At 45.3% G+C, this 144,179-nt stretch overlaps 1 protein-coding gene across 1 annotated transcript; it reads left to right on the top strand.

Moving 5' to 3' along the window:
- Positions 1-30,195: 30,195 nt before the first annotated feature.
- CYRIA (CYFIP related Rac1 interactor A) lies at positions 30,196-87,076 on the top strand. The gene is made up of 11 exons (XM_079111145.1): positions 30,196-30,405; positions 58,375-58,454; positions 71,621-71,742; positions 73,173-73,278; positions 75,876-76,012; positions 76,469-76,546; positions 76,724-76,840; positions 76,927-77,006; positions 78,382-78,508; positions 82,469-82,539; positions 84,723-87,076. Exons 2-11 carry the CDS (start codon positions 58,385-58,387, stop codon positions 84,784-84,786), a joined length of 972 nt encoding a protein of 323 aa, XP_078967271.1. The 5' UTR covers positions 30,196-30,405; positions 58,375-58,384; the 3' UTR covers positions 84,787-87,076.
- The last annotated feature ends 57,103 nt before the right edge of the window (positions 87,077-144,179 follow it).

A 144,179-nucleotide genomic window follows, 5' to 3' on the forward strand; every position in this document is an offset into this window, starting at 1 on the left:
TAAGATAGTCAACTGCAGGAAGGTAGGAAAAGATTGAAAAACAAAAAGGGATAAAGAAATAGAAGGAGAAAGGGAAACTCAGAAGGAGAAAGTGTTGAGTGGCTTCAGTCCCCGTGCCAGGACATGCCCTGTTCGCCTATGCCTCTGCCCCTGCCAGTTTCCTCAGATGTGGGGCTTAGCAGAGTCAGGGGACTGGATGTGGGGTGAAAGGAACAGTCGGATTACCACAGGGACAGTGTTTTGCTCACTGAGCTGATTGAAGATTAGGGAAACCTGTGTTTGGAAGAGAGCACTGTCCAGGGAGTCCTGAGAGGCACTGAGACCGGGGCTGCTGACCCACCTTTGTCCCTCTCGGAGCCTCAGTTCCTCTGTCGGTATGAGAGGGTGAAATGAAGTGCCCTCTAAAGCCAAGCCAGAGGCTGCCCTGTGCTGTGGTGCTGTGGTACTTGTCTCTGGCTGCAGTTACTGTAGCCAAGAGCTCTCTTCCTGGTGGGTAGAGTGGGGTTTCCACATATTCCCGTTGTATCCCCCTTTAAACCAATGGTATGCCAAGACCCCACCCCCCATCCCCACCCCTGGTTCCTCTCCACTGTATACTCAGTAACCCACTAGTAAGGTAGATGGTTGTGGAAGTTTATCTGTTAAACCTCAGATTCAGGAAATAGTTTTGAGTGGCTTGTATAAACTAAAATAGCTACAATGTGCTTGCTATTTTGTGGCATATGCCTGTAGTTATTTTTTTCTAACCAGTGATTTACAGGTTCCCCAGACCCGATGTGGCCCCTAATTTTTCAAAGTATTCCCAAATTTTCAATTACATTAATAAAAAGGAATCATGGAATTCAGAATGCCATTAACACCCATTGACACAATTTTTCCAGGCCTTTTGTAGACATCCCCCCCACAGACCACCGTGCAAGGCAGATATTTTTGTTCCTTTTCTGAAGATAAAGATACTGATGCTAAGAACATTTTTAAAATTTTGCCTTAAGACATAGCAGTGAAGATGGGGCACCGGGGTTTGGGTGAAGTCCTCCACGCTTCCGTACCACACAGCTCACACTGTTTCCAGGACACGCTTTTCTTTTTTTTTTTTTTTTAGAAAATAAAATCATTTTTTCTGCCATGATTGGAGTCCCTTAAGCCTCAGAAAATAGTCTGATTGGTTCCTTTGCCTTTTTGCAGCATTGAGTTGCTGGACTCTTCCTAATAGACGTAAGCTTTGTGCAAATGATGTCTTGTGTTTCCGTTTAATGAACTCTTGCGTTGTGCTTCAGAAGTGCCAGACACTGTTCTGGAAACTTCCCCGTGTATCATTGAATGGGAAAAGATGTTTAATGGGAGATGTGGCCTTCATGACATGGAGAGCAGATCTAAGACTCAGAACGATGGAGTCCTTCACTCGAAGGCAGATTGCATGCCGGGCACCAGGCTTGCTTTGTGAATGAACAATGCACAGAGCACAGCTCCATAGGGTGCTTGGGGTTTTGCCTTGGTCTGGAACTGAGACGCCCTTGTTGAACCATGCGACCCAGGCCCATTGGCCCACCGGCGTCCCCCTGACTGTGATGGTCTTCCCAGTTTCGACCTGCTGCCCGTGAGTCAAGCCCAAGGCTGTGGAGTATGGGAGATTTCCCCTGTCTTTTCCCATATTGCATCAGCCTGTGCCAGCGGTGGCTCATTTTTACTGACAGAAACTCTCTTTTGTTTAGTTTCATGGCTTATCATAGATTTTCACATATACATTAACTTCATATTATGGAAGAGAAAATGGTAATGTTATTTATCCAAAACCACACGTGAGCTGCATCCTCTTTCTAAAATGCTCTTTCTTTACGGGGACAGATTTCTCAGATTCACTCGTGTACCCTTCCCCTTCTGCTTACCAAATTCATCCATCCATCCATACATCTGTCCAACTACTAACTCATTCAACATATACTTATTGAGTTGCCCACCATGAGTCAGGTGCTTTCCCGGCCCCATGGAGCTTATATTTATTAGGAAAAGATGGACCATAAATATATAAACAAGTAGCATGAAGATGATGTTTGATGATAAGTTTCATGAAGAAAAACAAAGCGGGGCTGGGTGTTGAGGTGAGGAGTGAGGGGCGGGTGCGGAAGGGACGCTTTTTTAAGCAAGGTGGCCTGGGAGGCCTCAGGGCCAGGTGGGATCGAGTGGAGACCTGCAGGAAGGGAGGGAGAGAATGAACCGTGGACAGTCCGGGGAGGCTGTGTTCAGCAGAGCCTCAGCAAGTGCCAAGCCAGGGGTGGAGGTCGCCTGGTCTGTTGAAAGGACAGCAAGGAGGCCCCGGGGGCCATAGCTGAGTGGCCGAGTGGCCAGTGGCAGGTGACGAGGACTGTGATTCCAGCGGTGTTTCCTGCCTCTGGTTCAGTGTCGCACACTGCCTTGGGCACCCAGAGGGCAGGCCTGGGCTTTTCCTTGACTGTCACCACCCCAGCACGTCGCCCGAGGCCTGGGATAGCGAGATCTCAGCTCTCCTCAGTACCTCTACTGCTTTTCTTTCTTCCCCTTTTAAAGGCTGGGAGTCCTAATTAAATTTGAAACCTGGGAATTTTGAAAGAATGCGGGCTCTAAGCCCCACTCAGCCGGTTCCCTGGAGGACAGGGATCAGACAGGGAGGATGGTTAAGGACAAGGAAGGGTCCCAGGAGGAAGGTGGAGTGAAGTTTGTGGAGGGGGGGTGTTAAGTGGAGAGGGCGGCAGAGGAAGAGGGCATCTCCAGAAGCCCCAGGATGCACAGCTGCTGGGGACTGGTGTTTATAAAGAGTGACCGCAAGCTGGAACCAGGAGGCTCTGGAGAAACCCTAAAGCGTGTCGGGATTTCAGCCAGGACTTTCCACTCACCACTCTGCTGACTCAGAAGGGAGCAGGGGGAGCCCACAAGACCTGGAAGGCCTGTCTCTGGAGACCTTTCCAGAAAGAAAAACGCCTGGTCCCCTGGCACGGTCCTTCCCCTTGCAGAGCAGAGCACGGGGCTCTGAGCGGCTTGAGCAGCTTCTGAGGCAGGAAGTACCAGGAATGCAGAGGGGTTAAGAGGCCGAGGGACCTCGGGCTCAGGAGCCTCTCCAGGCGACCTGCTCCACTCCATTTCCCTTCCCGTCTGAATCGTGTGTCCTTGGGCAAAGAGGCTTCTAGCAACGGGCAGCAACTTAGAGCAGCCCAAGGGGTAGTGATTAGTGAAACTTGGAGCTAGAGGGCATCTGAAGTCTGTAGGGAGCCATAGGGCGTCTTCACCAGGGAGTGAGGAGCTAAGTGGACTTTGAACCAGAGGGTGCGCGTCCAGAAGTGCATGCCAGTCACAAAATTGAGCAGCTGGGAGCGAAGTCATTCGTTCTCAGCTGGTGGTTTGTCTCCCCCCACCCCACACAACAGCTGTTTTGAGAACTGAACAATCTGTGCACAGGCACCACTGGGTGCTCGGGTCAGCGCCACTTTGACCTCTTGGGTCCTTCATTATGGTAAACCCAAAGCACTTGTGATAAGCCCACTTGAATTTCCCAGATTTAAATGCATCTGCAAGTTTTTAAAACCGCCACCACCACCCTGGGGCACCTGATGATAGAGGGATGGAGCGTTAATTCTAGGTCAGGACCCAGAGCCTTTCTTCCTCTTCTCATTCCCAGTGGAGCTGATCTTCCCTCCCTCCCTGCGATATTTTGAAATAACAAGCTTGGAAATGAGCAAAAATCTCTGTACAAATTGCAGGGTGTGAGTAGCATGCCCGTGAGGGGCCTCTGTTCACAGGCTGATACCTGGTGAGAGGTTGCAGATGAAGTCTGACATTTCTTCACAACTCGGTTTTTACCAGCTTTGCCACTCCTGGTGTGTCCGTAGCTGCCTGTTTGGGCTGTCTTCCGGCTTCCAGAATTACTTTTCCTGATTTATAGTCGTATTTAGTCTCTGTACTTCAGTGCCATTCTTTAACGGCACGCGCATGCATGTTTACCTGCTTACTAGGGGCAAGTGTTTTATTGAGTGACTATTACAGTAGTGAGGTAAGCCCAGAGGGGTCCTAGTGCTGTATGGAAAGGACATCTGTGAGCAGACGCGGGAGGGAGGTGTCAGGAGTCAGCCTAGCTGGGTCAGCCGAGGTGTGAATTATCATGGGAAGCCACATGCAGGGTGCCAACTCTCCCAGACCCCCGAGAGGTAGCTGTCAGAACTGAACTTCCTGGCAAGTAATTCAGCTGCTGCTGAACCCTTCCACATCTGCTAGCAGGCGGGGGCAGGGAGGAGGCAGCCCAAAGTGTGTCTGAATTAATGATCAAGGTGACTTGTCCCATTAAAGTGAAAGTAAAAGGGAAAGGAAAATAAAGGAAAGAACACCAGACTTGAATAGAAAGCAACAGGAATAAGACAATTGCTTTAGTCACCCAGTTGGATCCTGTGAGATGCCTGCCCCTTCTGCTAGCCTGAGGTCAGGGACTCTACGTTTGTTTCCTGGTGAAATCACACACCTTCTGATGATTGCCATTCCTGGTGCTGCCTTCGGTCATGTGATGGGGCATTCAGGTGGGATTCGTGGAGTGCTGGATTGCTCTTGTCTTGAGCTCAGAGAACCTTCACCTGGCCAGGGAGAAGCAGCTACCCTTCCTGATACACCTCAGCATGACCATGTGCAGCGACTCAGCCCTAGGGTGGTGCTGAGGCTGCCAGCCTGTGAGTTTAGTGGGGACAGAAGCTCTGTCCTCTGGTTCTATGCAGCTTTCGTTGCCTCTAGGTCTTATGCTCCATTGTCCCTGATACTAGGAACTAGTCCAGAGACCAATGAAAACTTTATGGTTGCTAGTGATTTAACTGGTCTGCAGTTTGCAGAAGAGATTTTTCCCATGAAAGGTGAGCCAGGCTTGCTTTTCTTTGCAGTAAGCTGTAATGATATGCATGGTTGTCTTCCTACTGCTTTCATCTTGGCTGTTGGATTCTGGGCTGGCGCTTACCACTGTGCTGTCTTAGGAACCCCATCTGCAACGTGGACATAGTCTCTCGTCACACATAATACCTAAGCATATAAAACTCCCTCATTTGGGAAAATATGGTATATTAGTCAGTTTTGCTGCAATAACAAATAACTCCTCCAATCTCAGTGGTTGGGACAACAAGCATTTTGCTTACGTGGCATGTCAGGTGTTGTAGATGGGCTCCTGGGACCTTGTCCCACATGTCTTCTTATTCTGGGACCTGAGCTGAAAGAGCTGCTGCTTCCTGCTCATGAAAGTGAGAAGAGTGAGCAACATGGCAGAAGCTTGAGATGAGGTGCCTTTCAAAGCATCTTCTGGGAAGTGGCATTCTTTATTCTGCCTGACGTTCTGATTTTTAAACATGTGAAAGGTCCGGGTTGTCTTCTATCAATGGCTTCCCCCTCTGTGGAAGAGGTGTTCCTTCAGGTCACACAGCAACCCTCAAAGTCGTAGAATCTTTTGCAGCTGGGAAAAGAATGCAGTCTAACCCACCGGCTGGGAACTTATTGGAGGAGATGCGAACATTGTGTTCTTAGTAAGAGAATATTTGATGGCACACTGGGAACTGAGCTTATTGCACGTGTGGATGGATATTTTAGTGGGAGCAGTCACATTAGAATGTAGCAGCCCCATGATGGCTGAAATTCTGTGTCATTTACTCCTAGATCTTTGGGGTAAAACCTAACACTCTGCCTGGCAAACAATAGGTCTTTAATACATACTAGTTATTTTGAAAAGATGTGTGAGGTCCTAGCTGCACCAATATTCTGGGAACCCAAGAAAATCAAGTACAGTCAGCCCTTATCCATAGAGCCAACCAACTGCAGATGGAAGGTGTTGGAAAAAGTTGGGTGCAGTCGCACACACCTGTAATCCCAGTGGTTCAGGAGGCTGATGCAGGAGGACCACGGGTTCAAAGCCAGCCTCAGTAACTTAGCAAAGCCTAAGCAACTTAGTGAGACCCTGTCTCAAAATGAAACATGAAAAGGGCTGGGGATGTAGCTTAGGGGTTAAGTGTCCCTGGGTTCAATCCCTGGTACAAAAAAGTATATGTTGGAAAAAATGTTATATTGCTGCTGCCAGCACTTTATTGGTGTTAGGTCTATGGTGGGTGTAGATGCACTGGACAGGTATGAACATTTTCTTTGTCAGTATTCCCTAAACAATACAGTGTAGCAACTAGGCACAAGGCCTTCACATATTTTAAGTAATCTAGAGATGATTTAAAGTAATAGGGAGGTGTGCATAGGCTTTCGCACATACTGAGCCATTTTGTAGAAGGGATTTGAGCATCTGTGGTGTCTGTGGGGGAGGGGAGTTCTGGAACCAATCCCCCGTGGATATTGAGGCATGACTGTATAATTAAAGTCTCTGCAGTCTATTTAAGATTAGAAAATTTGGCAAAGCATGATCTCAACTGTGCACTAGAGAGATGCATAGGTTTATCAGTTTATTTCTTAAATTTATATGTGATCGCATCTTCGAAGCCCTTTCCCCCTTCTGCTGGAACTCGTGTCCTGTATCAGAGAGCACTAGTGGTGGAAATTCAACTCAAGGTCCCCGGCTTTGCAGATGGGCAGTGTCCTTGACAGGGACAGTCATCACACAGTGCTTTTGCTTATTGTTGCGTCTTTCTTTGGGGGCTCTTACACCTCACCATATCTTGTTTAATTGTGGTGATCCTTACCCTGCCTTTTGGGGAAGCCATCATGACTCTTTACTCTAGAGAAAAGGAATGAAGGCACAGAGATGTGAGGGCAGGAGCCAAGCTCCTGCCGTGGCGTGGCAGAGGCTGTCCTCCCTGCAGGGTTTCTCCCAGACAGATAAGGCCACCGGGCAATCTATCACTCTCTGTTTCTCTCTAAGACCTTGATGGATAGTGTCCTAAGAGGCCAGTGTGAACTTGAAAATAGAAAATCTTGTTCTGCTTTTTATGCTGTAATTGAGATGATAGCCTATTACATTGAAATAAGTTCATCCTGAGCATCCAGACATTTCAAAATCCATTTCAACTTCTAATCCTTTTCTTACCAGGATTAACAAGTTTGAGCAAGACAAAAAAGCTCACTCAAAATGGTGAGTTTCAAAATAAATAAATAAAACCGTGTTTTAGTAGTCAGTCGACAAATACAGACTTTATTTATGTATTAACCATTTCCCCTTCTGTTAGCATTAGTGGGTGAGCACTCTGTATTCAGCTCCGAGGACGTGGGGACTGATTTCCAAGTTCATTCCCCATCCACACTGTCTCTAACTATCCTGGGGATCGTAGCTTACTGTTCAGCCCATTCTGTGGAAGAGAGAGCTGTGGCTCAGGGGCAAAGGCATTTGGCTCAGGTCACACTGCTAGCAAACGAGGGCTCAGGTGAACCCTGAGTGCTGAGTGTGTCCAAGCCAGGGTGTGTGCTTCGGCCTTGCGTGGGGTAGCAGTCAGTGGCATGATGACCTTGACCTTGCATAGGTGGTCAGTGACGTGATGGCCTGAGCAATCTTTCAAGGGCACTTCCATTGCCCAGCTGCCTCTGCCGGAGTGGAGAAGGGTTGGTGTTCATGAAAACCTTTATAATGTAACTCAAGGAGATTGTGTCAGAAGGGTCCTGGTGGTCAGGAGAGGCTCCCTGTACAGGGGTCCTCTGCCCGCTTCCCAACAGTGCAGTGGCATGTGGAGAGCAGGGACAACTCAGGGCTCCTCCCACCTCCCTCCCCAGTGGGTGAGTCATCCCACCTACGCTGTCACCAGCTTCTACCTGAGACCGAATGTCCACCCCTTGATACTTCTGAGCATTTGCAGGGACTGTGTTATCTGGACCTGGTTTGTTTGTTTGATCATTTTCTCAATTGACATATATTTATTGTGTACCTACTGTTCTCCTGGCACTGAACAAAACAAAGCCCTTGCCTTTGTGTATGTGTATATGTGTCTCTGTGTCCAGCCATCGACCTACTTATGCATATACACACACCATGCATATATTGTGTTGGGCAATGTTAGTTGTGTCTGGAGCTCAGGGTGTATTGAGAGGACATAATGCTGGGTGAGGGGTAGGAGTGACCACTTGGCTTTGATACAGGTGGCTCGGGGAAGGCAGTCTGATGATCAGGCACCCAAAAGAAGTTGGGGTGCTAATATCTTAAGGAAAAGTGTTGCTTGTCCAAGGCGGAAGGGAAGACAGTGAGAGGGTCCCAGGGAGAGTGTGCTTTGCTAATTCAAAGATCACAGAAGGGGACGGTGTGTTTGGGGTGGAGGGTGGATGGGACCTTATAGGCTTTGTAGGACAGGTTTTGAAAAGGGAGAAAATAAATGATATTTCTTAAGGACAGTGTGTGCTGAGCTTGGTGCTGGGTCTAATCTTTCTAATAAGTTGACAAAGATATTTGGTACAGTTGGTACAGGTGAGAAAGCAGAGCTCGTGTGCCCGCCTGCAACCAGATAGCTCATAAATGGCAAAACCATGACTTAGACAGCCTTTTGCATTTGAGAGAGTACTCAATACCTGCATCTAACTTAGACATTGGTTGATTATTTAATATCTGAATACATTTGTTCATTTCTCAATTGTGTATATTGTGTAGATGTGATAACAGGGAAATGAAATTTCCACTTGCAAATTTGCATTAACACAACTGATGACTGTAAAACCTCCTTTTGGAAGGAGGACGGTACAAGATGTGGTTTGTTGTTTGAATATTAACACGTCTCCTATTACCGGGTATGTATTACTCTGGGATCTTCAGGGAAATAAAACCAATAGGAGATATATGTAGGCATAGATATATATAAAGAGATTAATTTAAGGAATTAATTTGCGTGGTTATAGAAGCTCAGAAGTTACAAGATCTGCAGTTGGCAAGCTAGAGACCCAGGAGGGCTAATGATACGTATGCAGTTAGCCTGAGTATGAAGGGCTGAGAAGCATGAATCCCAGTCCAAGTGCAAGTCCAAATGCAGAAGGCCTCGGTCCTAGCTGAAAGATGGGCAGGTGCAGACAGCGAGTTCTTCCTTGCTCAGCATTTCATTCTATTTGGACCTTCAGTCAATGGATGAGACTCACCTGCTTTGAGGAATAACTTCTGCTTTCCTCCATTCCCCAATTCAAGTGTTGATAGCACCCACAGACACCCTCCCCACACAGAACAATGTGTACCCCATAGCTGGACACCACAGGGCCCACAGGGCCCACTCAAGTTGATGCACAAAACAGACCATCACAGAGAGCATTTTAATAAATGTGATAGAATGAAAGACAATAGGAAGTCACAACAGCAGGCTCTGACATGCCCTAAGCACAGGGTGGCCTGTACTTGCTTGCCCATGGCCATTGCTCCTGTGCTGACCAGCTTCTGTTGATTCCTGAGATTCTTGCCTTGGCCTGTTGGAGCCCTCTCCACTTGCAGGGCAAAACTTTGCTAAAGCCAGGACCTCTGGTTCCAAGTGCCACACCTTGCACAAGCCCAGGATACTCATTTACCTTAGCAAATGTTTGTAGAATAAATGTACAAGCCAAGAATAGGTGAGTTAATGCATTGTTCAACAAATGCCAAACCTAAGTCACTTGCAATTTTTGTTTGTGGTTACAAAATAATTGGAAAAAATAAAATAAAAAGAATGTTGGTGCTCATGGATTGATTCTGCTCTCCTTCCAGTTTTCCCCTGGAATGTCTGTAAGTTCAGTTGAAATACGACTTTCAGATGAAAGAATGCTGTCACCATCCAAGTCTTTCTCCCCTGATTTCCACCACAGTGAAAACAGGAACTTATACTTTTTCATTTTGATGTTAATCAGTTTCCTTGAGAAGTTTTGTATTTATGAGGTATATTGAACCAGCTGCTGATCTCTAGGAAACTCAGTTGTTATGTCTCTGTGCAGGCGCGTGTGTGTGTGTGTGTGTGTGTTTTACAGGGCTACATACATCCTGCTTTGTTTTTCTGCTCTACTTTGTTCTTATTTCCCGTAGCGATAATTGACCCCTTCCATATTAAAGACCCCCAAAGGTAGAAGAAAGTGTGCACTGACCCCTGGAATCATCTTCCATGTGATTATCTATGTGTGGCCTCCAAGGCAGTTACTTCTGAGACCCAGTTAATTCCTGACTTTAATCAGAGCCCCAGAGCCCCTAATCATGCTTCTGAACTTGGTAATGGCAAGTCTTCCACAAACATCTGGGAAGAAAACATGGTTAGAGGAAGCTTTTGATAGAGAGTGGTAGTTAAGCCCAGCAGCCCTTTGACAGATGCCTGGAACAGCATGATGAGCTCCGTTCAGCTCACAGGAGGATGTGGCAGGGAATGTCCCCAGTAGAAATGGTTATCTGAGGCCAGACCGTGGTGAAGTTATTCTTCAAGGGTCTTATAAATCCTCCCACCGCCTGGTGGCTTGCTGCTGTGTTGGCTACCCTGCACCAACAAACAGTCCTTGTGGCTCAGCCCCTACACTAAAGGAGTAGACCTCAGGGTGGGGTATTTCTGATTCCTGTGGTAACCCCTTTGCGTGACAGGCGGACATTGCAGCAAATGGGGTGTTTGACCTGCCCCACGTCAGCTCTCTAAGTAGGGTCCTACCACAGCATTGGAGTAGAGACCCAGGTAGGGTCCTACCACAGCATCAGAGTAGAGAGCCCCAAGAGGCCAGCTCTGAGAATCTGGAAGTGCCCTTGACCACGTCCAGGCCTGCGGGTAGCTGAACTTGACCTCTTGTCATCAAACGCTGGTCAGATGCCCCTTGCAGCCCGCAACTGTTCCAGGCACGGGGGTGTGTCGTGGGTTGTGTGCTTTCTGCTCCACAGGCCAGTCTAGTGGGGGGCTGTTTCTCAGAACATAGTCGGCTGAGGGCGTTCGTTCGTTGGTTCATCCACCAGATACTTTTAAAAACATTGTGTTCAGATGGGTACTGAGCGTGTGACAGTAAGCAAGACTGACAAGGGACTGGCCCTGGAAGCGTGCATGCTTGCAGGATGTCTAATGTGGGAGAGCAGAGATGGAACTAAGGATATTGTCTTAGTAAGATTTTAGGGAAAAGAAATGTGTGAAGAAATGTGTAATATAAACAGAATTGTAGAGGGAATGTTTATACACAGTTATTTATCAACTTTGATATATTTCATTTATATAAAAAGCATAACTGTTCATTGAAGTCCCTGGAAACTTTCCTTGCCTGATCTGAGCAAGTCTGAAATTGCTCAGTGGTGCTTCTTCAGTGATACCGGATAATTCAGACAACCTTTTGCAAGACTGTCAGATCTGAAGATGTTAAAGAAGACTGTGTCTCCAGGCACTTGTTTCTTAAGTGCATCTGTCTCCAGGTGTTTTTCAGCCAGCTGTCACTCTGGCTATGCATTGTTCAAGCTGCAGTGAAAGATCTTGAACTAGAGTCATTAACTCATGTGTTTGACAAATGTTTATTGGGTGCCTACTCTCTGCCAGGCATAGGTCTAGGCATTGTGGGTATGATATTTCAGTGAGAAAAGGAGAAAATGAGTAATCATATTAATGATATTAAAGTAATGTTAACAATATTATAAAATAATAGCTAAGATAAAATGCAAGAGTGTAACATATAAATTCATGTTACTTATAACTATGTATTATATGAAATAGTGATATAATATAAATAGTAATAACTTTAAGGCATTGGTAATAAAGTAATATTTGTTACTTTGCGGTCAGAAGACCAGTGGGAAAGAAATGAAACAATCGGGTGCGGGAGGTTGCAGTGGTCAGGACCATTCTCATCCAAAAGGTGATGTTTGAGCACAAATTGGTAAAGGTGAGTGTGGCATATCTGTGCCTGGGGGAAAGTGTTCCAAGCAGAGAAAGACCAGTGTGGCTAATGAACTTGAGGCCCAGCAAGGAGACCAGTGGGGTGGAATCCAAGAACAAACAGAGTAGTAGCAGGTGATGAAAGGGAGGTCATGGGAGGGCAGGACTTGGACCCTTAGTGGGAGCCAAAAAGGAGCTACTGGGGAGTTTGGACCAGAGGAGGTTTCCTGGGTGTCAGGGTTATCCCTCTAACTGCTGTAGAAGTAGACCCATAGGTCAAGGACAAAATCAGAGGTCTGGGGAGGGGAGGATGTCACCGCTAGACTAAGGAATCAAAGGTATGAAGGGACACTGGATGTATCTTAAAAGTAAAGTCAGAAGAACCACCAGAATGATTGGAAGTGGGCATGAAGTAAAAAGAGACTAAGATGGACTCAGTATTTTGATCTGAGAAACTGGAGGGATGCAATTGTCATAGCTAAGATGAGAAGGTTTGTGGGTAAAGCAGAACCAGGAGGGAAGGTGAGGCCATGGCCTATGCCAAGCTGGACTTAGATGTCCCAGTGCACAATTCTGGTTCACTCCCAGTTATTGTAAGCAAAGGAGAGGGCAAAGCTGGACACATAAATTTGGGACCAATTAAAATGTAGTGCTATAAGAAGCCATGAAACTAAAGAAGTGAGTCCTGATAGAACAGAGAGACCGAAGGGCTGAGTCCCCCTGAATAAGTGTTCGGAATTCAGAAGAAGAGAAGGAACCAACCAAGGAGACTGAGGAGGAGCAGCCGTTCGCTGGGAGGAAAGTCAGAGACTGTGATGTAGAGATGAAGGAGAAGCAGCAATGACTCCCTGGTATCAAGTATTACTATTGGTTTAATGAAGATGAAGACCAGAGTTGACCATTGGCTTTAGAGCTGGTCATCTTGTCCTCTGCTGTGACCCCACCTGCCCAGCCTGCCTGTTCCACCTGCTCAGCTGACAGGGTCTGCTTGTGTGGCTGTGCCTCCTGTAACCCCACAGACAGGTTTGCTCAGGGTTCTAGGTACCACGGTGAGCAACCCCTGTGGACTAGGAGCTATGCTGGGTAGATGAGTCCACAAGATAAACTGGGTACTCTTCCACCTGGGATAGTTTGTAGTCTAAGAAAACAAAACAAACAGGAAAAAAAAAAAAAAAAAAAAAAAAAAAAAAAAACAACAAGGAGAACAGAATGTCAGAGCAGCACACAGTTGACTGAGGGATAGTCAGCTTATGACAGTGCAAAGGACAAGGACATTTTCTTGGGGATCAAATTGAGTCCCTGACTGATGTGACCTTTGAGATTGGTTCTGAAAGATAAACTGGATTTGGAAGTAAGGAGGCAGAGCGGAGAGAATATTTTAGTTGGAGGGTATGTATGAGAAAGGGCTTGCAGGCGGAAAGAGGGTGCTGGGCTGGGAGAAAGGTCTGGGGCGGAGAAAGAAGTCGCGGGATGACGCTAGAGCTTTGGCCAGAGACCTGATGAAGAGAGAATCGGGAATGGGAGGCTGGCCTTTCTTTCTTGGTCAGCAGGGACTCCTCAGAGGTTTGAGCCACGGAGTGATGCAGTGATCGCCGTGCTGCCGCAGAAGAGTCCTCCGACTGAGTGTGCAGAACCATCTAGCAGAGAGAGAATAAGGGTCTCAACTAGGTCAGCCACAGCGGGAGTGAAGCGGGGGCAATGGGAGACCCTGCAGACGTGGAGTCCACAGGACACAGCACTCGAGGGCTCGGCACTCGCTGAAATTCACTGAAGTGCTCTGAGTGCAGTGACCTTGGCCTCTCCAGTCACACCCACTGTCATCCTCACCCCCAAACTCTGTGTGCTCAAGCTTCACCTGGTTGATGACATGAAGCCATATGTGGGGGACTCTGTGATCAGCACAGTTCCTGCACTAGAGAAACGACAGAGCCCTGTGCATTTCAGATCCCCCCTGCCCCAAGCCCACTTTAGCAAGGCCATTGTGGCCCATCCTCCAGCCACCTCCGGCCTCTACTCTGACCTTCTGCTTCTGCTCTGATGGAGTGCTTGCAGCATTGTCAGGAATTGTTGAGCAAAAGCAGCTCTTGGGGTGCGGAGTCTGCCATGCACAGCGCCACCCAACCAGTAGTGGCATAGAAAAGACCAAGTGACCCGGTGGGGCTCTCTGTTCCATCTGCGTACAGCTCAGCCCAGACTGCCTGCCTGCTGGTTTACTTAATAATCCAGACCCAGAAGAATGGCCCTTGTGTCAGAGGATGGAGATCCCTCAGTGCCCTGCGATTCTTGCAGCCTTGGGGAGGGCCACTGGGACAGGCAGGTGATGGCCCCCCAGGGCATCATCAGGGATTTCTGGAGGTCGGCATCCTGGCGCTGTGGGGGAAGGGCCTGGCCCGCGGCCAGCCCCAGCATCCCCATCCCTGTGGCAGCGCAGGGGAGAGTCTTTGTGGCAGGCCAGGCTGGCTTCCTCCTGAATCTGCCCATAAAAGGATAAAAGTGCTGCTATCTGGTCGGCATTGGGTAGAATGGCTGATAATAAATTTTTTAAAAGCGTGGATTTTTTTTCTTCTTTTTGCAAGGCGGGTGTGCGTGTGCGTGAGCGCCTGGTTCCACACGGTTTGCAGCCTGCATGTGCTAACAGATGGATTCAGCCTCATCTTTTATCCGGTGTTACAGAAGATAAAACTGAAACTGGATGACATGCTGCCTCTTCAATTTAAGAGAGAAAAAAATAAAATGAAAAAGCTCTTCAAGGGAGGCCCTTATGGTAGAAAAGAGGGGTCCAAAACATTGCCTGGCTTTACTCAAAAGGCCAAATGCGGCAGAACGATGGCAAAGTGATTTTTCTCCCTCCCCACTCTGGCTTCTCCAAAATATATGATCTCTTGTCAGAAGTAGGCCAAGCTTTAAGGCTATCATGAATTATATATCAAGGACTATCATTGCCCAGGAGTCTTGAACCATGCCCCGTGGTTTACATTTTATAGACTTTCCCCCACCCTCAGCAACAGCAGTTTCTGTCCCTGGCATTGGACTAGGAGTGTTTTACAAAACGCACAATGAGATATTATGCTAATAAAGAGGGTCGTGCAATGGCTGGAAACGTCCCTTACTGAAAGCAGGCTTTGTCCCCACCAGGGCCCGCACTCCAGGTACTCAGGCCAAGGCTGGGAACTCCACCCTCCACTTGACCTGCCCTAATTCAGCAGCAGTCAAAGAAATTCAGAGTGAGGGCTGATTGAGAAGGAAGCTGGAAGAGGCAGGGCAATCTGTGCCCATCCTGTAGGGCAAAGACTTGGCTATTTCACCTGAATATCAAATATTCTTTGCCCACCTATTTATTGACTAGGATTTTAAACAGGCCTATGAACATTCTTCTACCTGAAATCGGGCACCTTTGTTGAATAAGTGGGAAGGCTGCGTTTGGGGGCTCTGGTATTTTTCCTCCTTACTGCTGTGCATGTATTAGAAGTTAGCCCAGAGACAGGTGCTGCAGAGAAGGGGTTCCCAGGGAAGATCGGGGCAGAGCCTTCCAGGCAATGACAGCCGTGGCACTGCTGGATGCCACCTTCCCTGCCCGTACCTCGGATTCCCTGTCCCAGTTCCCCTTCTCGGGCAATGTTGTAGGGTTCTGAGTTCTCCTATATGTACCCTGGAGGGAAGCTTGGTGTCATTCTTTATATAAGCTGCTGCTGCTTTGTTTTTAATCTTTAGTCATCTTTCATCAATTGTCTCACTTTGTTCTTATGGCTCTTTCGGGGTGTGGAGGAGCATGGTTTCCACTCTGGAGATGAGATGACTGGCCATCAGGATAGAGAGGTAAACTTGCCTGAGCTCTCTTCCACCACAGCAGGGATCTGGGTGCAGATCCTGGTGACAGAGACGGAGGTGGGTGCAGGATAAATACGCATCTGACAAGACCGCCCTGTCCCTGCCACATAATGAAGGGCAAAGGCCTGCATTCAGGGTGCAGATCCTTTGGGAGGGTTGGCCAGGCCCTCCGTGGTCTTCTCAGCCCCTGCCTCCGGTCACCACCAAGCTCGTCTCCCTCTGGTGACACTGCCACCACATCTGGTGACCTGTAGTTCCTCACATGGGGGTTTTCATTGCTGCTGTCGGTTTGGGTTGCCTGGTGTGTTCTGCCTGGACACATCCCTCCCACTCACGTCCTCATGTCCCCCGTTCGCCTGGCTCGGTGCCATGCGGATTCCAGTCTCAACTCAGGCACTGGCCCTTCCCGGAAGCCTTTCCTGGCCAGATTCCCACCATGCTGCTGGGTTTGGTGCTTATCGCTGGGGCTCCCACATTAACCTGCGCTTCCCACTGTAGCAACTGCCACCGTGTATTTAATTGTTTTGTGTATTATTTGCAGGTAGCTGATGAGCTGTTAGCAACAGGGTGAAGTACCACTCTTTGGTCTAAGAATCTTCATACCCAGAGGTGGAAGAAATATAGGAAGCTAGTGGAAGTCCACAGGGTGGGCTTCAGAGAGACCTTTCCTCCCTATCACTGTTCTTCCGAGTGAATGCCCCCGTACGAGGACTCAGCCCACCAAATGGGGCTCTGTCACTGCCCTGTGTGCCATTCAGGTGTGTGGCTACGTCCAGACCCCAGGATGAGGTCACAGCCAACACCTGTTCATCATCCCCAGAGGCCCTGGCTGTCAGCACTGTGCTCGGCTGACATACTGAAGAGGAGGTGGTCTCCAGAGTTTGTGGCATCTGATCCAACCCTGTGTCGATACGGTCCTTGGTGAGGGAGCAGATCTTTCCGGGAGAATGAACACGGTGTTCAGATGCAGACACCCTCTGCCACCGATTGGCCGTGTGATCTCAGAAAATTCACCGAAACACTCTGAACCTTTGTATATCTATCAGCAAAATGAGGGAGTTTACACGAAGATATTTTGATAAGGAGAGATATTCTGTGAAGTGCTTGGCACACAAAAGGTATACAGAAACATTGGCTGTCATTAGTATGAAAAAATTCAAGGCTCCAATTCAGAAAATTTGGATTATTAATAATAGAGACAAATAGTTTTCCCCTTTACTTTAGTGTGCTTAAACAACAGAAGTACCTTTCTTAAAGTTCTGGGAATCAAAATCAGTGTGCCAGCAACTCTGATATCAGGTAAGGGGCTGCTTCCCAGTGCCAATGGCTGTCTTCTCATGGTATGCTCACATAGTGGACAGAGAGAGGGAGGGAGGGAGGGCGGAGATGTCATTTCTCTCAGTCTCTTCTTATAGGGCTACTAATTTCATTCATGAAGCTCCAGTCTCGTGACCTAATTTCTCCCAAAGCCTTTCACCTCCACACACCATCACACCAGGGATTTAGACTTTAGCATATGGACTTGGAATACAAGCATTCAATCCCTAGCAGGAATCATATTGTTGCTGTAGATATTGCGATTTAAATAAAAAAGAAGAGTTTGTTTAAGGCAGGAGCATTCGAATCAAGGAAACCCACTTGCCATTTGGCCAGGCATGTGTTTGTATTTCTTTAAACCCGGGCATATTAGACACACCTTGCCGGCTGTGGATGTGAGGCATGAATAAGAGATGAGGGATGGAGGAAAGAGCTCAAGTCTGGCCAAGGATAGGGCTGGCTTTTGGTCCATGGCGGTTATTGGAATTTCTTTCCCTAAAGCTGTCCTACTTCGCTCTTGTGACTGTGGCCTCCACCTGCATTGTAAACAGCTTGGAGAGAAAGTATAGAGAATTTTACAAAAAGAAAAAAAATGCTCTCTGATAAGGTGTGAGACTCAGTGCTGGGCACCCCCAAACCTGCCTTCAGCAGAGTGAGAAAGGGAGGCTCATTTCTAGTCGAGTGAGTGTCACTCATGGACCAGGAGGGGCAAAATGACCCTTATTATTCTGCTCGCAGTTCCGGTGCTGAGAAGCCACTGGATCCTGCCACATCTAGAATTAGCTCTGAGCCCCTGGGCTTTTAATTAAAAGGCTTTGTGAGTCAGATGGTTTATGGTCAGCTTCAGATCTTCAGGGAGACACACAGGGAGGTCCCATTCTGTCATCTGCTCCTTCAGAAACAGGCTGCCTCTCCCAACTCAGGAGTCCTGCCAGGACTTCCTGGGAAGGCCCCTGGCTAAGCTTTCCCCCAGCACCACCCATGCAGAGCTGGAGACTCAGGCACTTCAGGTATGTCACATGTCACATGTCCTCTTGTCCTCCTGAGGGTTTGGGCTGTGCCAGCCCTGTTGGATTCTATTACACTTGCTGCGGGGGGCAGTGTTTCCTGCCCAGTGCTGCTTCCACTTGGGGTGGTTTCTGCTAAGTGCATTTCCAGTCCCCAGTGGCACAGGGAACAAAAAGGTTGTCTGAAAAGGTGGTTTGAATGTGTGGAAAGCAAGGCCACCTGCTGTGTGTCTTCAACAATGGTCCCCCCCACCGCCCCGAGGCGGGAGGTGGTGGGGACACTGCAACTTTCAGGACATTTCAATTCATGTTAGAAAGTGACTCAAATAAAACGGTCCCTGGAGTTGCCAGGCTAGTGGTTATCTAACCCGAGGCCCCGGGGGCTGGGTCTTCACATGCTACCTTCCAGTACCTGGTGTCACCCTGGGGGTGTGGATGAGAGGCAGCAGCATGATTTTAAGTAGACCCATTTGCTTTTCCTGCAGCCCACTGCCCAGTGCCAGTGGTGTGTCAGGCACCGTGTTAGGGCCAGGGCGTGTCTTATACCCCGGTTACTCCATGGCAAATATTACTGTGTCCCATCCCTGATGAACTTCCTGGGTTTCTGCCCAAAGACCCCAGTTCCTTTAATCTTCCTTCTCATGCCAATGTGTTCAAGGACCCCAAATAAGCCACTGTGCTTCAAAACCTATCGGCAAAACAGGTCTGTGTTGTAGGGGTCTCTCCTCTCTGTAGCCGGATATTTGGCAGAATCTCCACACAGTTCAGCCGTGATGACCAAAAATGTCTGCAGTCATTGCCCAATGTCTCATCATCGTTTACATTTACCAAAATTCCTTTCTATCCTCTGTAGAAAAGCACACTTAGGACCAGGCAGATGTGCTCAATTCAATACAGTGAGTTGGGGACAAAGCAGTAGCTATGATTCAAAGCTACCACCTCCTCACAGGTCCATTCAGTGGTGTGCTGGTAAAAGTTCAATACTTGAGTCTGTGGGATACGCAAAAAGAAAGGAAAACTGATTGCACTGAAAGTGGAATATGCCCCTTTCCCTGGTGTAAATACTCCCACTGAGGTTGGTGTCAGGGTATCTGCATGACTTCAGTGAAAGTGAACCTGGGAAGAGAAGCCTTCTGTGGGCTCTGGGGAGCTGGTGCTAACCAGCCCGTGTGCTGCTGCTCACTCAGGTTTTCTTCTGGACCTTGTTCTTCCACCCCCACCTACCTGCTTACTACTTCAGTGTGACGTTGGGAAAGCATTCGCCTGGCCAGGGTCTTAGAACCCCTCTTTGGGTAAATATAGAGCAGTTAGAGTAGAATTTTCCCTCCTGTCTGTTAAGTGAAAACTTCTCTTCACAGACTTGCCATTGAGAGAGTTGAAGGAGCAGTGGGTTAGCGCTGGTCCTAGAGCAGAAAGCTTCTCACGTCCGCTGTGGTGTAGGATCTGGACAAGGTGAACTAGCAGGAACTGAGGGCAGATGGGTTGAATAGGAGAGGCGCCGGAGGAGTCCACATGGCGAAGGCCAGTGGGGCTTTTGGGTGGACCACTCTACAGCAAAGAAGGGTCTTGGCTGGAGTTTCAGTCCATCTGAGCTGGGACTGTGTGAGGCTTCATTTCTGTGTCTGTGAGAGGAGAAACTGTAATTCCCTTCACAGCGGATGTGAAGAACAGGTGAACCAACGCAGGCCTGGGTCTCAGATGCCTGCTTGGCCACTTGCTGCTTGGAGGACGGGATTATTATTGTCATAATAATGTGAGTTCACTGGGACTTGGTTGATCTTGGCTTTTTCAGGGTCAGGTGCTCTGCGTACCTGGTTATCTTCTTACACACTCATCCTGGGAGAGCTCAGGATCGGGAGGAACCTGCAGCTGGTTATCAGGAGGTCTGAGTTCTTATCCTGTCTTTGGTGACACCTCATACTTCACCTTGGGGAATAGCATGGTGTGGCTGGAATGCTGGGGTGTGGGTAGCCCAGGGGAGGGGTGGGAACGTGGTATGCATTTGGATTTTGTCCTGAAGGTGGTGACAGGCCTTGAGGGGATACAAGCAGACAAGAACCATCATCAGCTGTGCACTTTGGAAAGTTATCTCTACAGAGGACAGGACCACGGCCCAGGTGGAATGTAGCTAATGAAGAGGTTGGAGTGAGAGTCCAGACAGAGAGTGGTGAGGGAGCTCATGGGCACCAAATGCTGAGTGGCACAGCCAGCGGGTGCTGGGAGAGCTTGGAAGCGGGAGAGCGTGTGCGGTCCACAGAACCAAGCGCGTATCAGAGCAGACTTCTCTAGGAAGGGTCTGCTGCGGCCTGGAAGCATGGTTCCAGGTGTGGGGTAAAAGCCTCGGCTGAGAACAGGGTGTGAAAACTCAAAGCCATGGTAAGTCCCCTTTTGGCTTAAACTGAGAGTTCATACTGAGCCCGGGTCCCCATGGGTATGGACTTAACTATGCAGGGACTTGAATGCCTGGTTTGGGAATGTGGATTTTTCTAGAAGGTGGGGGTCTCACCTGCAAAGTGCATTTTTCTGCCCTCAGTTTCTCTGGGGCTCTTAACCCTTCTGTCCACCGCGCCCACTTCCTTTCTCCCTTGTCAAGGTGTGGAGTGCCTGATGTGCAGGGCACATGCCCACGTCCTGCAGCCCTGTGCTGCAGGGGGAGGCAGACTCGGGGCCCGAGGAGGAGGGAAGTACAAGCTGCTCATATGACTCCCGATTTGCCTCGCAGCAGGGAGCTCAGGAACCAGAGCAGCTGTGCTATTGTCTGGAACAGGATCGCAGCGTTTGTCTGCGAGGCCAGGGTGACCCTTGTCAGCACCGCAGATAAGCCGGCTCCCAGCTGTCGCAGGTATATTGCCGCCTGACTCTCTCCCACTCACCAGGAGTGACAGGAGGGAGGATCCTCTTTCCCCTGCCTGCTTTGTGGAAGTGGGACAGTCTCTGTTCACAAAAGTGAAGGACACCTTCAAGTGAAGTGAGATTTGGGCTCTCCGTGAAGTGTTAGGGAACAGAGTTTGCTGGAAGATGGGATGAGCTAGGTATCCTTGCCTTTGAGGCTCCCGTGGGGAAACTGAGGCTCAGAAGTGTAAGGCGACTCCCCTGAGACAGTACAGATGGGAACTGGCCAGGCGAGGTACCCTGGACTTCAGCATCCCTGTGTTGGCTTTGCACTGGAGCGTTCTGTGGAGGACTCCATTTTCATGGTGCTTCATAGGAAGATGCCGTTCTCCCCTGGCAGGGTGTATCCTAGATCAGGTTCTCAGAAGCACTCCACCAAATGGCAATGGAGTCATGGAGAGTCCCAAGCTCCAAAGATGGCACAACCTAAACCCGTTATTATCCAGATGGCAGTGAGTGGCTTGCCGGTGTCTGGAAGAGATCTGGGGCCAAGGAAGAAATGGGAGCCCGGGCTCCCTGCTTCTCAGCCTGGCATGCCTTGCCTTCCGCCTGGCCCTGTGGGACCAGTTGTTTACGTGGCACACCCGACATAAGCCCCCCGATGGTGCCCACTGGAGGTGGTGCTGAGGCCCAGGACCACAAGGAACTCTGGCGTGGCTTGTGGGACTCATTTGGTGTTCGTCATGTGACTTTTGGGCACCTGTGCTGTAGGCCTGGGCCGGATATGCAGGAACACATCAGGGTCGTTGGAAATTGAACAGCCAGTGTCTCCTGGCAGATTTGCTCCCAGCTAGTGCCCAGTGCATGTGGCCGTGCACCGTTTCTCACTTACTTATCCCAAGGCAGCCCTGGCCTTGAACCGCTGTAACATTTATTTGTATCTGACAGTCCAGGGCACCTTTGCCCCATTAATTTAGGGATGTTCCATTTGCTGGAGTTCAAATAGGTGCTGACACTGAAGTCCAAAACCGTTGGGACTGAGGTCCCAGGGCTCTTTCACCAGCCCTGGGGCCCCCCTGCTGCTCACGAATGCATTTGATACACCAGCTCACTGCTCCGCTACTCTAAAGTCCTCTGCAGCCTGACACCAGGCTTTCCCGTTACCTTATCTCCATCACCTCTTTCCTCCCTCTGGCCACACTGAGCTGCTCACTGCTCTCAAAGGAACTGAATTTTACAAACTAAACCATCAGTACTTCTCATTTGTGGAGGACTCTGGGCTATGTACAATAGCCTGTAAGATGACATGGCCTGTCCTCCTAGGAATTTTTCATCCAGATGGATATAAAACATGAACACAAATAGCTATGGTACTTTGGAAGACAAAGCTCATTTCAACTTCAAAGTAACCCCAAAAGGCTTGTGGGTATATATCTCCATATAATCTGTATTTATCCATAGTTTTATTTGAAGATCAGAGAATGGTGACTAAGGGTCACAAAGTCCAGCCGAGACCAAGTTCGGGATAGACCAGTCTCCTTGCTTCCTGCAACATGTTGTGCTGTGGGCATCCTCCTGGCTTGCGTGGCCTGGGAGTGGGCAGACTCCAGTCTGAACTGTTTGTTCCTATCTTATTGCTGCCTGGCTGATGGGGACAAGGCATGGTGTTAGCTTCTGGTGTCTCAAACCCGCTTACATTGTGTCCCTTATCACCCCACATATGTGATGGTGAAAGTGTCTAGTGTCTGGCATTTAATTGTCCTTTTGCCCAGGACTGTCAGAGTGGCAGAGATGGGGAGGCTGATCTCATCGGGTTTCAAATGGATCCCCCGCTGCCCACTAGAGTAAGGAGCACAACAGATGCAGCGTCCAGGAGAAGGACCCACCCCTGGATTGGATTTCAGGAGGGAGATGTGCACTCACTGAAGAGCTGGTAGTTTCCTGATGGCTGCAGTCCATTGGACTCAATGGCTGCTCAGGGTTGACAGAGATCTCAGACAGATGTTAAACCTGGAAGACGGAACAGATATGAGTCTGAGAGTAGAGACCCTCTTGTTCTTGTTCTGCTACCCCTGGCCATTTGCAACTGCCCTGTCCATCCGGTGACTCAGAATGACATCCATGAGGATGGCCTGCCTTCTCCTCCTTGGAGTGTAGCACAGGGGTCAGAGCCTGGGCAAGGGTAGAAGTGGCTCCACACGCATGCTTCACTGCTCAGGGTTGGCACTGGGGAGGCAGTCTCAGCTCTCTGAGGTCCTCTCTGAGGTGCTCTCTGCTTCCTCATCTGTGAGATCTGGGTAAGAACATCAGCAGGAATGCAGGTAACATCTGCGTGGTGCTCAGCATAGGTCTTAGCACACAGGGCTCAGTGAGTAAGTCCGAGTCCTGCCCCATCACCATCATGACCGTCACGACCATCATCAGCTGGTTGACCTCTGACCCACCTGAATTACCTGAGCCAGGACCACCTCTGTCATTTACTCTCTGGTCCCTAGGATGATCCCACGCTGGGATACCACCACAAATTTCCCAGCTTGAGAGTCTGAGAAACTTGACAGGGATTCAGAGGCTTGTGCTAGCCCCAACTTTTCTTCCTGCTGGCTGGCCTGCACTGGACACATCCTTTCCTTTCTTTCAGCCTTGAGGTGCCTCCTGAATAACACAAAATACAAATATTAATAGCAATAATAGTAATAGCTGTTGTGCATCAAATGACACCCCCTGAGAAGTCCACGTCTATACCTGCACCCTGCACACGTGCCCTGCTTTGGAGGACTATTTACCAGAACTCATCACTTGCAGAATTCCCTCTGCAAATAAACAAAAAAGGCTTGCTGTTTGTATGACCTCAGGTGAGGCCTAAATCCCACCTGGGCTTTAGGGCTGTTCAGAGCTGCAAGTCTTTTCTCATGCCTCAAAAAGTCCTCAGCCCACAAGTCTGGTGATAGTCCATGACTGCATAAATGTCAGGAACAGCCCCTTCAGAGGATGGACACAGGTCTGTTGCATTCTTGTTGGTATCTTACTTTACCTGTATTCACGTGTGAGTTGGATTCAAGACTGATTTCCTGGTTTCAAAAGAACAGCAGATTCTTTCTTCCTCTTGGCCCCAAGATTCCTAAGAATACAGGGCAGAAGTAAAACAAAATCAGACTTTAAATGCTGTCTTTTTCCTCCGCAGGCCCAGTGGGGCCAAAGAGGCTCAAGCTGCCCACTCTGGGACAGGAGGCAGTGGAGCAGGATGGGCCATGTGGAGCAGTGGCCTGGTCCCTGAGGAAACTGGGGCTTGCACCCTGCAGTAGCCTGCACTCTCCAGAGGGTCTGGGCCTTGGTAACAACTGCTACTCCCTGAGCTGCTGGCCCATCCAGTGGCCTTAAGCTACCCGAGATAAGAGGGCCATGGAGCTGATTGTCGGAACAGCGAGGGGTTCAGTTTCTGGGCTTCCAGGACAAAAGGAGCCTATCAGTCCCTTTCAGATGTCTTGCTAAAACTATCCCCACCCCACGTCAATCACAGCATGACCACCTCGTAATCAAGGTGCGCAGCCAGTCTCCTGTGAGAGGCCTGTGAGCTCAAGGAACCTGGGAGATAGTGGGTGCACATGGGGAGGGTGAACTATTGCTCAGGGGTATTTGTGTGGATTAGAAAGTGGGGAAGGGTACAGGAAAGTTCTAGCACAACTGCACATTAGAATGAGGAGGGACCGAGGATCACACTAGGTGACCATCTGTCACTGGGTCCAAGCCCAGGGTTTTCCTCTTGTCCTTGATTCATCATACAACCTTGTACTCTTAGTATCCAGGTTTGGATGGTAAGTTTTAGGTTCACCCTAATTATATGTGACTGCGTTTGTAGAAGGGGTTAACGGCAGTGCAGATGACATATTTAAGTAAAGCCTCGTGCTTGGGTACTTATGCAGCTCAGAAGCTGGCTGTGGGTTAGCACCTTCACAGCCATGGGTAGGTCACCTCCCCATTTCACAGTAGTGCGGCTGCAAGGTGAGATCATGGGCCAAAATGGCATATGAACTGTGGTTCAGATCCTTTCTCATAGCTGGCTAGCTTTGACCTTCATGAAATTATTTAGCTTATCTCTACTATAACTTAGGAGTTGTCTGACAAATCTCCCGGAGTTTGCACGCTCATTAATCTTCTGTCAGGTGTCCCGCCTACTGCCTGACCCGTACTAGACGCAGACAAATGTAGTTGCATTATTGTTATTACCATTAATTATGCCCAAATTATTGTTGTTTGGGCTTTAGTCACCATCTGTGAAATAGTGACCCTGTTCTGCCCTACCTCCCAGCTTTGCGACACTGAAACTGGTCCACTCCCCAGGAGCCAGGAGCCACATGGAGGGCATGCTCTGAGTCCATACTGTGAGTAGAGAGTCATTTCCCTGCCAGCCCAGCTGCTCTGTCCTTCTGGGATATGGAAGCTGGGCTCCCAAGGCACTATCCCTTCTGCCCACCCATGAACCATCTCAGGTCTTCTCCATTCCCTCCCAGGCCCAGCAACTTTCTCCTTCATGAGTGTGGGAGTCAGTGATGCCCAGAACAAGGGTATCAGTTGCTGGTACTGGCTGATCTTGGTGGACTGATATCTGAGAGAGGCCCAGGACCAACTCCTGGTCCTGCCCACAGAGCGCCTCTCCATGCAGCCTGCATGGAGACCTCCTCCCCTCCTTCCCTCTTTCTGAACAAAGTGCCATCTGTTCTTAGTGCATTTGCTTCATCCTCTTTCTACTCTTTTGCCTTTTCTGGTAGCAGCTCTGGGGGTCTTGCACAGTGGCTGAGACTGGAATTGGAGCCACTCGAACCGTGAGTTCCTGGACAAGTGACCCCACCATTCTTTATTCCAGTTCCCACATCTGTGGAAGGGGCAAAGGTGGTGCCAGCCTGGCATGGCTGTCCCTACTCACAGTCAGCTCCTGATGCCTGTCAGCTAGTTATTGCCTGGAAGTCCGCCCTTCTTCCTTCTCCATGTGGGTGTGTGCTCTTTTTTTTTTTTTTTTTTTTTTTTTTTTTAGGAAAGATGAACTTTCTCTTTTTATTGCTGTCTCAGTACTTTGAGATGATACTAAGTATTGCAAAGTTCCCTTAATGTCCTCTCTCTCATTAGGAGGAAAAATGTACTAGCCATATCTTTTTCTTTATGTTTTTATTCATTTTTATTGTAAACAAATGGGATACATCTTGTTTCTCTGTACGTGAAGTAGAGGCATGCCGTTTTTGTAATCATACATTTACCTAGGGTAATAGTTTTTGATTCATTCTGTTATTTTTTCTTCTTCCCCCCACCCTTCCCACCCCTCTTTTCCCTCTATACAGTCCCTCCTTCCTTCATTCTTGCCTCCCTCCCATCCTCCTTTATGTGTCATCATCCGCTTATCAGCGAGATCATTCGTCCTTTAGTTTTTTGAGATTGGCTTTTCTCACTTAGCATAATATTCTCCAATTTCATCCATTTGCCTGCAAATGTCATAATTTTATTATTATTTATGGCTGAGTAATATTCCATTGTATATATATATATATATATATATATATATATATACCACAGATTCTTTATCCATTCATCAATCGAAGGGCATCTAGGTTGGTTCCACAATCTGGTTATTGTGAATTGAGCAGCTATGAACATTGTTGTGGCTGTATCTCTGTAGTATGCAGATTTTAAGTCCTTTGGGTATAGGCCAAGGAGTGGGAGAGCTGGGTCAAATGGTGGGTCCATTCCAAGTTTTCTAAGGAATCTCCACACTGCTTTCCAGAGCGGCTGCACTAATTTGCAGCCCCACCAGCAATGTATGAGTGTACCTTTTTCCCCACATCCTTGTCAACACCTATTGTTGCTAGTATTCTTGATAATCACCATTCTAATTGGGGTGAGATGGAATCTTAGGGTAGTTTTGATTTGCATTTCTCTTATTACTAAAGATGGTAAACATTTTTTCATGTGTCTGTTGATTGCTTGTAGATCTTCTTCTGTGAAGAGTCTGTTCATTTCCTTAGCCCATTTGTTTATTGGGTTATTTGTATTCTTGGTGTAGAGTTTTTTGAGTTCTTTATATATTCTGGAGATTAGTGCTCTTTCTGAAGTATGAGTGGCAAAGATTTTCTCCCACTCTGTAGGCTCTTTCTTCGTATTGCTGATAGTTTCCTTTGCTGAGAGAAAGCTATTTAGTTTGAATCTATCCCAGTTATTGATTCTTGCTTTTATTTCTTGTGCTATGGGAGTCCTGTCAAGGAAGTCTGATCCTAAGCCAACAAGGTGAAGATTTGGACCTACTTTTTCTTCTATAAGATGCAGGGTCTCTGGTCTGATTCCGACGTCCTTGATCCATTGTGAGTTGAGTTTTGTGCAGGGTGAGAGATAGGGGTTTAGTTTCATTCCGTTGCATATGGATTTCCAGTTTTCCCAGCACCATTTGTTGAAGAGGCTATCTTCTGGTGTTGTGGGAGAGAGTCCACATAAAGAGCTTCTGACTCAGAGACTGCGCTGCTCTGGGAAGCTGGGTCTTTGAATCCGTTCTCACACTGGACCTTGGGTCCTTTATCTGCCCAGCCTGGACAGTGGCAATGGGGTATTTCGGACCCACCTGCCTTGTCTCCCACTTCCAGAACCCTTCAGATTTGAAGACACACAGCTCTCCCCAGCTATACCTCAGTCCTTCGACTGAATGGTGTTCGGTGGTGGGGGCCTGAGATGGCGAGAAGACCCCTGCACCGGAAGTCATCAGGAGATGCTATTCTAGGCTTGGTTCTGTGGCCCTGAAGAAGTCACTTCAGGTCTCTAGACTTTCAGCTTCCCTGTCTTAAGAATGTGGAAACCCCTCTCGGCTTATACCTCTCCTAAGAGGAGCAAAGGTGATGCCTTTGGAAAGAACTTCGCTCTCACTAGAAGCTACAGCAGCCTGACCTTCTGCTTGTCTCTGGTGTGCCCATCCCTGCCAGGCATGGAGGAGAGCGACCGGGAGAGCTAGCTGGCCTCCACAGTCATAGTGGCGGGAGCAAAGTAGTGCTGGAGGACTGCGAGGTGCTGCCGTACAGAGATGAGGCAGTTGAGACGGTTTCCTCCCTGCTCACTTCTGTTCTCCCTTCTGGACTTGGGGCCCGGGGTGGCGCCCAAGCGAACCCTGGGCAATCACTTCAAACGGCTTGGACTCCTCTCAGAGACACACTTCCTTCTTGCTGCTCTGTTTGTTTGGATAGTGGGGGAATAATTTACAGAGCCCGGGCAGATCCCTGGAAGCTACGGGACCTTGAGACTGCCTGTCGGGCCTTGTGATCTCCTCTCGAGGACAGGAGGGGTTGGGGCCATGGTGAGAACTGCATTGATGTGCCTGTTATCCCAGGGCTTGCCCGTGGGCCAGGCCAGGTCAGTGACTACAGACGATTTTTAGGGATCTGAATTTCCCAGCCTCCTTCTCTGGGCTGGGTCCTTCTATGAACTTCCCCAATGCACAGCCAGTTTGGGGGAACCACCCCAGTGGAGGTGCTGGAGGGCTTGCCTGCTCGGGCCCTGCGATCTCTCAGGAGCTGCGGAGTAGTACTGGTATTAGGTACTACCGGGTCATTATCACTGGAGTTCCGTCTGGTGTGGTTGTTCAGTTTCTCGGTGACTCTCTTCCTCAGGAGGTGCGTCTGGAGTGGGGGACTTCTATAAGCCTCTGTAAGTGAGCAGGGTGGACGAAATGGAAAGGAAAATATTTGGTCGCACCTTCAAGTCATGACGTAGAGGATGCTCAGCGGGGCCTGCTGGTCCTTGTGGTTTTGGGAAGAGGACAGCAGGGCCCCAGGCAGACAGACCAGTCCTATTCAGGCTCGCTGGGAACAGGTTACAGTTTCGAGGACATTTGAGAAAGAAAGTGGTGGGCACGGGCTAGCTCTCCCTGACACCTGACCACGGCAGGAGCTTCTCATTCCCAGAGCCTTTGTGACCCACCTGGGCACTCGGTCTCAGCCCAGAGGTGAGGTCCACAGCCTTACCCCCGTCCTCAAGGACCGCACAGGCTGTGGGAGGCAGCCCTGCGTCAGGCCGCGCTCTTCGATGGGAAATGGACTCGAGGGGACCCCCACTTTCCCGTCACAGCCTGGTTTCCCCAGACACTGGGCCCACCCCCACGTCTGCTCAGCAGTCACTTTCTCACCAGGCCAAGGACATTTCAAAGTTGCTGTGTCTTCTCTATCATTTCCTCCCCTCCTCCCCCCTTCACTTCCTGTTTTCTCTTCCCCTTTCTCCACCCCCACCCCATCTCTCCTGGCCTGTCCCTGCTGTCTGAGAACAGGAACAAAGCCCAGGCGTTGATAATCATGATTTCCTGCAGTGCCCTCAGGCTGCGGCTGCTCAGAGCTGGGTCCAGCCCAGCCTCCCTGGGGCACCAGAGCCCCCTGGGGGAACCCAGCAGGAAGCGATGGCCTTCAGAGTCTCCCATCTGAAACCCAATCAAACGCGAATAATCCTTTATGTCCTTGGGACAATCACAGTCTTCAAAAATCTTTTTCATGCATTTGTTCTAAAACATTGGAAGAAACAGACAATCCCTGGTTTTGGGCCCAATAAATATAGTCCACTTCCAATGGACAGAAAGCAGATTTAGTAGTTAGATGTAGGCTCCTTCCTGGTTCTGCCCTGTATTCCCTTTATGACTCCCCTGAACATTCCAGCTCTGGAAAGCTCCATGTCCTAGTTCTTTGGGAGAATAGAGTTAATGGTACCTCTCAAGAGTTTTTTGAGGGCAAATCTATAAAATTCACATGCTGTGCCTGGCAGATCTGATTTACTTAATAAGTGAAAACTCCCTGCTTTTTTCCATGATTTGGTTTTCTACCCAGAAGAGTGACTGTTCAAATAAGAGACAGCAAGAAAAATCCCAGAAGAAATGGGACTCGTGGGAGGACAGTCCGTATCTGTTACTGTGTTTTTCTGAGACATGGAGAGAGACAGGCCTACTGGCTGTCGTGGAAAAGCAGAGCCCACCCACCACTGTGTCCCTGGGTCACGGTATTCCATAACAATATTTTCCTAATGAGAAACAAGAAGAACCACCCCAGCACATGCCCGAGGTGGACTGTTTTACTAATTTAGCTCCCTGTGGTAAACTACAAAAACAGTACTCTGGAGAAAGTGCCACCTCCCCTTCCCAAAAACTGTTTAAAAAAAAAGGCTTCCCATTCAGGGTCAATGACCACTTGTTTGAGAAGTCAGCCTGCCCATGTGGCTGCTTTCTAGAAAATTCCAAAGGTCAGTCTGGATTCTACCCCCACATTGCTGATCCTTGAATGAGGCTGTTTTCTTCTCTGAGAGCCTCAACTTTCCCAAGTATAAAGTGGAAGAATATCTCTTAGATGATTATCTCATAGATGTCCATCATAAGATTATCTCATAGATGTCCCTCAGCCCTGCTAACTTCTGATCCTTGCACTCTCTCTGTTCTCCTTAAAAAAAAAAAAAAAAAAAAAAAGTAGCATGACCAGAGGAGGACAAGGAATTGCCTCTCACAGTAGCCTCTTGTATTCCCTGTGGCAGGGCATCACTGCCTTCAGGACAGAGAAGCTGCGGGACTCTGAGGAGCCACCTCCTGATTTGGGAAGCCCCACCTGCCGTGGCCTGACAGTTGCTTCGCTGATTCGTCCCATCAGCCTGGCTTGGTGAAACAGAATCACAGGGGAGATTTCCAGGTAATTTGCCCCTGGCTTTGATTTTAGCAGACAGCACTGTGATAGCCAAGGTGATGGTGTAAGCTGGGTGTAACTTGCATGTTCACAGAACCCCTGGAAGTACTAAGGACAGTCATTTTACCACATTTGTCGTCATCTGCGATTGGAAGCTGTGCTTCCCAACACCACGTACATCTAAAGAACAACAAAGAGGATGTGAATAGTGATTGACATGCATTTTGAGGAAGCTGTAATTTCGGAGTGGTCAGAGGGCCTTGGGTTCTTTAGCTGTATTCTCAGTGGGATTTGTTCTATTTCAGTCTTTTCAGTCAGGCATGAAGTACAAGGGCAAGAGCTGGTTGGAGCCATAGTTGTGGGGACTTGGTCCTGTACTATCCATGTAAGACTGTGCTTAAGCATCCTTTCTGCCCTCTGGGCCAACCAGATTTAGACAAGCAGGAGGCCACCCAAGACAGGGCTGGGGTCTCATGTGAGAGACCTGACTTGCACCATGCTTGCTATGACAGTCTTAGAGACAAATTCAGTGCATGAAATTATTACCCAAGAATCTCTGCACCTCTCAGCCCCCTTCACCCTTCTCCTGAGCACCAGCACATTGGCTGTCTCTCCTCTCTTAGCTCCTTTCAATCAGTTATGGCCATTTTTCTTGTTATGTGCGAGGACATGGCCACATCTTCTTGAACGTCTTTATGCAATTTGCGCCTGATTGGACTGACATTCCTCTCAGTTGACTCAAGGATAATGGTGGGTTCCGCTCCTTGGACTCTGCCTTATTAGCCTATCTCCCTTAGACAGGCCCTGGGACTCACCATGAACAGGTCAGGGTGTGGGTAGAAAATACCAAGGCACTGAGGCCACACACCTCTATGTTCCCTGGTTGCTGATTCTCCCTGCTCTAGTCCTCTGACCTGAAGCTTCTTTTCAACCATGATCTTGAATTTCCTTGAAAGCTAAAACCTGAAACATTTCATGAGCATAGGACAGAAGGAAAGCCAAGGTGGCTTCTAAGGCACTTTCCACTCCTGACCTCCCTGTAGCTCTGGACTGGCTCCTTATACCAGATTCCCATTCTTGGGTGAACAGGGTGAGCTCCTGTTGCCTTCCTTTCTCCTTCTTGTGGTTCTTTCTCTAGAGTGTTCTGCTAGCCCTGGCATCATTCAAAGGAGGAAGAATTTTTGCAACTAGATCCGATTTCACACTCAACTCTGCTATCTATTGGCTCAGTGGTTTTGCTGAGATTGTTTTTACTTCCTGAGTGTCTGTATCCACAACTGGAAGATGGTGGACAGTACCTTCTGTGCTACTGGCTGGTGGGGTGGGTTGAAGGAGATAATGAATTAGCGTGGTTTGTTGATTCCAGTAGACCACAGAAAATGGTAGCTCCTTTCCCCACCCAGCTTTTATAGAGTGACTTAAACACACATTTGATCCCATAGTAGATTCCATTCAGAACTTGTGCCTAGAATCTAGGGGCAGGACTTGTCCTCCATACCATTAAGTCCCAGCCTATTAAAGGAGAGAGAAGCTGTCACCAGGCTTTGATTTCAGAGCTTCCCCTCTGTAGAACTTCCTGCTCCAGGGCCTTGACAGGAGTACCCTCACCAGATCAGCTGTCCTCTGTCATTGTCAGCTTCGGGGCCCACACTCTGCTTGCCCTGACTCCATACTTGTTCCACTGGGGGGTTGGCTGGTAACTAACTCGCTCTCAACAGATTCACTTTGAACCAGCATAGTTCTAAGGCCTCGGGGAGGAGGTCAGTTGACCTGGGATAGGTGTCCTGGTCTGGGACTCAGTAGAGAGGTCAGTTCAAGCACCTTCTCATCAGGACATTCCTCCTTGTTTTCTTGTTCTCCAGGGCATTTGTCCATCTGGTTCATTCATTCAACACATATTTATGGAGCATGTGTTATGTGGCACCTGACCAGTGCCGCTTGGTGACGGGGATATAGAACAGAACAAAACAAAGTTTCTGTTCTCAGGGAGCTACAGCCATGTAGGGTCAGGGATTATCAACGAGTAACAAACATACAGATATATTACAGCAGGCAGTGTTCACTGCTGTGGAAAAAGATAAAGCAGACAAAAGTAAATGAATAAAGCCGAAAGTGAGGGAACGAATCTAGAAGGAATTCCTGGGACCAAGGTTCTTGACCTTTGTGAAATGGAAAGAAGCCAAGGGGAGCAGAGTAGAAGGAACAAGGAGATGGTGGAAGGAGGAGAGGGCAGATCGTGCAGGGCCTTGGAGGACTCAGACATTTGCTCTGGTTGACTTTTCCAGAGATTCTACCCTTCCTCTCTCCTCCCCAGCACGTTGCAAAGGCCCTGTCTCTAAAGCATCCAAAGAACATGGAACATGGTTGCTTTTACCCGGTAGTGTGTGAGTCATTCATTCAGCAACCTTTATTGCTTCCTGGCTGCTGAGATTCTGGAGATGAATGAGTCTTGGCTCAGTCCTTAGGGGCTGGCCTGGTGCTTGTTCTAAGCTCCTTGGAGAAGTTCATCAATAAATTAGGTCAAAGTAAACAGTTGTCCTCATTTGGTCACCCTAGAACCAATTTGCTAGAGTAGAAATTTTCCACTGGAACCTCCCACAGGTCATTTCTACCAATTCTTTTGGAATTCACTTACATAACAGAACTAAGGCTTGCTTGAAGGTAGAGGGAGGATCAATTCATTCAGCGAATATTTTGGGGTGACTCCTACACATCAGTGCTGGTGCCAAGCCTTGGAGATGAATGAGTAGATTTCGCCCCTGCCCTTGAGTTGTCTGTGATCTCACTGGGTGATGTGCTGGTGATCAAATGGTACACATTTCTCAGTGGTAAGATTGGCTGGTAGGGAACCCAGAGGAGCTCCTGACCTGGAGCAGGAAAGTTCCCAGGGGACATGTTGTCACCTTGCAGTTGTGGATTGGGAGGTGAGGTAGTTCTGAGACCAAGGGACACCCAGAGCGGAAGTTGAAGGTGCCAGCACGCTGCCAACAGGTTTAATTCTATGCTGAAGACAGCATAGATCTGTTACACAGTTTTTAAGCAAAAGTAGATAGCCTGGGAAGATTGGCATTTTAGAAAACAAAGAGTTTGATTTCACTGCCTGCCTGCAGTTCCTTTAAGTGCTCATTTTGCTCCTCCTCCCGTGTGGAGATCCTAGTCCCCTCTGAAGGTGAGCAAGGTGACTCTCGATAGTGCTGATGACCATGGAGTGTGCCAGCCAGAGCTGAGCTGGCCAGGGTTTCACATGCACAGACTGCGGAAACTGCTAGAACATGAGCCTTGCTTCTAGAAGGAGGGAATGGCTGGCACAAGCCCTGCTCTTCCCATAGGAATGAGGGAATTTAGGTCCTTTACATTTTCTTCCTGTCATAAAACAAATGGGTAATTTCTACCTTTTAATCTTCTCTCCATTTAATACTAAAATAGGAGTTTTATCTCTGACAAACACTTGTTCATGAAACAGAAAACCCCTAAGTACCTTTCCCATGCCAGACACTGCTGAACCCGTGAGCAAGACAGATGAGACACGGTCCAGTCCTCAGAATCTGTCATCTTCAGAGACAGAGCCAACTGCCAGGATCACACAGTGGGTGAACTAGGTGGTGTGGACCCAGAGCAGGGAGCATGTTCTCTGCCCTGGGATGTCAGGGACTGTCCAAGAGGGGACCCAAGAGCTGGAAGGATGAGTAGGAGTTGGGAACTGGAAGAGAGACACTCCAGGTACAGACCGACACTCTATAAATAGGGGCCAACACTCTGTCCTCTGATGGTGGTGAGGAGGAAGTAGCCAGAGAGCTCCGCATGCCAGAGAATGCTTCAACCCTGCTGTTTAAAACCCATTAGTCGCCACCTCCTCATCCTCCCACCCTGTTCCCAACAGTGACTAAAAAGAAGCAATTGACTAATTTGAATTGATCTCTTCTCTGACCCCATGGAGGTGTTAGGGAACAGAATAAGATAAGGGGGACCAAGAAACAAGTAGAAAGAAGAGGAGGAATCCATCTCTATCTTCCAGAAATTCTGATTGACAGCATGGATTGCACTGTGGTTTCCTGGTGGTAAAGGCACCTCCATGGAGAGCCAAGTCTGCCTCTCCCCAGCGAAATGTCCTTTACGTTCCTCTTGGGAGGGTGTGCAGTGCACACACACCTACCGAGACATGTCTAGGTTTGTGTTTATACTTACATACGTGCACGCTCCTGTATCTGAGTGTGTCTGTGTGTGCATATCACAGAAGATCTACCCTAGAACCCATCATGGAGCCTGGTGTGACTGACCAGGCCCCTCACACAGCACTTCAGATGCACATGGTGCAGAGCAGAGATGTCTTGCTGGAGTCCTGAGGCTCCTTCTGGAAGCCCTGTGAATGCAGCAGGGTCAGGGGACCCCCACCCTTATGAGGAAGCTGACTGGCTGCAGACCCGGTGCAGCTTTCCCACCATACTGAGCCATCTCTAAGTCCATGACATTCCTTCCCCTTCCTTCTCCTCCTGGGGGACCTGGCACCCTCACCGTAGCCAGGGCCATCTGATCTCTTGCTCTTGGGGATCTCCGAGTTCCTCTGCTGGACTGGGCTGGTGGAAAGACATAAGGCCTGGGTTTCTTCTCTTTATCTTCTAAGGAAAGACCTCGACTGGAATTTTCTCTGATGCCCTCTGTACCCAGGGGGGTAAGCATTTCCTTTCATAAAAAGCAAAGTTCAAAAAGGTTTGTATAAGGAGGAAGAAAAGACCCAGGGAAGAGGGAGTGGCCGAGAGAAAGGGCAGCGCTGTCCTCAGGGGCAGCACCATCTTCTCTGGCTTCCCCTCTGGCACGCTCTCCCTCCTGATCTGCCCTCCCGCCTACCCTGGTGCCCTCAGGAAGGGGGCAGGAAGGGAGCAGAAAAGAAGGAGAAAGACAGATAGAAAATAAGGCTCTGCGGGAGCCTGGGTGCATGCAAACCCTGGGCCACTCCTTTCTTTCAGGCCTGTGGCTTCCTGGGGGCTCTTTGTCCTTCTTCTGGGCTGGAAACTAGGAGAACAAGCTCAAGCTTGGGTGTTTGGTCCAGCCCTGAGGGTGAGCTTGCCTTTCTTTGTTGGGACACCTAAGCTGCCCACCCACTGGTCCCAGGATGGAGACTTCCCCAGCCCTGGCAAACAGGAAGAGACCCAGGGTTGGGACTGGGTGCACGCTGGTGGAGGAGGCAGGCAGAACTGTCACAGCTGAAAGCAGCGTGGCCCGTGCCTCCTCTGAGGACAGAGTGCCCCTCACAGGACCCCCCTCCCAGCATGTCAGCTTTCTCCTCTCCTGTCCTGGAGCTTTGACCCTGCTGCTAGTCAAGGAAGAAGAGAGATGACAGTTTATTAGCTGCCTGCAGCGGCCATAGCGTGGATACGAGGAGCCTGCAAATCGGATGACGTTTTCAGAGGCAGTGGCCTATGAACCTAGTTATTAGAAATCCCACACAACAAATATTGTCCATCAGGCAAAATTGGTTCAAAGTGTGGCCATTATACAGTTCCATGCAGTGTCGTTAGGAGCACGGACTCTGGAGCCAGCCTGCCTGGGTTCAAATCCTGCTGGCTGGTATGTCGGGCGTATTCTCAAACCTCTCCAGCCAACAGTTTCCTCATCTGTTTAATGAGAAAGCTGACAGCCTTGCGGGTTGCTGTGATGATTAAAGAGTGAGTATGTGAGAGCGTCAGAGTGGGGCTGGCTCAGGGTAAGGGTCCATTTGCATTTGCTGGTTTTAGTTTGACCTACAACCTCTGAGAATTTTCCCTGCAGATGAGGTTCTGGGGTAAGGAGTGGTCCAGTCACGGAAGGCCTGTTTTATTCACCAGCTCCTGGGTGCAGAGTGAGTCCTAGATGGGCTTCCAAGCTGAAGTTAGCAACGGTGAAGGGCATGGAGCTCACTGGCATGGGATGCCACGCATGCCACTGGAACAATCCAGGAAGGCTACTGGAAGACCAGAGCAGGGCGTTTTCTGATCAGGGAGGTTTGTTTGCAGAGGAGGTGAGGAGGTCAAGAGTCAGTGTGGAATCAGGAGGCAGGGGAGGTGGCAGAATTGACTAAGGGTCTTGGGCACAGGCACCATCATAAATAGGAGAAGGAGATCGGCTAGGAGGAAGAAATGTCTGATAAGGATCGTTGGCGCTGGGGTGTGGGCAGGTGGTCCTGCTCAGCGCCTTCCCAGAGCAAATGCTTGCAAGTCCCAGGGGCAGGTCTTTCCTCTTGGCTACAATCTAGTGTCAGAGGAAGAAGAGAAGTTAGGAGGTGCAAGCGGAGGGTCCCCACTGCAGGGGACAGAGCCCGTCTCCTGGCTGCTTCCAGTCTGAGCAAGCACAGGCTTCCTCTGTGCACGGCCTGCGCAGGGCTGGCCCAGTCCCCTTGAAGGGCCCGACAAAGACCCGCTTGTTCTCCCCTGACATCAGACCTCACCCTCAGGATTTCTCTGTCCTTCTGGGGCAAGATCTCACACAGTGATAATAGAGCGCAAGGGAAGAGATGAATCAAGCGAAGACTGCCTCCGGCGTCACCATGCCAACGCGCTGGCTGTGTGGAGGGTGGAACATGGCGCCTGCCGTGGGCACTTCTGCACCAGTTCACACTGGGCCAGGCCCGGGTGCTGAGCCGCTAGAACAGTTCAGAGAGTTGCTAGCTGCCCTGCCTGGTCAGTGAGGGACAAAATATTAGGGTCAGACTCATTAATTGCTGCATACAAGGGGTTGATTCTTTTCTGTTTTTTGTTTTGTTTTGATTTTTATAAGCATTTATTGCACTTAACGACCTGGATTTTCTGCTATAACAAAGATCTACAGGGAGAGTTTTGCCTTGGAAATTTCATCCAGGTTTGTGCAGAGGGAAATGGGAGATGCTCTGGTCTACCTTCTCTCTCATGACTTCTTTCCCAGTGAGTAAATTGAGGCAGGGAGGGTGGAGGCCGTTCTGGTAATAGAAAGGGTGAAGGCTTTATAGCCTCCTGGTCCAGACACTGGGTGGAGATGCTGTATGTAAACACCTAGGACCAGGTCTGGCCCACATGAGGACTTGGCAAATCCTATCCCTGGTTACATTTTTTTAAGTGCCAATTTGGATCAATAAATAACCCATTTCGTAAACAAAGTGATTATTAAGCCAGCATGAGGGAAGCTCCCCATTTAGTAGCCAATTTTAAAACAGCCGTGTACTTGGGAGATAGAGGACAGAAAGGGGATTTGATGCTAGAACTTCAAACTCAAATTCATAGTCCAGTGTGGTGGTTCCCAAACTTGAAGCACCTGGGGATTGTGGAAATGCTGATCTGCTCAGTAGGTCTGAGGTAGGGCTTGCAGACACCTAGCAGATGCTGATGCCGTGGACCCCTGACCAGGCCAAGGGCGGCAGGAGCCTAGAAAGCTCAAAGAAGAGAAAGCCAGTTTGTATTTCATGGTTGGAAATACATACATTTGGGAAAATTCATTGCTGATGCTGGATTGTGGATAAGAGCGGCTCATGCCTGTGTCTCTGGGAGACACCCAGGGGATGTGATCTGGAGGGAGTTCCGCAATCCACTGTGTCTCAGTTTCCTTATCTGAGAAACTACTTTGTGGGGGATTTGGGGGTTAGGAAAAGGCAGCAGCCAGCTCAGCCCCGATAGAAGAGGCTGCTGAAGAGGGAGGTCACCCCACTCCCTCCTCAATGGCTTTTCCATTCTGCGCTGGGCTTTCAGAGGGGATGAGCTCAGGAGCAGCCCAGGACCTCGTGTCTGAACAGCAACTTGCTATCTTTGAGTGGATTTAAGGAAGAGCCCAGTGGCGCTCCATCTGTCTGTGCAGCCTGCAAGCCTGCAGAGTGCCATCCTGTGCGCTGCAACAGGAGCCTGGGATCCGCAGCAGCAGGAGAAGCGCATCAGGATGGAGCATGGTCAAGTCAGCAGCAGGACTCCCCCTCCCCCAGAAAGTCAGAGATAAACTTTGGGAGTTTGTTTGCTTGGTTTGATTGTGGTCTGGGTTTATTAATCTAAACAGGGAAGTTCCACTGGGACTTTGCTGCGTCTGCTTGTGTACTGCAAGTTTCCTGCAGGACCTCCTCTGTGGAAGTGGCTCGGATTTCTGTCTGCCTGTCCATCTAGGAGTGCAGGCCTGAGGGTGCAGGTCACCAGTTGAGGATTGGCACCTCTCCTGCTTGGCATTTCCAGCGCATTTTCCAGATCTGAAATAACATTTTAAATGGAGGCTTCACTACGACAAACTGCACAGATGCGTGTTGATATGAGTGCCAGTGGGTTTCAACCTCTTTATACTTTGCAACCGGAGTCAGGTTGGTCCAGGAACAAGACAGCTATTTCTTTGATAGAAAACATGTATCTAGAATAATTAGTCAAAGGGGCTGGAGAAGATAATTACTAAGCCCAATGGCTGAATCTATTAATTTTTTCCTTCTCAAACACTTTGGCTCCATTTCTGGCAAAGTGGGTTAAAAGACTAATATTTTTGAAATGACCTAGAAGTAGGGAGTGAGTGTCTACATGAAATGAACATTCCTTACCATTGTGAGTTCAAACTCCTGAGAGGAGTGTCCTTTAGTACAGATTCAGGATTGCGGGTGGATCTCTCTGCTCCTCTGTCTTTCAGCTAACTTCTGCTTTTGTGCCAAGTACCTTCCTGACAAGGTCTGGCATTTTTCAGGCAAGAGGATAATGCCCCTTAGTGGATAAAGCACCTAACTGCAAGCTCTTGCGCTGAAGCTCCATTTCAGCAGAAAAACACAACATAGGAAATCTGAAGACCCTTCCCACACCTGTGTTGGAGGACCCTGGTGAGGACGAAACCAGATACCTCTGCAGTGACTCTGAGTGCGGGCTCCACCCTCGGCTGCTGGTTATTGGATCCTGAGCTTTTGACTGAGGTGGAGGCTTGGATGGAAAAGGTGAAGTTACCTTTTGAGTCTCTGGGACTTCAGTATCAGGGCCCTCTGTGTCAGCTCCGCTGTGTAGGTACTAGGACTGGGGTTGAGAATGCATGTCTTCACCTGTAACAGGACCCTCCCTGCTGCCCCCTGCCCTGGGGAGGAAGCAGCAGGCACCATTTCTGAAGATACACGGGGTCTCCCAGCCTCACACATTCTCCCTGTGTGGGTATCTTTATGTCAGTGAGCATCCACAGAGTTTGTATCCACTTCCGCTTTGGGGAGATGTGCCTTCTGCATTAACATCTTGCTGACGTGGAACTTCTCAGAGCTCAGCCTTGCAAAGCCCACAGGCGGGACCAGAGGCAGGAGCCCACGAGTCGCTGGCCATCTCATGCGAGTGGTGGGAGGCGGGCTCGTTTCAAACCCTGCTCCATTTCTAGAAGTTCATTTGTGAATCATTGAGGACATCTTTTGCTTTTCTAATGACTCAGATTTTCTTCCTCTTAACTTTCAAGCACAGCGTGGTCCCCAGACGGCTTCTTCCCAGGCCTGACACTAGTCGTGAAGCTATTAAGCCAGGTGTGAATGTGATAGAACAAGTTTTCTTCCCCCTTCTCTCTCCTTCCCTCCCCTCCTCCTCCCTCCTTCCCTTCCTTCCTTCCTGTTACCTTTGCTCCTCTCCTTCCTTCTTTCTTTACTCCTGTCCTCTCCTCTTTCCCTGTATTGCATATCCTCCCTCCCCTCCTTCCCTCTTTCTCTCTCTCCAAGTGATTGATGGCAGGGACCTCAAACAGGAGTCATTTGGATCCAGCTGTGGCGCCACACCATCCCTCATCCACTCATTCTTTAATTTGTCCAAAAAACACACATTCCCTGGACGGCCTGCTGTGGGTACAGATGTAATTGAGCCCAGTTCCTGTCCCATCCCATTCCCTCCCTTCTAGAAGGAGAAGCAGGCAGGATAGCAGGAGCGATGGGGAACGTGGGAATGTGTGATGGGAGAGGACTGCGGAATTGACCCCTGAGTACGGAGGACAGGGCTGGGACAGCCATCATGGCCTGGCAGTGGTCTGCTTCAGAAGAGGTCTAAGAGCCACATGGGAAAACTGGTCTGGCCACTTCATCCTCACCAGAAGACTGGGATCTGCCAACAGCTCTTGCTGCCCAGGCTGCCACGGCCATTGTTCCGAGGACCCCTCATCGCCATCCGCCCCACCCAGTGGGAGATCCCAGTAGAGCCAGGGAAGGGCCAGCGGCTCCTCCTCCAAAGCTCTTGGCCTTGTGGATGGCCGGCGTCCGTGGGAGTATCTCCCTCTCCTCCACCTGACCCAGACCCCTTTCTGCATGAAACCTCTCCAGACCATTCCAGCCTGATGGGTCACCTCCTCTTCTGCACCCTTCCCCAGGCTTTTCACAAGAGCTGCCCTGTCACCATGGTCTTTGAACGTGGCTTCTTGCCCTTACCAGATTGTTCTCCCAGACCTCAGGGACCAAGGTTCCTTTAGCTCTTGCCTCTGTAAAGAGCAGGTGTACAGTAGCTGTCCCGCAACTTTCTAGACTGCCAAGAATCGGGCTAGGAATGGAGGATGGCGCTCTGAGGGAGACTTGCCCTCACTGCACCCCCGATATTATATTTTTTGATAGAAATATATACAGGATATACAGGTACGTATGTTGGGGTCTGAAGAAGTAAAAAAAAGGTCAGCCCTACCCTGGGTATGAATGCCAAGGGCAAGGAGCGGGTGTTGGGTTTAGGTGGAGGTGAGGATCAGGCGGAGGTGTTGAACGTGAGGTGAGATATGAGAAGAGCCAGAACAGAGCAGAGCCAGCATAGAAATTTTTATTATACTTACAGTTTGTAGAAATTTTGATAAAGTTTATGACTCATTCCAACAACATTCTGCCATTTCCTGGGGAATGTTAAGTGGGCTTCCAAAGCCTTGGGATCTTTATTAGTAGCACTGTTCAGTCATTTCATGGAATCTTTATGAAAGCCATTGCACATGGCTTCAGTATTTGGAAACAATCCTCTACCTAGTGCCTAATGTCACGGGTTGACTGTTATTACCCTTGCAGTGAGGCCTGATTTGAACTTCTCATTCGCTTCCAGAATTCCAAAGGGAAAGAATATGAGTTACAGAGGCTCACAGGAGACCTTAGGGTACTGGATTAGGCCAGACTGTCCAGATATTGGACCTGCCTCATTGAATACTCGAAAATGATTTGTAGTGAGCACAGCGGCACCTTACGTGACATTTGATGATCTCAAGGTACAAAAGGACTTGAGAGCAACTTCTCTTTAGCAGTTTATACCTTCCATGTGATTTCTGAATTACTTCTTTTTCACAGAGATCAACTCTGGCACTCCATGATCATAGTATGGATCATTTTGACATAACATAGTACTCTTGAAGGTGCCGTGACTCTCTCATGCCATCTTTTCTAAAGAACTAGAAATCCAGGGAGCTTCAGGGAACAAGTCCACAGATGCCCCATGGAAGTGCTGTTGATGTGCGGTTCTGTGTCTTCAATCCACGTATTCCATTCCTAATTAACTTAGCTCATGGTCTAACATCACAACGGCCTGAATTCAAACTTGGGAATTGTTGACGTTCTCACTGGATAAAACCCTAGAATGTTGGGAGGCATTTCCTTGATCAGCCTGGTGCTGTCGGGTTACAGATGATAAGGATGAGACTCAGGGCTGGGAACTGACCTTCCCCAGCATCCCACAGCAAGCAAGCGGCTAAAATGAGACTTCCACACAGAGGCTGTGACTCTGGCACTTGCTAGTGTTATAAGCACTGGTGTCTTCTGTGTCCCTCGGGCCAGGGTTACACAATGACCTTCTCTGACCTGCCCGAGGGCCAATCCGCATTTACATGCAGTAGGCTCCCCACTCCTGCTTATTGAGCTGAAAGTTCCTAGATAATCAATCCTTAGTCAATGTTCCTGACCTTTCTTCCTTGCTGCCCCCAGAGCACGCCTACTGATTATGGCTACAGGATGCCCCTGGTGAGGACCCCACTCGCGGGCTGCACACTTCCCTTCCCTTGAATTGGCCACTTCTCTTCATTCTCGTCCAGATGAGCTTCCTGTTACTCTTTTGAACCTCAGATCCTGCTGTCACTCATCCGGGAAACTTTCCCCAGTGTTGCCTGCACCGATTGGCTCTTAGAAACCTGACTCGATGCCACACGGCTCAAGGCCCCAGCTGCTTAGTGGTTCCCCTAGAGTGACTTCTGCAGCACCACCCTCTGGCCCTGACCCGAGATCACAGCCATTTGCCATTTTCTGTTTCTCACAGCCTCTACCAATGGCTTTGGAATATCAGATAAGCGAATAAGCCTGGTAGCTTAGACTGTGGGTTTTTTGGTAGATGTTCCCACCCTGCCGGTTGATAGCTGAGCTACCCTGGGCAACTTACTCAACTTGGCTTAGTGCTCTTATTTGTAAACGAGACCCAGAAATGGTGCATGCACCGAGGGTTGATTTGTGGGTTGAACTTGACAATGTCTATGAAGTGTTCAGCACAGTGTCCACCACAGAACACATGCGCACTCTACGGAAGCTGTTAGTATTATCCAGCTAAGTAAGGGATCAGTACTCAATTCCATGGTTTTTTGGCTGTAGCTCAATACATATGAGTAGTGTGCTCTGTCTGCCAAACGCTCTCAGTACGATCTTGGGCAGCATCGGTGGCAATGCAGTGTCCAGATGGAGGACGACAGGGGCCTGCTGCTCAGACCACACTCAGGGCTGGAGTCGGCTCTGGATCCCACAGGGTAGTGGAGGCGTCCTTGGAGCAGTGAGAGAGAGCTCCCAGTGTGCTAGGAGGACCTCAGAATCTCCTCTCTCCTGGGAGATGGAGGAGGAAGGCTTTTTTTAAAAGAGGGGATATTACAGGGGACCACAGTGTCTTACTGGCTGAATGTTTTCAATTATTCCATATTGTGCATGTGCATGTGTATACACAGTTCCTACTACGTGTCAGACCCTGTTCTAGAAGTTGAGTGGTTATATAAATCAATGGCGATAGATATCAAAAGGAAAAATATATATTGAGCGTGAGGTGGCTCTGCTGAACACCAGCCTCCAGATCACAGCTCATTTGAAGTTCAATGGAGTGGCCTTTTTCCCATTTCAAAAAGTACGGCTTGTCTGGGCATTTCTGCCAGCTCACCAGCAGCCTGGAGTTGAGACTGTGGTGAGGTGGAGTCTTTCAGATGCCAGGTGAAGCAGTGCCCACAGGAACATGCAATGCCATCTGTGCCAACACACAGCTGTGACACGCATGTCTAAAGTGGGGATGACAACGTCAGGGAGAGGGCACCAGGAAGATAAGGTCTCAGGTCTGCTCTCCACACTGGCTGCCCTGAACACAGCACCAGTAGGCGCTTGTTGGCTGCCTTTCCTGTTTCCAGAGGAATTCTGATGATGCCCACCTGGCCAAGGGGCAGGCACACTCTGTATTTGATCAGTCAAATGAGTTCTGTAGATTCTCATCTAGAAGTGAAAATCTGAGATGACTCGCCCAATGTCCCAAAGCTAATAGGGTTTCTAGACCACAGAACTCCCTGGGACCACATTGCACTCTTTATAAAGTGTGAGCCTGGAATCTTGCGCGGTTTATCATCGGTGTCCTGGGCATGCAGCTCCAGAGATGGCCAGGAGAGGGCATCATGCACCGGGTTTCTGCAGCCCACTGCCTGAAGCCATGTTGAATGAGCAAATGTCTGCACCCGACTCCATGAGATCTCAATGTCTCCTTGGCAGGAAATCCGCGAGGAGCACGACGGGGTTGTGCAAACAGCCTTACAATGTCTGCTTGTGTGTGTGACGCGGCTTCTCCCATGTCGCCCACAATGCTGTGTTTTTTTTGGGATAATGGGGCTCTGTGGACCCCTGCTCCTTGTCATGCAAAGGGAGTGACCTGTGTTTGTCATAAATGAGCTCTTGTATGATTAATAGCCATGTGAATGAGCCCACAGCAGCTGTTCAGCACCCAGCTTCCCTCTTCACTGAGGTGGTGGTTTGCTCCGGCTTTCTTCCCCCACTCCCAAGCAATAGCGCAGAATCAACTGCTGAAAGGAAGATGACTGTTGCAGTTTTTTAAATGACCGGCAGGGGGCGCAGGTAACTAGTGTTACCTAGTAAAGGGAGAGAGGATCCTGCTGCACACCAGACACCGCCCTAGGTACTTAAGTCCTCTGAATTACTTAACAGCGGAAATGGGAGTATTACGATTTGTGTTTTACCAACAAGAAAAACTCAGATTCTAAAGAGTAGAATGACTCTCCTAAGGCCCCCAATGCTCATGCTGTTTCCACTAAACGATTCCTTTTTTTTTTTTTTTTTTTTGGAGCGATTGACTCCATGATCCACACACTTAGAAACACGTTCCTCCTTTGGCGTGGATGCCTGTGAACTGAAATTCATGATTTCAGGTTACATGAGGGGTTTCCATTCCTAGACCTCTGTGTATTTATTGCACCTCCAGAAAATGTATCAGTCTGCATACGTATGCATTTTTAAAAAATATTTCTTTAGATGTTGATAGGCCCTTATTTTTATTAATTTACTTATATGGGGTGCTGAGAATCGAGCCCAGTGCCTCACACATGCTAGGCAAGTGCTCAACCACTGAGTCACAACTCCAGTCCCATGTATGCGTTTTTATCAAAAGACTGATAAAAGTTGTGTGGGATCCTAAAACAAAAGGGTCAGGCTCTCAAAAATGATAGGACAGGCCTATTGTCTTCACCTGTTCCTCACCACGACTGTTTTGTCAGTTTGTAGTTGACATCTTTGTGGTTATCGCCCTGTGGTAGCTGTTTATCCAACCCCAGACTCCATTTCAGAGAACGTCAATGAAGAGATCTGGCCCTGTGCTTGGAGCCTGGGTGGGTGGCGGCTGGGAGTGGTTGAAGTCATGCTGCAAATGAGTAAGACTTAGCCCTGGAAGGAATCGACAGCAGGAAAGGCTGTTAATTATTCCTGGGGGTCAGGAAGGAGGTTTCTGGGAGGAAAGCTGTTTGATTTGGTTGAAAGACAGACAGGACATCCACAGCAGGCGGAGAGAGAAAGGGTGTTCCAGGCCAAGGAGACAGTCAAGAAAGAAGCAGCAAGAAGGAGGCGGAGCCGCAGCAGGTCTGAGTTCTCTCTTGACTGAAGTACAGAGGAGCTTCACCAGCACTCTGCAAACTTGAAAGGGAGCTTCGGACTGGATTTACAGCCTTGAATACCACCGACCTTCCTTCTGTCCTGCCGACTCCATGTGTCCCCGCCCGGGGGCTGACTCGGGAAGCAGCCCCACACCCAGGCAGCTCTGGGCCTCCTGCAGCATACTCTCCCTGTGACCACCTTCTTGTCCCAGGCTGAGGTCCAGGGTCTTCGTAGCTGGCCTGGGGCTCCAACCAGGACTTTTGCTTTAAAACATTAGGTTTATATGCAGTGAAGGGTAGTTTGAAACCAAAGCAACTGCTCCTTCAGAAACAGGGAACAAAGGCAGAGCCACACCTGTCTCTGGGATTTCAAGTGAGTTTGGGCACTTTGGACATGCTTGAAGCTTGAGATTTAATGGAGCATACCAACTTCCCTTGGCCTCAAATTCTTCAGGGTTTCAGTATGTGAAATGGCTTTTGGTGATTGTTTTTTATTTTTGATGCTTACATAATTTTGACATCCCACATTTCCACATTTTCCCAAATACATCTGAACTAATCCTCCAATGTTATCACACATCCACTCCAAAGCTGCCTGTGGTACCCAGGTGGGCCTCAGTTTAAAAAAACCAGACATCTGAAAACCATGGCCAGGTCAGGCTGTGACCTGGGGGCTGCTGGACTCTTCAGGGAGAGCTTTTTCTTCTCAGGATGTCTCAGTAGTACCTGGGCTCCCTGTGCCTTGACCTGACAGGTCATATTTCACCGCCTGTCAGAGAACTATGGATGGAGGCAGAGAAACTTGAGGAACAGATGTGTGCTGCAGCTGCCGGCGGGGTGGAAGCCAGGCAGAGAGAAGGAGAAAACATTTTAAAAATCATATCGTAAGATAACGAAACGGAAGAGACTTCATTCAGCAGCACTTACTTCATACATGAAATTCCTCTGTATCCTGATGGTGATGAATAATCTGGGGAGCCTAAATTGTCCCAGGTGGGCAGCGAGAGAGGAATGAGGGTACTGACAATAGGGAATGGTTCCAAGGGGAGAGGAGCGGAACCCCGAGAGGCGTGGAGGCGTGGGGCCTTAACCTGAGAGGGCTCGCTGAGGGCTGATGCAGGAGGTGAGGTGAGGCCGATGGAGGGATCGCACATGGTGCCCAGGCTCCTGGTGATACAACCAGATGAATGCGAATGGCTTTGGTCACACTGGGGAGAAGGAGGACTTTGGGAGGGTACAAAGAGAGCATGTTAGGGCCCCCCCAAAGTTTCTGTGCCTGTGGAGAATTCACCCAATGTGTGGGCCTGCAGCTGGGGACAGAGACGGACTCCTCAAGCTAAGTCCTCAGCAGATGGGTAGAAATTGGAGACAGGAGGGTCTCTCCAGGGAGGGTGAGAAAGGAGTGAAGAAAGAGCCCTGGCCTTGTGCGGCCTGGTGGAGCAAGTGGAAACTGAGGGAGGAGCTCGGGGAGGAGCCAGGAGACAGGTGAGCAGGCCTCTCATCCAGGGAGGGTTTGGTGAGGCTCCTCTGGCAACTCCGCTCTCCCCAAAAGAGGTTTATGTGCATCACTGAGAAAGAGGAATGGTTTGTCCTCACAAGAGCAGACAGGCTGTGTAATCCTATTCACTGGCTTCAGAGCAGCCCCGAGCCCCAGGTGGTGTCTGCTGTCCCCTGCCATTGTCTCGACTGAAGCTGCAGCCATCCAAGACAGCCTGAGCTTCTTGCCCAGCACAACACAGGAGCGAAGGGCATTTCCAAAACCAGTGCCTGCGTCTCCGGGCCCCTTGCTCTGCCTGTGGCATCTCTTTCCCGCCAGGGTGTGCTGGAGCTGTCAGCTTCCTAGGTAAGCAACAGGTGTTCCAAATGGTTTCCTCCTGATTTCACAAGTGAAGGCGAACACATTCACTCAGAGTTTCCCAGTGGCGGGCTGGTCCGGAGCGAGCCCAGCCTGATTGCTTCCATACTGAGGGACACGTTGACTTCCCTTCCCTAAAAAAGAACCTAATTTGCCCTCATTTCTTGGAGACTTTTTGCTGCTGTAATGTTGGTGTTTATGGGAAAATTAGCTGTGATGAGGTAATAGTCTATTTTAGAGAAATTGAACTCAGATATTGAAAGGGCTATTTTAAACCTGCACTTAATTGTTCAATTCCATAATGGTCTCTCGGTGTTTTTTTGAGAATTCCCATGGATTACCTTACAACTGGACTCCAGCAGCTTGTAGTCCGCAGAGAATGCCAAGCCCTTCTGAGGGACACTGTGGTATTAATGATCGATGAGAATATTCAAAGCCTTTTCCCATTTGAGTGCCATTACTTGTGGTGTTAAAACGTTCCGAAAACACATTCTAGCCATTAACTCATTTTTATTGTCAGATGAAAGTGCTTAATAGACTCACTCCACTGCCGTTTCCCTCCTTCATCTTGGATTGAGATGGTCTCTGGATTCTTGGCAACACATTGGACAACGGAACAGAAAACCTCATGACTCCATCACAGAAGTGGCAGGTGGGGAAGGGCCTTGCAGCCCGCCCAGCCAGTTACTATTGCTGATCTGGTTCAGCAGAGTCAGACTCCTGGAACTGGGAAACTGAGTGCCTCGTTGCTTTGGTGTGCCCCCACCCCACGTCCCACTGAAAAGCAGCTAGTGATATCGTTTTAAAATGCGACTTTCTTTTAGTTGAGAAGTGTTTCTAAAACCACTCAGTTTGCCTCCTGTACAACCTAGGCTGATGGTAACTATTACGAAGCTGGTAGTTTGTTTTGCTTCAATTCAAAGTGAGTAGTGTAAATGTTGTCTAAGGGAATTCTGCAGGTACCAGGAGGAAGTATCTCGGAGCCACGTGGGATATTAGTTGTCAGCCGGGTCCCTTTCTGTGGGGACAATATACTGGATGCAAGCTAATGGTTGATGGGAGGAGCCAGAGGTGTCCCTGGCCTTCCAGGACAGTATGGAGAGTGTCACCGACAGCAGCCACCATAGCGGCTGCCCCTCAGATCACTCCAACCCTGAATCTTGTCTCTCAGCCTAAATACATTGTGGTCATCACTCTCCTAAAATCACATGCGATCCCCAGAAACACGTCTGAAGCTGAACCTGGACTGGTCTCCTCCAGTCTGCTGGGGAGGTAGGAGGGGTTTCTCCAACTCTGAAGAATAATTGAGCCTGTTGCAGCAAGCCAGCAATGCAGATTGACAGGAGGAAAGGTGTGCAGACTCACTAATGTTCAAGTGCACCTGAGTCACACAATGTGTGGAACTCAGAGGAGGATCAGGTAGTTGGGCTTAACTGTCCTCTTCACAGAGGAGCAGGAAGTGGTGGCTGTACACCATTTTGGAGAAAGAGTAAATAGTTTTCATGGGAGATGAATGGGCCTAAGGACAGAATAGCTGGGGACAGCATTTCCCTGGGCTGGAGGTCCACTCTATTCTTCCTTCCTGGAAGTTAATCCTCTGGCAGACCTGGCCTTGGGTAGAAGGGGATCTTCCTGGAAAGCCCCTTTCCAGGAGGGAAAAAGGGGTGTGAGACAGGTCGTGGAGAAGGTCAGAGAGTGGTTGGTTCTCCAGCAGTACACTGCACTGAACATGTCAAATGTCATTCCCTGGGGTATGGTTTCCTGATGCTCAGCACATCCGTGGTTCCCTTGTAGTTAGCAGATTCCACTGACGGCAGAGCGAGGAGAGCAGCTGGCAGGTGCACTGGTCTGGGAGAGAAGAGACCACATCCCACTCCTAGCTCTGCCTCCAACCCTGGGCAGGGCACTGACCATACGAGTATCTCCTCAAAGTCTGGCTTCCATAAGTCAGTCAAATTTCCAAGTAAACTCTGGGGACTTTGGATATAACCATGAGCATCACTCAAGATAAAGGACCCCACTGTGACAGAAGTGGTTGGCCACCTTTATCTTTCTGAGATTCATGATGAAGCTGTTGTTCTTCTCATTGGCTTTAGATCAATAATTGGGAACCACCAGTCCTGAAGATTTCTCTCCCTGTGCTTCCTACAATTGAGGCCCTGCTCTCAGTGCTAGAAATGCGGTGAGGTGTAAAACAGCAGCCCTGCCCAAGAGGACCTCACGTCCAGAGAGCCGTAGGGGCCAGCCAGTAATTACGGGATTCTCTGATGGGCGTTATCCAGAGTACACACCACGTGTTAAGTGAGCAGGCGCAAGCAGCTCACTCAGGGAGCAGGGTTTGTTTTGATTGGAATGGAGTAGAAGAGTAGGGAGGCGCAGGAGGTGCTTTCTAAGTCTGGATTTCCACAGCAATATTTGGAGGGGGAAGTGGTGAGGGCAGTTGCTGGTGCTCAGAGGTCAGATCCCGCTCTATCCTGTACCAGCTTCAGCAAGTTTCTAGATCCCTAAGATTAACTCTGTCTCTGAAATTAAGACACTGACAGTTCCTACTTCATATGGTTGTTGTGAACATTAAAGTATGGTAACACATGGAATGCTGTTGTCACTGTGGCCTGCAGGTCATGGAGAAAGTTAAGCAGACAGAGCCACATATGCAAAGGCCCTGTGCAATACGGGGGCAGTGAAGAAAGCACAAGGCGTGTCTCGAGTGAATAAGGCAGGGTAGGTGGAGGGAGAGAGGGACAGGAGGTGAACAGAGGCCACGCTCTCTGTGTCCAGGGCATGCATTCGGGTGCACGTGATCTTGCAGGCACTGGGGAGCTTTTTATGTTTAGAAAGACCGTGTCTCCAGTAGTGTGGAATGAGTGGGAGGGAGACAAGCAGGGTCAGGAAGGTCCGTCTGCAAGCTGTTTGCAGGACACAGCCAGGCTCTGCTGGGTCTGGATTGGCATGAGCCAAGCAGGTGGGGAGAGAAGCTGCACAACTGCTTGGATCCAGCAGCAAGGCTACCCTTGCTGGAGCCCGGCACCCTGTGTTGGCAAGCTCCAGCCAGAGCCTCCTGCCAGGGGGCCAGGGAGCAGAGACCTCCGGAGACAGAGGTTTTTTTTTTTTTGGTGCTGGGGATTGAACCCAGAGACACTGAACCACTGAGCCCTGTTTCATCTGTTTCACATTTTGTTTAGAGAGACAGGATGACAGGATCTTGTTGAGTTGCTGAGGGCCTCACTAAGTTGTCTGAGGCTGTGATCCTCCTGCCTCAGCCTCCAGAGCTGGGATTACAGGCATGTGCCACTGAGCCCTGCTGAGACAGTGGCTTTATGTCTTAAAGATGGATTTGATATCTCAGTACTTGTGTTAGGGGACAGTGTGGCCCTGAGAGCCGGCTCAGGTCCGTTTCTCACTCCTTGGCTGCAGTGTGCTGTAGGTCCGTGAATGAGTGTTCGTGGTTTTGTTTTGTTTTGTTTTTATAAATTAAAAAGCTTTAAAAAGATTCTACCAGTTCCGCTGCTGTGGAGTGCATTCTGGTGAACCTTGGGGATGCTCTCGGACTGCGAATCAGGAAGTCCAGGAGCCAACTGGATGTCATGGAGCTCCTGTCTGTAAAATGGGCCTAGGAAAACCCCTCCTGCCCGTAATACATGCTTACGTTGAGGATAAATGTGGCTGACACATTGTGAACAAAGATGTGATGTTACACATGTATGTTATTATGGTTTATGTACTGTGTTGTCAAAAACAATGGTGAGTGAATTAGGATTTCTTAATCCCTAAAATATTGAGTTATAAATAATCCAGGTCTGCTTTCTAAAAGTTCTTGCACCAGGGACACTGACTATCTTAGAATCTGGAAGGCACTCGCTGATGCAAAATGCTAACAAAACCCACCCCTTCCAATAGAGGGACTGAGATTGTCATCTTAGACCTTAAGAAAAATATCAGAAAACAAACCCTGTAAGGCTGCTATTTTATTTGTTTTCTTACCTTCTACTCTTTGTGGTTCAGGAAGGTGATGTTGACTTAGGAATTCTTCTTTCACTTAGTCATAGCTAAAAAATAAATCTTCTGGGTGTTTCCATAAGATCTATAATCATGAAAACTGAGCATTGAAGTCGTGGTGTACATAGGCAAAGGTCATTATTCACATTGCTCTCCACCCTGAGTCTGTGTCCTCCATTGTATCTTGTTCACAGAAAACAAAACTTTCCCTGCAAACTACTCTCACATCTTTTTAAAAAGAGTCCTGGTTGATTTCATTTGGTTTCATGCTCTGGGAATGCAGTTGATAGTATCATTTAATTTTTTTCTTCCCCCCCAAAAATAAGGAGTTCCAAATAGTATAATGGAGGGAGTGAATATTAATTTTCTTCTCTTTTTGGAAATTGGAAATGTTAGCAGAGGATGATATTTTAGTCAGTTTTTCACCCTGTAGTGGAACAGCCAGCTCTGGACATGTGCCTTTCAGCCAAGAGCCAAAGCAGTGGTCATAGAAAATACCTCAAGAACATCCAAAAGTGTCACCCCGTGAAGATGGGTGCCTCCCTTGGCACAGACAGCTGGCAGCCTTTACAGGGACCAAAGTGCCTGAAATTTCTAGAGAAACACCCTTGGTCTAGACTGTGGAAAAGAAAAACAAAGTTAAAGGCCTCTTTCAAAATAATCTTCCTGTCCCCGAGCCTGGAGAAGTAAGCCTGCCTTGGGGGAACCCGACCTGTCTTTCCTTCATTCTCCTGATCGCCCCAGGCTCTCCCTCAGCCGACCCAAGCTCCCAGCATCCTTCACTTCTGGTGGCAGCTCCCACTCTGAGCGGACTTCCCCAGGAGACTCCCCTGCAGTCTCCTCTTTTCTGAATTCATCATTGTGAACTTGTCCTACGTGCCATGGAGCATGCTCATGGAGAACAGACCTTCAGGAACCTAACGGAAGCTGTAGGCCTCTCCCCGGAAACATGAGCAGATACATCCAATAACACGATGTCCTGCGGACACTCTGGAAGACCACAGGCTCTCTGAAGTGCCCAAACGGGGTCTGTAGCGCCAGGTCCCCTCCTGTGCAGAAAAGCATATAGATTGTAAATTCTCAGTCATTCCCTGTGACTCTCCTCCATTTTCTTGTTATCTTTGGAATGTTGGTTTGACCATTTTGAATCTCTTGTTATTCCAGCATGAAGGTAATTATAGCTCCTGGAAGGTAGCTGTAAGATCTGAACAAAATGAAGTGTGGGGAAGCCCAGATGCACACGGTGGGCCCTCGATACAGCACCGACATGCCTGTCTCCCACACACAACAGTGACCACTGTCTCCACTCTGGTACTTCTTGGGTACGAGCTGCACACTCTCATTCTCACAAGTTGACATGCAGCAGACACCTTTGAGCACTTACTGTGTTTTAGGACATGTGCTCTGCTTTCAGATAGATTCCGTTCTTAAAACAATGCTGTGCTGGCTTCTAAAGTCAAGTGTATCTCAGCTGAGCGCTGAGGCTGTGGCTCCCCTCATGCAACCCCAGACCCTTTAGAAGGCTGGCACGTCTGTCTGTAGCCCTTTGTCCTTTGGTATTTTCTTTCTGTCTTTTTTTTTTTTTTTTTTTTTTTTTTTTTTTTTTTTTGGTGTTACCAGGGATTGAACTCAGGGGCCCTTTATATATATGTATATGTGTGTGTGTATATGTGTGTGTGTATATGTAGACATATATAATATATATACACACTAGTTGTTGATGGACCCTTATTTTATTCATTAATTTATATGCAGTGTGGAGAAACGAACTCAGTGCCTCACACATGCTAGGCAAGCACTCTACCATGGAGCCACCAAATCCCAACCCTTTTTTATATTTTATTTAGATACAGATCTTACTGAGTTGCTTAGGAACTTGCTAAATTGCTGAGGCTGGTCTTGAACTTGCAATTCTCCTGCCTCAGCCTCCCAAGCCACTGGGATTACAGGCATGCACCACTTCTCCTGGCTTTCATTTCTTTTCAGTAGACATATTTCACGAGCCACTTGGATTTGGTTTTCTTCACTAGGTGATTGTGTTTTCCTTAGATGTAATGCTGTATTTATGAAATGTGTACATATTGACACAGTTGTTTGGTTAAAAAATGTATTTTTTGTGATTATTTGAACATTACTAATAGAATCAGCTCAGTATTCATATTGTCAGAAGCACTTGTTTACACCTGGGCTCTCGTTATCTGAAAAACCTGACTTCTAATTATTACACACATGTGCAAAAATTGTTTTTCTGAAAATCTAGTTTCCTTTCAAATGGATTTGTGTTTTTCAGTCAGCTTCTATACTTAATTTTAAAAAGTCTAAATTCTATAATCACTTAAAATATATCTTTCTCCTAGGCATATTTTGAAGATGAAATAAGAAATATACTAAAATACACCCTCTGGCATGTAGAAAAATCCCTTTCAGGTACTACACCTGTGAGAACTTACCTGAGTGTAGCTTGGTGAGAGAGACACACATAAAGGATCATGGATCTTGGGAGAGCCAACATGAGAGATTGAAAAGCTATGATTTTGGGGATGTCACATGTATTTCTTTGATTCCCTGAATATCTTAAACTGTCAAGTGAGTTTTGATTTTGAGTAATTACAGCTGGTATTTGACAGCAGTTTACAGTGTATGTGGAGCTTTTACTGCATTTTGTTCAGTCTTTGCAAGATTTTGATGCAGAAGATAATAATAATATTGTAGCCCTATTATATGGGTAAGAAAAAAAGATTCACACCTAAAATGACCTGCTGGGGAACAGGGAGCTGTTAGATTGCACCTCAACTGTGGCCTCTCAGATTCTCTTCCGTAGGATCTTGCCCATCTGCTATTGACAATGCACATCTGCTGGCTCGATGGTGGGTTGTGTTGTTATTTTGACCTGCTCTTTGTTTGGATTCTCAAGACTGTGTGTTAGTCTTTCTGGGTATGTAGGCTGCAGTGCCATGGACAAAGAGACCCAGCTAATTACTGAAGCCATCATGCCAGAGCCCAAGGACCCAGATGTCCATGCACCTTCACTTTGGTGGAGAAGGGCCATTGTCCAGAGAGGTCTGGTCATGGGTAAAAACTGGTACCTCTGAGAGCAAAAGGCTATTCCAGGTGGCCATTGACAAGAGGACCACCACCCAGTGCCATTCTCCAAACAGGAAGCAGCCCAAGCTAAGGGATTCAAGAGCCTATGGTCAGAGTCCCATTTCCTCATGCATAACCTACCCAACTGGTGGATCTGTTCCTGTCTCTTCACCTGGTGACCAAGGCCTTGTACTCTATCCTTGTCTGTGTCACACCCTCCCCACAGGAGGAAATTTAGATCCTGCAACATCAGGGCAACACAGTGACTGCATCATGTCCCAGGGAGAGCTTAACCTTAGAAATGATTTTGGATGATGCCTAGGGAGTCAGTGTGTGTGTGCATGAGTGTGTGTGTGTGTGTGTTGCACATGTGTGCATGTGTGGTGAAAGTAAGCCTGACCTTTACAATTTGAGCAACATACTAGTTTTAACCAATAAATGTGTCTGCAACACATCTCCTCCCCCTCCTTTATGGATTCTATCATATTTTAGTGTTTTTGCATCTGCTTTTTGTCATACTTCTCTCCCTCAAATGGTCTTCCTGCCCCTCTTTTGTTACTGGGGAGAATTTCCCATCCTTTGAACTTACTTAGGCAGCTTCTTCACCTATAAAGCTAGCAAGAATCTTCACTCTTAAGAGAACTGGGTTAAGGTCTTCATCGGTGCTCAGAGTTCTGGCTGGATTGCTGTGTGCCCTCCAACATAAGTCCCCACAGTATAGAGAAGGGTAGCAAGTGACTGACATCCCTGAGACACAGTAGGATCACAGTAAGAGGATAGCCAGGAAGCTACTGAGAGAACATTGAAGCCAGAATCCCCAGCATTTTGGAGACCACCCGGGACTGCCAGGAAGGTGCTCTGCCACCCATTCAGCTGGGAAGCCACCTGTGCCCACGGGAGCCCTGTGATTCAGCTCCTGCTCAGGTACGACTTCCTCTACTCCTAGCTAGAGATGGATCTTTGTCTTGACTCTTAAACGTGATGCTGTACTTCCCCGGGATGACCTGCTAATGTTTATTTTCTTAACAATAAATATTGAAAGATACCAGCTATTTTCTCCTTTGGTTCAACCACCTGAAAGCTCAGATCCAAATTGATAAGCCATCGCCAGCAAATGGCTGGATAATCTGTAGGTCACGTACTGCTTGCCTCTTGTTCTTCATCTTACTATTCTGTTATTATTCTCCTTTCCCAACTCACTTTGAAGCCCTCCCTCCACCAGAAGAAATACCCATGAATTCTCTCACCCTTGCAGAGGAGCAAAGCATCAAATCCCTTTGCCATGAAGGAGATGGAATGATACGCTTCTGTACTGATCTTTCCTTGGGTTTGAAGGGCATGTTTCTAGGTTTCATAGGACTAGCCTTGACCCCTAACAGTACACAATTACCCACAGTCATTGTTTCAAATGTTCTGATAGGTGACACATCTAGGATCCTGGGAGTTCCAGGTGTCTGGCCATGGTTAATGCTAGAGTCAAGCTCCAGATTATTTGTCCATATCAGTTAATCATTCATAACCTTTTGGAGAGAGAAATTCTATACCTAATATTTGGATGCATTTCTATGTATGTTTGTTTCAGTTACAAAATTCAAATGCTTGGCCTGTTTCCCATCCAGCTACTTGGACATGAAAATCATACACAAGACAGAATTTGATGAGAAAGCTAAATTTAGCAAAGTATCTTGTGACACATTCATAGCACAGAAATAAGGAAATTAAGATCACTTCCGTTAAGTCATTACATATGGAAGCCAGGGCTTCTGCTAAATGGTGGAATCATCTTCCCACAAGAAGGGCCTGCAGGTTTGATTTTGAATTGCTCATTAAACTAGACACATCCTTCCCTAGAGAGGCAGGGGATTCGTGAATGCTACCCAGTGGAGGAATGGACTGGGTCAGCTCCAGCCTTTCAGTTTGTCAGAACCCACCTCATCCAGGGCTTTGCTCAAAAATATCTTTGGAGGAAATGTGCATAAAGGCAGGAGAGAAAGGAAAAATGCCAGAAGAGATAGGAAGACCTTTTGGAAGAGGGAAATGTGGTGTTTGCTTTCCCTTGCACACATGCACACCCACATGTGTGCCCAAATAGTCATGTACCTCAAGGAAGGAGAGGCCTAGGAAGTATCTAGTCCAACCTTCTCCCCAACACATAAGTCACATTTCCAGCATCATTAAAGGATGCTTCTTAGACATCAGCAGTGAGAGAAAGCTCATAAGTTTCATAAGGCAAATCACTCAGTGTTCAGGAAATTCTAATGGCTAGACATTTGTTCATGACACTGAATGAAGATCTTTCTCATTATGTCCCCATGATCTTATCTTCCCTGGAGCTACCTACAATCTATCAAATACATCTTCCATAGGAAAATCCTAAATAAGTATGTGGGCTGTTAGAATAATGTAGATGATGATGATGATGATGATGGCAACTGCTATTGTCATCCTGTAGGAAGAGCATGTGACTCTTTTTAACACTTTAAGTGCTGCACTGAGCATTTTCATTTCATTAATCCTCACAAATTGATGAAAGAGATACTCTTCAAGATTTCATTTCCCAGATAAGCAAGTTGAGGATTACAGGAATTAAGTGGCCTGCCCTCTGTGGTAGACATAGCAGGAAGCAGAGCCGGGATAAGGATGAAGCCGCGTGGTGAGGAATAGACTCTCTAATGGTCTCTCCTCTGGTTTTGTGAAAGTGAGTTCTCCCATGAGGGAGGTCTGCAAACTCATGAGTGGTTTCTCAGTGGAAGATCATGGAGGCCAGCTTACATTTGCTGCATTTTCTCACCTGTAAGTCATCTTTGAAGTGCATTTTTCTCTCGACACATCTTTCTTGTAGTGGTGTATTTTTAAAATTTTCCATTTCAACATTATTACTCTCAGAAACCATATGCATTGAAAATTGCAACCTGTCAGTTCACTTGCACTGGTCGTGATTTTTACATTTTGATCCTTTACAGGATTGGGTATGGAATTTACATGAGTTCACTTACAGAAGAGCTAGAGAATTGCTTTCTAAGTAGCTCAGACCCAGCACCTGTGTGCTGCTCTGAAAATATGTATTGAATGAATGAGTGGATGGATGGATGAGTTTAGGCAGGAGAGGTGGAGAAGACAGTTTAATGTCTATATCTAAGAGTAGTGGAAATGTTTCTGTTTAAAAATAACCACAAGGGTTGGGGTTGTAGCTCAGTGGTAAAGCACCTCTGGGCTCAATACCACTTACCAAAAGATACGTAACAAATTTTTATTGTTCTGTTGATTGGACCCACTTTTCAAATATCTTAGACTGCTGCTTCGTTGGCAACTTTTGGATATTAGCCTTTCATTTTTACTCTTCTTTAAGTGCCCAGTCTCTTTACCTTTGAAATGTCCCATTATGAGACTTTTGATTTGTCTAGAGTTACACTTTGAAAAGTCTTGGCTCCTATACCCACTGATAAGTTACTGGGACTCTAAGTCTGTGTTTTCTGAACTATTTCCCTGAATTTTAAGAAACTTGCATTTCTGGACAGATGTTTTAGTAATACCCTCTGTTGTGCTTACCCATTGACATGGTATGTTCCATATCAATGAATAGGAAATGAGGCAAAGCTGGAGCATTAGCTGTAAGGATTCAGAGGATCAGTGAAGGGAATAGGAAGCACTATGCAGAATATGCAAAATTCTACTTCCTAGAACTGAAATACCTAATTCTTTCAATAGGACGTTCATGGTTAATTTTTTTTTATATGCAGTGAAAGAGATAAAAGGTGCAAGTGTATTCTTCCAAGAGACATTATGACACTGTCATGGTTTAGGCCAGATGTCCCTGAGTTTTAAAGATATAGCACCTCAGAGATATTTATCTGCAACCAATTCAGGAATGAGTTGAGCATCTTTGGGAATGGATGTGTCTTTTTGGTCTTCAGAGGTAGCTAAAGGAGTGTCAGTGGTATTCATGCAAGTCTATATTTTTTTTATATTTCTAATTATATTTGTTTTTGTGTTGCCTTTTCTAGGTTTGCTGGGATGGGAAACCTGCTCAAAGTCCTTACCAGGGAAATTGAAAACTATCCTCATTTTTTCCTGGATTTTGAAAGTAAGTTCCAAAAATTATAGCATAATAACGGAAACGTTTCACTTTTTATAGCTTGTTGGTAAGGAAGTTAACATGAAGATTTTGTATGATACTTAAACCGAATCCAAATGGTAATCTCCATTCCTTTCTGAAATAATTTCTAAAATCAGTTTCTTTCTCTTTCTTCCTGTTTTTTTTTGGAAGCCTAATAGAAATTATTTTTAATATGTCCTTGGTTTTCTTTGATTTTAGAAGTGATAAGCTTTTGCAGGTCTAGCATAAACCATCATGCATCTTTCCTAAAACTTTGTATGAATTATTATGCCACACTCCAAAAAAGTAAGCATATGAATGTATACAGATTAATATAAAACAAATATCACTAGAAGTGAAAGGAAAAGGAAAGACAAAAGTGATCAATACCGTAAATAAGGCTTACAGATTATTGCTGTTGATCATATTTATCTGTTCTTCATGGATTATTTGATTGTATAAAACCATTTTAAGATTTTGGGATATGAACTTTTTATGCAAAAGTTGATGTCGTTTTATCAAAACCATTATTTTTTTCCTCAGGTGAAAATTGTCAGGAATCATGACAGAATAATGACAGATTCTTAGTTTACTTTATTGATGGTATACATGTGAAAATGAGTGACACATTCCTGTTTATTCAAACTTAGCTCGTGTTACTGCCTTTGCCTTTGTGTTCCCTCACTTTTAAATGTACAGTTCCACAACAGCAAACACAGTTGAATGTCTCTTTTTCAGTATTCACATTGTTGTGTTTCAATCTGCCTTAAATTTTGATTTTTCAAGCGTTTTCTCAATACTAAAGAAAAGAGTTGGAACTTCCTTCTGTATAGATTAAATCTCCTAACAGATTTGTTAAATGCTCAAAAACCTTTCCAAGGTGAATGCTCCTTACATGTATCTTTTCACAATGTTTGGTGTGTTTAAAATATTATTTGAAAAGGAAAAGTGTCCCCAAAGCCCACATGTTCTGAAAAAAATCATCTGGATTATGTTCACTGAGAAGTTTCTCCTGGTTTCACTCAGTCTTTTGTTGTTGTTGTTGTTGCTCTTTGGCTTGGGATGGATGTATGGGTGATTGAATGGATGAGTTGTTCCTGATTTATTAATAACTTTAAAGAATTTTTACAAAATAGATCTCTGACAGTCTTACCGCCCTCTTTATTATCTACGTTTTTAATTTCATCCTTCCATTTCTTATCACGTGCCATTTACATTGTTGCATTCAGCACACTAAGGCCAAAAATAACAAGGAAATAGCCTGTTGTTGGCAACTCTGGGGCATGTCAGCGCCCAGAGTAGGTTTTCTGGAAGCCCTAAATTCCACATGCACCTGCACGGGCTCACAGGCCCCTGCCACAGTTCAGTGACCCCACTTGCCTATTTGGTTGTACTTGGACCCTTGGCTTTCCACACTCCCACAAAGACCAGTGTTGAGTTCTTTTCAAGTCTAAACATAAAAACCTTTAAAGTGAATCAAGTAAAGACTGTAAGGAGAAAGCAGAGGTTTTCAACTGGTGATTCATGGAGTTCTGAGACTTTGCCTGGGGAATCTCCCCACCTGGAGAGCAGTCAGGAAGCGCTGAGAGAGACTCTACTCTGTTCCTGCTCCCTGCTAGCCAAGCTCTGTGGTCTGCTCACTCTTGTACTCTGGACATTTTCTGAACACCTCATCTAAGGAAAGGTCATGGTGGCAAAATACATTTAAACATAGAGTCTTGATGATGTTCATGGTAAAAAGATCTATTTGTAGAGATTTGTGTATCTTCAAGGGAAGTAAGAGTACACTAGAATCCCATGTCTAGTGGCTCATTACTAGGACTAGAGTTAAAAGATTGAAGGAAAATATAAAACTGTGAATTTAGAAAATGTAAGAAAGTCTATTTTCGCTTCAGTCCCAAGGAGAAATTTAACTTTATTGTGCTAAGAGTCCGGGAAGATAACTAACTGGGCTGAATCACGTGGAGACTGATTAGGGACCTGAAATGGGAACACAGGCCTCTTTAGCTCTCCTCCTCCCTTGAATGCTCATCATGAGCAGCTTCCTGGACGTCCACAGCCATCGTTCTCTCCCTGATTAGAGAGGATCCACACACTAAGATATCCCATGGGAAAAAATTAATTTGGGTATTTTTGATCCTAAAATACATCGGTTGGAGGGCTAGGAAAGGTGGGCTGCAGGCATGCGTGGTCTTGCCTTGAGTCTGTAGGTTTCAGGCCAGTCTAGTAAAGGAACGTCAAATGTGGTTGTGATCGTTCATATAAGCCATGTGACCTGGGGACCGCAGTCATTTCCTAAGGAAGCCTCAGGCTAGAGTGGAGGACAATGTAGGCACAGAGGTGAGGACAAACTCAGGGACTTAAGAGAGGCCCCGTATGCCTCTTTTACTGGGAGTAATGGAAAAAGAATATATATCTAATGGAAGGCTGCGGAAGGACCAGGATATCTCTTCTTGCAGGAGATGGCATTTGGAATGGGCTTTAAAAAATGAGTCATTTTTCTGCAGGCACAGATGGGGCAAGGAGTCTTCCAACAGATGGAAACATGGAGACTGGACTAGGAAGGGTGTGTCTGAAGAACAGCAAGAAGTCCAATTTAGACAGCACACCAAATACCTTTCACAAAGAACTGGAAGGTTAGGTTGGGTGAGGCGTGAGGAGTAGTCACCAAGCCGAGGAGCTGGGCCTGCAGGTCCGTGACTGGCACTCCTCTTCAGGGAGAAGAGCCAAACTCCTGGAGAAGGCCAGGAAGCAGAGGAGACCTGAGCCGATGGGAACTTGAGGGATGCTCGCACTGGAAGGGGCTTGAGTAGGTAGAGGATCCTGGAAGAGGCCACGCTGTAGAGATTAGGGGACAGCTTCCTGATTGAGATTCCGAGGACAGAGCCTCAGCCCTGCTATTTTGTGGCCCACCCCTTAACCTGAGTTGAACAGGGGACGTGAGCACACCTGAGCATGGCAGCAGAGGTTGGCCTTCTGAAGGAAGCGCAGAGCCAGCTAAAGCCAGGCAGGCAGGAGAACACAGGTGCCAGGAGGAGTACAGACACCTCACATGCTGCAGAGCAGTCAGGAAAGACGTCCCTTGAAGGGGACGATCACTGGGCAGTGAGCTGACACTGGTGGCCCCCGGGAGAGCGGATGGAGGATGTGCTGCTTTGTGTACAGAGGGTGCGTGGTAGAAAGTCAGGGAGTGAGGGATGGAGGCGGCTGAAGGCTGAACGGTGTGGGGCAGCAGCTTAAATGAGTTTGGCACTTCTGCTTTGAGCTTTGAATATTCTTTTTGAAGTCAGCAATGGAGTATAATTGAACTGGGTCAAATAGATATAATTAGGCTGGGTCAAAATGTAATGCAAAATTAGACACATCTGTCCTTGGGTTGATTTAAATTCCTGCTGACCTTGGCAGTTACTTCTGCACCTTGTGCTTGTGTTTCTCCACCACACTTCACATCTTTTTTCATTATTTGTTTTATCCCTCTACTTTTTTTTTTTTTTTTTTTTTTTTTTTCTTTTTCTTTCTCTACATCCTGGTCATTTTCTACTTCCTTTTAAAGGCTCAGAGATAGGCAAGGGAGAAAAGACTGATGTGTCTCCTTGCCTCTCTGGTGAATGGTGGCTGGAGGGTCAGTGGAAGAGGCAGGAAGAAGCATGCCCCACGCTGCTGAAGAGCCCAGTCAGACCCTCCGTTCTGGCACGCAGTGTGCCACGTGAAGGCACTGGCCCTCCAGTCCCGTGGTGCCAATGGTTCCCAGGCCAAAATGATTATTAGAAACATCTGATGAATCTCTTCTTCTAGAGTTATCTGAGCCTCACCTCCAAATTCTGATTCAGTGTTCCAGCCCCAAGAATCTGCTTTTCCCCACCTTTCCAGGTACTTCTGCGGATCAGCCAGTTTGGGACCTGCCTTTATCTGGTGCATGCAGTGACCCACCTACCCACTAATGTTTAGGACAGGGGAGCCACACACGGCAAGCTTTCGAGTTCTCAGAGCTGTAGCCTGGAGTGGAGTTTCTCCAAGACAGTAGAAGTTCAAATACATTAAAAACTATGCACAAGCACCTCACTTCAAAGAAGCCTTTTTTTTTTCCATCAGTAAGCAATTTGCTCTATCAAAGATCCCTTTGAGATCTGAGTAGACATTTCTCCAAAGATAAACAAATGTCCGATATGCACATGAAAAACATGTTCGATATCATTAGCCACGAGAAAGTGCAAATGAAAACCACAATGAGATACCACTTCACACCCACTGGGATTGTTCTCATCAAAAGGGAGAGGATACAACATGTTGGTGAGGATGGGAAGAAATCAGAATTCTTATACCCTGGCTAGTTAGGAAGGAAGACGGTGCTTCTGCTTGGAAAGCAGTCTGGAAGTCCCTCAAAAGGTTAAACATAAAGCTACAGTATGCCCCAGCTAGTCCACTCACATGCATAAACCCAAGAAAAATAAAAATATTTGTCCATGTAAAAACTTGTATATAAATATCCCTAACAGCATTATCTATATTAACTGAAAATTAAAAAAAAAAAAAAAGTTAAAAAAAATACCCATCAACTAATGAATGGGCAAATAAAATGTGATACATCCATTTAAGGGAATATTATTGAGCAGTAAAAGAAATGAAGTGCTACAGCTTATGCTAAGTGAAGGAAGCCAGTCACAAAGCCCACATGTGGATTCCACTGAAAAATCTAGAATAGGCCGATCAGTAGAGATGAACGGTAGATTGGTTGCCCTAAACCTCGCAGACAGTTGTCCCCTCAACTCAACAGGAACAACTTTGCTTTCCCGCTTGGGCTACTACGGCAGCTCCGGTCACCTGAACCTTAGAGGGCGTCTCCCTCAGTGTCCCTCCTGTCCCTCAGAGCAGGTGGCCACTGCTTCATGTTCAGACAGCACCTGGATGGGAACACAGATCTGAGTCCCCTCCAGGCAGAGCCAGGGCCCTGGACCCGCCGTGTCTGTGTGCTCTCTTCCTCCCTGCCCTCCCTTGTTCTTGTTAGCACTGGGTGAAGGTCTGTGGAAAACCACTGGCAAACAGACACAGCTTCCCTCTTGGCCAGGACTCCCAGGCCGCTCGGCTTTCAGGCCAGCTCACACACATCCTTCAGAAAAATATTTGGGCTATTTTCTTCTTCTTGCCTATGTTTACGGCAGCTTTCCACTCCTGTCCCTTCTCTGCCCAGCCTGAAAGTAACTGTGGCCTCTAGGACAGGGGACAGTGTGCCCACCATTTGGATTATATTTCATCTGGCGTTTTGCAACCTCAGCTGTCTTATAGGCTAAAAATGACTTAAAGATTTTAGAGATTATCTAACTTGTTCTCTGTTAATATGGGGGCAATATTCTTTGTGGTTATTTGACATCTTAATAATATGAAATTTTATTACATAGCTTCAGGTTATACTTGACAAAATTAACATTCTTTCATATATCTAATATACAACACATTTTGATATTTCCCTGATTTTTTTCAAAACGAGTTGGAAGACTCAAACAAATTCATAGGATTGAAGCAAATTCATATGACTTGCTTACTTTTTCTTTTATTTTTAATTGTGTCAAGAACACGTACCATGAGATCTATCCTCTTACCAGATTTTGAATGTATAGTAGTTTTGTTAACTATAGGCAAATTGTTGGATGCGGGATTTCTAGAGCTCATTCATCTTGCACAAAGGAAACTTGAGACCTGTTGGTTAGCTGCTCCCCATTGCCCCCTCTGCCGGGTCTCTGGCAACCACCATTGAACACTCTGCATTTATGACTGACTCTTTGGATACATGTCATAAGTGAGATTATGCGGTGTGTAACCTTCTGTGACTGGGTTGTTTCACTTAACAAAACACCATTCCTATTATTCTGTGGCTAGATTTTCTTTGTTTTGAAGACTGAATAATATTCCATTGTATGGGTCATGATTTGGATATGAGATGTGCCCCCAAAGCTCCTATGTTAATGCAAGAATTTTCATAGGTGAAATGGTTGGATTGTGAAAGTTGTAACCTACACAGTCCCTCCTGGTTTGAATGGACTGCCTGGGTGGTAACTGTAGGCTGGTAGTTGTGGCTAGAGGAGGTGGGTCACTGGGGGGCATGCCCTGGAAGGGTGTCTGAACCAACAAAAATCTGACTAACATTATGTGTGTGTGTGTGTGTGTGTGTGCACACAAACTGCACATCTGTACAAAAGTACAAAAAAAAAACACAATGTATAGATGTTTTATTGGGATATAATTTTCTTTGTGCATTTTAAATGGAAATGGATCACCTGAGTACTGTCATTACGATCCAGTTTTTCATGTTATCCTGAAGGCTATGCTGTGTACCAGCTACTCTGCTGGTTGAGTGTGAATAGCTGCAGGGCTTGGAGTCTACCTGGGGAGGAAGACAAAGCCAGCGTCTAAAATGCAATGATGGTAATCACTCTAGAGGAGACATCAGTCACTGAGGTCCAGCTATCAAGCGTTGTTAATTTTCTTCTGCAAGCGTGTTTCTCTCTTCACCAGCGTACATCTCCTGGAGGTGAGGATTTGGATGGTATCACATGCTTCCATTTTTATGTGTCTCATCCAGCACCCAGCATAAGGCTGGAAATGAAAGACAATCTCAGGACTGCTGGCTTCGATGGATGGTGATCGACTATACACCAAGAACTCTTTGTGTTCTTCAGGCAGAAGCAGCAGCAGTGAAGGTGGATTCTCAGTGGACAGGGAGGCCTGGAGGGATAAGATATGGTAGAGGAATAGAGGAGCTTTAGGAGAACAGGACCTCTTCTTCACATTTTCCACTTTAATGAGGAAATAAGATAGGCAGTTGTACAGGTGGTAGTGAAGACGTCTGCTCGCTGGAACGGCTAGGAGCTGCTGTGCGCAAGAGTGGCAGATGTGTAATTGGGCTGAAGAAGTGTTCTTCAGAAGCCCGTGGCCACAGAATGGTTTTCTCATGAGACACACCCACATGTATTAACATCACAGGACCTCTGAGGACACCGGCGGCAGTCTTGGTTATCGAGAAGGAAATTCTGCCATCTCCACATCTTTGTGTTCTCAAAGAGCCTGCGGTCTCCTGTTCTATAAAAGGAGGTGTCGCGGCAGGTTGGCCTGATATTGTTCACTCAGGCCCACTTCCTGCCACCACTGACCTCTTCCTTCACCTGTCCTCAGATACCCTTGCATCTGCTGAAGTTGATCAGAGAAGTTCGGAAGGGGAGAGGGGAAATACCAGATATTCAGGGGCCTTTTGGTCCAGTATCCTAACTTGCCAAAAGAAAAACCAAAAGTCAGCTGGGAAGCAGTTTGTTTATGGCAGTTTCTAGCATTGTTGCTTTTTAATACTTTTAATACATACAGAAGCTTTCTCACTATGACCCTGTAAGTAGGGAGGAGATGGGGCTGTTGTGATCCTCTCTCTCCTTGACGGAGAGCAGATCTGGGCACAGGGGGTGAACTGCTCTACTGAGAGGGCTGGGATTCAGTGAGTAGCAAGCTGGCAGGAGGACACTTGTCAAAACTCCATCCTTGGAATGTCGCCCGACCCAGGGATCCCAGTCCTGTGAAGGAAACGGCCAGCCATTCCAGAACCTCCATCTCTTCTCAGTCCCTGGGGTGCGGGTTCCATGGGAAGGGCTTTGGGCTGCGGTGTGGGATGACAAATGTCCTGTGCAAATAAATATGCCAACCACATCCCACTTTGATTTTCCAAAGGACCTTTGCAATTTCATGCTGTTTCCATAAGCAGTTGGTATTCTGCTGTAAATCATTAGCGTTTTTACATCCTCAAATGTTAATAACAGATTATTTGCATTCTTAGTTCCTCCTGAAGGGGGGAGGGCTGGGGAGTGAGGAAGTGGGTGGGGGAGAAGGCTGTGGATTTAATTGATGGCTTTGGCAAATGCTGCTTGCTGTACTTTCTTCATTGTTTACCCAGCAGTCATCTGGGCACAGGGAGAGCTATATATCCCGTTGATGAAACGCCAGGGCTTCCATCAAAACGAGAGGCATTTCCTCATAAATTGTGTCTTCTCCTCGTATTATTTTAGGTTAATTTGATCCACTGTCAAAGTCTCCATCCGGTCCTAAGTAGGACTGTTAGGAGAAGCTATGCGTGCTCCTGGTGCTTCTGAAGACAGGATGAGTCCTTGGCGGATGCACAAAGATAAGAACACTTTGGTTTGACAGCCCTTCTCCAGTTTGAGGCCTGCCGTTGCTCCCCCACTGGGAGATTTGCCAAAGACCTTCCTGACAGGCAAAGCACCTGGCCCCCTTCCTCCCCATTAGCACAGTGGAATGCCAAGCACTGGGCTTGAATAAGCAGCAGCGTCCTCCACAGACCTTCCACCTCGCCTGGTGACACCAACGCCACAAGGTTGCTACTCCCCATCACCAGCAAATCCAGCCACAGGAGGCTGGACGCGCCCGCTGCCAGCAAAATTAATACCCCTTATCTTAATCAGCGAGAGCATTTCTTTTCCGTGAGAAACCCAGGCACGGGGAATTTGGAGTGTTCCTGATAGTAGGTGTGTAGGCAAGGTCACTGTGCCCAGGATCTTTTCCATGCTTTGCACAACCGCGAGTCCAGAACGGCCTTAAATCATTGCCTGGATAATGGCCAGCCGGGAGACACTCGTTTCAGGACTCCAGAAGTATCGGTTTCTGAAATTGCCTGTGTAAATCACAGGGATTTTAACAGCTTCATTGTGAGGCGGGAGTAAGCCAGCTTTGTTTCACTATTCTCCTCAATTTTGATGAAATAATTGCAAATGATCTGGTTTTTAGAATGTGGTTCTTAGAGGACACATCATCAAAGATTTCACTGACTGCAGTTGAAAAGGAGGACCCTTTCCATCCTGAGTATCAGTGTGTGTCCGTATGTGTGTGTGTGCGTGTGCACATGTGAGTACCTTCATTGATGAAAGGTCAATCTTAGTGTTAAAAATAGAAAAGCAGAGCCCCTGGTTCAGAGTACTGTTCACTCAGCTTTAAGGGGTTGTGGGTGGACTAAATATAGGTAACCTTTTCAACCACTAATTCTTCAGGGTCCTTTTTAAGATGTCACTTCTTGACAGCTGAAAATACAATGAATTTTTAAAATGTGATCACCAATTAAATCTGAATATGGGAAATGCCAGAAGTTTAGACTCCAAAGCCTCTCACAGGAATTCTCCAGAAAGCAAAATGATAGCCGTTTTAGGATTGGAAGAGTGAACTTGAGTGCAGTTTCTCATTCTGCCAGACAGAAGAAACACCCCCGTAGTGCGCAGACCACATCAGGGAGACAGGGAGGCCGCAGATGGACAGTTAACATTTGTGTTTAACCAAGTGCGAATAGCCAGTTTAACTGTCGGTAAAGGCATGTGTCTTTATGGTAACAGCAAGAGATGTGAGAGTATAAAAGCCATTTGAGGAGAAGAGACAGAGGAGAGGGGCTGGAAGCAACAGGACCTTCCTTGGCTTCTTTACTTCCCGGCCTCGAGGCACCGCCCTTCTCTGCCACCTGGCCAGTGTCCTCGCGGAGTCATTGCTTCATCATATGAGGATTGTGTCTCCAGCAAGTGAGACATTGTGTGACTGTGGAGGACAAGAATACAGATCTTGTCTCCAAAGATCTCAGAGTTCAAAGCCAAGCAGGACAACCATCCCAAAACACAATGTGAGAAGTACATTGAAATCATTCTTTCAGCAGATTTCTCTTGAACATATCCGACCTACCAGGCACTGTGCTAGACCCTAGAAATACGATGTCAAAATACAGTAAATAGGACCAACTCTTATATCTAGTCAACAAAATTCTCACTAGTTAGTTTTGATTATCTGATTCTTTAGTTGGGGTTGAAAGTGGGATGAATCATGGATTTCCATAGGGATTTGGGCCAATGTTAAATGTCACCTAGGGTCAAGCACTCCTTTTCCCATTTGAAAAGCAAGACAGACAGACACGTGAGCTTCTCCCAGCTGTCTCTCTCCGCTTGGGAAGCTGATGCTGTCTGGTTTTTGAATCCCCTAAGAATCTCCCGCATTCTGGCGGAGAAGGCAGAACTCTGCCAACAGCACTAAGCGTCTAATTATTGTCTGGAAGTGGAAGTGGCTTCAGTTCTGTGACAGGGAAGGAGGAAGAAATCAGGTATCCAAGAAGAATAACAAATTATGGAAGAAAATGAGCCAACACATTTTTAAACTCGGATGAAAGGCAGCATGACGGATTGGGTTTCTCCCACCCCATTCCAGCCCCGCTAAACAGGACCACACGAGAAACATTTCTCATGAGAGGCTAGGAACCCTGCCAAGGGAAACAGAGAGGGAGCTGGGGGCTGAGCATCCTGTTTCACAGGACCAGGGCAGTGTTGCTGTCAGATCGAAGGTGCTCACCACAGCCTCCCAACTCTCTGTGGTCACATCAAAGTCCCGTCTATTTGTATCAAACAATGTCACTTCATCAGTGTGGAGGGAGGAGCTGACCTGTCTCCCGCCCAGCACCACTTCAGGCCACCCTATTGGAAAATTTATTTATTTATATTTTTTATTTACTTATTTATTTATTTGCAGTACTGGGGATTGAACCTAGGGCCTTGTGCTTGTGAGGCAAGCACTCTACCAGCTGAGCTATCTCCCCAGTCCTGGAAAATTTATTTTTAAGCACTTAAGAAAGTTCTCTATTTAAAAAAATTGATGTGAAATCTTTCTCTTTTTAAGTAACCACCAACGGGATGCTATTTGGTTTTGCCAGCTCAGCTCTTTGAGCCCACTTGGCTTTACCTCGTTTCCCTAGAACTTGCTAGGATGGGGCCAGAGAAGGCTTCTTTCCTAGCCGCCAAGTAGCATCTTCTTTCAGAGACTGTTTTTGCTTATACTCAGTAGACTCACTCTTGGAATCTTGGTTACAGATCCTTGTTTTTCCTCTTCTCCAAATAGATATCTCCTTAGGAAATTCATTTAGCTTATGATTTAAAAAAATTTTTTTTAATTTGTTCTAATTTGTGGTAGCTTACGATTTTTTGATACACTCATCACAGGGAAGAAGAATTGAATCAGTGGGTGTTTGGTTTTGTTTGTCCTCTAGACTCTGCTCTTTTTTCCTTCTGTTTTCTTTCGAACACTTTTCCCACTTGGAAGCTGCTGGCATTTCCCTGGAATCCTGGAATTCTCTAGCTATAGTCTTCTTAGCTTATGGATTTTTTTGTTTTCTGTTCTATAGACATCCACATAGCTTTGAGAAATTGGAAAAAGATAAAATATAAAGTGATTCGTATTATGGGTAACATCATTCTAGAAAAAAAGTTACCCTGTGTTTGTGGAAAATGAAGGAAGGATACAGAGATAAAGAGGTGATACATGTTTTCCCCTCTGTGCCCTGGGCAGCCTCTGTCTTCTATCCTGGCCAGTCTCTTTCCTCTTCTTGGCCCAGCTGTGTTAATCCAGCCACATCCTCTTTCCACACAGCACCTGTCGCATGGTGTAGGTCCACCTGTAGCCTCTGCCTCGGCCCGTCCCCCACATTGGTCTTTCCATTCTCCCCAGCCACACGCGTCTCTTCCTTCTCTGAACGCTGACATGAACTTTAGTACCTCATTATTCTCCAGTAGAAATCCTCCCATTCCTAGAACACATGGTTTACAAAGTGTCTGGATACCCTGTGAAAGTCTGTGATGTGTTCTGTTTAGTTTTAAGAGAATTTCCATGCACTGATGATTGTCACCCTTCATTTCCCAGGAGGGTTTATCAATTTCTTAGGTCTTAGGCAGGATCTGGTGAGTAAGATGGTCTAAAGCTCTCCGGAGTCACTCCCTGAGGAGCCTATGGGTGTGGCAGATGGTGACAGGAACTCCACCCTCGCTCAGCCCTGCTGATGCTCAGTCCTCTGAGCCCAGTGCTCATGGGCCTAGTGGGTTCCACCCTTTACACCCCCAGAGCAACACTAGCAACTGGTAATGTACCCATTTGTGGGATCAGCCCTTTTTACTCCCAGAAGGATTAGTGAAAACAGGGGTTGGGTCTGGTCAGCCAGGTATAGCTCTAGCCTCAACCTTCCACTAGTCACATCAGCGTCTTAGGGAGTTTAAGGAATGAGGTCTCTCCTCTCTACCTTAGTGCTCCCTGCTTTCCATGGAAATGCTAACTTCCTCACCAGCCCTGTCAGCTAACCTGCTTTATAGCATCTGTGAGGGAAATAAAACCCGTGCCGCCCACCTCTCAGCCCCCACCCACCAACCGGAACAGAGTGCTCCTAGGAGAAGAACCCTGTGGGCTCTGGGGACACAATCAAGTAGGAAGTCAGAGAGGAGCTGGGGAGTGCTTGGTGGCTGTTGGAACGTGGCCTTCCTTCCTGTAGATAAGCTCGAAGGTGTCACGTTCTTGTGGGTAACAGTCACAGTCAAGACAAAGATAAAGGGATCAGGTGTGTTTAAAATGAAACCCTGTGCATCTTTGCCAAAATTCTTACTCATGTTCAATGGGAATTCTCTGTGCTTTCTCCACGTCAGCCTGTTCTGGAATGTTATGCTGCTGATATGACCCTAAAGGGTTAATTATCCAATTTATTAAACTTATATTTCTATGAAAATAAGAAGGAAACTGTTTTTTCCTTCTCTACTCATAGTCATAGATTTTTAATCATAAAATAAATATCCAGTAGCCGCTCCTGTCAAAAGCAGACCCAAGGTAGTGTTTCAGTTTGACGAGATGACAGTCTTGGCTTTGGAAGGTGGTGATCGCTGCAGAATGTTACAGATACCACTGAGCTCTACACTTAGTTATGGTCAAGGGGTAAATCCTACGTCATCCTACCACAATTAAAAACAGTTTTTAATTCCAAAAATAATAAAAAGACAATAGGAAACATTAACCCTAAAAGACAGTGTTTCCACTTCTACTGCCCAATGCGTGTAGCAAAAAATGTATTCTACACATATAAATAGACAAATGAATACCCATAGCAATTCAGCATGCTAGGTTTAACATGCGCAGGAGGATGGTTGGATGTTTTGAACTTGGTCTGGGCCAAGATGATGTTAGTTGTGTCTTCCAGCAGCTTACTGTGGTAAGAATAACCATCACACCCGCCGAAGTGAGACAGAAGTGTCCAGCAGGGAGCTGATCCCCAACCCTCTTTCACAGCTGTTTGTAACCTCTAGCCTTCTGTGTCTCTTGCTGCTTAGATGCCCAGCCCACAGAAGGAGAGAGGGAAATATGGAACCAGATCAGCGCTGTTCTCCAGGATTCCGAGAGCATCCTTGCAGACCTACAAGCTTACAAAGGCGCAGGGCCGGAGATCCGAGATGTATGCCAATGATGACGTAGAACTGATGACACCCTGGGAGGGGAGGGAGAACCCTGTGCAGCACACATGCATACACACACACTCATGCACGCCCACGCATGCACACACTCGCATGCACACACACACATGCACACACACAGATGAAGCAATCGCCCTAACATTTCCTAGAATACCAGAGGAACAAGGAGTGCTATGTGTCCTGATGTATGAATGGCCCCTTTGATTCCAGGACGTTCATAGCTGCACACAGTGCTGTGGGTTGTGTGCAGTCTTAGCCGTTCTCTTCCTGACCCTCCAGTTGGTGTTGCAGAACTCACACTTCAGCAATCATGCTGGTGCACTACATCATCAAGGGAAACTTACATAGGAAGTTATGAAGAGCAGTTGCGTTGGGAGTTGTGCGGTCTGTGACAACAAGTGCTTTTCAACATTTTGTGATGATTTTGGCAGTTCATCAATGTCACACACGGCAGCCACAAAACACTGTGCTCAAGTGGACTATAGATCTGTCATCTTAGGAGTTACTGTTATTATTTTTAATAAGAAGAAAACCAACAATAGAGGTAAAAAAGAAAAAAGTGGTGCAAGTGTTCAGACTTCATAATGCTTCTAAGACAAAGAACGATGCACTCCTTTTACTTGAAAACCTTAGGACCTTTGGCCTTTGTTTTGTTTGAGGTGGGGTCTCGCTATGTTGCCCAGGTTGACCGCAGACTCCTGGGTTCAAGTGATCCTCCAACCTCAGCCTTCAGAGAAGCTGGGACAACAGGTGTATGCCACCACATTAGCTTTGTGGAAATGTCAACACGTGCTTGCAAACACGTGTAGGCACACACACACGTACATATACACACATACTGTTGCCACTGCCACCATTCCTCTGCAAAGAATACGCAGTCTTCATAATCCTCTAGGTGAAAGCCAGACAAGACAGCATTGCTCCAAAAGCAACAGTCTGTTAAGATGGAGTTTTTCTATTAAGGGGTTTTAGGTGATACAGGTAGTGTTACAGTCTGGCAGGAAGTCAGTACATATTTTAGAGAAGGGAAATATCTAAGAATGTGCACTTCATAGTAAATGCTAACTCTACTGTAGAAGAATCAACGATAATGGAGAGGGCTGAGTTTCTTCTAATTCAGATGTACTTTTTTAAAAAAGAAATTTCAAAATAACAACAGCAAAAAGGAATGAAGCAAGATCTACCTGTGGAACATTTGCTTTATGTTCAAGTACTAAAATTTTCACTCAAAATGAGCATCTTGGGGGACAGTCCAATGAATCATTGTCAGCTTAAGGGTACACATTCACAAAGTACAGCAAGGATTCCATTTTTTAATTAAAATATTTTTCCATCTTATGGCATTTTGATGTGGTGCTTATTAACTTCTTTTTTTAAAACAAACTTTTCTACCGTGTCTTTTTGTATGTAGGCAATTCAAAACCCCAATGACATTCAGCTTCAAGAAAAAGCCTGGAATGCAGTGTGTCCTCTGGTTGTGAGACTAAAGAGATTTTATGAGTTTTCCATACGCCTAGGTGAGTGTGTGTTTATCATTTTCATTTCCCACATGTGAAGTTCTGTTTTGCCACTTGAAAAGGTAACAGGGACAGCTTGTCATGTTGTAAAATGTCTTACAACCATCCACTGGGCTTTATGAGGTCATTCATGAACAACAACTCTGGCCATATGTTTTAATGTACCCCAGAGTTTCTTCCCCTGTACATTGGCACCTGGAGAGTGTCTGTGTCTCTACGGGCACATTAAGGGTGGGCTTTCCATTGTCTATGATCATCTGGATCCAACTTTTCATAGTTTCCTGTTGGATAATCTCATTTCTAAATAGCAGTGAAGTTGGAAGATACAGGTTCTCTGCTAACCCAAAAAGAATTTGGTTGCCTACACTCATGTGAAAAATGTAATATAGTAAAATACAAGGAAACACACATGTAGTCCTTTCCTTTAGCATTAAAAGCAAGCAAACAAACAACACACACACACACACACACACACACACACACCTGCATGGGTACCTGGCTCTGCAGAAGCAAGAGTAAGGCCAAGTCTGTTTGATAGAAGGCTCAGGGTGACCAACAGTGTGGAATCATCATGGTCCCCAACAATAAAGCTATATGATGATATATAATGGGGGTGGAGGTGGAGGGTGAGAGAAGAATGGAGGAACTTTAGATTATATAGAGGGAAGTGAAAGGGGGTCAGGTATGAAAAATGGTGGAATGAGACAGACATCATGACCCTATGTACATGTATGATTACACGAATGGTGTGAATCTACATCATGCATAACCATAGAAAGGAAATGATGTGCCTCATTTGTGTACAATGAATCAAAATTCAGTCTGTAAAAAATTTTCTAAAAAATGAGAGCTTTCTGGAAAATGGAAGGCCTCATGGTTGCCAGATATAAGAATACATAGAAATCGGTTGTATTTTTGCACAAAGACAAAGAATTTAAAATGCACCTTAAATTTTGAAAAGATACCATTTATCAAAGTGTCCACAAAATGTATAAGACAAAATTAACTAGATAATTTAGTCTATAAAAGATCAATAAAGCCCATGTTAGAACATGTGAAATGTGTTAGATGACATCAAAGAAGACATAAATGAATGAGAGATCAAACATGAGAAAAAAAGCTATAGGAGGTTTCATTAGTTAAAATAGTATATCTACAATGAAAAAGGCAATAAGTTTGTTCTACTTTACTTTTGCCATAAAACAAATGTCACTTTTCAAGTAGAAATTAAGAGATTGAAATATGGGGAAATAATGGCCATGATGCGGAGAGGCCTAGAAACTGAGGCCAAGGAAAGAAGATTGCCATAGACTCTCAGTTAAAAGAGCGATCAGGTTCTCTTTGTTTACTTAAAGCATATATTCAGAATCGATGAACTGAAATCCCAAGGAGCCCAGTTTCTGCTCAGCAAAAGGAAAAAGTCCATCAGTTAGACCACAGTATGGCATTCCTGGCTGCTGCCCCCAACAGTGTATTCCCACAGTTGGGAATATTTAAGAAAGGATAGAGGTATTCCTTGTAAGATGCTATAAAAAACATGTAAGGACTATGTAGAGACAATGTTATCAAACTGTTTTGTAAAATGCCAGGTAGTAAGCATTTGAGTCTTTTGGTTTTTTTCAACTACTTAAACTCTGACTTTTTTTTTGTTTTGTTTTTTGTTTTGGTACCGCAATTGAACCCAGGAGCACATAACCACTGAGCCACATTCCAGCCCTTTTCTATTTTTCATTTTGGAGGCAGTGTCTTGCTAAGTTGCTTAGGGCCTTACTAAATTGCTAAGGCTGACTTTGGACTTGTGATCGTCCTGCCTTGGCCTCTGTCACTGGGATTACAGGTGTGCACCACCATGCCCAGGTTAAACTCTGCATTTATAGCACTAACGTAGTCTTACGTTAACTCAGGAAAGTATGACCATATCTATCTTATAATAAAAGCTTTTTTACAAAAACAACATTGGACTAGATTTAGCCTGTGAACCATAGTTTTTCAATCCCTGCTACAACGGGTTGGTTAAATAACGTGTGTGTGTGTGTGTGTGTAAAAACTATGGAGAATATTTAGAAACAGGCAAGTGAGAGGAATGGGGTTGTTGTAAAAACAATAGAGGTCAAAATGGTGATAAGGTTGTAGAAAAACATTCTTGGGAATAGGCTAGAATATAGATGCAGAGGAAAGGTAGAACAGGACTAGGATTCTTTCTCTGTGGAGCACATAAATCTAACCCGTGTGTTCAAAGCTGCTGTCACATCTCATCAGGTGTCACAAATGGTTCTCATGAGCATGACCCCAAAATGCCTATCTGTGGTCTCCTAACAGTGTCAGGAAATGGGATATGAACTATGTGAGCTGAGTTTAGAGAGACACTTACAAACCTGTGTGGCTGTGGGGTCTCTGAGTGCAGGTAGCCTGAGCCCTGGGAGACTCCTCTCTCTCCTCCGCAGGCATCTCGTCTCACACTGACGCGGGGCACACATGGAGAGGGAGCACCCTTGCAGGCTGTCTCTGAGACTGTCAGCTGCGGCTGACAATTGTGCTTTTTTGAGGTATATCTTTGGTCCACCAAAAATATTTATATTTATCCCTTTGACTTTCAGAAAAAGCTCTTCAGAGTTTATTGGAATCGCTGACTTGTCCGCCCTACACGCCAACCCAGCACCTGGAACGGGAACAGGCCCTGGCAAAGGAGTTTGCAGAAATTTTACATTTTACCCTTCGATTTGATGAGCTGAAGGTTAGGACAAATGTGTGTGAAAGGGACACAGGCTCATACTGAGTACCTGCCACGCACAGCTCTTCTGCTGGTGGGGGCAGGGTGGGGGTGAGACATAGCTCCTTCTCCAGAGACATGTGCTGTGGTGAGTATTTCCATTCCATGTGGTAAAAGTAATTTAAGATGATGCTTTATATATAGAAATTCAAAATCTGCCAAATGAAATAAGAGAAAACCTTTTCGAGTGTCTGTTCCTTATTGGGAACAAATATACTTTCCCTGAAATCTAGCCCATAGTACAAACAGGGCATATTTTAGAATAATGAAGTTCCTGGTCCTTATTTTAACCAGAAGTTCTGACTCTTAAATAACAAAAGAGAATTCCTGGGATATATATAAAATCTAGTGTCTGGACTCCTGATACTCATCCCTTCCTGATGCTAGAGATGACCATCTTTCCTCTCTTCTGAATTTCAGATGAGAAACCCAGCCATTCAGAATGACTTTAGCTACTACAGAAGGACAATAAGTCGCAACCGCATCAACAACATGCATGTGAGTCCTTGGGCTTCCCTGGCCTTGGCCACCTGCTCCCAGGGTCTTTGGCTTTCTGGATCAGGGAGGACAAAGAGAAAAAAGGAGTCCTTGCCTCTAATTCAGTTTCCAGAAGAGAGTGATGGAGAATGTTGACTTTAGCTTTATGATTTTGTCTTCTCTTCTTATTTTCTTCAGCTAGACATTGAGAATGAAGTTAATAACGAGATGGCCAATCGAATGTCCCTCTTCTATGCAGAAGCCACACCCATGCTGAAAACCCTCAGCAATGCCACAATGCACTTTGTCTCTGAAGTAAGTGAAGTTCAGCAACAACGTGGGTATTTTACTTAATTGTGCAAAACAATACAGAGCTAACATACATTTGTGTCTTCCATTAGAACAAAACCCTGCCAATAGAGAACACCACAGACTGCCTCAGCACTATGACAAGTGTTTGCAAAGTCATGCTGGAAACTCCGTAAGTGAAATCAGAGGTCATTTCATGGTTGAGAGTTTGCAAGGCTGGAGCCTGTCAAGATGATGCTAATGAGTCAGATGTTACAATTTATGTGTGTATTATCTGCTTCGATTATCATAGAGAACTCAGTGGTATAGTAATCGTGTACATTTTGTAGATGAAGAAACTGAGGCCCAAATTGCTTGATTGACTTCCCAAAAATTGCATAGCTTGCTAGAAGGTAGAACCAGCACTCAAAGATGCTATAGGAGATATGTAAGGACCAAATAAATGGAGGTGTGGCTTAGATGGATGGCATCATAAACATTGCAGAGAAAAAGTGAGAAGCAAGTAGAAGTAAGGTTGTCATAACAGTGGTAACAGAACTCATTCTCTCTCTCCCTCTCTCTCTTTCTTTCTGCATCTGTCTCTCTCCTCTCTCCATCCAGTTTCTTTGTATCTTAACTAGTTAATAGGCTTTAAAAATGGTTGAGGTTATTGAGGATGAAGCAACAGAGTCTTGGGAAAATCTGTACTCAAAATTCTGGGGTACACTTATGTCTGTACTCCATGCTGTGCCTATGAGTGCGTGACCTGACCTCCCTTGGCCTTCCTTGGGTTCCTCATCTAACAAAGACCATAATACCTTGTACTGTGCAGAGTGTTTGGGAGGGCCAAATGTGTCAAGGGTGCTTTATCAAATTTGATGTCTGTTCAAATGTAAGAGGACATTAATTTCATATATTTCACTTATATCAAAGTTGAGATTTATTCCAAGACAGAAGTAGTAATAATTCTCATAGTGGGACCAACTCATAATGAAACAGATGCTAAGAAGTCTCTAGAATTGGCCCGAATTATTTCACTCACCAGGGACCCTATTCAAATAAGTGAACAAAATTCAAACTCCACAGAGTCTCTCAGCTCAATAAATGATACATAATTTCTTTATGGTATCTTTGCCAATCCTATTCAATCTGCAGTCTGTGTCTTAACAAAGGAAGTTACTCTGACTGGGGACCCAAGAGCTGCTCTGTAGAAATGAGCCTGATTCTCTTGCCCTGTAATGAAGCCATTACTCTCTATAATCTTGGACAGCCAGAGGGACCTGCTATAAAATATTCAAGATGGATGGATGAGGTGATGAGCTGGCTGCTGGCGGGCAGAAGAGAAGAGAATTTACTGCCCTCTAATTTACCTTATTTTTGTACTGAATTGCCGGTTGGATAGATTCAAAGAGAGTCATCACTGGGGTCTCTTCTGGAGTGTACTAACCCACTCGATGCAGGCCTGGGATTGTTCTCCAGAGAGGGTTAGAAGAGTGGCCGATTGTGTAGCCCAATCTGCTCATGCTCTGTCGAGGAAGTGACACACTGCTGTATCTTCTCTCTTGCAGGGAGTACAGGAGTAGGTTCACGAGCGAAGAAACACTGATGTTCTGCATGAGGGTGATGGTGGGGGTCATCATCCTCTACGACCACGTCCACCCGGTGGGAGCCTTCTGCAAGACATCCAAGATCGATGTAAGAATCACTGTGCACTGTCCTTTTCCAATAAGGGTCCACGGGTGTTGTTCCAGGCAGGCTCAGCTTCTCTTCTTCTGGCCTCCATCCCCCACTGAGAGTGGTCTCTCCAAGTTTCAGGCCCTCTTGGTGGCTCTCCTCAGAGCAAGAGGCCACTCTTAATCATAGGCTTAGGACATTCTCAAAAGTGGAGCAAGAATGCTGAGATGCTGATCAGTCCCTTGGCTAAAAGCACACCCAGGACACAGATGACCTTGGCTGCATTCTGCCCCTTCACTGACCCAATGTGCCCACCAATACAGTTTTCTTTCGGTTGCATGCACACTAATATGAACGAATTGGGAGATACTGGATTGCAAGATCCCATGGTCAAAAGCCAAATGACCCAGTTTCCTCCCTACCTGCTGCCCCTCCCAAATTTCCTACCTTTTCCGGTTATTTGAATATGCATCATCCATTTTCCTTGCCAAGAGGACCCTTCTTTTCCTCTCTGCTGAATGGATTTCTTTCAGCTACTCTTCAACTCTCACCTCATCCAGGGACACATTTCCTGTGCCCTGCATGGGTAGAATCTGCCTTCTCCAGGGGTCCTCAAAGCACCCACCAATTTGTATTTCCTGAGCCTCCCACAGACTCCAAGTCTTGGGGCAAGGACAGGACTCATGAGCTATATATCTAATACCTGCTTCATTGTCTTGCGCTGTATCTGACACATAGCATGTGGCTCTCAAATAGATGCTCCACAGGCTTTTTACTGCCTGAACGAATGATCATCAGAAAACACTTGATTTAAAGGGGTGTGCAGGTGCTTAAAGTGCAGAGCACGTCCTGTTGGCCATAACTTACTCTGACATGGGTGGTGCACAGTGTCCACCCATCTGCACAAAATGGCCTCTTCAATGCACTGGCACTGTCAAGAGAAAGCCTGCAGCCCAGAGAGGCCACGAGTCTGAAGAACACAAGGAAAGTCATCAACGACATATGTAACTTATATTACTCACTTGTGATTCTGGGTTCCTAGGCGTGGTTCTTCGTAAAACTTTCATGACTCTTATTATAATTATATCTATTTGCTAAGAAAATAAATATTTATTACAAGAAATTTAAAGTATAGGTAACCAAAATATAGAAAATCTAACGTTTCTGTAACAATCACACCATAGACAGAAGACCACTGTTAAGATGTCGGCATACACATGTCCCCTTCTTTTTTTCTTTTTTTTTTTTTTTCTATTTGTGGGTATACTTAGCAAATTAGGACTTTGATAGGCATGCAATTTAAAACCATATTCCATCTGCATAACAGTATATTATGGGCATTTTTCATACCAATAAATATGTTCTTTGTAAGGCTTTAACATTTTCATATTACATATTGAGTATAAATAACTCTGTGAATAACTCTATAAATATCATTTGACTGTGGACTGAGTTTATTACCTGGTACTTATAAGACATTCTCATTTACCATAGCCATTTGTTAACTTGTCAGAGAGTCAACAGTTACAAATATGCTGGGTACAATTATGCCTTGTATCCTTAGTCTTTGAAAGGCTTGGCTTTACCTGACTTTTACTGAGTCCTTCTGTTGAGGTTGTAACTGTGTGTAATGTTAATCTTTACAATTAGTCTTGGTAAAGTCTATCTGTTCGTGCAGGCTAAGAAAGCCTTGTTCATATTGAACTTTGCTTGTGCCTCTAAGAAAGTTTCAGGTTTAGTAAGCACAGCACATATTTGAGATGGGTCATTTTCTTTAATGACATAAAAGGTCCTTATTCTACATAACAATCTGCTTCTAAGTCAGCAGTTATAGGCACTGGGTTTGTAAGTCCTAGTGCATCAGCATCAGCCAAAGAATCAAGTGTGAGGCCCTGGGAGAGGTACTATGTGTACACACATGAAGGGCATGCCCTGGCTTGCAAAATAGAAGTGCAGAGAGTTTCAGAAGCCCAGGGAGGAGAAACCCGTTCTGTGTAGGGGCAAAGAAGAGGGTGACATTTGAGGTGGTCTTTGAAGAAGGTGTAGGATTTTCCCCAAGGGGATGAACTGTTTAGAGAGTAGATGCTAATCAGGTGCCAGGGAAGGTGATCGGGGGTGAAAGGGTGTTTTCAAATGATTTCCTTAGGATCTTATGATATTAACCCATAAGAAATCACTCCCTAATACCTGTCCCTTGGCCAGGTTTCACCCATAATTCCAGACCCTACTTCCCATGGACATCTGAAACATGGCCAGTCCAAAACCAAAGATTCTCATTTCCTAACAGGCTGCTCCCCCTTCTGAGTTCCTGCCACGGGCTTCCTCATTCCTTGCCCACACCTCACCCCACCCCAGTGCGGCCATTAACCTACGCCATCCCTGGAATGGTCTTCTTCCACCTTCTGCACCCTCAGATCTGCCCAGTCGGCTGATCCTGCTATCCATCTCCCTCTGTTCTCCGAGCCGGCTGCTGTTCCCACCTCCCCGGTCTCAAAGGCTCTTGTTCCTGCTTTCTGGTCCTTTTCCATGTTAACCAAATTCCTAGTATGTTTAACCCCTGCCAATGATATTTTCTGCAAGTAAAAGTCCCCAGGTTCCCACCGTACCGCTAACCCACCTGCACCTGTCTCCAGCTGCGGCTCCAACAGCATCTTCTTCACCCCACGGCTCTCATCGTCCTGAAACAGACCTAGAAACTCCTCAAGAGTTTCCGTCACTTCCACCTGTTCTACATCCGCCCCTTGGGAGGTGTTACAGGAACACTCGTCACACCGTGATAATGAACTACCTCTCTGTCTTCCCATGAGCTTTCACACAGGGACCAAGTGTCTTCATCACAGACCCGGAGTGGCACGTACCCAGGATGCTTATAGCCAGTCCTGTACCCCCAGCACACATTTCTAATTAACCACGGCATTCTTTCTTGATGAGCCTCTATGTAACCCCCAAATGTTTCTCAGTGCTGTGCCCTGACTGCCTCCAGCCATTTATAGGGTCTGTCAGTCCTTTATGATAATACTTTTGGCATGCCAGCAGTATGCCTATAGAAAATGTTTACAAGTAACCTTTCATAAAAAAAAGACCTTGAGTAGAACCCAATCCAGTACATCTAGGGCATAAACCTATGAGTTTAAAATGAATGATTGTTTTTGCTATGCCAAATAAAGAAAAAGCTACAGGATGTGCATAATTTAATGTGACCTATATAAATTTAGTTTTCATGAACTGCTCAAATTATAAAGAACTTATTTCAAGGGCACAAAAAAAATGAAGAAACTTGCCTAAGTTCATGCAAATACTAAACAAGCAAGAATGGTGGAAATCCAAGTGTCCACCTTCATAGGTTGATAATCCTAACAATTGGCCTTTACTGTCTTCTCAAATGTGATGAAGACATGGACTAGCAGCTCCAGGAGTTCCTTGTCTAGAGAAGGAGACAATTTAAATTGGTCACTAAATTCCCCAAGGTTCAGTGATTGGGAATGCATGGGTGGTGCTTCTTGCTACCTGGTGAGGTCAGAAGAAGCTTCCCAGGGTTGGTGAACTTCAACTGAAGACCCACCCCCCCAAAAAATGTTAAGATTTTACCAAACAATTAGGGGAAAGCATCCTGGCAGAAGGAGATATAAAGTCAGGTGTGTAAAATCAATTAGTAAATCTCAACTGAGAACTTATATCCCTGCACTTAGCTAAGGAATATAAGACAAAAAAAAAAAAAAAAAAAATCTAAGTCTTGAGTATTTGTCTCCAAAAGTAAGTAAAATTTACAACTGCAGTAGAGTGTAAAAGTTGATAATGACTGCAATCCTACAGAACTCTCTGGAAGCCCAGGAGCAACCCACCAGCACTAGGGGTTGGGAAGCCTGTTAATCATTTCTGTGTTTGATTTCTATGAGACGATGATTGGCAGGTATCATGGGGCATAGGTGTTGGATGGACAGAGTTACTGGGACTTTAACAATACACTGTGCTTTCTCCTAGATGAAGGGCTGCATAAAGGTGTTGAAGGAACAGGCCCCAGACAGTGTGGAGGGGCTGCTGAACGCCCTCAGGTGAGCCAGCCCCAGGGAGGACTGACACGGGCAGCCACCCCTCCAGATCTGTTGCAGATGTGGACGCTTTTGGGGATGCAGGGCCAGAGCACTGAGCTTATCTCCTTGCATATTTTTAACACATTTAATCTTCCCAGTGACCTTTTGGGCAGCACCTTTTATCATGCCCTTTTTTCAGATGGGGAAAAGTGGAGATTTAAAGGAGTCAAATAACTTGCCCAATGTCAAACAGCATGTGGACAAGCTGGTCTCTAAGCCCAGGTCTAGGTGACCCCACAGGTCAGGGGCCCGACTCTTGGCTGGTCACTTTGTGGTTAGTGGGGCTCAGAAGGAGAGGCTCTGGGTGTTCCTTCCCTCCTCCCCGGTGGTTGCCCCACCTGGCTGCACATGAGTCCACTGTGGGTTGTGTCTGAAAACACAGACGCTCCCCCTCTGAGCCAGACCGCGTGACTCAGACCTCTGGGCCAGAGGCTCAGGCATCCCTTTTGTTTGTTTGTGTTTGTTTGCTTGCTTGTTCTAAAGCTCCCCAGGTGGTTGACATGTGCAGCTGCAGAACAGAGAACACCGCTAAGTATTTGTCCAGCTGAAGCTCATTCCAGCTGCTCCCTGCTAACGAGTAATGCCCCAGCTCCTCCTCTCGTCCCAAGGATGCGTCTGTTTAATAGGCTTCGGGGAGGGGAGTCTCGTTTTTTAGCAGTGACACCTCTACAGGAGTTCATTGACTTCTGCCACGGTGCAGATCATCCCAGTCCCGGCTTGCAGTCAGGAAGGCTCGTGCGCCCTGCTGCCTTATTCTTTAATTCCCCTCGTTCCACTCACGTACATACAGCAAGTGTTCAGAAGCCTGAGTGGAAGGAACCAGGACTCTTCCATCTGTGTCCAGTGCCATCACATTGTCCCATTTAGTCATCCCAACTCAGAGACACAAGACTGACCTATTATCCTCATTTAATAAATGAACAAACTGAGACACACTTGAAATGATACTGATGTTGGTGCTATTTTTCTGACTTGCTCAGTCAGAGCACATCATCCTTCAAAACACACGTATTACTATGAAAGCCCTCGCAATTCCATGAGTTCTCCAGGACTTTTCCCACTTCACACCAAGCCGGCTTTCTATATACAATAAGAAGACTTTAACTTTTGGATTTCCTGAGCTTCCCAGTTCCATTCAATCAAGCAAACTTTCTCAAGAGCAGGGTGCAGTGCTGGGCTGGGAGTCCTATCTGAGTGTTGGAACTTTGTCTCCTGTAGACACAGGATGAGGTGAAAGGCTCAAAGGCTGCTGGGGCAGCCAGACCCAAGTTCAAGTCAAAAGTAGAAACTGTTCACAAATCAAAATCATCAGCTTTGAGATCTCAGTTTTCTCATCTGTAAAATTAAGGCCATTACCTCACCTAAAAAGTTATTGTGACTAAATAGAGACTTCTGTGGGGTACCTAGGTCACAGTTGAGGTTTTGTTCTGTTAATTTGTTACCTTCCTTTGCACAGACAACTTCTACATGGGGGTTACCAGGAGACTGCAGATTACACCATTTATTTATTCTTTTTTTTTTTTTTTTTTTTTTTTGGTTCATTCATCTGCATCAGTGCCCCCTGGTGGCGGAAATGAGGACCAACCATCAACATTTTCAGTTTTGGGAAATCCATATTTTGAAATTTGTGACAACAGGGATGTGTAAGAATATGTCACAATGAATTCCACTATTTTTTATAATTATAATGCACCAATAAAATTAATTAAAAAAAAGAAAATAGGGATAACTCAGTAGTCAAGATGCTGCATTCAGTCAGGTAAAATCTACGCCTCAAAAAATGAGGTGGACTGCATTTCCTTGTGTAATTACTTGATTAGGCAGAAGATCTACGTAGTTTAATAACCATCCTACAAAACCCCTTTGGAAGGAAGAATCAGATACCAAACCTGCCTGAGAATACAAAGAGCACAGAAATGTGCTCCTTGTCTGAAGATGTGAGCCCACGTGTTTGATTGATCTCTGGGTGCTTCTCAAGGGAAGGATGGGGTGTCATGGGGAAGCCTTCTCGGACCACTGCTTGCCCACTGACCTCCACCTTTCTGTCTCCACTCAGGTTCACTACAAAGCACTTGAATGATGAGTCCACTTCCAAACAGATTCGAGCAATGCCCACTGACCTCCACCTTTCTGTCTCCACTCAGGTTCACTACAAAGCACTTGAATGATGAGTCCACTTCCAAACAGATTCGAGCAATGCTTCAGTAGAGCTCTGCTCAAAGAAGAGGATCTGTGTGTTGACCTCAGAAGATGTATATGTTTACATAATTTAATACAGATTGATGTTAATACTTGTGTATTTACATAACCGTTTCCTTCCTGTCACTGAAATATATGGACCTTAATTTGTATCCTGACTGACTCAACCCAGCAGAGCATAAATTGACTTAAGAGCCTTACCTTTGACGTCTGAAACGAAACCCCCTTCTCCAAAGGCCGAATTTGGAGATTTTGATCTTTGCTACCAGAGTCCTTTAATGACACCTATAACAATCAGAAATTCCTAATAGTTTGTGGTAGTGTTATAACTCTAGACGTGTTATCTCTCTGGGAAGTATAGCTTATAGAAACACAAAGCATTTGATTTCCTGTGTCTGCTCAGCTACAAGAAATAGAACTGTTATCCTGACGGAGGGAGAGAGAAATTCACAAAAAGAAAGAAATGCATGTGGAGAATCAAACCCAAGTGTTCTGAATTCAGCACGCCCCCTCTCAGCCTGCAAAGCACACATGCAACTCTGCTGTTCGCACATGTTTTATTAATCAGCATATTCCCTTTCTGTCTGGATTTGGGTCCCTCTAACATTCCCTTTTACTTTTGTGAGAGGAAAAATCACCTGGATTTTCGCTGGATAGTGAGGGAGCATGGGGGTACAGAAATGGGTTCTTGCAGCTGGATTGAGGAAGGTGGTTGTCTTTAGAATATTCGTGAGAGGTGACATCAGTCCACATCGTCCCTCTGCCTCCTGGGACAGGAAAGTGAGGGTTCGACTTTGAGGTCAAAGGTGAATTTGCTGATTTAGGTCTGGGGACACAGTTCCTCCTGTCAGGGGAGCCCTGTCTTCTACCCATGTGGACCATTCATGTGGGAACAGAAGTCTAGGACATGTCTTTAGTTACCAGAAACCTGGGGGAATTTAGAGGAAGAAAATGTACATTTCTGGTTACCTGGTATTTAAGAGACAACTCCTTCCTGCTCACGTTGCTAGATTGTTGCATTGGGAAAGCTCTGGTCTAAGTTCCTGGATTTAGTCCTTGGCCTACTAATGAAACACAACATGATCTTAGGAAATTTTCTTAGCTTTCTACATCTCAGCTTCCTCATCTATAACATGGCAATTAAAGCAGACAATCTCCAAGAATCCTGTAAGATTAGGAGCTGATAAAATGACTGGCTCTGCCATTCTTGTTCTGGGTCTATGCCAGTAAGCATTGCCCCACTGTCTTAATGACTGTCAACATTACAAGGCCTGTAGTCATTCCGTCTGCAGAGCAGAGCTTAGTTAGAATGAAATCTTGGAAACCTATCCTGACCTCCAGTGGGAACATAAGGCCCAGCTTCTGTGGTCATCCAGGATGGCTCCCAGGTGGGGCTGGATCCAAGATGCTTCCCTCCTGAGTCCATAGTCTTCCTTTTTCACCATGTGGCCTGAGTTTATACTATGGGATGGGACTGGACCATTGCAGAGAAATACTCAGTCTGGCCTATATTACTTCTTGCCTGTTTCTGCTAGAAGCAGAGTTGCCTAGATAGTAAGTGAATGATGATCCTGGGTATTGGGTCCTGGTACATCAAGGTTTGGCATCATTTGCAACATTCCAAGGAATGAGATACCTTTGCTTTCTGGACTTTAGTGCCCAGCTGACATTCCCTTGTATATTTGGTACATACATACATTTATGTTGTCCAAGAAGAGGGGGTAAATGCCTGTTTTGTTTTGTCTTAACAAAGAAATGCAGTCAAATGGCAGGAAAGAGTCCCTGGTTTATATGTCAATGTCAGTCAACCAATGAAGACAAGGCCCTTTTTCTTAGTTTTTCAAGCTGAATAAGCCTGGCTGCTTGGATGGAGCTTCTCTCATCAACACAGAAAAATACTAGATGGACTTCAAGAGCGTTTCAAACCTAGGAATTCTAAAACCCTGGAGGAAGCCAGAGAATGTGGTGATGCAGAATGAGTAAAGTCCTTAAATATTCAGCCTCAGCGATGTCCTGCGTGGCAGCCAGGGCTTTGCTTGGGCAGCCCCTGTCAAGCCTAGGAATACAGAGTGCACAGTGCTTATCTTCACTGGGCATTTCATTCTTTTCTCAGATGAGCAGATTAAAGTTTGAAGAGAAGAAAGGACTTGCCAATTGCCACTGGGTTCTTGAGGCACTGACCCAGGGACTCGAACCCAAGCCATGTGTGCACACCACAACTGCCTCTCAGCCAGCTAAATGAAAAAAAAAAAAAGTGTTAGGGATTATCTGTCAAATAGTATATATATATATATATATATATATATATATATATATATATAAATAGTTGAGCACATTTATAATTTTAAATTAGACTTTCTATCAAATGGGACCAAACATATGTATGGGCTGCTGGCCTGCTTCAGTTTAGCGGGGCCACCTTGTCTCACAGTTGAGACTCAGCACATGGATTCTGGGAAGTCCAGGGTCTGAATCGTTGCCTCTGATCATCAGGAGGACAGGCTAAATGTCTGTGATCACTACCTGGGGATGGGTCTTGGGTCCACTCCAGAGCTGCCGTGGGAGACAAATTGTCTTAAGAGACTGTCCTCCAGGCATCAGGAGCCCTTGAACAATCAGTTTGTTTGTGCCGCATGCATGTGTCCAAGACTCATGGGTGGGATGGGGAAAATGGGGAAAATGCTAGTGACAGTGTCAATGTTAACTATCTTTCATATTTGATGTCTCATAGTTTTCAAATAAACAGTGTTTTCCATGACTCAGATATTTATTTTGAGGCAAACAACAAGGTAAAAATTATGTTTCTCATATACATTCTTCTGGCATTTTAACTCTATTCTCAGAAATCTTCCAAGCACCACAAGGAATGAACATTAAATTAAAAAAAAAAAAAAAGTGGAAATAGATGTTTTGAATTGTACTGACCCAAGAAACCCAGGGATATTATCTCTAAATTATTAGTTAATTTCATCAATATTTGCTCTTAGTCATCACCATTCTATCAAGACATTAATGATAAACCTAGGTTTTTGATACATCACATTTAAGGAAAAATAATCTCGTTCTTTCTCGAAAGAAAAATAAGGACCACAAATCTTGGCATCCAGTTGTGCACTAGAGTTCGGAGACTTCTCATTCGTTCTTGTATGCTAGATAGCTGCAGGTTTTCCTAGATGTGTATAGTTGACGTTGGAATTTTATTTCAGGAGCATAAAGCTTTGGACCACCAATTTTCTCACCACCTCTGTAAAGGTCATTGCATACCCAAAGCTGTTTCAAGGTTGTCGGATGTTGTTTGCTGAAGTCATTGTAATTTTTTTTTTTTTTTGCCTGCTTTGCCTCTTTTTGTACAGAAGTTTTGAGTGTGAAGTGAAAATTAAAGTTTGGTACATTAATATATTTAAAAATACACCTTTATGTTATGTGATGTTCAAGGTTAAGTGTGTGATAAGCTCATGATGACTGGCCTGCATAGATCTTTGCTGACCCTGCTCTGAGGAAATCACACCAGCTGCCCTTCACCTCTCTGCACCTCAGTTTCTTCAAATACAAAAGGCAATTCCCAAATCGTGCTACTCATGGTTTCATCTGTTTCATTAATTTCAGTAAGGATGCTTCGTTTTAAAAAAGACAAGACTGATATCTAGAGATGCATGAAACCTCCTTGTCCAAGAAACTCTAATAAACACTCCTTTCTCTCTTTCTTTTGAAGGCAGTAGCCCTTGATGTATTTGGCAACATCAGCAAAGATATGTATTCCACCCAAGTACACTTTTCAGATAATGCACTAAAACAATTCTTATAGCTCTTTGGCATGGAAGCACTCCCAGGGCGTCACCTTTAATCCCTGCACTTCTGAAGCTGATCACCTGATACCTAATTATGTTGGTGTTCAGTAGGTCAGAGACCTCCAAGAGAGACTTGCCATGGTGCCCTGTGCAAAATTCAAAGGCACTTAGCATGATTTGGGGTACAAAGGGAAATGAATGAGAATAGGAAGCCTTCTGTAAATTAACAAATGGACAGATTGTAAATGGACAAAAACTGAAAGGAGCAAGAAGGATCAGGGCCTTTAAAGTAAGAGTGAAAGGGTGGAGACAGAGAGAGAGAGAGAGAGAGAGAGAGAGAGAGAGAGAGAGAGAGACCCTAATTAAATGAGTGTTGAGTGCCAAGAAATATGAAAAGTAGTAAGGTATATGTGAGACTGAAGACCAATACAGTGAAGAGTTGAGGGTGTGGGATTCAGAGGATCTTTCACAACAGTTTGAAAGTTGGTTGGAACTCAGGGTTCACTCTACAGGATGGAGACGAGGGGCTCAACTGTGAAAGAAACTTGGTGAATATTTACCATCTGTATTCACACAAAATTTGGACTTACCAGTGTGCAGAGAGAATGGTTGGTGTTTGCTATTTGAAGGGTTTGTGTTATATGTGGCCATCACAACCTCAGTGGCTGTTAAATACTACTAAATAATTTGGATGAACTTATTTAAACTACTCATATTCATTAACTACATTAATCTAGTCAATATCGAAGTCCTGGTGGAAGTGAGTCTAGAACTTCACTGATGTGACCCTCTCTTATGCTGTCAGTAAAGGAGGGTCCTAGCCGCTCCCACTGCAGCTCACATGTCACACATGGGCGACGAGAGCATTTACCCTAGCCATGTCAAGTCCCTGCAAGTCCCTGCTTCTTCCTCTACTTCTTTCCTTGCCTGTTTCTCTTTTACAAAAATCTGGGATCCTCTAATTGTTGAAAATATGTGCCCTGAAAATACATTCTGCATGCAGAATGTCTCCAAAAAAAAGGACACTTTGAAATTGTGGCAGGATTTTATATAAATTTCAGAATATGGTTTTAAATAGGTCTCAGGTGAACCGTTCTTGTAAACACTTTGAAGTCTTTTCTCTGTGAAATTTTTCAGTCTTCCCCATTGAGCCTCACACTTCTAGATGTCTCCTTCTCTCTGCCTGCACTTCCTGTTCATTTTCACATTTTCCTTGTTTGCACCATGACAGGCTTTATTTTAAGTAGGGAGCTACATTTTATTAACCATTCCTAAGCTACCTGTGAGCTAAAGGTTTTGGTGCTGGGATTTGGAGGCCAGAAGTCTTAAGAGCTCCCTTAAACCTTGAAGAAGTATAACCCTAGAAAATGTCAAAAGCAGTTGGGGGAGTCTTTCTAAGTATTTTCTTTCAAATTTCAATGTATTTGAAAAAAAAGATATTCCTTTTGTATTAAATAATACAATATCCATGGAAAGGATACAAAGGAAGTGTGTTGCATGGAGATGCCAGAATGGGATGGATCATGCACAGAAAGGACCAAGTACTCGGTGGAATCAGGCATTTGCTACCTCCCAAATACACCACAGGCATTTCCACCTCCAGGAGCCTATCATGAATGCACACCATATTCCTCTCTACCTGACATCTACCTGCTCATAAATGTCAACATCATTCTCCCATGTTCTCCGGGGGGCTTTTTCTGCCTACCCCTCTCTCTTTTAGGTCTCTACTACATTTAGTTCATTTTCTCCAAAATACAGGTCACTTCACAGTACTTGGAAATATGTATTTTTTTCTCCACTAGATTTTGAGTTCCTGGGCACAGAGGATGTGCCTTTTAGAGGACTGAGCTCAATATAGGCCAGTGGCCAATAGAGACTTCCTGCAAAGGTGAAACTCCAGGGTCCTGAAACTTGGGTATGCTGAAATGAATTTTCACAATTAATTTCTCCAGCTCAGCAACTATCCACAATAACAAATTATCTGCTCCCTAGTATGGTCAATTTTATTCCTGGAAGAAATATTTACTTACCTCTCAGCATATTTTTAACCTCTGTGGACAGAGAGAGCTTGCGACTTGTTACTGATATGCCAGAAGTCCAGATGAGAAATCAGGCTGTTCTTGATCAAAAGTCAGAGTCAGCTAGTCCTGGCAAGGGCAGGCAACCAACATGCTAATCAGACAATGTCTTGCTCAGTCCGGGACAAGGCTACTGCTCTGTCAGAAAGCTGAGTTTGACACCCTCAGAGGCAGAAGGGCAACAGAAGCAATGTTTCAGTGACTAGACAAATTGATTCAGCACCTTGGATAGCAGCCTAGGCAAGCCTTAATGGAGTACTGCTATTTGTCCTACAATCTGCAGCCTTATTCGTTGGTTCAACTTTGTCTCTAGAGTTCTGGTTACCAAAGCTAATATGTTCCTTTAAAATAAAGTTGCTAAGTACCTGGAAAATCGTCTTCTTCATGAGGCTTTGAGATATCACATAAGAAGAGCATAAAGTAGTTTTAGAAAGGTGCAGGAATCATGTTTGGGGGGTATCATGTTATGGTCTTTTTAGATTCAAGCTTAATTTGTAGGAATGGCTCTTCATACTTAAACCCTGCACCTCCAGTTGATCATTAAATCCTAACACATACTTTCTGGAGAGTTCTCAAAAAATACCAATGACTCCTAGTCTGGTTTGCTTTGTTAACCTCCACTTCTTAACCTCTTCCCCAGATTATCAGCCTTTACTGTCCCTCCTGTGATTCAGTATCCACACAGCAAGTACTCAGGTTTCTCATGAATCTTACCATAAATTGTGTCTTTGCAAGATTCTTTAAGTACATTCTTAGAGATGTTAATTGGTGTTCCAGGGGAGAGGTTTCAATTTTCAAGCATTTGTGGACATCAAAGAGATTATTTATTTACTTATTCTTTTCACTACCAGATTTGTTTATACATTGTGAATCTCAATGGAGGGTTGACTATGTAATATATGGGAATTCTCAAATGTATTTGTCTGAGAAGTCTTTCACATTCCACAGAACATCTGTAACTTCTCATGGACGTAAGCATTCTCTAGCAACACTATGGCATGGGCCCCCTAGCCTGAGCCTCAAGCCTCTCCCTGAGACAGACTGTCTAATTCTCCCATCACACTCTCTGTCTATCAGACATGCCATTCCATTTTCCCAAGCTACAAAACTGTGCTGTTTTCTGACATGCCATCTTTCTTTTCATATTTATATGTGGTTAATAATGCTGCTTCTCCTGTCTGAAATTCCACATCCCCTCATCATCTGCATTGTGAAATCCTATTCAACCTGAAGGTATTAGTCAAATGTCTCATCTCCTATGAACCTTTTTGTGAGCTCCCCAAGCCCTTAAGCAAAGTTTGTTATTTTCCAGTGTGACCCCATTTCTTCCTCCTTTCTCTTGCTCTCTTTCTACATACATACACACACATATGAGAGAGAGAGATTATATTATATATATCAAAATATGAGACATATATATATATGAATGTTCATCATGATGTTTTACTTTTGTGCATTCATTTATCTTTTCCCCACTGGACAATGATTCCTTAAAGGCAGTGCCTATATGTAATTTATCTCTCAAATCTCCCTATTTGCATCACCTAATAGAGTTCATGACATGCCTCAATATGTTCCTGGGGCATGTTTAATGGGCGTATTTAAATGCATGCCCTCCTCAACGCAGAGCTGAACCTAGATCATGCCATCACCCAAAGCAGAGCAACTTAAGGTGCTTATGCACACCTGCAGTCCTGCCTGCTGGACGACCACTGGATTGGAGCTCCACTTTGCCCAGGATTTTGGTTCAAACCATGATCATGGTATGGCTGTCTATCTGGGAGAAAGAGAATCTTTTTGTGTTCTCACAACAGCAAGTGTGAACCATGATAGCCATGATCCAGGCCATCCACAACCACCAGATCCCTGTTACTACTGCCAGCACATTTGGTTCTCATTAGCTCTGCAACTCTCAGGACCTATCAATAAGATGTCAATAGAACATTCCTGTAGGAACATTTCCCCCAAATGGTCAAGCTAAAGCAAGCCTCAGATATGAGTTATTTTTCAATGACACACTTGGGCAAAGGAGAATTAGGAGATTTAATCACAAATGTTTATTACCAAACTGCTTGGTACTACCCAAATCCAAGGATGGTGGGGAGGAGTCAAGCATGAATCACATTAAGTGCTGAAAGCTACCTGGGCCATAGCAAGACTTTCAGAGAGGCAGGAATGATATACCTCCTCCACAGAGCTGATATACCATGGTGCGCCAGTTCAATGCCATCATTATTACATGACACAGAGACACAATCAGCAGGCTGCATAGCATTTAGATGGTGGCTAAGAGGGTATAGATTGTCATCGACGTGGGAGAGAAATATAAACATGCTGGTCATCAGGAGGTGTGCTTACCTAGGGGATGGTTCTCTCTGTTCGCTTGTGAAACCCAAATGCCTTCAAGATTGGTACACTAAATAAAGGAACAGAGGGTTAACGAATGGGCCAGAGGGAGCTGTAACTAAAGGCACTTTCCAAAACTGATCCCACTCCACCAGCTTAGAATACTTAGCTTCAGTGACATATGGAAAATATCTTTTAAAAAATAGCTGTGTCTCATAATGCACCATTTTTAAAAACCTACTTTTGATATTTTGGCAACTTGATATTCATTATTTTGTTATCTACATAGAATAGGAAGAATTTTATTTTTAGGAAAATAAGATCGTACTATAAATAATAGATATTTAATAATAACTGATTTTCCATTTAAAATATATAATGACCACCCTTCCAGGCCAATGTGTGTAAGTATATGGATGTAGGGGGAATGGAAGTGAGTGTGTACACATATACAAATACATAAAATTTTTTTTCCAAATTATGAATCTAACTTATAGACTTAGTTTGCTTCTTAAATAACTTTATTCAGGTTTGTTGATATACAGTAGACTTATTTAAACTACATATTTGTTAGTACACATGCACATACATATATGTGTCTATACATATATGTGTACACATCCCATAAAAACCATCACCATGATCAATGTAATAGACACAGCCAGTGCTCCTAAGACTCCTCATGCCCCTTCATGACCCTTCTCCAACACCACCCCTGCCATTCTCCAACAACCACCGGTCTGCTGTTACTATAGAGCCATCTCTATTGACCAGACCTTTATAAATAGAATCAGACAAGTATGCATTTGTTTCTTCCTGACTTTGTTCACTCATCATAAATACCTTGAAATTCATCTGTTTGCTCAATAAGCTGTTCCTTCTTATTATTGAATAGAATTCTACCATACACATTGAATGTAGTTTGTTACTACATTTTAAAAACATCTTATTTCTGGGCTATTGCAAATAAAGCATCAATTCACAAGCACTTTTATGAAGCTATGCTTCATTTACCTACAAGAAGTATGTCTGGATTATGTATTTTAGCTTTCTAAGAAGCTCTCAAATTGTTTTCTAAGTTTATGGTACCTTCTTAAATTTGCACCAGCAGTGTAGGATTGTTTCGGATGCCTGCAAATCCTTGCCAACAAATGGTTCAAGAAGCCTTTTAAAATTTAGGCATTCTAATAAATTGGAGTAATAGCTGACTGTGGTCTTATTTTGCATTTCCCTGAAGACTAATGACAGGAAGAATATTTCCGTATATTTTAGTTTCCATCCATATGTCTTGTTTGGTTAAATGTGATTTCATATATTATTCTTTCTTACTGTCTTGATTACTTTCCTATTACTGAGTTCTGACAGTTATTTATGTGTTATGGATATGAGTACTTATCAGTTATACAGTTTTCAAATATTTTCTACAAGTGTATGGTTGTCATTCCTTTCTCCTTACAGTAGCATTAGAAAAGCATAACTTGATTTTGATGAAGTCCGATTTATCAATTCTTTTTCTGCTACAGATTGTACTTCTCATGTTGTGAGAAAGAAATATTGTCAATCCAAATTCACAAATATCCTCTGAGGTTTTCTTCTAAAAATTTTAACATTTTAGAAGACTTTGGGTTTTACGTTCAGATTTATTTTTTGGTTCAAAATACTGTTTGTATATGGTGTTAGCATAGTTTGAACTTCTGTATTTTTATATGTATCCCAATATTTCCTGTGTAATAGTTCAAAAGACCATCCTGTCTCTCCTGAAGTGCCTTTGTGCTTCTGTCAAATGTAAATTGACCACATATATGAGCACCTAATTCTAGATTCTATCCAAGGCCATTGACTTATTTGTCTAACTTTCCATTAATACTGCAGTCTTGATTGATGTAGCTTCATAATAAATCTTGAACTCAGATAATATTAAATCTCCAAGTTTGTTTTTTCTCATATGAGTTTTGGATGTTTTAGATTTCCCATTCCCATAAGAGTCTTAGAATCATCTAGTCAACTTCAATTTCTACCAAAAATGAAGTCTTATCAAGATTTTTATTGAAGTTTCTTAAATTTGTAAATTTAGAGAGAATCAACATGTTTGCAATATTGAGTTTTTTGATTCACAAATATAGTAAACCTCTCCATTTGTTTAGATCTTCTTTAATTTTATATGATGTTGTACATAATCTGTGAATTTTGTTTTCAATCCGAGTCCCTTTTTGTCTTTCTTGACCTGCAGGACTAACTAAACACTTCCAGTGTGATGTTGAGAAGAAGTAGTGAGAACACACATTCCTATCTAATCCCTGATCTTAAGGGGAAGGCGTCAGTCTTTTTTCAGTAAGAATGATGTTAGTTGTAGGTTTTGTAGAGATGCTATTATGGTTTGGATGTGAGTTATCTCCCAAAAGCTCCTGCATTCATGTAGGAATGTTTGGAGGTGAAATGATTGGATAGTGAGAGATGTAACCTAGTCAGTCCATCTTAGTTTAAATGGATCAACTGGGTGGTAACTGCAGGCAGGTGGATGTGACTGGAGGAGGTGGGTCACTTGGGGTGTGCCCTGGAAGGGTACATCTTCCCTGTACTCACCATTCTCCCCTGTTTTATGGGCATAATAAGCAGAGCAGCTTCTTCCAACATGACCTTCTGCCATGATGTTCTGCCTCATCTGGGGCCCAGACCAATGGAGTCAACCTACCATTGACTAAACCTCTGAAACCGTGATACAAAATAAACTTTTTGTCCTCCAAGTTTTCTTCTTGGGTATTTTGGTCACAGAGACTAAAAGCTGACTAATACAGATGCCATCTGGCAGGTTGAGAAATCTCTTTTTTATTTGGCTGAAATGTGTTTTTTTTTAATCAGGAATTCATGTTGGGTTTTGTCAAATGCTTTTTATTAATCCATTCAAATGTTTATATTTTTCTTTCTTGGTTTGTTAATATAATGGATTCCATTAATTGATTTTTAATGTTCAACCTTTCATTACAGAGGTAAACACTTAGTTATGATTTATTACCCTCATACATTTTTGTACTTGATTTTCTAGAAATATGTCAATAACTTTTATATCTGCTTATGAGATACATTGGTCTGCAGTTGCTTTCTTGTACTGACTTTCTCTTATTTTGATATCAGAGAAATACTGGCCCCACAGAATGAGTTAGGAAGTTTCCCTCCTCTTCTATTTTCTGGAAGATTTTGAGTAGAATTCACCTTCCATCAAACTCGCTGACCTATTTAATGCTTTCTCAATCTTCTTGTGCCAAATTAAATATCATTTTCTTGGGAAGCCTCACCTCTAATCCTTACATTTTTACTTCTTTCCAAGTACATGTTGTAATAACCCACTATATTATCCAATCATTAGCACACATTTATAATTGCTTTGTTGTAGTTATTAGTTTTCTGTACCAGACTATAAACTTCATAAAGTCAGAATCCTTCTGTTTTGCTCACTACTCCCTCACCATTGCTAATAAACCTGGCCCATGGTGGGCCTGGAATATTTCTTTGTTAGATTAATGGTTTATTTACCCAAATCCCTTTTAAGTATCTAATGAGATTATTTTTTTTTTCTGTAAGATAAAATGTTATCAATAAATATTGGACAAATTCCTGAATATTGTACTATTTATAGGTCCCAAGATGAATTTTACATAGCCATTCTGTGTGAACTTTTACAGATTGATAGTGAATACTGCTGGCTTCTCTAGAATTTTTATCAAAATTAACAGTGATATTAATCTCTTGTGTGCTTATGTGTGCATGTGTGCAGGTTTTTAGCTCTGACATAGTTTATGATCACTGTTTGAAAGAAACAGAGTTTTTTTTTTTTCTTTTCTTAAATACAAAGCTTTTTTTTAAACAGCATCTATGCTGTTTGAAGATCTGTAACAAGAATCTGTTTCAACCCTTTTATAAACTGAGGTATTCTCAGTTAGTATTCTCAATTGTTCTCATATTTTTGAGGCTTGGTCATGTAGTTTACACATTTCTTTTGACTTTTAGTGATTTGTATTTTTATACAAAAATTATACATTTTGTCCTCATTGAAAATATTTAGGAATACTTTTGCAAAGTATTTAATCTGTGGTTATATATCCACTTCCTTGAAACTAATTTTTTGAATCTGTGTATATTCCACTTTTACCTTGATTTAACAAACACAGGATTTATATATTTGTGCATGTGTGTGTGTGTGTGTGTTATAAGAAATAACTACTGAACAGCAACAAATGACTATGCAGGGGCGGGGGGACTTTTAGATCCAGACACCCTGGAATTTCATTCAGATGCCATAATTTATTACATGTGTTATCTTGAGAAATTTTATTTGCACCTCAATTTAATCATCTAGCAACCAATCAATACTTCTTAGTTATAATTAGTGTCTCCTGAAGTAATTCTTATTTTTATTATTTCCTATCTTCTTAAAATTTCTCTTTACTAACATTCCTATTTCTTAGTTTTTATACTTTTTTTTTCTAGTGGATTTTTTTTATTTTAATTAAAAATCATATATTTACACAGGGCAATGTTGTTTGATTCATTCTGTTATTTTTTCCCTTCCCCCCCACCCCTCCCACCCTGCTTTTCCCTCTATACAGTCCTTCCTTCCTCCATTCTTACTACCCTCCTTATCCCTAACCCTAACCCTAACCCTAACGCTAACCCCTCCTACCCCCCCTTATATGTCCTCATCTGCTTATCAGCGAGATCATTCGTCCTTTAGTTTTTTGAGATTGGCTTATCTCACTTAGCATGATATACTCTAATTTCATCCATTTTCCTGCAAATGCCATAATTTTATCATTCTTCATGGCGGAGTAATATTCCATTGTATATATATGCCACAGTTTCTTTATCCATTCATCACTGAAGGGCATCTAGGTTGGTTCCACAATCTAGCTATAGTGAATTGAGCAGCTATGAACACTGATGTGGCTGTATCTCTGAAATATGCTGATTTTAAGTCCTTTGGGTATAGGTCAAGGAGTGGGAGAGCTGGGTCAAATGGTGGTTCCATTCCAAGCTTTCCGAGGAATCTCCACACTGCTTTCCAGAGTGGCTGCACTAATTTGCAACCCCACCAGCAATGTATGAGTGTACCTTTTTCCCCACATCCTCGCCAACACCTATTGTTCCTTGTGTTCTTGATAATCGCCATTCTAATTGGGGTGAGATGAAATCTTAGGGTAGTTTTGATTTGCATTTCTCTTATTACTAGAGATGTTGAACATTTTTTCACATATCTGTTGATTGCTTGTACATCTTCTTCTGTGAAGTGTTGGTTCATTTCCTTAGCCCATTTGTTGATTGGATTATTCGTATTCTTGGTGTAGAGTTTTTTGAGTTCTTTATAGATTCTGGAAATTAGAGCTCTATCTGAAGTATGAGTGGCAAAGATATTCTCCCACTCTGTAGGCTCTCTCTTCACATTACTGATAGTTTCCTTTGCTGAGAGAAAGCTTTTTAGTTTGAATCTATTCCAGTGGTTGATTCTTGCTTTTATTTCTTGGGCTATGGGAGTCCTGTTAAGGAAGTCTGATCCTAAGCCAACAAGTTGAAGGTTTGGACCTACTTTTTCTTCTATAAGATGCAGGGTCTCTGGTCTGATTCCGAGGTTCTTGATGCATTTTGAGTTGAGTTTTGTGCAGGGTGAGAGATAGGGGTTTAATTTCATTCTGTTACATACATATTCCAGTTTTCCCAGCACCATTTGTTGAAGAGGCTATCTTTTCTCCATTGCATATCTTTGTCTAGTATGAGAAAATTGTATTTATTTGGGTTTGTGTCCGTGTCCTCTATTCTGTACCATTGATCTACCTGTCTATTTTGGTACCAATACCATGCCGTTTTTGTTACTATTGCTTTGCAATAGAGTTGAAGATCTGGTATTGCAATACCCCTTGCTTCGCTCTTTCTACTGAGGATTGCTTTAGCTATTCCGGGTTTCTTATTCTTCCAGATGAATTTCATAATTGCTTGCTCTGTTTCTGTAAGGTACGTCATAGGGATTTTAATTGGAATTGCATTGAATCTGTATAGCACTTTTGGTAGTATGGCCATTTTGACAATATTAATTCTGCCTATCCAAGAACATGGGAGATCTTTCCATCTTCTAAGGTGTTCTTTAATTTCTTTCTTTAGTGTTCTGTAGTTCTCATTGTAGAGGTCTTTCACCACTTTTGTGAGATTGATTCCCAAGTATTTTATTTTTTTCCATGCTATTGTGAATGGGGTAGTTTTCCTAATTTCTCTTTCTGAAGATTCATCACTTATGTATAAAAATGCATTGGATTTATGAGCATTGATCTTGTAACCTACTACTTTACTGAATTCACTTATGAGTTCTAAGAGTTTTCTGGTGGAATTTCCAGGTTCCTCTAAATATATAATCATGTCATCAGTGAACAGGGATAGTTTGAGTTCCTCTTTTCCAATTCATATCCCTTTAATTTCTTTGGTTTGTCTAATTGCTCTGGCTAGAGTCTCAAGAACGATATTGAATAGAAGTGGTGAAAGAGGGCATCCCTGTCTTGTTCCAGTTTTTAGGGGGAATGTTTTCAGTTTTTCACCATTTAGAATGATATTGGCCATGGGCTTAGCGTAGATGGCCTTTACAATGTTAAGGAATGTTCCCACTTTCCCAATTTTCTCTAGTGTTTTGAGCATGAAGGGGTGCTGTATTTTATCAAATGCTTTTTCTGCATCTATTGAAATAATCATGTGATTCTTAACTTTTAGTCTGTTGATATGGTGAATGACATTTTTTGATTTCCGGATGTTGAACCAACCTTGCATCCCTGGGATAAAACCCACTTGATCGTGGTGCACTATCTTTTTAATATGTTTTTGTATGTGATTTGCTAAAATTTTGTTGAGAATTTTTGCATCGATGTTCATTAAGGATATTGGTCTGAAATTTTCTTTCCTTGATGTGTCTCTGTCTCGTTTAGGTATCAGGGTGATATTGGCTTCATAGAATGAGTTTGGGAGGGTTCCCTCCTCTTCTATTTCATGGAATACTTTGAGAAGTATTGGAATGAGGTCTTCTTTAAAGGTTTTGTAGAACTTGGCTGAGAACCCATCTGGTTCTGGACTTTTCTTTGTTGGTAGGTTTTTGATGACGTCTTCTATTTCATTGCTTGAAACTGATTTATTTAAGTTGTGTATGTCCTCCTGGTTCAGTTTAGGTAATTCATATGTCTCTAGAAACTTGTTGATGTCTTCAGGTTTTCTGTTTTGTTGGAGTATAGATTTTCAAAATAGCTTCTAATTATGTTTTGTATTTCACTTGTGTCTGTTGTGATATTTCCTTGTTCATTCCGAATTTTAGTAATTTGAGTTTTCTCCCTCGCTCTCTTTGTTAGTGTGGCTAAGGGTTTATCAGTTTTGTTTATTTTTTCAAAGAACCAACTATTTATTTTGTTAATTTTTCCGATTGTTTCTTTTGTTTCAATTTCGTTGATTTCGGCTCTGATTTTAACTATTTCCTGTCTTCTACTACTTTTGGTGTTGGTCTGCTCTTCTTTTTCTAGGGCTTTGAGCTGTAGTGTTAAGTCGTTTATTTGTTGATTTCTACTTCTTTTGTTCAATGTACCCCATGAAATAAATCTTCCTCTAAGTACTGCTTTCATAGTGTCCCAGAGATTTTGATATGATGTGTCTTTGTTCTCGTTTACTTCTAAAAATTTTTTTATTTCCCTCCCGATGTCTTCTGTTATCCATTCATCATATAATAGCATATTATTTAATCTCCAGGTATTGGAGAAGTTTCTGTTTTTTATTCTGTCATTTATTTCTAATTTCAATCCATTATGATCTGATAGAGTACAAGGTAGTATCTCTATCTTATTGTATTTGCTAACAGTAGCTTTGTGGCATAAAACATGGTCTATTTTAGAGAAGGATCCATGTGCTACTGAAAAGAAAGTGTATTCGTTCTTTGTTGGATGGTATATTCTATATAAGTCGGTTAAGTCTAAATTGTTGATTGTGTTATTGAGATCTGTGGTTTCTTTATTCAATTTTTGTTTGGACGATCTATCCAGCAGTGAGAGAGGTGTGTTAAAATCGCCTAGTATTATTGTGTTGTGGTCTATTTGATTTCTGGAATTGAGAAGGATTTGTTTGACATACATGGATGAGCCAATGTTCGGGGCATAGATATTTATGATTGTTATGTCTTGCTGATTTATGCTTCCCTTAAGCAGTATGTAATGTCCTTCTTTATCCCTTATGACTAGTTTTGACTTGAAGTTCACATTATCTGAAATGAGGATGGATACTCCAGCTTTTTTGCTGTGGCCGTGTGCATGGTATGTTTTTTCCCATCCTTTCACCTTTAGTCTATGGGTATCTCTTTCTATGAGATGAGTCTCTTGCAGGCAGCAAATTGTTGGATTTTTCTTTTTAATCCAATCTGCCAGTCTATGTCTTTTGATTGATGAGTTCAGGCCATTAACATTCAGGGTTATTATTGTGATATGATTTGTATTCCCAGTCATTTGACTCATTTTTGTTTTTTGACATGATTTGGTTTCTCCTTTATTTGGCTATTCCTTTAGGCTAGTTCCTCCCTTTGCTGATTTGCATCATTGTTTTTCATCTCTTCCTCATGGAATATTTTGCTGAGAATGTTCTGCAATGCTGGCTTTCTTTTTGTAAATTCCTTTAACTTTTGTTTATCATGGAAGGATCTTATTTCCTCGTCACATCTGAAAGTAAGTTTTGCTGTGTATAAGATTCTTGGGTTGGCATCCATTTTCTTTCAGGGATTGGTAAATGTTGTTCCAGGCCCTTCTAGCTTTTAGGGTCTGGATTGAAAAATCTGCTGATATTCTTGTTGGTGTCCCCCTGAATGTAATTTGATTCTTTTCTCTCGTGGCCTTTAAAATTCTGTCTTTATTTTGTATGTTAGGTATTTTCATAATAATGTGCCTTGGTGTGGGTCTGTTGTAATTTTGTATATTTGGAGTCCTATAAGCCTCTTGTACCTGGTTTTCCATTTCACTCTTCAGATTTGGGAAATTTTCTGATATTATTTCATTGAATAGATTGTTCATTCCTTTGGTTTGTTTCTCTGTGCCTTCCTCAATCCCAATAATTCTTAAATTTGGCCTTTTCATGATATCCCATATTTCTTGTAGATTCTGTTCATGATTTCTTACCATCTTTTCTGTTTGGTCAACTTTGTTTTCAAGATTAAATATTTCGTCTTCAATATCTGAGGTTCTGTCTTCCACGTGTTCTATCCTATTGGTTATGCTTTCTATGGAGTTTTTAACTTGGTTTATTGTTTCCTTCATTTCAAGGATTTCTGTTTATTTTGTTTTTCAGTATCTCTAAGTCTTTATTGAAATGATCTCTTGCTTCCCGTATTTGCTCTTTTAACTGTTGATTGGTGCGATCATTTAATGCCCGCATTTGCTCTTTCATCTCCTCCTTCAATGCCTGCATTTGCTCTTTCATCTCCTCGTTTGCTTCCCTGATTGTTTTAATTATGTCCATTCTGAACTCCCTTTCTGACATTTCTTCTGCTGTGCTGTCATTGGGTTTTATTGATATAGTATCTAGGTTTGTTTGGGACATTTTCTTCCCTTGTTTTCTCATATTGGTCAGATGTCTGTGGGACTTTGTGATATTGCAGAATTCTTCTATTGGCTTATATTGTCCCTGTAGATTTCCAGTGTATCACCTTCCTGCCTTCAGTAGCCTGAAGTCTTAGAGTAACTTGATAATGCAGTGCTTTCAAGGGAAGCTGCCCCTAGTCCTCTACTGGTTCCAGGACTTGGAGCTGGCTCTGTGTGGAAAGGCTCTCACTGCGGGGGTCTGCTCCAAGAAGCTAGCCTGGAAAGGCGCTTCCTGCTGGAGGGGGCCGGGCTGCGGGCTGCTGGGGAAGTCCCTGGCTGCCATGTCCTGGTCCTTGAAGCAACCTGTGGGAGGAACTCGCCACCCTGGTTCAGGGACTTGAAGCTTGTTTCTGTGCAGAAAGGCTCTCACTGGGGGGCCTGCTCGAGATGCTGGAGAATCTGGCCCTGTGGGAGGAGCCCACCACCGGAGTGCGCAGGGCCGCCTGGGGAAGACTCTAGCTGCCCTGTCCTACTCTAATAAGCCACCCAAATCCGGGCCTGCAGCTCGGGCAGCACTTCACCGTGTGGGGGAGACTCACCCCAAGGCTCTATTTTAGTCCGAGTCTCTCAATGCCTCCCCTTCTTGAATTCTGGGTTCTGGAGTGACTGGAGATGCAGTCACCCTCTAGTCCACCATCTTGGATCGCCCCCTTTTTATACTTTCTTAAGTGAACTGTTGAGAATATTTTCTCTGTTCATAGAAAATCTCTTCCAGACATGCATTTTTCTGTGTTAAATGTCATTACCACTTTTACTAGGTTCATTTCATTTTACTAGGGTGTTCATAATGTTCCATCCCTTTGAGCATTATTTAAGTCTGATTTTAAATATTAAGTGTTTTTGAGTTTTGCATTCTGATTTTTGTCATTAATGTCAGTGTTATGATATCATGGTCAGGATGAATGTCTCCCAGTATTGTTACTAATTTGGAATTCAACACATTTTTCTTTGCAGCCTAATATCTTAGTTCAAATTCCCCCCAAAGCAGAACCTAGAATCCGAACTTCAGTGGTGAACCCAGGAAGCAGAGGCAGGAGGAGAGAGAGGAAGACAGGCAAGGAGGAACTCTTGACATCAACTGTGCCATGGAGCAGACTACCTTTAGTGGGCACTTGGAGCTCAAGCTTCTCCAAACCCTCGAGGAGCCTTGCAGAGAGCTCCTTAGTGTTGTCTCTTTGAAAGACTGTAGGGTAGGCATTTACCACTGGCTCCAGTCTTTGTTCTTGGTGTGCATACCCACCCAGTCCTCCTGAGTGCCACCTGTGTGTGGGCAGAGAAGCCTTCCCTGATTTCAGAGAAAGCTGGGAATCAGAAAAGTGTAATGAGTACGTGGGTAGGTATCTTGATCCATGCAGGTTGCTATAACATAATGCCACAATCTAGGTGGTGTGCAAACAATAGAATTTTATTTCTCACAGTTCTTGAGGCTAAGAAGTCCAATATCAAGGTAGCAGGGTAAAGAGAGGGCCTACTTTCTGGCTTGTCTCTTTTATAAGGGCACTAATTCCATTCTGAGAGCAAATTCCCCTCTGCATACCAACCCATTGGGGTTAGGAATTCAACCTGTAGATTTTGAGGGGACATTCATTCTGCAACAGGAGGCCACTGGCCATACATATGAGAACTGTCCACCACAACTACAGCTGACACCATCAATAGCCCAAAAGAAGAGGGAATCAGTACTCTATGTTATATGTAAAATCACCTCCAGCTCCAAGTGTGTTTTATTTTTAAAGGTCTTTGGGGCATGATTTCTAGACTTTGCTTCTAATCTTGTACTGAGGGGCAGCTCAGTAAGTCACAAGGTACAGAATTCTGTTTAGGCCAAAAATAATAGTATTACCATTTCATTATAAATAAAAATATAATTCTATACCTTCTTTTTATTTAATGAATGGTAAATAACTGTTCATATTTATTGATCTAAGAGTTTCTTTGTGTAAACCAGAACTTGGAGAGTAAATGACTCCTTAGTATTAAAACAAGATAATTAAAAATTAATTAAGAATAGATAGAATAGATGCACTCTGAAATCATGAGCATTAGTAATTTCCTGAAAATTTATTGTCTTCTTTCCTATTATTATCAATAATAAAACTGATCTAATAGAGCAACTTCTTATTCTGGTGGAAAGAATTATATTTGTAACATATTGAGAGATGAAAATTTGATTGTCTCTCCTTAATTAACAGACTTGTAATTTTTTGTGGTTTCAATATAAATTATTACATACCATTATACTTCTGAAAGCCATTCCCAACAGATTTTGGATAGTCCCGTAATATGATAAAGCCAGAAGAAAATTAATTGTGGCAAGTAGAGAACATAGACTTACAAAAGCAGAAAGGGGAACTAAGTAGAGTATATAAAGAACATCTAAAAATATTTAAGACAGATGATGGATTAACACTGCTACTGGTAATTGGGGATCTTATGTTACATAAGATGTTACAGATGGTAGGAATTATGGATATGAAAGGTCTCACTTTGACAGACTTTGCCAGTGTTTTTAATAAATGTCCCATTCTAGCCTCAGGCAGAGGGTTTGAGTAGTAGCCTTGCATGACCTGCTGACTTAACTACCTATTAGGAACCCATCGCACAGCTCAGGTTAGTGGGACTCTACCTGTGGGATAGTAGTTTTCTGTGCACCTCCCCACAGGGTTGTCACATGAGCATTTCTGAATTCCTGTGGTTGAAAGTGAAGACTTACAAACTGTCACTTACACATTGATTGTGCACTTACTGAGTTACTTCTGCATGAGGCCATATGCTAATTGCAAAGAATATGGTTATGAAGGAGAATCCACATGGGGTAGGGAGATCATACAATTTGATTCACTTTGATAATTATTGTGATAGAGATAAATATGAAGTCATGTTCTAAGAAGGATGTGAAACCTAACTCAGCTGGGGCAGGTTAAGGGAAAATGAAGGAATTTGCTCTGTTTGTACTAGCTGAGCTAATCTTTGAAGTCTGGGGTGGGGGGATTAAAGTGAAGAGGATGAGCACTCATTGTCCCAGAGAGTGGCAGAAGCATGTGCAAAGATCCTACGCATGAGGGCACGACTCTGCAAGGCCTTTTTATGACTGGAACTCACAGTTACAGTTCTGTTACATGTTCAGGGTTACGGCAGAGGATAATTGATGAGGACCCAGTGAGAAGTAAGGCACAGTGAAATGAATCTGAGCAAACTGTTGTGTGTGGATGCAGGGATGTGGAGGGTGTTTCCTGGCATCCAGTGCATCACAGGACACTAATTAAAGAACAGAAACAAAAACAAGTAAACTGTAAGTGAATTGAAGCAGGATCAGTAGAGCAGAGGGTGAGGACAGAGGGGAGGAAGTGGTTTGAAGTGGGTGGTGTTCCACACTTTAGTGACTATGTCAGGGTGTATCCTGGTGTTATGTATAACTAAAAAGAATTTTTTAAAAAGTATTACAAAAAAAAAGGATATGAGGGTGATAGGATACAGAAAGATTTTAAACCAAAAGGGGACATAATTCAACTTATGCCTTCCATGATTATCTGGCTCTCAGTTTAGTGGATGATTGGAAACATTCATTGAAAGAGACATCTATCGGTAATAAAAGAATAGGTCATGCTTAGGAAGCACTTACCAGGAGTTAGGCCCAGGTCCACACCTCTCTATGTGATCCTTGCTATCTAATAAATTCCATTTTTAAAGAGGAGAAAACTGAGGAACCTACAGATTCCCTCTTTGATCAAACTCCACTTAGTCTCCTGAGTTCTCAGTCCAGCTAATCCCGACTTAAGGACCCTGTGTTTGTCTGTACGTTGTCCAAGTTTAATGAGAATCCTGCAACGTCTCTCTAACCAGGACCCCCACCCTCAATGTCTGATCATGGTGTACTTCTGATTGGGCTCCTGGCCTGCCCCCAATACCCAGGTAATGTATGATTACCCTGGTCTGCCTTTGGTGTCCAATTAGGTCAGTTTAGCCAGAATTCGACTTCTGTGTTTATTCTTAGTCATTTGCCATCTATCAACCCCCATCCTACTTCTTGACTATAAATTTCCATCTGCCCCATCTCACTCCCCTATTGCAAAGTCCCATTGAGTGCTCCCTCTACCTACTGCAATAGTACCATCTCCCTTGATGAAGTCTACTTACCATCTTTAACAAGCATCACTGAGTTTAAATTTTCATTAACTGCACAGAGATATTAAGCAAATCCTCCAAGTTCTCAGAGCTGTAGGTGGCAATTCTGATACTTTAAAACTCCAGAGCTTTTACTTTCAATTACTTGAATTGACCCAGGCAGTTGCCATGTGTAAACACTGTTACGCATGCAGCATGTTTTCCAATTACTCTTCACAATGATGGTCAGCAGTAAGTAATAGTGTTATACCCATTTTACAGAGAGGAAACTGAAGCACAAAGAGGTTGAACATACTTCCCAAAGGCGCATGTCTAATAAAGGCCAGAAGAAGGATTTGGACCCCCATCCCCCATTCCAGAGCTCATGCTTTGGGTCATTCTGTCATACCTACGGCATCAGGAAGCCACTAATGTACCTTCACATTGGTCCCAAATACTGAAACAGAAACTTCCCTGACAAAGATCTATCATGGATAGAAGGATCCAGAATGAATGAAAATAAGTCTGCTATGATCAGAATCTCTTTTCTGTCTCTGATGGGACAGAATCTTCTTCAGAAGGATCCTCCTCACTAGATTTTAAGCTTTATGAGGAAAGGGACAATGAATTCTTGATCTGTATATTCCCAGGTATGTAATAAATATATAACAAGCATATTAACCAATGCCCCTAAACTCAAGAATGGTCCAGCACAGAGAGGTACTGGAACAAGAAGAGAAAGTGTGTCTACATATTGAGGGTGCTGCTAGCCAAACTTTCACAGAGAAAATGCTGGTCTGCACCATCCAAGATGGAAGCCACTAAGTACTGTGGCTACTTAAATTTGCGTTAGGTAAAATCAAGTGAAGTTTTTAATTCAAAATGTTAGTCATGACAGCCACATTTCAAGCACCCAGTAGTTGCATGGAATGACTGCCCAGTGGCCAACGCAGACAGCATTTCCACCACAGAAGAAAGTTCTATTACAGAGGCATGCATGCCCCCAGGCCATAAAATTCTTTGTTATGGTCCATGAATGGCTTTCTACAGAGCAGGTTTCTGGGTTCTATTTCTAGGTTTACAGATCAGAATTTCTTTGCAGGGAACCAAAGAATATTCATCCTTATTTTTTTTTTTTTTTTTTTTTTTTTTCAAAATTCTGCTTCGGGCCTTTGTTGTTCAACTGTCTTCTCTAAACACCCCAGAATCACAACAGATGTAAGGAAGGAAAGTGGAGTTGGTCGAAGCGGTGGAATGGTAGGCCCAAATGCCTGACGAGCCACCTCATCTCCACAGAACACTGAAAGCAAAGGTAGTGGACTTCACAGTGTGAAAGCTACTGGGCCAGTACTGATGGGAGCTTCATGGCCAATATGCTGGTCTGCACCATCCAAGATGGCAGCCACTAAGTACTGTGGCTTAACTCCCTCAGAGAACATGAGGACTGATAATGCGCAGTCGGAATTATCAAAGCCATCTTCTGAAAGCCCAGGATCCACAGATGGGCCTGGAAACATGTCATACTTTCACAGAGGGGTCTGAGCAGCTAATACGTACTAAAGCTTAAATGCTGTCATGTCCTGCAGTACTCCAGACCCAGTGACAATGACTCTGGGACTGACAACAAGTGAGGGATGAAGTCATGCTCTCCCTGCTAGGCCTCCAGTTGTGCGCGGTTCCTCTCACACATGTCCTGGTCTTCTTCTGAACAAGTTATCTGTGGCAGCTATGGTCCCAAGTATCCTCACACTTGTATTTGGGGTCTGACAAATCAGAGTAAAGGGAAACGGGTGGTGAGGAGACATGAATGGAGGGTCGGGAAATGGTGACTTCAGTCAATCTCCAGCTTTAGAAAACTGGATCCAGGGGCAATTTCAGCTCAGGTGGTATATACAACTATCACTTCAGTCAAAGCAGTCAGTCAGGCTTGACTCAATGACGGGAGTAAAGTCTAAGAAATGCACTATTACGTGATTCGGTTATTGTGGAAACATCACAGAATATACTTACGTAAACTCAGATGGCATTGTCTTCTACACACCTAGGTTATATGGATCGCCATCATATGTGCAGTCCACGATTGAACATCATATAGTTAGTGACTGTGCAGCTTTGCATACTATGGAGGAGAAAAGAGAAGCCTTCACCAGGTGCATCTGGACATACTGCCTGGTTAGCATGGCTCACTACCCACGGTCACAAGGGTACCCCTTACTGGGTTCATGAGGTTGACCTATGTCCCTACAAGAGCCAATGATATTGTATTCACTTGCGGCAAGCTCTGGGCTGGAATTTTATCAGTCAATGAAGCAGTATTTCTTAACTTTCTTTGCAATCTCTGAGAAATGATTACCACTCAAGAGTGGTGGAGACAGACCCCAAGAATCAAAGTCCTTACACCTTAGGCTCATTTGAACAGAGTCACTGTCAGCTTAATCTGAGGGACCAACTCATGCAGACATGCAAATGAGATCTGTAATGCCCACTATAGCAATGTCTTTGTAGATGACGTCTTTTATCCTTAGTGAAATGCAGGTGCTTTTGGTACAGTGTTCCTTCCTCGGGGTGTGCTGTGGTTGGACACTGAGGTAGATATCATAAATACATGTGGTGTTGTTCACTGAGATCCATCTCCTGTCCTGGATCCCTCTGGTTCTTACGTTTGGTAGCATGTGTGTTACATTAAACTATAGTAATGGCTCCAAATGAATGAATAAATGAATGAAACAAAGAAAGAGTGTCATTCTTTTAAATCATTTTTACTTGGGATGGTTCATTTATAAACCACAGGGCATACCATATTTACTTAATCTATCAGAATGACACTTCATTAAATTAAGAAATTTTAATTAACTAATGAAAACTTCATGGGTCTTCATCTTTTTATGTTCATATTAGGTAGACCATTTTGATGACAATTTTTATAGCTATAATTAAATATTCCTAATAGATTTAGAAAACTTGCAAGTAGTAAGGAATATTTCATCTTTTATTTTATCTTTGGTGACATATCCAATTTAGCCTGGAGGCAGTTACCCAGTCTTTCTGTGTCTTCTCTTATTTCTTTGCAACTATCTATACTTTACTTAAGAAAAAACTTGAGATTCTGATAAAACAGAGTTGTAATAACTATGAAATTCAGAGGTAGGGCAATAAAAGAAAGTGCTTCTTTCTTTGCCTTGATATTTGGGGTGACTATCCCCCACCACCCACCTATACAAATGCCCACCACCTATACATATCACAGCCTAAATCCAAATAGTGACAGTTTGCCACATGTTCCAAGCCCGGAAGTGATGGTATTTTGATGACATTCTTAGCAGTAGATCATTCTGCTAATATCTGCTCATCCTAGAGGTGGGGAGCCTATTTCTCTAAAGAGACACTAGCTAATTAACTGATACTTATTTTTGATAAGTTTGTATTCAGCCAAATATATATCTTGTTTTTGCTTTACATTTGTTTGATTCTAGATCTGCCATTTGGATGCCACTCAGTCATTCGTTTATCCAAGTAAACTTCATTTACTCTCTGTTATCATCCCAGGCAAACGAAGCAAGATTATCCCCTGTTCCCAGGGATCTGAGAGCAGAGACTAAGACCTTCCCATGTTTCTTTTCTTCCCTTTGTGTCTCCAGCTCTCCCTCACGTGGCATGTGGTCCAGCTCGATCACACCCTGGTCTTCCCGCTTCGGTGTGAGACGGAGACCTACCGACTGCAGAAGGCCAGGTCCTGTGTCTGCAAAATAACATTACTCATCAAGGGGCTTTTTTTTATTACTAAAAATATAAACCAGACCCTTCAAGGCAAGAATGAAAGGAGGGTCTCCTGCGGGGAAGGTCCGCTGGCCTCTTCAGCCTCCATCTATCCCGCTGAGCTACTCTTCATTAGAGCTTGTGTGACAAGTTCTGCTGGAGAGCAGCTTGGTTTCCACAGATGAACCTGGAGCCAGACTGAATCCAATGTTCAAACTCCCCAGTCCAGATCCAGACAATGCACGTCCTCTTCCACCCAAGCATGTTGCCCCTGGGAGGGCTACAGTTCTACTCTTTTTTTTTTTTTTTTTTGTATTTGGGATTGAACCCAGGAATGCTTTGCCACTGAGGCACATCCCCAGCCCTTTTAATCTTTCATTTTGACAAAAAGTTCTCATTAGGTTGCTTAGGGCCTCCCTAAGTTGCTGAGGTTGCTGAGGCTGACTTCAAACTTGTGATCCTCCTTCCTTAGCCTCCCATGTTGTTGAGATTACAGGTATGCACCACCATGTCTCAGGCTATTGGTGGAATATTTTACTAAGTTGCTGCTACAAATGCTCAGAAACCTAAAGTGAGTGCATGCTACCAATGCCAGAGTGCAAATGAAGGATGACTAGAGCCCCTGATTTGCATGTGCAAAGCTGATTTGCACGCCGGTCACCTCTTCTGAGAGAGCTTGGCAGACCTGTCCCAAGCCCACAGTTTCCCAAACCCTTCAAGGGGGTATTTGTATGGGAACTAGAATCCTAAACTGTCAGAGCTACAAGGGTAAGTCCCTCATCCTGAGGGCAGGAAGGCAAGGTCCCCATGGGGAATTTATTGCCAAGGTCAAGCCATGTTGATGGGAATCCCTGGTCAAGAGTCAATTGTACCTTGTCAAAAGACTGCCTCAGTGAATTTAAGCCATTGCTGTGTGTGTTGGCCCCACCCCATGTGTGGGCAGACATCCATTCAGTCACCTCAGACAAGAAGTCCGCTCCTCATAGGACACTAGGGTAGACTAGGAGGAGCTTATCTTGGTGGTAACTCCTCATCTTCTGAAGCTTCATTTTTCTGAATCTAAACACTGATGTAAGTTCATGTCCAGAGGTGGGGACTCCTGAGAACAAAGTGCGATGGATGCTTCAGACCGCTCCTGACCCATCGGGAGACAGCCTGGTCCTGAGATGACAAGGCCACACTTGCACATTGGGCGCCAGGGTCCTGTCAGGCCCTGGAACTGCCCTGGGTCTCTGTGGGGCATGTGTCAAGCTACATGGACTCATGATCCCAGCTCCTGGCCTTGCTTTCATCCTGGACCAAATGCTGGCTCTCAGCCAGGCACGGTGGCACATGTCTATAATCCCAGCTACTCAGGAGGCTACGGCAGGAGGATCGCAAATTTGAGGCCAGCCTGGGTAGTTTAGCAAGTCTCTGTCTTAAAATAAAAGGACTGGAGTGTAGAAAGTTAAAGTCTAGATGTGCAGGCTCCTGGGAACAAAGCGCAGGGTGGATGCTCAGGACCCCTTCCTGACGGGTCAGGAGGAACATAGGTTAGGAAAGACCCATCTCTTCCTTAATGTACATGAGAAAGAAGAAAAGAGAAAAGAAAGGAAGAAAGAGAGAGAGAGAGAGGGAGAGGGAGGGAGAGAGACAGGCTGCTTCTCCTCATCACTAACTCAGCACCATTGTCTCTGCCTCCTCTAACCTAGGCCCCTCTCCAGGTCTGACCAAAGCCATTCCTTCCCACCCAAGAGCCTTTTCTCACTGCTCTCACTCAGGAGAATTTCTTTCCCCTGAGCACCACAGAGCTATCAATGCCACTGTTCCCACTATTATGAGGCAGCTTCCTAAGGAATTGTTTTTGAATTCGATTTTCACATACATCTATGTGACTTTCTTCCCGGCAGAATGATAGTCCTCTGTGGCAGAGGGAGGGGAGATGAGGCCTGGAATTCTCAGTGTCTCCTCCAGGTACAAACCTGCCTCCTCCTGCCCACAGCTCCCAGGCTGAGACCCTCTATATGGCAGGAGCTTGACAATGCAGATGCAACGGCCAGAGAGTTGAACCTGAGCCTTTGCTTACATATGTGTGAAAAATTGACAAAATGACTGACAGTGGTGCCCCTCCCAAGGCCCCCCATGGTGCTCCTGACTTTCTTGGGTGGGCAGGGAACTCTTCAAAACCTGGAAACCACATTGCTTTTCCTGCGGGATAGTGCCCGCCTTCACCCAGTTAAGAACCTCCTCTGCGGCGGAGGCTCCTCCTGGGTATTTGCGTGGGATGTGGACCCCGTCACAGGCCCTGTGGGTTTGGAGCCCTCCACAGCCCACTTCTTCCTGCTGTATTCTCACTGATCTTTCAACTCTGGTCCTTGCAAATCATTAGCAGCTGTTCACAAACCAGCATTGTTCTTACTTCCAGCGTAGTGGACAAACAGACTGCTCCCAGTTCTGCCCACTGTGTTCATCAGGGTCACCCGAGTGAGCCTGTGAAGCCTCAGTTGTCCATTTTTGAGTGGTTCCACTCTAATACACAGACACGTCTGTGAACCTATCATGATTTTTTTCTTCCTTAGTTAACAATTAAAGAAACACCCCAGGAGGCCCCAGCTATGGACTGAGGAAGAGAAGACAAGGCAACAGGAGTCGGTCTTCAAAGAGTCTGATCTACTTGGTCATGAGACTGGCATACCTTCTGGAAGATATTTTCAAAAGGACAATAATTACATCCAGAATAGGGCAAAGATTCGCTCCCAAATTCTACAAGTCTGAGTGGTGACTCTTCTGGGGATGCTTTCTAGCAGCTCCTATTAGCTCCCCTATTTTTTCATGGGGAATTTCAAATATTCTTGGATCTGTTGGGTCTTAAGGAACCAGTAGTAAAGCAACTCCTACTACAACCTGACCTTGCTGATGAGTCTTCTAATGCACTTTTTTACCCTCGAATGTGGTTGCTTCACAGGTGACTCAGGATAGGTCAATAAAGCACTCAGCTGTGCCATAGACTGCATCCAAAATCCAGAGTAGAACACCAAATTTTGCACCTTTTTAAAAAATCATAGGTAATATGAAACCCATCAACTTCTCTTATCGAAGGGATATATTTGCACGATCCATAATACTTTTAAAACTGTGTTGAGTCTAATGTGATGGGCCCATGAATTTTTATGGAGTTTACCCCTATCCACAAGTTTATGCATGTTTCCTAAGGCATCCGAAATACTTGCTACTTTCTTCTCATAAGATCTAATCCATGCGAGGTCATCAATATAAGTAGACCTGTGTGTTTTGTGAAATGTCAATTAACTCTGTGAACTAGAGGACAGATGTAAGCCTGGGACAGCATATTCTTGGTCATGCTAAATAAAAATCAATGGTTGTAGTGGTGCTTGCAAATTGATATGGAGATAAAGGAATTATCTGTGTTAAAAGCTTTATGTCAAGTGTTAGGAGCTGTGTTAATTTGCTGCAATAACGGTGTCACGTGTGGGACATCAGCTGAAATTGCAGTTAACATTTGATTAAATTTACATAATCCAGTTATTCTCTAAGATCCCCTGATTTCTGCAGAGGACAAATTGCTGGGTTAAATTGATATGTGTTAGCTAATATTTTGGATGATAATAGTTTGGCGGGGTTAAGTGGCTATACTGTGGGTGACATCTCTTCTGCTTCTTTCAAATCTTCATGGTATCATTAATCTCTGCAGTTATACAGTATTGCTTCTCATGTACTATCCTGATGGAGAAAGTTCCATGGATACCCACTTAGCTTCTCTTACCATATTGCCTTCACTCTTTGGGATAGAGAGCAAATGAGGTAGAGGGAGATCCTATCAGTTTCCCAGTATGTCTAATCCAACTTTAAATTTAAGAAAGGAAGAATAACCAGAGTGCAGATCATGAACCAGTTGAGCCCCCATGAAAATTATACTGAAGGCTTCATCTGTTACCTGTCCACCCTTTTAACTGATAGGACACAGTGAATATTGGTGTCACCAGGACTTAGCATCCATTGAAAATCAGTGTTTAATAACTTTCGAAATGTCTGTGTATTCTAATGCATAGTCACTCTCGTGAAAGACTACAGTTCCTTTTGGAAATGCGTGGAGAATGTATGGTATGTATTTGACTTGACGGCTCAGGGTTCTTCTCAAGGAGATGTGGTCTCTCTCCAATCAGTGGGTCTGTGAATTGACAAGTCTGGAAACTTGAGGAGAGTCTATGACTTCTCACTGTGGCAATGAAATTTAAGGGATTATAGAGTCTTTCCTGTTTTATACATCAAACAACACTTGATCTCACTAGGTCTTTGCCTCCACCCAGATGTCTTTAGGCCAAAGTATCCTGATCATTGATACTTCTCTGCTGCCCCTGACACTTAGCTGTGACCCTTTGGTTCCATTCCCTTAAGAATCCTCTATCCCCATTCAACTCAGCGAGCTATCCAGTGTTCACATTTACTCCATTCGTAACTGGCCTACAAATGACAGGAACAAATTTTCAAGGGTGGAAGTGCTCCTTTTACTATGGCTTTTAGGTCTCTTAGCAGAGGAATTATATTCTGGACCTCATCAGGAAACACAGTTGGGGATGGGTATGCAAATGATGCATAATAAATTCAGTCCAAAGTTTTATCTCCCTAAGCATACAGGGAAACTCTGGAATCTCATTCTCTTTAAATGCAGCCCTGGGGTTGGCAAGCTTTTGCATAAGGGTCACATAGTAATGGTTTTGGACTCGCAGACTATTTGGGCTCTGTTACAACTGCTCTTATAACATGAAATCTTCCATAGACCATGCTTAAGTGATGGATTGCTCCGTTTCAATCAAACTTTCCTCTTACTAAAGCAGGAAGTTGTCCCACAAACTGAAGTTTAGAAACCTCTGATATAGACCACTATGGAAATGCAGTTCCAACCAACCAAACAAGTAATCAATTAGAGCCACTTGTAGATATTAACACTTTAACATGTATGGGCTAACACATTATCTGAAATGTCTAGTAACATCAATGAATCTGTCACAGGGTGTTGTTATATTCTACTCTTGTTGATCCAACACCCATGAAATCCACCATCGCTTATGTTCTCCAACTTTCTGCCTATATGATAGCACAGCTTCAATTCGTTTTGGTTTAAACTGTTTCTGTCTGGGACTTAGTGTGTGAATACATGGTGCATATAGATTAATGACCATTACCCTGGGTCTAGTGGCAGCAGGGGATGACTCAGGTGGTTTCGAAGAGAGTGATAATCCATTACCAACTTGGATGAATTAATAAACCAATTTCAGTGGCAAGAGAAACTCATAATAATGTGGAAGTTCAAGACTGTCAGTTGAATCAGGGACCAACATTATGCTCTTATTCCAAGTTATGGTAGCCGAATCTTTCCCCATTAAATGTCCCAACTTTCACATGAAAGACTTGCAAAGACTCTAAACCCAATTATCATTGTAATTCAGCAACTCACACAATAAATTTTGCTTTGAGTTTTAACAATATTAGCTCTAAGGCTATAAGAAGTAAGAACATATTTCAGAGCCATCTTGGAAGCTCTCTGATCTGTAATCTGTGACTTAACCCTATACCTAAAGGACCAGAACTTGTCATTTTCTTTCTGTAATTGCTCAAATGAACTCAGACAGATTTGTCCTACACTGAGTCGCTACAGTCATCTTACTGCCATAGCGGTCAAGTGCAGTGACTGCCTGAGGTCCCAAGGCACATCTCCAGGTGGCACGTCATCACATTTCAACCACAGGTGAGAGCTCTATTAATCACGATACCTCTGCATGCCACAGGATATTAGCACCTTACTTTCTATTGGCAAACAGCAACAATGACAGAGCACTACACTCAAGGTCAACAGCAACCAAACACACCCTAAATTTCTTTGTGTCTCTATCTCCCGAGACCACTCTCATTAACATTCTGTCTCAGTCAAGGTCCAATAAAGAGACAGAAACCATACAATTATTTGAACAGAGAAAATATAAGGAATTGATTGCTATTGCAAAAGTTATTATTAATCCATAAAGGAGTAAAGAATACTCTAAATAATCCCTAAAGTTAATGGAGAGCATCTAAAGTAAAGTCAGACTCGGAGGCCAAGGGTCCTCTCCACGGATAGGTTCACCTCATTGGAGAAGTTGTGCTTTACACTCCGCTGGATGTTAGAGGAGTTAACTGGGTTTCCCCAGGCCAGAGTTGCTCCACAGGTACCAAACTGAGGCTGGTGGGCAGGAACTGTGGTTGAAAGTGCCAAAAGGGAAATAGCTCTCCAGGTCCAGGAGACAATTAGGCAGGCCCCAGAACCAGAACCTGCAGGCAGCAAATGCTCTGCTGTGCTTGTGGACAAAGCATGCAGGCTGAGAACCACCGCCATGACTGGCAAGCTGGAAACCTACTATGACAAGTCTGGAAAGGGATTGTGAGACCCACTGTGAATCTACCACAGGGTTACCACTGAAAATCAATAGCAAATTGTCCACATAGGGCCACCAAAACCTTATGGAGGTAAGTCCCCGTGGGTGTCCAAGATGTGCCATTGGCTGCTGCATGGCAGGAGCAAGAAGCAAAACACCAGAATCAAGAGGAGCACTTCCTCCCGACATGCTCCTTCAGCGCCCTCTACTGAGTGAGCCTGCACATTGCACCAGCTGCCCAAAGGGACACTTTTACAAGGTGGGGCTTCATTGCCACAGAGCAAGTATGAAAGATAGATTGAGTTAGGCGGGCAACACACTGATGTTTGGCACAACAATATTAATTATTATAGTAATAATACCATGTGGTCTTGACTTTGTCAAGTCACCAGCATATTCATTATGGTATTTCATCCTGTAGTTATTAATTTCATTTATAAAATGAAGATATGCAGATTCAAAAAAGTTGACATTCTGAGTCCCATAGCTACTAAAGGAGTAGGAGTTCAGATGAGAGTCTTAACTGCAACATGAATTCTCCCTACTGAAATTATTGCCCTTTCTTAGGAGAACTAGAAGAAATAAGAATTTATTGGTTATTTCAGCAAATTCACCTCTTGATTAGGTAGTTTTTTTGGATTTTTTTGGTATACTCAGGAGATTGACTTCAGAATCCCTGAAGATAATGAAATTCCACAGATGCCCAAATCCTTTGTATAAAATGGCCTAGGATTTCCATATAACCTACATGTGTCCACCGAATTTTAAGTCATCTCTAGATTCCTACTTAAAATAATAAAAATTAAATGACCAGGCATAGTGGTGGCACATGCCTGTGTGCCCAGAGACTTGTGGTCTGAGGAAGGAGGATCATAAGTTCGAGGCAGCCTGGGCAACATAGTGAGACCCTGTCTCAAAATAAAGAAGGGCTGGGGATGTAGCTTGGTAATAGCGTGTCCAATCTCCGGTATCAATCTCCAGTATCATATAAAAAAAAAATGAAAGTCATATGAATGGTTATTATAATACATGCTTAGGGAACAATGATATGAAAAAAAAATCTGTATGTGTTCAGTATAGATACAATTTTTTCAAGTATTTTTAATCTGTGGTTATTTGATGGATATGATGCTGCAGCCCTGGACAACCAACTAGATGACTAAATAGAAGAGCAAATAGAAGAAACCAGGCCAATGCTCTCACAGAGCTACAGTCTAGAGCCGGCTCAGCAAACTTAAAAGAAAAATAGTAACATTTTAATTTTAATATTTTTCAGGGCCAAGGAACAAAATTGAGGATAGTATCGGTGCTTTCATAGCCATCTGAAATGTGAAGATTTAAAATATAAAAGCCATTCTTAACTCTTGGGGGATGTGGGTCATAATAAACAGTTTATTGCGATAGTAAATTGTTGTGCTCTGGTCTAGATAAAGAGGTAGATAAAAAAAAAAATCATACATGTGTGAAGGCCAAGTACACAAAGGGCACAAACCAAGTGGCAGGGGAGACACTGAGCCTGAGAGTCAGGGAGGCCACCAGAGGAGGCTGAGCTGGAGGCTGGGCTGAGGGGAGGATGGAATGTCCTGGGCAGAGGCCACTGTCCTGGGGACAAGAGCTGTGTGCATTCCAAGAGGAAGCCAAGCACCCAGGAACAGCAGAACAGCAGCACACACGACCCTGGAGCCAAGACAGGAGCTGAAGAGGAAGGTGCCCCCCCCCCCCCATCCAGGGTCTTGTGAAGAGGCCAGCCTGGGGGCAGCCATGCCTGGGAACAATCCAAGTTGAAGGGGAAGGAAAAGGGGAGGGGGCACATGGGCCTCGCCACCCCCACCAGGCCCGTGAAATGCTGTTATGCGTGTCCACCTGCAGGCGCGGCTGCCTCTTGCTCCCGACCCTCGCCAGCACTTACTCCTTTTAGGTCTGTACTTTGATGCACTCAAAGAGAATTCAAACCATCTTTCCATGTCACAATTTAATCTATGGCCCCGGGCTGACAGAAAGGGCAGCAAAGCAGCCTGATGGCTTCTTCCCACAGAGGCTGCCGTCCGTGGTCCTAGAAGACTACCTGAAGCAGCAGCCGGGGTCCCGGGAGGCCCGGGTCTCTGTTCTGGCTCAGTCCCACCTCTCACCTTTCACCTTTGCATCTGGGTTCTGATTTAATTTCACAGAGACCGGATAACTTCACGGCTAATTACTGGACTCCGGTGTCAGCCACTCCAGGTTCCTGTCAAGTCTCCATTATCTTCCAACTGTGTAGCTTCCTTCTTGTTACTTAACTTCTTTGCGCTTTGTTCAGCCCTCTCGTCTTCAAAAAGGGGTCATTATTGTAGGTCACTGGCAGGATTGCTGTGCCAGGTGAGTCATGTGAAGCTAGGAATGGGAGGTAGCATAAGCCAGGTGTGGAGGTGCACACCTGGAGTCTTGGTGACTCCAGAGGCTGGGGCAGGAGGATGGAAAGTTTGAGGTCAGCCTGTGCAGTTTAGAGAGAGCCTGTCTCACAGTAAAAGATAAAGTGGGTTGGGGGTGTAAGGCAATGGTAGAGCATTTGCCTGGCATGCATGAGATTCTGAGTCTCATTTCCAACACACACACACACACACACAGAAAGAGAGAGAGAGAGAGGGAGAGAGAGAGAGAAAAGGCAGGAGGAAGGAGGGTGAGTAGCTAGCACACAGAAGGCCAGTAAGTCGACTCTGCCAGCTGCTTCCTCGTTGGACCCTTCTGTAACTGCGTGCTTGTGAAGGACAGAGTTTATTATCCCATTTTATCGACAGTACAGTGGAGGCACCAAAAGCTCAATTCTCTTGCTTAAGCTCATGTGGCGGAGCTGGTTCTCACATTTGCGTCTCGTGCTCTCTGAGGCCCCACCCCTCATGCCACGCCCCTGCAGTTACTCAGGGTAAGTCACTGCAGCCTGTGGGCCTCACTTTACCCACAGTGAGGTAGTGGGGGCTGAGGGTGGACTGCACGCCCAGGCCTCTTCCTGATCCGACCGTCCGGATGTCTCCGCTGCAATCTGCTCCCACCGGGGCATTTCCCAGCTTTCGATTGCTCAGGATCCAGGCTCAGCCTTGAAAGAACCAGCACCTTCCCAGGAAAGATCTGTGTGAGCTGCCAGCCCTGCTCTGCACCGCAACCGCTCTTGTCACATAAAATTCTCCTCCTGACACTGTTTCCCTTTAGAAGGAAAGTAAATCATAACTTTTCACTTAAGCATTTCTGTTGCTCGTCAGACCTGCTTTAGCCTGGAGTTGAAAAAGAGTGTATTTGGTTGGATCACATTTCAACTCAGTCTAATAGATATTTGCTTAAGGGGGAAGAAGGTTGAAGAAAAAAGGGAAATGTCAAAACGGAATAATAAAATGGTCTATAAACAGAAGCAGGTTTTCTGCGATACGTTACCCCGATAAACCCGATAATGGTTCCCAAATGTACCTCACTGGGTAGATGCCAGGCTGGGCGGCAGGGGGTTCTGGGTTATTTTTAATTTTACTGTAGCCAAACCATGACCTCATTCTGATGGAATTCTCTCCCACCAAAGAGCTGTATCAAGTTATTTGTCGGCAGAAATTCATTTGAATGTGGATTCATCGGAAACATGTGTGGCCACAGAAGCAGCCGAGAGGGAAATCTGAGGGAGGAAAGAGGAGGATTTTCAAGGAAACCTTTCCCTTTGTTTTAACAAAACCAGGCTGGTCCTTCTGGGGCCTCGGCCCTTTGATGATGCTGATCCTGGGTCTGCTGTTCTCTGTGACCATTCTGTGCCCTCAGCGGTCTGAGGAAAGACCTCTACCACAGGGTGTAGGAAATTTAGCTGTCACCCATCACCCCCAGGGGTAGTTCCTGTGGCAGCTGCTGTGTGACTGGCTGATATCTAATAACTCCAAGATAGGACATAATGGCCAGCCTGAATAATAACAACCACCCTGCTCTCTGCCAAGGACCTACTGTGTGTATTGTGATGAAGTGCTCTGTCTGTATTTTCTTTGATCTTCACAATAACTGTAAGAGTCGGATCATTCTCCATTTCACAGATAAAAATACTGAGGCTGAGAATGTTAACCTCTTAGGAGCACATGGTTATTTAGTAGTTTAATCAAATTTCAAGCCCCAGTCTGTTTTACATAAAGCTTCCCCTCCAGCTACAAGTCTCTGCAAGCAGGAGTCTTAAAGTGATTTAGAGAAGGGGAAGACACTTCCAGACGGGTAGATCCAGGGAGGCTTCAAGGAGGAGGTAGCATTTGAGCTTTGTGTATAGTACAGAATGCATACAGATGAAGGAAGACACATTTCAGAGAGTAAAGTCAGAAAGAAAGGGGCAGCGTCCGGCATGCGCACGCTGGGTAAAGAACCTGGTTGGAGTCACAGAGGGAGTAATGGGCAGTGGGATGGGACCCTGGAGGGCACCTGACTTTCAGGTGACTGACAGTCCTGGACAAGGAGGGTCATTGGCAAGTTTGGTAAAAGAAACACCGTGAGCGATCATGTGGCCTCAGAGTGGAGAAGAGAGGGCGTGGGAAGCCCAGGGAAGGTTAGGAGACGGCGAGGGCCAGAAGGGCTGAGCTCTCACAGCGGCAGAGAGGATCTGGAGGATGGAGAGATGGTGCATGTGAGAGAGACAGTGGGAAACCATCCCAGATGCATTTGGGTCTCTTGCAGGAGTGGGGTGCACTCCCGGAAATAGTGTTGGTGTGCAGCACTAGTGAGTCTAACTTTTGAACGTGTTCAGTTGGAATTACACAATTTCCTTCACCCCGGTTTCCACACGGACACATCAAAATGCCCTGTTTCCCCAGGCTCCTGGCACGAGCCCTGTGGAAAAGCACTGAGCTGGCAGACTGGCACAATCTTGCGTTCCCTATGGAACGACAGAATCGACCCACCGAGAGAGCTGGGTCTGGCCAAACGCAGCCTCCAGATCATGCGGGCAGCAGAAGCGCCAGGCCAGTGAGTTCCTGGCACCACACTTCTCTTCAAGGCTGAGCTGGGGGACGGCTTCCTGAGACCATCGCACGATGGCCTTTGGGTGGGAGAAGATCCGCCTCTTGCTTTTGGCTGTCTCTCAGTGTGGTGATAGACCCGCACTACCAACCAGCCGTCAGGGCCAGCAATTTCAAAGGCCCAGGAAGGGAAGCAGATGGGAGGTAGAATCATCTGTTTTAGTTTTCTGTCAAGCTCTTTTCCTGTGCAAAACATGGTAGGAAATTGATCATTCGATTACCTTTTCAGAAAGGCAGTCTCCAATAGCAGGGGGGATAGTTTCCCATAGTGCCCATGTGTTGGGGATTATCCTAATTTTTTCTAGTGTCTTCTAAAGTAATCACCATGAAAGTGCCTATAACGCAGAAAACTAGAGAAACAGACCATGTGCCTCAAAATGTCCCATTTGGACAGACCACGTGTTTCCTGTGTCTCTCCTGCTCTCCTCAAGCAGATGGGGTACGTATCACTAATAACGTGATCTCCTCCTTTCTTCAGGGTCATGTTCACCCTAGGAACCTATGTAGATCACATGGTAGAAAGAGGGTTCATAGGGACATGGCTGTCTGGGTTCTGGGTATCTCAGTGTCTGGGAAGGGATAAGTAAAGAAAGAATCAGTGAGCACCCAGCTACCTATCATTCAGTGTCAAAGTTTAGGGTATTTCTAATGATTATTTCCTCTGAAATTCCCTACACACTGAAACTTGACACATTTCTCCCCGAGTTGTGATCTGGCTGTGCCAGGTAGCACAGGGGACTCTCAGCAGAGTCACAGGGAGATCTGATGCTGGATTAGGAAACAGATGGCAAAAGTGGTGGTCATGATTTTTTTTTTGGGGGGGGGGGGACTGGGGATTGAACTCACGGCCTTATGCTTGCAAGGCAAGCACTCTGCCAACTGAGCTATATCCCCAGCCCAAGGTCATGGTCATCATCTTACCCCAAGGCCCACATGGGACCCTTCAGTGTGGCATTCCTGCCCCGCACTAGGTGCATGGTTTTGGAAACATCCTTTGATCTCTCTGGTCCCATATTTCTCATCTGCAAAGTGGGATCCAGAAAATCTGTCAGTCAGAGTGGTGGGGATCATTAGATCAGACAACCAGTGGAAAGCACTTGGCAGCATGAGCTCAAGGAGCTGCTCCCCTCTTTCTCCATAGTCCCTGTGGGAGTCTAGAACCTACTGAAAATAGAGGAACCAAAAAGGGTAGGTAGAAAGGAAGAGAAAGGAAGAAGCAGGTAAAAGTAACTGGTAAATGAAAGGGAGGCAAGAGGAAAGAAAAACAGAAAGCAATGCAGTTGACAGAAGAAAAGCCACAAGAGAGAGCTCTTCTAAGTGCCCAAATCCAGCTTCATGACATCGATGAATGCTTCCAATGATGCATGTCAGAATGTCCCTCTCTGTCTGCCGGGACCCCTTGTTCAATGAGGGCCAAAGGTTTTGGTCCTGTTTCCCCCAGGCAATGCCCCTCCTCTCCCCAGACATCCAGAGTCCTCATGTCCTTTCCCTAGCTGTCCCTTCAGAACTTTGTCCCTACAGAGTGTCTAGAGAAGGTTCCATGTTGGAGCGTGGGACAGAGAGCTCAGGGGCCCAGAGACAGGGCAGGGGATGTCACTATGGCAGAGCGTGGGCTGGTGGGAGAAGTCAGGAGAGGGAAAAGTGGTTCAGGTGCCCATGGTCAGAGAAGACCCCTCCGGGAGAGCTGGGGAGCTGAGCTGGTAAGAATGGACTGCCCCCACCAAGGACCTTACACTCTACCTCACTGTGGTTCCAGCCACGAGCAAGCCGAGAACCCTCCCTCCCATTCTAGAGATCAGGCAATGGGGATTTAGACGGCCCATTGCCTTGGCTGTCAAGTCGCTCTAGACCTGTTCTAGAGCTTTCCAATCATCTTCTGGCTTGGGAAGCCTGACCTGTGACCTTGCCACCCACTCCTCCAGTTGTGAGTTCCTCCGACGTGGGATCCTTAAACTCTCCATCCCCAACCACCCGCACAGGGTCCAGCACAATGTGGCTGTAGACAAACATTTGTGGAATGTAGCATCACTGAACCTGAACCCAAGCAGAGAAAGTGAAACGGCAACAGTCGGCAGATGGTCTGCGTGGGGCTGGAAACGCTGGCACGTGAGGAACACCCAGATACGTGGTCTGCCTTTCGCATATTTCATCCAGATGTTTGGCTTCAGGTAGAAGCAGACCAGGAAACCCTTAATGACCAGACGAGTGTTTCTTAACATGTCTAACGTCTAGACAGCCCTGTTTTGCCATACAGAGATGCAGCTAACTCAGCATTCCTCAATGGACTGCGCGATGCAGACAGCCCTGGGTTGGAATTGGGAGAGGTGAGAGAACGGGAGGAGAGAGGCAGCATCCCCAAACCCCTGGTGAGCAGGATGCCTGTGGTGCGGAAGTAGAGCAAGGAGCCCTGTGGCTGGTGACTGTGAGCACAGGGAGTTGCAGCCAGTGACCATGAGGGGTCCAGTCCAGGGTCAGAGCCCATGCTGTTTTATTGATAATGGTAAAGACTGGGGCTTTCACTTGGAGTGAAATGGTGAATCACTGTAGAGTTTGGAGCTGAGAAGTGCCTTGGTATAAATTATATTTTCAAAATAAGACTCTGACATCATTGAACTAGCCTGTGAAGTGGGACAGGGGAAAGAGAGGGAATGGAAAGAACATTTAGGAGGCTCTCATTGTGTTGGTTAGATTTTCATTACTGTGATGAAATACCTGTGGCAGGCTATTATTTTTTTAAAAGTGTTGTATTTCTCTCTCTCTCTCTCTCCCTCTCTCTCTCTCTCTTTTTAAGCTTTTTGGAGGCTGCAAGTTCAAACAGCAGGGTGCACTCTCTGGTGTCATATCACAAGGTAGCTAGTGACTATCTCTGTTTCTGTGCTTTCCCTTCCTCTTCTTATAAAGCCACCGGGATTCAATCATGGGGGCTCCACCCTATGACCCCCACCTCTAAATACCATAGCTAGATTGAATTTCTACCCTTTTGATACTATTAACATCAGACTTTAGGAATTAAACTCCTGTGTGAATTTGTGGAGACAAACGATAGTCAAATAATAGCAACTGCATTCAACCAGGTAAGAGATGCTGTTGACTCGGGTCAGGTGGTTTTGGTGGAAGTGGTGAGAAATGACTGGATTTTAGATGTGCTTCACCTCCACTTTCCAATCCTCTGACTCTAGGCAAACGTCCATCTGTGAGTGTGGCTGCCTTACTGAAACCACGCAGTAGGGCAGCAACGTTTTTATTCTCAGTGAATGAACAAGGAAGTAAACAGAGGCCCCAGCTCTGGATGGATCTAGGTGCTGGTGCTCAGAGACATGCTCCCAGATATCTCACTTTGGCCTTCCCCTGTGACTTGGAGGGTAGCTGAATAAAAATCACGAATGTGCCCTAGTAATGGTGCGAACAAAAAGAGCTGTATGTGGAAGAAAGTTTTTTAAAAGAGCTTGTCAAATTCATTTTTGGATTTTTTTTTTTCCTCTCTCTCAATTTGTGCAGAAGAAATAGCCAGAGAGGGTAAAAGTAGGAATTTTGATCCCATGAATGTGATTTAAGACAGAGTCCAAAATCTGTAAAGCATACAGGCAACAGCAAGGGACACAGAAGGCTGGCTAATTGGGACAGAAACTTCCAGAAGGAGGCTCTGATTAGGTCAAGCACCTCCGAGAGGATCTGAGCAGGCTCCAGGTCCTCAGAGGTAGGGGAGGACTGTGGGGTTAGTCTCATCAGCAGCCCCTGGGCTCGCTCTGCACATCCGGGCTCCTCAGGGCAGTCCTCTCAGCTTCGCGCACTGCGGCGAGGTGAAGCATCCTTCCTCCTCCAGCTGAGCTCCGCTGGGCCTGGGCAATTTATTCTGTACAGAGCACAGAGTGGCTCTATCTATCCACACTCTGGCTTCAAACCTCACAGCATCCTACTGGAGCCGGAGTTAGTCTCTTCATCTTGCAAAAGAAAGGCGGGTCCAGAGTTTGCAGGTGACATCTGCAGAATTGCGTAGCCAGTTAGAGACCCAGTCTGTGCGTCACACTGAGCCCCCTCCATTCCACATGACATGGGCCTTCCGGCGGAATGACAGACTCATCTCTATGAGGGGCTGATGAGGAACCTTGGGAGAGGTGTGAAGGGAAGGTCCCAGAGCTGAGCCCCTTGGCCACAAGGGTGGCAGTGCTGGTCACTCCCAGTCCCAAGGGCCGTACAGAGAGTAGCTGGCGTATTCTTCCTCCTGCCGCCCTTTCTGGAGAATACGAGTTAGATACATTTTAATAAGGCATTGTGATGTCTACGAAACTCCTCTAGAACAACAGCTCCTTGGCTGTGCATGGAAATCACCTGAGCGGCTTGAAAAATACTGATACCATGTTTTTCCCCAGAGTTTCTCATTTTGTTGATCCAAGGCACGTTAGCAGGGAGTGAAGGTGAAGAGGTTCTACTCTAGAAAGTCTCCTTTTAGGGTTCTCCGCATGTTGCTGAGTGACAGTTCAGGCAACTAAAATTCTTAATTATGCATATATTCATTAATATGTAAGACACAGGCACCGATGCAGTTTTGATATCTAAAAATACAACATTTCCCCCACTCTTTTGGATTCTTTGGGTAACATGAATTCCCAAGAAGAGAATTAGCTCAGAAGTAGCCGGCACAGGGACCACGGATGTTAGGACATGTGGCTGGAATCAGCGTCCGTGAGAATGACAACGATCTGGACAACAAGGGGGTGAAACAGGGAAGGACATCCTGTGGTCTTCTCTTGACTTACAGTGTCTTTCAGTGAGAAGGTTCATCTGTATTCCCAATGGTTTGGCCCTTGGCTGGGAATGCAATACATTTGACAGGGCAGAGAAATAACCTGAAACAATTCTGAAATATGTTGATAATCTCTCCAAAGCAGACAGCCCGGATAGTAGAAAGAGCAGGGTGTGGGGAGTCACAGACTCGGTGTTGACCAAGACTTCTCAAGAAGACAATCTCCAAGCCCCAGTAAAATCAGGGTCATCATGCTCTTTACGAAGGTACATGAAGGATCTAGCATGCAGCTTGGCACAGAGCTTACACTTAATAAGAAGTGCCTACCATTGTATTACTAACAGAACATACTTATACTCTTAATTTTATTCAGAGGTCATTAAATGGTGATACCAAGGACAATTGTGACCAGTATAACAGTCACAAGAATAGACACCTCTTGGCCACCCACTATGTGCTAGATAATGGATAATTTACCTAACACTTCATAATCTTCTAGGCAGTCTTATCTTCATCAAAATAAAAGAGGAGTTAAACAAATCTTATAAAGTAGATAGAGAATGTTTTGTAAGTGATAAATCAAGAGGTTCTAATGATTTGTCACAGGGCAAAGAAAAATTTGTGTGTGTGTGGCAACTGAATTGAATCCTACTCTGTTCTCAGTAGGTCCTATGATTTAAAATATTGTTGCATCAATTGCTGTTAGGATAAAATTAACATAAGCTTCTGAACTTTTAAGTAACATGGCTTACATCTTCCTGATTTATTTCCGTCCTTCCCATTTTTAGAGTAAGATCTGACGCTCAGGAGCCATTGCAGCTTGGGTCTCTGGTGCTCGGCTCTTCCCCTGGTGCTCCAGGAAGTTTGTTATTGACTCCATCCTCCAGCAAATCCCCAGAGCCCGGCATTTCACATGTCTGTGGTAGGGAGAGACAAAGAGCCTGTTTTCCAGACCAGGGTCTGTTTACACTTCCTTGATCAAGGATAATGATCTGTTTACTGGAGACATTCTATCTTCATTAAACTCACTTCTGGACAATCAATAAAGAAACTAAGAAGACAGGGCACATATGTGTTTGAAGTTAACACATCCTGCCTTGTTGGAGAGGGACCAAGGCTCAGCCAAGACTTTCTTAAACTGACCCCAAGAAGCAGGGCATCAAATGTGCTACTTGAATTAAGAAAGGATGACCCTTTCCCAGAGGAACATAAATAAAGTCTAACCGAATATTTTTGCCAATTATCCTTCTCTGATTTCCATAACTCAGCATGGGACAGAACAGGCCTAGTATATTTTATATTTTGTACAATCTGCCTTTCATCCCATTAAAAAGTCATAATTTAAGGTGTCTAATAAACAGATCAGTAGCATTTATGTAATTAGCTTAAGTGCTTATCTTTATAAGCTCAATACAGACAGGCATTCACCAATCTTCACTGGTTGATACACTTTATAAACTGCAAATTTTATACTTTGATTTAAGAATAAATCAGAATAAAATAATTTGCATTTATCCTTCTGTCAAAAAGTGTAATATGTTTGGCTATGTATGACACTTGTTGAACCCTCTCATTTAAGGAGCTATTTACAGTGTAATTCTTTGTCATTAATCAATACTTCTTATTAATTACCACTTTGTCTCACCCTGGTTTCCTTCTTCAAGCTGAAATTCAGTTCTTCCTTCTAATTTGCCTTTGATCTCTTTGTTGCCTACCTCATTAATTATAAGTGAATGTGTAGTGGTATCTCATCACACTGTTACTGTGCATGGCTCTAATAACTATTTATGTTAACTGTCTTTTCATGTGCTTATCAACAACTCATCTATCTGCTTTGTCAGAATGTCTATATTTTGCCCATTTTAAATTATATTATTTGTCTTATTAAGTTCTTTGTAAATTCTCAATATGTATCCTTTTGTCAAATGTGTATTTTCAATACCCTCTCCAATTGTGCTGCTTTTTAAGCTTTCCTTAATATGTATTTTGATGTGCAAACTTTTCAAATTTTGGTGATTTTAATTTATCCACTTTTCTCTTATGGACCATGTTTTGATGTCATATCTAGGAAATCTCTGCAGAACCCAATGTTTCAAAGATCTTCTCCTGTTTTCTTCTAAAAGTTTTTTGTTGTTTTAGCTCTGACCTTTGAACCCATGGTCCATTTGGGGTCACGTTTGTGTATGATTTGAGGCAAAGGTCTAAATTCATCTCACAGCAAGTGGATATTCAACTGCCTCAAAATGTTTGTTGAACAGACTACCTTTTCCCCAAGAATTGCCTTGGCATCTTTGTTGAAAATCAGTTGACTGGAAATACAGTACCTTTTTTTCTGGCCTCTGAATCTACTCCATTGATCTGCAAGTCTGCCTTGACGCCTGGGCCATAGCATCTTGATTACTGCAGCTTTATAAGTTTTGGAATTGAAAAGCAAATATCCCCCTATCCTGCACTTTTTAAAACTTATTCAGAACATGTTTCAAAATTCCCTGTGCATTTTAGTCTCTGCAAAAACGTCCTTTGGAATTTTGACAAGAATCAGACTGAAGCTACAGGTCAATTTGGGCAGATCGTTGTTGTGAGTGAATGTGTACCCCAGAAGCTTTATGTTGGACACCAAAGCCCCCAATTCATATGTTGATGATATCTGGAAGTGGGAACTTTAGGAGTTATAATTAAAGTATATAAAATCAGGAGGATGGGGCTCCATGATGGGATTAGTGGCTTTGTAAGATGAGAGAGTGACCAAGCTGACACAGTCCCTCTCTCACACCACCTGACGCCTTCTGCCATGTTATGATATAGCTAGAAGGTCCCTACCAGTGTCAGCAGCCCCTGGGAAGGGTTCCCTAGCCTCCAGAACTGTAAGAAATAAGCTTATTTTCTTTATAAATGACCCAGTCTGTGGTATTCTGTGATAGCAACAGAACACAGCTTCAAACAGTTGTCAACAATGTTAATTCTCATAATCCATGGACCTGGCATATCTCTCCAGTAATTCAAAGCTTCGTTTTCCCTCAGCAAAAAATAAATAAATAAATAAATAAATAAATAAATAAATAAATAAATAAGCAAGCAAATTTCCGTCATACTTCACACTCCTTTTGTCAAACTTACTCTTTTTTGAGGTCATTGTGAATGGAATTTCCCAAATGTTTTTAAATATCCTGGTGGCTCTGGCATTTCTGTCATTTTTTTTTTTTTTTATAGCTACCAAAAAGGATCTTTTCTTTATTTGAGTTTCATAAGGGTCCTCAGCTCTGTGTCCTTCTCTCCACGTCTCAACCCTTGACCTTGGCTGGGCCTTGGTTTCCTGGCAAGGCCCAATTCATTAAGCAACAGCCAGAGCAGAACCAAGGTGGTGTCTCCCTCTTTCTGCTCTAACTTCTTCTGCTCTCCCACTCACAAGGTAGAAGCAGAAAGAACAACGACCACAACAAGTTCTGTATGTCATCCCTGGAGTCCACTGTGTCTGTCCTCTCTCCCTCTGGCTGCTGACGCACTCAGGAGCAGAGGACCAGCAGGTCAGTGGCGGAGGGCAACGGGTACGGACCAAAGCCCTGACTGGCCTCACTTCCTGGAGATGCCTTTGCAGCACTGCCAAGTCACTGTTTCAGTCATTTCACTAACTGACTGAAGATTCTCTCCTTTGTTCTGTTGTATTTTGGTTTTACCAATAGGGCTTGCGATGCTCTGTTGATTCCTCCCCGCTAGTGAGCTTTGGAGAGGAAAGCACTCATCGGAACCAGGGTGCCTTGGCTGAACTGAGCTCCCAGGTAAGTTCCCACCCCTCTGAGCTGGATGTGCCTTGTGCAGAATGACGAGGTTTCTCTACTTCAACTTGGAGGACGTTCTTAGCACTGATATCCTTGGACCCAATGGCCTGGTAGCTGAGCCGAGGGATGCATTATGCATGGGGAGGGTCTTGCTCATGACAGGAATTGGAGAGAAAGCATTTGAAGCCATTGATTGGGCTATAAGAACCTGAAACCAAATGACAGAGATTCCCTTGACCTTGAGCCCTGTCTGAAAGCCCTGTTGCAGCAGTTCTCTGGGCCCTTTCCTCTTCATGCACAGAATGATGAAGTTGGTTTGAAAAAAAAAAAAAAAAAAGTTGTTTCAGGGATGTTTGTGAGAGGCCTATGACATGATGCCCTAGTGCTGAAAGAGCATCCTGGTCTAGCATTGGTAGCTGCAGTCAGGAAGGCTCCAGGGATCAGGGCCAGCAAGGACAGCCACGGCCGTGGTCAATGTGCTGGACCTTACTGCAGAGATCACTTAAGTTTACACCAATGTCTGTTAAACCAATGAAGCTTGATCCATCGTTGACACCAGGAAGCTACCCCTATGCCCAGTGACAACAGGGCCAGAACAACACCAACCTGGGCCCTGTGCCTGCTGGACCCTATGTGCCACACTCAGAAGAGGGCAGCGTGGGGCTCAAACCAAACCAAAGGCACAGACTTCTGTTGCAGGGACATGGTCAATGCAGAGGGGATGGAGCAGCAAAGTCTGAGAAGCAAAGATGCTTGTTCAGCTTTGGGAACTGGAAACATATTTCTGGTTTAAAGAAAGAAGGCTAAGAGCACATGGAGCCTAGGCGTTCAGTCTTTATGGCTGAGTCCTTTGCTACAATGCATCATCAAACATGCTCACTGGATGGGATAAGGTGGTTTCTGCTTGAGCCAGTTCCCAGAAGTCTAAGCTCCTTTGAGGTAGAAGCAAAATATCACTCCTTTCTCTCTAAAAAGAGTCAGAAGGCAGCCTCAAGCACAAGACTGAAGCATTCTCTGCACTTTGCTTCTAGGGAGGGAAAGCAGTGGGTATAAAGGACTCCCTGCTGAGAGATCTGGATCCCAGATTCAGATGACCTTGAGCAAAACATTTCTACTTCCTGGGCCCCACCTTCTTTATTTACAAATTAGTGATATTAATTTGTGCCTCAGTGATAATATTTGTTTAAAAAACAGTACCTGGAGAGGGCGCTTGGTGAAGCAAGAGGCTCCATGATACACACAACCTCTTCTTTCCTAATCCTAGTTCCACCAACATTTCTGGGAACACACAGAGAAATTGTTTCTCTACCTTTGTCTCCAGGTCTTCTCACCTGTACAATGAGGGTGTAATCCACATGCCTTTTGGGGTCATTTAATTGAAGGGCTCACAACCCTTGGCCTCTGCTGGGTCCTAGTTTCCTGGCAAGGCCCAGTTTATTTTGCCCAATTACTCCATGAAATGTAGAGAAGACTGTACACGTTCCCCTACTGGATCTGTCAGTGCACAGAGAAGGGCGGTCCAGCGCCACATCAGCTTCACTGCACAGTGAGTGGAGCTTCCTCAGGCCTGACCGAGGGTACCATTTTGGAGTATCTGACTGCTAGTGTGGTGTAATGCCCACCAATTGTCGTAGACTCTGCGTGCAAATCAGAGAAGGAAACCAGGCCCACTGACCCCAGCGTAATTTTACCAGAGGTTGGGGAAATTCAGTGGGGCAGGGATCTGTCCTTCAAGTAATACCGGAAGTAAACATAGCAGGTCTCCAACAGGCTGCCAATGTGGGTCACACAAAAGGTAGCAAAATACCCCCACCAAAAAGAGTAGTAACGGACGGGACACAGGTTTTAGAGGCAGGCAGAGCTGCACTGGACCCAGCTCTCCCACAGGAGCCGTGGAACTTTACAGAAGACTCTCCGCCTTTCAGCTTCCTTATCTGCTGCGACAGGGTGACTGGGAGGCAGAGTCCATGTTCTGGTGAGAGGAATGGCAGGATTTCTCAGTCTACAGGGCCTGGCAGAGCTTCTCTGCTCATCAGCCAATTAACATCCCTTTCTTTGAGTTGAAAACTAGGTTGCCCGTGATTTCTATGGGGAAAGGGGACTTGGGGACTCCTGGCCTAACAAAGTCAATACTTCTTGGTGCCCTTGATCAGTAGAATGAATTAATGAAATAGCAGTGGTACATTTTCTCAAAGGCCAAAGAACCTTCTGGAAAGAAAGAGGCTTGGATTTTAACCCCCTTTTGAGAGTTACTGCTACAGGATCCTCTTGGGGGTGATGAGACCATTCCTACTGCAGTCCACTCTTAGGAGGGAGGAGGGATCTGTGGCCCAGGCTCAGTGCCAGGCACAGCATGAGGGGAAGGTAAGGCCGTGTGGCATGTGTGCTGGGGAAGAAGGGAGCCCTCCAGACTCAGCCCCAGTGGCCCAGCCAGGTGTCTGAGGTGAAAGCAGAAACCACAAGAACAGGAACTGTGGCAGCATGGGGTCCAGGCAGGGCCAGGCCAGCAAGGGCTCCACAGAAGCAGTGAACTTGGCATTCTGATGGGACCTGTTTCCCAGGAAGTCCACCCTGGTACTCCTCACATTCCAGCGCTCTCTTCATCTGGCACTGAGAGGCAGGGCTGATCCTTTTGGCCTGAGGAAGATGTAAAGGTTCTTGAGAGGTTGCTGGCCAACGGGAGTGGATGGGACTGGCCTTGAAGAAGAGAAAAAGAACCTGTTAAATTGGGTCAAGGGGCACAGACAATCCACTGTAGAAAGCAGGTGCGTGTGTGTACATCCGGGGCTGGCCAAGTGGTTCCCACCAGTCACACGCGTAATGGGATTCATGGGACAGTCTGTCCAAGCATCGTCTGGGCCTGCATCATGGTCGGCATCTAGTTGGGATTGGAGCAGGATATCTAGGGCAGAGAATGAAAGACCAGTGCAGAACCTCAAAGTCCACAGTGTTGGCAACAAGGATGTCCTTCTGAGAAAGGACAAATGGGTAGGGGGCTGTATCTGTGCAGATGTCATGGTGAAAGAAACAAGCCGCCCTGTTTATCTGAGGTGGTGGGGATTATTCCCAGCTGATGGGAATCACAGAGGCCTGCACAAATGCTGGGACCAGTGACCAGCATCTCCCAAGGAGGCCTGGGCTACGGGACACACACAACATGTCCCAACAAACCGCCCCTGTAGGGGTGGGAGGCCAGTCTGCAGTGCTGCGCAGCTGTAGTGCCAGGACACCTTCCAGAATAAGACACAGAGGGACGCCTAAGACACCAAGGAGCAGAGAGACGACTGGCCTCTGGGAGGCAGGATGGATGGAGGCGGGCAGTGGGGAGATACCACCATGCGCCCCAGCCCGCGTCTTCATCTGTCTCTGAGTCTGCGGCTCATTGTACCCCAGCTCCTGTGTGACCCGCACCAGACTCACTCACTCAGCCTCTGTGGCTGCTCTACATTTAGAGGGGCCTGCCCAGGGCTCGGGGTCCTCTCTGTTCCAGGCCACACCCTCCTGTTTCCTTCTTCCTGCAGTGGAGAAGACAGTACCTTCCCTCCACTGGGGCTAGGCGGACCTTCCAGACCATTCCAGAATCCCCTGGAGGGGCCCTCAGCTGGAAGGAGGGCCTGAGCACAGTGGCAGCAGGCCATGAGGTCAGTCTTGGCGCCCCAGGAACGCAGCTCTGAGAAAACATCTTCGTTCCTCTGTGCCTTCATTTTCTCAGCTGTAAAATGGAGATAATGACACAGGCCGTGGGCCTCAAAGCCAGGGTCTCAAGTAAGTTGCCTCTGCCTGGAGGGTTAGGGAGCACTGCCTTTGTGGGAAGGATAATTTGGGGGGTTTATGGAGCTGGCTCTTTTCTCCCAGGTCCTTTCTTCTTGATCTTCACTGTGACTCACATTGTGTGATTCACCTGCTTGGACTGATTTCCACTTAGAAACTTCCCATGGTGGGAGGTGCTTCCCTTTGAGCCAGGACAAAGGAAGGCCTTGGAGTGACCCCTAAGATTGAGGGCTCAGTAAGTCTCAGGGACTTGGCCAAGGGCAGGGAGTAGCTAGCAAAGAGGAGGAAGGAAGTCAGTGATAAGCTCCCCGGCAGCACAGCAAAGGGTAAATGCAGGATTCTGGACTCACGTGTGCCTGTTCCTGACTCAGTTCTGTCCCGGACCTGTTTTGCCCTTGGCACAAGTCAGTTAACCCCTCAGAGCCCCAGTTTCCCTCCTTGTCTGTCAACTACTGTCAGGATGATCAAATCTGAGTAGAGAGTACAGTGTCATCATAGGCACCAAGCGCTGAGTGTGACCATGGTCATCACCTCCATGCTAACCTGAGAACCACACAGTGGCCTGGAATCCCCACGGAGCAGTCTCTGGGCTTTCGAGGCGCCACCGGGCCGCCCCTAGATGGTGCTGGTGCACCGGGCAGCGTCGGCGCCCCTCCTGGCAGCGACTGCTTAGAGGCTGCCGCAGACGCCGCTGCGGCGGGGCCAGGACAAAGGAAGCGGCGGCGGGGGCGCGGCGATCTGGCGGTCCGCGGGGATCCCTGCAATGCAGGGATCTGGCTTCTCTTCAGAGGGAGCCGTGGGGCCCAGCGGGGCAGGCGGGACAGGGGGGACAGGGGCCAGGTCAGTTGCGCTGTACCCTGCCACCCACCCTGCAGGACGCCGCGGAGCTGGGCGTGAGCTGTACCTTTGCGCCGGTGCTTGGCAGGGGTGGTGTCTTGGAAAGCCTCTTCCTGCCACTCGCCAATCCCGGTTCCTCTAACTTTTACTGTCTCGGTGGTTACTGACCCACAGATTCGGGGCTTCCAGGGACAGCACCAGTGGCTGCGCGAAGCCCTGGCTAGTCGTGGAGTCTCCTCAGTGCTCTCAGTCTTCCCGGCTGTGAAGTGGGGGTGTTCACCTGGGTCTCCCCTGGAGCTCACCTTTGCCGGCTTGAGCTCCTGCCCACCTACAGCGGAGGCTCTGAGCTTCCCTGGGGAGTGAGACAGCCCTTACCCCGAAGGAGGCTGAGGGCATGTGCCACCCAGGCGCTTGAGCTTGGAGGGCGGCGCCCAGATAGAGCGGATGGTGAGAGGATCTCCAGAGAGGATGGATGACGCCGGCGGGGGTGCCCGGAGAACCACAGGGGCTGTGAGCCCTGAAGTGACCTCCAAATGGTCCCGGCGACCTTCACGGCTTACATTCTTTACTTTGAGTTTATAGGGTGGGTATTCCCAGCTCCTCCTTCCCTCCTGCTTCCCTCAGGTGGAGCACTGTTCAGTGTTGGTCTCATGGATTTGACCTCTGACTCCACCTGACCTGGGGCGGGTGAGTCACCTCCCCTCCCACAGCCTCTGTTTCCCATCTGTAAAAACGGGGGTCAAAACAGGCCATGCTGCAGATTTGCAGGAATCCGAGTTGCTGCATCATGTTGAGCAGCCAGGCCGACCCTGGCAGAGGCAGGGGATTCGAGATGCTCCTTGACAACCTGTGAGACGTGTGGAAGACCCTCAGGGGAAGCCTCTGGCAGCTGGGTGACCCTGTTGCAGGTTGGACATACAACAAGGGGCATGAGACAGCCTGGCGGGCGATGTCACCTCCACCTCCACAGTCTGTGTGTTTTTTTGTTTTTTTGGTGGGTGGTACCAGGGGATGGTACCAGGGATTGAACTCAGGGGCCCTGGATCTCTGAGCCACATCTCTAGCCTTATTTTATATTTTATTTAGAGACAGGGTCTCACTGAGTTACTTAGGGCCTCACTAAGTTGCTGAGACTGGCTTTGGACTTGAGATCTTCCTGTCTCGGCCTTCCAAGCAGCTGGGATTACAGGTGTGCGGCATGACACCTGGCTGACAGTCTGTTTTTACTGATCACTTGTTTCTACTCCATAAGGGGACATCGAGTATACCAGCTAAGGGCATGCACTCTGGGGCCAGCCTGCCTGGTTTAAATCTCAGCTGCACCTCCTTCTAGGTGTGAGACCTCAGACAAGTTTACTTGTGTTTGGGTTTTCTTAACTGTAAAATAGAAATAATAATGATAAAAGTATAGCAACAAATTTAATTAGAATTGGTAGGTGGTGGTGACAAATTCAAGCACACATTCTCTCAACATAAATGAAGTTTATTTCTCATTCACAAAATAACCCAGGGTACTTTCAGATAAGCAGGGGATTCTATTCTCGTCATTCTGGGAACTCAAGCTGATAGTGGTTCTATCCACTGTAACAACTGAACACCAAAGACCCCCAGGAGAGAGCTGGAGGGAACCCGGAAGAGGCACCTGTGCCTTCCACTCCATTCCACTGGCTGTGTCTACTCTCCAGTCCTGGGGAGGCTGGGAAGTGGAGTCTCATCTATGTGCCTCGAAGCCAGCTGCCTCTGTCACAAGGACCTATGTTGTAGAGTTATTTTGAGGGTGAGATTAGTTTTCTAGGTAGTGAAATAACAAAGAATACCACATGCCTGAGATGTGGTAGGCTGCATTAATATTAGCTCTTTATATCTATTGCTATTTTTTCCCCTTAAATGTTCATTGAAAATGTAAACTGGGACTCCCATCTCGTATCTCCAGTCAGTGTTGAACTGGATTGTGTAGGGAGCTTGGGGACACCACTCCTTGTCAAAACTCAGTAAACTCAGGCACATCACATCTTTCAATTCTGTGCCAATAGGGAATCTTACTGGAAAGCTGCTCCTCTCAGCTCTTGATGCCGTTTTGATGTTCTCCATCTTACTGCACCTGAGACTTCATGGTGTAGATATGGACACACCATCTTCCCTCCCCCTGTGCTGGGTCTCCTGGGCTACCTCCCTCACAGGAGAACCGGGCAAGGAGACAGGTGTTAGAATGGAGAGGCCCACAAACAAAGGCCAGCTGAACTTTGCTTCAATCTGACAATTGGATTTGACCAACATTGATTATTAGAAGTTTTTTTAAACATATTTGCCCCTCCGTTTCCTTATCTGTAACATGGAGTCAGAAAATAATAATGACTGCAGAGAGCTGTTTAAGGGTGAAAGTTATACTTGAAGCCCCAAGCACTGAGCAAGACCTAGAGCATGAGCTCAGTAAATAGCAGTTACTTTTGATAAATCAGTCTTGTGCTGACTTGCTGTTGACTGCATTTATAGAGTGTTTAGTGTGTATCACATCGAGGTAAAATAAACTGGGACAAGCAGGCTGCTGGGAGCCCAGCCTTTAAAAATGTCCACCTGCTTGTTCTGGCACAGAACCTCAGTCCTAGGACACCCAGGCTTTCCAGTGAGAAAGTGAGAGCTTGGCTCAGAAGACCTCTCTCCCAGCTCAGCCCTCCTCTCCCATCTCTGCCCTGGGATCCAGGCATGCTGTATTTCTACCCTGCTAGAGATCCCCTGTGTGGAAGAACACTGTCGGGGATTTTTATTTGGAAATAAGGAGTGGATGACGGTGCTAAGAAGTCAATAAAAAGCATCGGAGATAAAAATGATAAAGTGCTTTAATATAATCTAATAATATTATGAAATCTGGATACAGTCTTTAAATCATTTGACTACAGTATTCACCATGGGTCCAATGCTGTCCAGCCTCAGCGTCATAAAGATTGATATTATATATAGGCCTCCCTTATCCTGTCAGGCAGATGATGATTCCAAGAACTAATTCGTGCTGGTAAATGTTTACCCACCAGCTCCACAGGAGGAAAAGAAACATATGCATACATATACATGCATATGTGTGTGTATAAGTTGCATGTAGATAGATTGGGACACAAATTGAATATGAAAATATGAACTTTACTAATGTAAAGAATATGTAATACGTAATTTATTAGTAATCAAAAATATATTTTTTAAAATAAATTCCATATAACCAATTCAGTCCCACAAAGTGTTTTCATTGACTTTGGGCTAAGTCTTGTACCTGTTGCTCACCCCCGAAAGCCATTGAAATGCAATGCACTTGATTGCATAGTTGATTTCCACTTTGGTTCATGAGTGAGTTGGGTGTGAAACTGCGAAGATGTGTGTTGGAGTCTTATTTGCTCATCAGTGACATGAGCAGCTCCTTTGCTGATTCAAATGATTGCTTTGAAATACTAAAATAATATTTTCTCACATTTCATGTGGTATTCAGGAGGTTATCCCTATAGAAGCAGGACACTTTTAAGTGTAATTTGCGTTTAGTGACATTTTATCTATTACACTCTTCTGTCTAGACAATTTTTTAAAAGTCAATAAGCCAAGTCTTGATTTGTAATGATTATATGTTTGAAGGTGTAAATGCTTCCAACCATGGCCAATTTAAAGCTACCAGGACAACTTCACTGAACATGGAGTTGGAAAGATATATGTGCACCATTAAATACTGTAAGTAACCTCAAGATGGTAGAAAAGAAATTAGAAACTGTAGTAAAATAATTAGGGACTGATGGTCCTGAGTATTTATTACTGTTATTTTCACTATTACTTAATTGTAAATTATATCATTTAATTTTTGATAATGGCTGTGTTTAACAACCAACTCACAAAAATTCTAAAAATTGAGCAATCAGCTCCTTAGCTGGAGCAGACCACTGCCAAGAGTCTACCTTATTTTCATTAGAAACTGAAAAATATGTATCATTTCTTGACATCTTTCTGTTGCTGAGCAAAGCAGAAGGTGGAGAGAGACAGAAATCAGGTAGGAGGGATGGGAGTTTATGGAGAGGTTCAGTTTCAACTGAAGAGGGCTCGTCTGTGCCAACCGAAACCATGAGCGTAGGCACCAAATCCTTTGAAAATCCTGCCTCGACACAAGTCCGTCCTGGGCCCTGACTTTGCTTCTGCCCAGACGTGTAGGCAGTTCAGCCTGTGGCCCTGGCTGGCATTCTGCTCTCCCTTTCTCCAGCGTGGAGAGCTGGCTGAGAGAACCAGAGCGTCAGCTGGGAGAAGCGGGTGCCTCTCCACAACCCAGCCTCCTCCTCCCACGCCCAAGGCTCGTCCATCTTCATTCCCAGACTGAGAGCAGAGGGCCAGGCTGCTCTTCTGAATGACCAGCACTAAGATTTGAGTGTTTGCATTGCCTCCTAAATTCAGGTTGAAGCTTAACCCCACGCAGTCGAGCTGGGTCCTCCAGGGGGAGCCTGGAGCATGAGGACCCCACTCTCAGGAATGGAGGGAACTCCTTATAAAAGGTCCAGAGGAATCTAGTGGAAGCCTCTTTTGCCCTTCTGGCACGTGAGAACATCTGTATGGTGCCATCTATGAAGAGGAAGCCTTGTCCAGGCACCAGAACCTTGATCTAGAATTTCTCAACCTGTGGGTGGAACTAGAAGAAATAAATTTCTTTTGTTTGTAAATTCTGTTGTTTATAAATTGGATATTTTATTACGGCAGCACAAACAAACTAAAACGCGTGGGCCTTCTGTCATGTTCAGTGATGCCTCTTTCTGTTCAGTTCATGGGGCATCGTGTTTCTCAAACTCCAGGGAAATGTGAATGATGTCATGGGACTCAGAGAAGAAGGCCTGGTCTAGGCTTCCCTGGCTCACTGCTGAGATTCCGCATGGACATCCTTCTGGGACTCCAGCCTTCGATGGTGTATTTGCACTTCAGACACGAATGAGAAAGCCATGGAAGAAACATCTAGTGAGGGAGAAATAAAATACCCCCAAACAGTTGACTCTTCTTTGCATTTCTCATTGTTAATCAGCCTCCCAGAATTCAGCTCTCCTGTTTTACCACCAGATGAGGAATGGAAAGAGCCATGGCTACTACTTGACCCAATACTGCTGGCAGATGAGCAAACTCAGACCCCATGACGGAAGATCAGTGGCCCAACATCATGTACCAAGGAAAGAGTAGAGCCAGAACTAACCTCCCAAATTGTGGAGGCTTAGCCTGGACACTCTCCAAATGGCCCCAGGTGTTTTCATGGAGATGGTAGCAAGAAACCCTTCAGAGTCCATTGCTTCAACGTCCTTGGATTTTTCTTCTCATCCTCTTTCTCCCACTTCTGCAAGTTCTGGGGGACCCCCATTATAGCTGTCATCGTGCCTGTCTTCCACCTTACCTCATTAGACTCTGACCCCTTCAGCGACAGAAATCATGCTGGGGGCATCTCTGATGTCGTAGAGTTACCCAGGCTCGGAGTGCCCACACCTGAAGTTTGAACCCAGGTCAGCCTGAGGGGCTCGAGCAAGCTGTTTACCCTCTGTCTTGGCATTCCAGCCTCTATAACCACAGAGTACAAGTGGCAATGCCCTCTTATAGGGAACTTCTGAACATTAAATGCAATAACTTATGTAGACTTCCTAATGCCATGTCTGGCTCCTGGGGACCACAAAACAAATGCAGGTTATCATTATGCTCAGATTCTGATGCTTCCAGTGGACGTGGAGGCCCCCAGCAGGAACAGCTCAGGAAAGGGAATGGAATAAATGAAGCTATTAAGCAACGAAACCCCTGTCATGCATTGCTTCAAAGCATCCCTGTGCTTTCTCCTCTCGCACTGTTCCTCCTGTGACCACTCTCTTGAGACCCCACCTGAACTCCTACCATCAACACATGCCTTCAGCCTATCCCTGTTCTAATCCATCTTAGATACGCATCAATTACTTTTCCTAAAGCACAGCTCCAGGTCAGGATCTGAGTCTTACACATCATCTCTGTGATTCCCAAAGGTGTTCAGTAAACACTTGATTTATTAAATACACAAAGTACTTATGGCTTTGTAGATGGAACAAGCAACTATATTTCCATTCTCTTCTTCTCTCCTTTGTCTTCTGGTTTTCCGAGTACTTTATATTACCACTTAAATATCATTTTCTCTACCTTCAGTAAAAGTGCAGGAAATTGTTGGACCAGTAATTCCAGTGACTTGGAAGATGGAGGCAAGAGGATCACAGATTTGAGGACAACCTGGGCAACTTAGCAAAACCTTGTCTTGAAGTAAAAAATGAAAAGGGATGGGGATTTAGCTCAGTGATGGAGCACCCCTGGGTTTAATCCCAAGTCCAAAAAAGTTCAGGAGTTTACACTAATAATAATTGCTGTTTTCTGCTATTATACTAAGCCCTGTTCAGGAATCATCTCATTTAATTCTTCTAACAACTTTCGAAAGTACATCTAGAGAACCAGCTGCCAGATGTGTTTCAGGCATGTCAGCACTTCACCAAAGGGCATCTACGTCCTGGGCAGCAGTGGCAAGTGCTTAGCTAGTTACCAATTAGGCCCCTGAAAGTACCAACTAGAAAAAGGAGAGTTATGGGCAGGGATGAGTAAGAAGGCTCCTTGATGGAAAGTCTCTTCCTGGCTGAATGATCTTGGGGAAAAATGTCCACACTGGACCCCGTCAGCATCTTGCAGTTGATACAACTGACCACAGCTCCCCATACACTATTTTTCTAAACTTGAGTTTCTTGAGACTGGAGGGGTGGACATTTTAGTATCTGTTGACCACAGCAATATACATGGAGAGGCCTCAACAACTTTAACCTTGGCAAATGTCATAGAAATGAGATAGTTGTACCCATTTTACAGATGAAAGAAACAGAGCCTCGGGTAGGGAAACCCCACAGCCAGGATAAACACAGGACTCTTGGTGTCTACTCAGAACTGTATTTTTGTTCCGATTATCAGTCAAGGATTCTTTGGAAAATCTGACAATTTTGGAAATCATTTGGAAAATTATGAGACAATTTTGGAAATAATCTCAAGGACCTCCTGAAGCCTCTTCTATGGTAATCACTCATCCATTCATTCAATAACTATGAATGCTTTTTTGGGTGGTGAGGATTAAACTCAGGGTCTCCTGCATGCTAAGCACATGCTTCACCGCTGAGCTGTGCTCCCAGCCTCTAGCAAGCTCTTTTTATGAGCCAGGAACAAGGTAAAGCATTGAGGATATGGTGTTACAAATCAGAATCTCAGCATCTAAAAAATTAACATTCTGGAGGCTGAGAGGTAGGAGGGTGGATAGTAAAGAGATAGCCAAATATATATATATATATATATTTTTTTTTTTTTGTGTGTGTGTGTGTGTGTGTGTGTGTGTGTGTGTGTGTGATGTAAAATATTAGCTGGTGATAACCGCCCGGAAGAAAAATGAATCAGTGTGAATTTCAGGGAGGTGCCATTCTGCATATATAAGATGATCCAAAGAGTCTTTTCTGATGAAATGACATTTAAGAAAAATCAGATGGAAACAAATTATGTGAGCCTATTGGAGTTAAAAAAAAAAACTCCAAGCAGAAGCAAGAGCAAGTACAAAAGCCCAGAGCAGGCAGGTTGCCGGTTTGTGCAGAGCAGTGTGGCCAGAGTCCAGGCAGGGAGACGGGCCAGATCAGACAAGGCCTGCAGGCGCTCCCAGAGACAGTGCCTCTCACTCTGAGAAAGGAGGCCTGGAGAGACATGACGTGTCTGATGTTTTAAAAGGATCACCCTGGCTCTCGTGAGGAGCCGGGACAAGGACGAGAGCAGAGAGACCCATCTAGGCACTTGGGCACTCTGCAATGATCTGGATGAGGAATAGGGGCAGCTCCCACCCAGTGGTGGAGGATGGGGTGAGAAGTGATTGGTTTGATGATATGATTAGGTAAAACAGACGACAAGATTTGCTGATGTGCGGTGAGAGAAAAAGAGGAGAACTCCAGGATGAAATTAGAGCCCCAAGTTCTTGCCTTGGAAGAACACAGAGCTGGAGACAGGGGTCGGCCTGGGAGCTGATTGTTGACAGGATGTGCCGTGAGGGTATGTTTCCAATAGAAATGCTGAGAGGTGTGGGCCACTTTGCACAGGCAAGGACGCCTCTGTTTGAACTTTGGTTTGGCTCAACAAGCATTTCCCACCCCACTGGTACACTCCAAGCACGGGACTCCAAGCAAGCACGAAAGATCCAGTCCCTGACCCTGGGCTGGCAGACATAAGCAGAGGGACTGCGCCAACACTGTGTCATAGAGTTGCAGCAGGGGACAGAATTAAGCCCATAGAAGACTGACAAGTCAATGCCCAGACTCCACAACAACCAGCAGATCATGGCCCTCAGTGTAATAATGCACACATTACTTGTGAGACGGTTTTGTCCACTTCAAATCATGGCGCCTGGGTGACCGTCTCCCCAAGTCCAAGGGGAACCCTTCAATGTGATCTGAAATGAGATGTCCCTTTCAGTTTGCATGTCGTAGGGAGATTAATGGCCCAAAAGGAGTTTTGAAATGGAATGAAAGACTCTGAAATCCCCGAAATTCTTCATTCAAATTCAATAAACTAGTATTCAAATTCTCTTTTAATGGCCCAGGGTGTTTTGCAATATTGTTGAAGGTGCTACCAGAAATTGTGCAGACCAGACTACAAAACCAGTTGAGAAGCCCTGGAGCTGTCTCAGATGCATTCGCTGAGCTCAGGCTCTTCTGAGCAGGTTCTGGAGTCTTCCAGGATCCCCTGACTCTGTGCAGAGAGACACTCCACTTCTGAATGTGCTGACCATGAACATGGTCAACTTTGGCAGTGTGACAAGCTGGAAGTTTGGTGTCCTGGGGACTGTGAAATGTAAGGAAGGCACGGACACTGACCTTCCATCCAGCACAGGAGTACTGAAGTCCCGGTCAGGTGACTTTGGTCCTCGTAGCTTCATTGTTTTTGCTGTATTCATTAGAAAATAGATGAATCCTTCATGCTTTTACTGACATTTTAGCATATCTTGGCCTACCCCAAGAAGTCTAGTGTGTGTGCTCTTACTGTTTTGGAGTCCTTGGATGTAGGAGACATTAATACATTAATACTGATCACGTATCCCATTGACCTTCCACTTGGTAATTCTTTATGAATTTCCTGCCGG

The sequence above is a fragment of the Sciurus vulgaris genome, assembly GCF_902686455.1.
Source record: "Sciurus vulgaris genome assembly, chromosome: 14".
NCBI classification, from domain to species: Eukaryota; Metazoa; Chordata; class Mammalia; order Rodentia; family Sciuridae; genus Sciurus; species Sciurus vulgaris.

What these genes read in the sequence shown, in the direction of transcription:
- CYRIA (XM_079111145.1), top strand. Translation starts at nt 58,385, where the DNA reads ATGGGAAACCTGCTCAAAGTCCTTACCAGGGAAATTGAAAACTATCCT. An exon ending in CAATGCACTTTGTCTCTGAA is followed by an intron (nt 76,841 to 76,926) that starts GTAAGTGAAGTT and finishes GTCTTCCATTAG; the next exon opens with AACAAAACCCTGCCAATAGA. An exon ending in GGGCTGCTGAACGCCCTCAG is followed by an intron (nt 82,540 to 84,722) that starts GTGAGCCAGCCC and finishes GTCTCCACTCAG; the next exon opens with GTTCACTACAAAGCACTTGA.